Genomic DNA, 125,134 nt, shown 5'->3' on the forward strand with positions numbered 1-125,134 from the left:
CCCCGCGCTGCCACCAGATGGGGACACCAGCGTGGGGGCGGATGGAGGGAAGGGGAAGGGGCAGGAGGAGGCAGGAAAGAAGCAGGATGGATGCAGGGAGAAGAGACAGGAGGGAGGCAGGAGAAGGAACGGGATGGATGGAGGGAGAAGGGACAGGATGGATGGAGGGAGAAGGGATAGGATGGATGGAGGGAGAAGGGGTGGGATGGAGGCAGGAAAAGGAACAGGATGGATGGAGGGAGAAAGGACAGGATGGATGGAGGGAGAAAGGACAGGATGGATGGAGGGAGAAGGGACAGGATATACTGCAGGGAAGGGGAAGGATGGCGGAAAAGGGCAGGATGCAGAGAAAGGACATGGTAAGGGCAGGAGAAGGAGTAGGATGCAGCAAGGGAAGGGGCAGGATGGGCAGAAGGGCAGGAGGGAGAGAGGGAGAGGGGCAGGATGGAGGCAGGAGGAGGAGGATGAAGGGCAGGATGGAGGCAGGAGGAGGATGAAGAGCAGGATGGAGGCAGGAGGAGGATGAAGAGCAGGATGGAGGCAGGAGGAGGATGAAGGGCAGGATGGAGGCAGGAGGAGGATGAAGGGCAGGGCAAGGTGGGGCAAACCCGGGCCCGTTATCGGCTCCGGCCGAACCGGAGCTGGAGGGAGGGGGGGGAGGGGGCAGCCCCACCGCCCGGCCGTGCCCTCCCCGGTCGCGGCCCCCCCGCCCGCCCCGGCCGGTGCCGCCCCGCGGGTCGCATTGCGGAGCCGCCGCCGCCTCACCGTGTCCTGCCCGGGATCCGCCCTCGGTGCGGGCTGCGCGGCGGCGTCAGCGCATGGCCCGGCGCGGCGCGGAGCCTCCGCTGCGGCGGGGCCGGCCCGGGGCCGGCGGGCGATGCTGCGGGCCCGCCCGGGGCGGCGGGGGCGGCCCGGTTGGGCTCGGGCGGCGGAGAGCGACGCGGGGCGGTCCCGGTTCGGCTCGGCTCGGTTCGGGGCGGCGCGGCCGGTGCCGGTGGCGGGGCCGGTGCGGAGGCGCCCGGCGCGGTGCGGCCGCTGCAGAGCCGCCGATCCCGCCCCGGCGCCCGCCCCGCCCGCCGCGCCCGCCCCGCCCGGGGCCGGTGCGAACCCCCGGGCAGCCCCCGCCGCCACCGGGGCCGGAGCCGCCACCGGGGCCACGCGGACACACGGGCGGGGAGACACGGATGGGGCCAGGGACGCGGATGCAGAGGACACAGACACAGGGACACAGGGATGGGGACACATGGATAGGGATGGGGACATGGATAGGGATGGGGACATGGATAGGTCCCCATGCAGACTGGAGCACCCCGAGGGGACAAGGACACGCAGATGGGGACACACAGGTGGACACATGGACAGGGACGGACAGGCACCTACGGCTGTTGCTGTCACACGTCCCCCCTCACACACATGCACACGTGTGTGCACAAGCACAGACACACGGACACGAGTGACACGAGGGGCTGCAGAAGCCTCCAAGGCCCTGGGGGTCCAGGCCAGGCTTGGGGACACCCTGTCACCTGCGCTGCCAGCCGGTCACAGCAGCTGCGTGTCCATGAGTGTGCACAGACGTGCACGCGCATGCACAGATGTGCACACGCAAGCGCACACACGCACACATGTGCACACACAAGTACATGCGTGCACACACGTGCACAACTGTGCACACACATGCACATGCATGCACACACATGCACGCATCTGCACAGCTGTGCATGCATACACGTGCACACACATACACAGCTGTGCACATGCGTACACACTTGTGCACACACATGCACGCATATGCACACCTACACACACTTGCACACACGTGCACAGCTGTGCACACGCAGGCACACACATGCACATGTGTGCACATACGTGCACAACTGTGCACACCACATGCATGCACACACATACACAGCTGTGCACGTGTGTGCACACGCGTGCACGCATGTGCACATGCAGGCACACGCAGGCACACACATGCATGTGTGTATGCATGCACACACGTGCACACACATGCACGCATGTGCACAGCTGTGCACACATATGCACACACATGCACGTGTGTGCACACGCAGGCACACACATACACACATGTGCACAGCTGTGCACACATGCACACATGTGCACACACATATACAGCTGTGCACATGCGTGCACACACACGCGCACACACATGCACGCATGTGCACCCATACACACACTTGCACACACATGCACAGCTGTGCACACACGCACACACGTGCACACACATGCACACACGTGCACACACATATACAGCTGTGCACATGCGTGCACACACACGCACACACATGCACGCATGTGCACACATACACACACATGCACAGCTGTGCACACACGCACACACATGCACGCATGTGCACGCATACACACACTTGCACACACATGCACAGCTGTGCACACACGCACACACATGCACACACGTGCACACACATATACAGCTGTGCACATGCGTGCACACACACGCACACACATGCACGCATGTGCACGCATACACACACATGCACAGCTGTGCACACACGCACACACACGCACACACGTGCACACACATATACAGCTGTGCACATGCGTGCACACACACGCACACACATGCACACATGTGCACGCATACACACACATGCACAGCTGTGCACACACACACACACATGCACACACACGCACACACATGCACACATGTGCACATGCATGCACACACATGAACACACATGCCCAACCGGTCGCTGCCCTGAATAACCAGCCCCGGGGCGGCGGAGCAGGATTGCTCCTTAGCAGCTTACAGGGACAGGCTTAAGGCGACTGTCCCCAGCGCAGCCCTGTCCCCTCCCCTCCCCGGGGGCTCCTTTTCCAGGGAAACCCCCTTTCCCCAGGGCGGCAGCAGGAGCGGGGCGGGCGCAGGGGCCCCGTCACCCCCGGGAGGGCAGGGGACGGGGGACACGGGCGGCCGCGGCGCCGGTGCCCAACGTGGCTGCAATTAAAATCCGCAGCGATTATTAATAGCTGCGAGCGGAGGAGCGGGGCCCCACGGGGGACGGAGCCGCCGCGCACGGTGCCTGCGGCGGCACCGCGGGGGCCCTGGCGGCTCCCGGCCGACCCCAGTCCCGCTCATCCTGCGGCTCCGGTCCCAGGCGAGCGCGGAGCCGCTCCGGAGCAGCGGCTGGACGAGCAGGACGGATGGTTTCCCGTGCAGGGAGCTGGGAGGTTTCTCCAGACGAGGCCCTTCCCGGGGGTGCGCGGTGATGCCCCCGTCCCCTGTGGCTCCCCGGCCTTTCCCCACGTGTCCCCGCCTGTGACAAAGGCCACCCGGGGCAGCGGGCAGGGCCGGGATCCAGCGCCGGGATCCAGCGCCATCCTGCACGCGCCTGGCGCCCGTTGAGCGCGGCCGGTCTCAGCAGGGCTGGCCAATTTGTGTCATCTGTGCCCAAAATAACCCTCCCTCTCCCCTCCCCACGCCAGGTTTTTCCAAGCAAGAGGAATTGCCTCCCGTGTGCTGCAATAATTAAAGTACTGATCACCAGGAAGCTGCAGATGATCCAGCTGTGCCACCGCGGGCTCCCAGCTGTTGCCTCCTGCATCTCCCCCATATTCCCTGCCCCGGGTTCATCCCGACGGCGCCTGCAGGGCGGCTCAGGGTGTCCCGCAACCACCGTCATCCCAGGATGCTTCCAAGAGCTCGGATTTGCCTGGGGAAGCCCTGCAGGGCTGAAGGCCCAATTAAAATGCATGTGCGGCGGCCTGTGCGGAGCGGGGACGCACGGAGCCGCCGTTCCCAACGCTCCCGGCACGTTCCTGCTGCAGCCTTTGATGGGAGCGTCTCACCTGGGAGGACCTGGGATCTCAGCGGGGATCCGTCGCCGCCGGGGGCTCCCGGAGGGAGAGCAAGGAAGCCGGGAAGATTAAACAGCCTCTGATCAGCCCTTCCCCACTCCCTGCCCGCGAATCCGCAGGGAAGGGATCTCCCTCCTCCTTGGAAAACCCCAAAGGACAAAGCGTCCTGCGAGGCTCTAGCCCTGCTGGAGCTGTTTTGCTCAAAACTAAGCTAACGAAAGCAGCTTAGAGCAGCTGGGCGACTCATTACCCCACCTGCTTTCGACTTTATTTCTGTGTTACTGACCCTCACCTTCTCAGAACCTGAGGCTGAAGGAAGCAGACTCGCGACCAGGGTGTGCGGGGAGGAAGGGAAGGGCTGGATGTGCGCATCCATAGGGAATACAACCTTGACAGGCTCTCAGTGTTAGACCCAGACACTTAATGTTCGTGTCCAGCGCTCTCTGCACGAGCTGCTGACCCGGAGAAGCAGCGGGCAGGGACAGTACGTTGTGACATCTACACTGCGACCCTCCTCATCTTCATCTCCCTCCACGTCCGCAGCAAATGCTGCTCCTCCTTCAGGTGGATGCTGAGACGCTGCCCGCACTGCGACGGTTCACGGGGCTTCTGGCCTTGGGTGCCGCCCCTGGGCCGCAGAGCGGGCTCGTGGCTGGCGCCGTTCGCAAGGGGACGAGGAAAGGTTTCCTTTCCATCACTTCTGCGCTCACCATTTGAAGAAGACCAGCCCGGCCAGGGCCGTGTAGCCCAGCACCAGGAAAAGGACCTTCAGGAGTCGATCGTTCTTGTCTTCCAGCTCCTTCGCAAGGATCTCAAAGAAGGTGACGAACAGGAAGGTGCCCCCTGCGATGCCCTGCAGCAGCACTGAAGCGACGTTGCTGGCCACGTTCTGGGCGCTCTCGATGCCCATCCCGATGCTGATGCCCAGGGGAATCATGAGGCTCACGGTCACGGCGACCTTGGCAGCGTCCCTCATTGCCAACGAGCTCTTGGCCATGCTGATCCCCAGCGCCACGGCCACGAGCGTCTCGTGCACAGCGACGCCCAGGAACAAGCTCACGACTTTGCCCCCTTCCTCCTGCAAGCCCAGGGCCAGGCCCTCGAAGATGGAGTGCGCGGACAGGGCGAACACGAGGCTGAAGAGCCGCAGGGGACCGGCCCGCGACAGCTCCCGCACGCTCAGGCCGTGGCCGTGGGGCTGGTGGCCCTGCTCGCCGCACAGCGCGCGCCCGCGGGAGGACGCCAGGAAGGGGCTCTCGTACTCGGAGTCGCTCCCGACATCCGAGCCGGCGTTGAAGGTCTCCAGGTCGATGAAGGAGGGTTTTTCCTTCTGGAAGGTCAGGACGAGCTGCTCAATGAAGACCGTCATGAAGAAGCCAACCATCATGATGGTCTCGGCCACGGGGTAGTCCGTGGTCACATTGCCCTGACTGAGAACGTCACTGAGCTGGAATAAAGGAAACAGAAACAGTCGCCAGTGATGGAAATCACCTTTCATCTGCCAAAGGGACACGGGGAGCTGCCAGGACGCCCTGGTATTTTCCTACAAAATCCATTTCAGGAAAAAAGCCTCCAAAGGCTGGTACCTAGGAGGGCAAACCTGGGCTCTTGCATGATGGAAATGTGAACTATTGCTATGTTTCCAGCACTCTGAGGACACTGAAGGGATTCAGGATGCTCAATACCCCCACACACATGTCTGAGCACTAAAGACATGGAACCTACGTGCTGGTGACCTGCACTCCCGCTCCGGGAGGGCAGCGAGCGCAGGGTGGCTGCCCCGGTCCCCCGTTCGGGTCCGAGGCAGCCGTTACCTTGTCTCTCACAGCGGGCAGCAAGGCGTTGAAGCAGGTGGCCAGGAAAACCCCTCCTCCGAAGGAATTGCAGAGGGCAATGACCCTCCTGGAGCGATGAGCTTTCTCGTAATCCGCCTCGATGATCTTGACGGGCAGGAGGGACCCGAGCAGCATGAGCACGCAGACGCCCAGCAGACACAGCACTTTGGCTACCAGGATCTTCATGGCGCTTCCCGGGATCGTCGCCTGCCTGGGATCCGCCGGCTCCGCTCGGGAGCCCCTCGGGCTGGTCAAACCCTCAGAGCAGCAGCAGCGGCACCAACACGGAGGGAAATCTGCTCCTGCACCCAGGAGCTGTGGACAGGGGGGAAACAAAAGAGATTTTCCTATTTAAATGCATTCTGCATGGAACTGCATCTTCCATCCCAAACTGCCTACCAATCCCAACACAAAAATCATCTTAATTCCCCCAAAGTAATAGGTGGGGGGATCCCAGACAGACTTGCTGAGAAAGGGGCAGAGAGGACAGGCAGAGAAGGGAAAATTTCACAGCAGCAAACAATAAATAACTCAAAAATCTCATAGGAATTGTAACAGTCGTGCAAAACAGCCTCAATTTTTAGAGATTTTCTCTGAAACACCAACACAGCAACATGCACAAAACACGACCCTGCAATCAGATCCTCATGGCAGAGCTCAACCCACCTAGACCCAACGTAGGGACCAAGTCCTTGGTATCAACCACGAGAAAAGAATAAGTGCTTAAGCTAGTGGCTTTCTCTTACCAAGACACAAAAGACCTCCCTTCAGCATAGGCATGTTTTCCTTTTTATGTTGCCCTTGAAACCAGACTGATTTGATTAATTCCTGTTTGTTGGTTTCCTGAGCTACCACCGCTGCTTCCCTAGGGTGGGTACAGGCGGCGCAGTCGGTTGTTTGCTCCGCACTAGCGGCCAGTGCAAGTTCTGATTGCTCTGATTTCCCCACGGGAAAGCCCTACGGACACATTCGCTGCAAGATTCTCCCCTGCCCAGAGGGTGGAACAAAGTAAGAGGCAGGTGGTACTTTCATTCATGATAAAAACACCAGATTTGGGCAATCTGCGCCAGGATAATTACCTCAATCTGAAAGGTGAAGCGCTTCCCTCCAGGTTAAGTGCAGTGATAGCGCGACTTGTTTTCCTCGGGTCATTTTTTAAAAATAACAAAACTAAAACTGCTTATGAAAACACACAAACACGAGCGTGCCCCTCCGCTGCTGCAAGGATGAGCGTTGGCACAGGCGGCACGTGAGTGTTTCACTCGAGTTTGCACCAAACCGATTTATAAAGTTATTAACATTAGTTAATAAAGTTATTAACAATTAACACAGAATTAACACGTGTATCACAATTAACACAGAATGTTTTCAGCCAGGCTGACAGTCAAACCGGTGATGGACAAGGTAAATAATTGGATACCTGGTTACTGGACCAGCAAATTGATTTTAATACATCAGTCTTGAGGTCAAAGTCTCCCTTGACGGCTCACAGCATTAACCACTATCACCATTTCTGTGCAGCAGGGTGCATAATTTGTGCATTTTTTTTTAAAAAAAAGGAAAAAGGTCAGGGACTGAATGACTGTGCACTTGGTAGGAGAATTTAAAGCCTCTTTCCAGGTTTGCAGCTGAAGCCCAAGCTAGGCAGGGGCAAGGGAGAGGGGTCACTGCTGGCCGGCCACCTGGGGCTGGGTGGCTCTGCAGTCGGTGTCTCCAGGTAGAGTTTTTCAGTAGAAAAACACCCTGTTTGGTCAATACTGAGTGACTCATTCCCTGCAGAACCCCACAGACAAGCCAGGCCTGGACAGGTCCAGACATGGATTCACTGTGTGCGGTACCAGGGCTCCAACGGGCGCCGTGGGCCGCTGCCACCACCGTCACTGACACGAGGGGTGGCAACTCCCAGCACAGGGACTCGGAAACATCGGCCGGGGGAGGGAGAAAAGCCTCCTTTTTTCCTGAATTCACACCAGGCTGGTTTCCGCTGAGGAATTCTGGTCACCTCTAGTCTTTTCTTCCACCCAGCAGTGGCCCCTGACAAAGTGCAAATCCCGGTGCCTCCATGAGCAGCCGCTCTGCCCCGGCCCCAGCAGGGAAGCGGCTCAGGGAGAAGCACAGTGGGAAGGAAGGGAAATACCTGGTGTTTCTGGCAACCTGCTCCACGAACCCGGCGTCCAGCACCTCTGACACCGGCGTTATCTGGGCAGCCGAAGAACTTCTGTAATAAAGAAATAACTCTGGATGGGTATAGTTGGCTTTATTTGCCTGCTACATCAAAATGTTGACGCGAGGAACTTAGGAAACTAGGAATGTTATGGACATCCCTAGGCCTCTGTGAAGGAAAAAAAGGGATTTCCTTAGGCGTGATGCTTTTCTTCTCAGTTTGTCTATCAAAAAACACCTTTCCAGAAGGCCGGAGCACCCGAGCGCTGCAGGGACGGTGCTAGATGCAGATTAGCAGCCGCGGGGATTCCCGCAGCTTCTCCGAGCACCCCCCGAGGCCTCCGGAAAAGGGCCAGGGAAGGGGCTGGGTGACGGCGGGCGCGAGAGACCCGTGGGGAACCGGAGCCTCGCGGAGGGGAAACCGGGAGGCCCGAGAGCGGCGGGGGGGGCGGACAAGGCCACACGCTGCGGGGGTGGCGGCCAAGGAACAGCCCCCCCGGCCCAGGCATCAGCCCCGGTGCTACCGGGGCCCTGTCACCCCCCCAAGGGACCCCCCCCCCCCCTCCGGACATACGACCCCCAAATGCCCCAGGGCGCCGCAGTTACCCCAGCAACTGCCCCCCCCCCCCTCGGGCGGCACCGTCACCCCAGCAACAGCCCCAACGACAGCCCCGCCCCCCCCCGCGTCACCCCAGCAACAGCCCCTGCCCCCTCGAGACACCCCAACAACAGCCCCCGCCCCCCCCCCCCGGCGTCACCCCAATAACGGTCCCCCCCCCCTCCCCGCCCCCCACTCACTCGCCGGCTCCCGGTCGCGGCGCGGCCAGGCCGCCCCCGCGCAGCGCCCGCCCCCGCCCGCCTCACGGCGGGCTCTCATTGGCTGCGGGCGAGGCCGCGGCTGGAAAGCTCGACACTCATTGGACGCAGCGGCCGCCCATCAGCTCCGCCCCCGCCCATGGGGCGGGACAATAGGGTGCGCCTCGCCGCCTCCTCCCCCGTTCTGTCCGACGCGGAAAAGCGCCCGCCCCGCGCGCGCGCCCCGGAGGCGCGTTCCGGGGCAGGGGCGGCCCCGCTGCGCTGTCCGGTGTGGGCGGTGCTGACGGGACCCGGCCGGGCACCGGCACCGACGCCGTGAAGGGCAACGCACTCGGGGCGACGGAGGAGGGGGGACCCGGGGCGAGGGTAGCGGCGAGGCCAGGCCTGGGGGTCCCCCGTTCCGCCGTGACCCGAGCACCGGAGCAGCCCGAGCGGCCGCAGGGAGCCCCGGGGGTCAGGTCGAGCGGCCGCAGCTCAGCAGTTTTTCAGCTTTTCTTCGTTAAAAAGGCAAAATCATTCATTTTGAATACAGCACGGCAGGTACAGCGCAACTGGCTACGCTGCTGAAGGCCCCACGCAGTGGAAATGACTCTAGAAAACATCTTTTTCGCGGTCTAGAGAGTTAAAAATTAGAAATGAAATCTAAGAATCTAGAAGGTAACTGGCTGTGCTGCAAATAGACCATCCGCTCTGCTGTGAGTCCATCTTACCCCGAGCAGCACAGCGACCCGAAACCTGCGCCACGCTTGGCCGGATGATCCTCTCCGTGGAGCCCGGCCCTGCAGCGTTGGGAATTCCGGAACATTTCCCCACACGGGGCTGTGTGCGGAGCGCCCTCAGCACACCTGAGGAAAGAGAGCTAGGGATAGCAGGGAGCAAGGAAAGCAGAGGGCAAAGAGTCCTGAAAAAGCAGAAATCTCCTTCCGCAGTTTCCTTCTTTTGGGTAATTCTTGAACGTTTTTGCTCCCACGCTGTCTCACAGACCTTGGCCGCAAGACAGGCCACCTGAAGTGTCTCTTCTTGCTGGGTTACCAAAGCCAGATGGAGAGAACTTAAACACAAGGAGAACAGGGGAGGCAGATGTAGAAAGCAAAGGCATCTCATGAAAGAGAAGCATTTTGGCAGGGAAAACGGAAAACCAGAGGCAGTAATAGGGTCAATGATGTGGGTTGTGCCCAGCAGCTGCCGTCGCACCGGGAAGGCAGAGCAGGACGGGGCCCAGCCCTGGGTTTGTGGATCTTCAGTCAGCTGGGCAAAAGGGATAACAAACCAAGTGTCCAAATATTTTATTCTTCACAAGTTACATTAACCACAGAGTACTTTATGGAGCACTTACAAATCTTTTTTTTTTTCTTGATATTAATCTTCAAATATACCTGCTCACTCACACCACAGGGCTTCCCGAAAGGGCAGTTTCCATCTCGTGTCCATCTAACTCCAAACTAGATGTTTATCTGCCTGGCAATAAGATCTCAAACATGCCTTTCCCAACCCAATCTGAATGACTACTTTATAAAACTGACATGAATAAAAAGCTCTCTGGCTTCAACACTAGTGAATTCTAGGGGAACTCGCTAGAGCTTCCCAGTCACCCAGGGAACAACACGGGTAATTTCAGAGGGCCTGGAAGGCTGCAAGTAACTCGAGAGCTACAAGAGCTTCTTTCCTCATCCCACACTACACACTGAGGCCTAATCATTCCTTGTCAGTCCCCCACATTGAGCCAGCAGCCACTCAATACCTTATCCACCCCAAGCAGCGTTTTTGCTCCGTCTGCTCTCTCCAGCTGTCAGACCCTCTGTAAAACAGGGATCCTCCAACCCATCATTAGCACAGTCAGCCAGGTTGATTACTCACATGCATAAAAGACAAATTAAAAAGCAAAAGAAAACCTTTTTAAACATCAAAAACATCATATCTTTCTTACTGTCCACCTCTGACTAGTTCACAGATTGGATCATTCCAACAACATAGCCATGATTACTAAACACTAGACAAGTTTTGTCAGTCCTGGGGAAGAACCCCAAGAAGTGTATCTGCACGCACTCACTCTAAAGGAGCAGTCACAAATGAGCATGTTCTATCTGATCGGTCCCAGCTCCCTCCCCTAATACATTTACAAGAACCTCTGCGACGATCACCAAGCTCCTGGGGATTAACAGCATTGGCAACGTTGCTACAGATCCAAATGAGAAACGTGGTGGCTCTAACCAAGAGAAACCCTGTTCCAGGAGGCAGGAAGATCCAGGGATCCCTGGACGCTGCCCTCGCACAACTGTGGCAAGAAGATTGAAATGGGGTGGGATGGGGCAGGAACTTAACACTTCTTTGAAGTGGCACGTGGGCAGTAAAAGTGAAGACATCCCCGTAGTGAAGAGTACATTATTCCTGAAAAATGGGTAAAAAAATTCCCATGTAGCAAATAACATAGAAATGTAACAATACAGTTAATTTTCTGAGTTTCTTTAGAAAGACTGTTGATGCTGGTTCATGTTCAGCTTGCTGGATCTTCCCAGAAGAAAAAAAATGAATGGAAAGGCCGAGGGGGAGGAGCAGGGACGAAGACCAGGGAAAGAAAGCGTGAATTTCTTGTTGACATGCAGGTCATATAAAGTGTTTCGTTTATCCATTTTTTTCCCCTCTCTTGGACACTTCCAACTCAAGAAATGGCAACACGCACATGGCTTCCAGTTTTTAAAGCAAATAACAGTTTCCACGGACTGTGCTGCAGAGACAGGAAGACAAGACATTTGCAAATTCAGTATTTAGGAAAATGAAGTGTCCTCCCAACCTGTTTGAATGCCTGGTAAGGAAATCCATTCGCCAGGTACTCAGGGGGTGCATGGATGCGAGGGTGGTGGTTATTCATCTCTTTTTGGGGCTGAGCCATGTGTCTCTGAGGTACAGAACTAGCAGCACTGAGGCAGAGCACCCGAGGCAGGCAGGGGAAGGCAGGCACATGGAATTGCTAAATTAAGGCATGAGTCACATATTGCAGCTACACACAGAAAGCCGCTGGCCACAGCACAACGGTGCTCCTGCTAGGGCCTCACCTGGACTGCTCATTCCTGCTGATCTTCGTTACTGGCACTTGGAGTCCGACTCCTAATCTGACTTCGTAGCTGCTCTATTAATTCAGGGTTCTGCTGCTGCATCTGCTGAGCGAACTGTTGGCCCCTGCAGGAAAACAAGCAACAGTTGTGTTAATGTTCTCTCACACACAGACACACACGCTCTCTAACGTGGCCTGAATGCTACAGGATTCTTTAGGGCTGATGCTCAAAAAATTCTACTTTAACAAACAGTTCAGCCACATTATTGAAAATGGCAGGATTTTACTCAACCTTTAAGTCTTCCTCAGTTGTTACGTTAAGATTTGGTCAGAAAAACTGAAATCTCTTTACAGTTGAAGGCAACAAGAACTCTCTACTCACGCTTGTATGAGGCTGGCGAGATCGTTTGTGGAAGGGCTGGTGCCTGTTGCTCCCATGGGATTATGGCCACCAGAAATCATCCCAGACATGCTGTGGGAATAAGTGATTGCTCAGAGCAGGAAATACACAGAGATTCTTGTTTGTTTTATGTGGGGAGGGGAGCATTAGCATAATGGGAGCCCCTTCCCACACGGCCTGTGAAGTTATCTTAGTGAGGGATTCCTCTGCAACAACAGCTTCTTTTTCATGGATGTCAGCAGATTCTAATTGCATCATTAAACTGAACGGTATGTAGAAATATTTGTAACAGTGGCAGTTATTGCACTTCCAGAGATTCCCCCTTTTGTGCACGAGATCTACTGACAGGACAGTCTAAACACCGATTCACTCGTGATGAACAGCACAGCCCTGCAAAGCCCTTTCCTCCAAGTTCTCAGCTTGCAACTAAGGCAGAACCTCAAATGGTAACAGCAATGGAAGGAGCAGGCAGAAGCAAATGGAGATGATGGCAGACATTTAGCCCTTTAACCAAGTTGTCTCAAAATACAAACAAATCAAAGTATGAGCTCCAGGAAGCCTCCAATTCAATGTATTCTACCTGTGCTCTGATAGAACGGCCAGGAGAGGCACAAGGCCAAAAGGGTTTCACATCTCTGCCTTGTTTAGAACGGGGATACACCCAAATGCCCTACCTCCCTTCTGTAGGCAATTCCAAGACTATCCTTCAATGCAGACTGCAGTACACACGAGCTCGAAAGACTGGGTTGCTTTAAAGGCTGCCCTCTGCATTTCTGGGCCCGGCACCCTCCCCTCTCCCACCAACACAGAGATTCAGCCCTACCACAAAAGCCAAACACAGAGGAAATACGAGATGGGATCAAACTTACAGCTGTTGTACTTGTGGATTGTTCATTAGGTTAGATGCCTATTTAAAAAGGGAAAAAAATGACACCCTATTTAGTCAGAAATGCCTGGGTAGATATGCAGATGTTGTGCCATTCAACCACGAACAAAGTGAAGGCAGAAAGACTTGGAAGCAGATCAATAGGACAAAAATAGCTAAGAGAAGCACAGTACAACACACAAGACAAGGCTGGTAATGCAGAACAGGCCCCCTTTCATGTCCAGCATATTACTAGGAAAAGCCTGTGAATAATTCACTGACCCTTTGACTTTAATGAGATAGAAGCACAGTTTCCTCACAGCAACAGTGAAATCAAGAAATGAAATGAAAACAAAGCTGCTAGGAAAATAGAGGAATTTTCCAAGGCACATATCAATACACTTCATCCTCAACAGACAAATGCACAGACCAGATGCAGCCTGGCTGTGATCTGCATCCCAATTTACCATACTCATGAAGCCAGGGTTGTTCAGCAAACCAGCTAAATCGAATCCTCCTGGGCCTCCGGTCTGTAAGTATAAAGACACCACACGCAGCTGATGAAATGCTCTCACTTTCTGATGCAACAAATAGCATGTTACAGTTAACATTATTTTAATCCTTCACTTCGATTTCTATCAGGATCTGGTCTTTAAATCAAGACAAAGTTCAAGGTTCTGTTCATATCCATCCAGTATGGGCTCAGCCCCCATTTTCACAGGCAAAAAGGTTCCCTAAAAGAATCAAAGGTGCCACACCAGAGATGGCAGCGATTGTGCTGCACCATTTGCTGCACGTGCTGCACCAGCTGAGCCGTGTTAGCCGGGCACAACTCCAGCCCACCACAAATGCCAAATTAAACACATACTCTGGGCCACCTTTGTGGTTGGAAAGGTCTTTAAGAGGACTGAGTCACCTTCAAAACACTAACTTGGCATGTGCCTGAGTGCAGCATGTCAGCAGTGCACAGTCACTGGCTTTGTGGCTTAAAAACTCCGTATTCTTTGCTCAAAAGAAAGTGACTTTTTAAAATCTGTCAAATACCCTTTGGATATTGCTACCAGATCATGGTCACTAGTAAAAACAGCTGCATTTTAGGAGTGACTTTAGTTAGGATGGGTGCTTAAGGCAACAAAACACTTTCAAAACACTCCTCATCAGTCTCATTTTGCAGCTCTTTCAAGTGAGCCCAAGGTGACTGTGCCCAAGCAGTGCAGAGACGCTGCACGCTCAGGATTTATTGGGAGTGTTCATGACACCATTCCAATAAATCCAACTATCCCCCCTCTCTCGGCACGCTACATTGCTACTCTAAATACGACCCAAGTCAGCAAGCCTGTCAGAGCCTTTAACACAGCAGCATAGTGAGGAAATCTCCTTCTGCTCTTACCCACATAAAATAAACATTGGTTTCAGAACTTACTGGACTGGGGGTCTCTTTCATTTTCTGTTCAGCTATTTTGAGGTTTGACTTGTACGTTTCGTTGTCTGGATCCAGCTCCAGGGCTTTTTTATAGTAGACAACAGCTTCTGTGTGTTTATTTAAACTGGAGAGAGCTAAGCTATTAAAGTGGAAATAAAATAAGAAGTTAGATAAGCACTTGCAGTCTTCCTCCATCCCATCAGTTGAAATACTAGGTATTTTTGCATGGCATTCCAGGACAAAACACCATGTAGTATCACTACCACAAGGCATTTTGAGATCAAAATCCTGGCAAGAAAAAGCTGCTCTCTTACTTACCCCATTCTGCCATAGGCTTTGCTGTAGTTTGGATCAATGCCTATAGCTCTTTCACAGTCTCTGACTGCTCCAGCATAATTTCCTAATTTACTGTATGCAGCAGCTCTGGAGGGAATGGAGAAAGATGAGCATTAAAATCATTGCCATGAATATGCTATACAAGGTCACCTCTGTTTCCTCTCCTATTGTACAAGGCAAAGTCAAGTGTTAACTTGACATAAATCCAGTATTTAGGTGAGCAGGTTGCTATGCAAATATCCAGCTCTGCATTCTGCATCAAGGATATCATGTATCAAAGGATTTTACTTCTCCACGTCCCCCCTGGGCTCCAGGGAGGGCACACAAGTGTTACATCAGCTCTGCAATTCCCTTGGTTTCTTATTCATAATGACTGTTTTGGCCATTCCCCTACACACCCTACATAAGGGAGAAAACTGTGTGTTTGAGACCGTAACATGCTCATTCAATCCTCAGTTTTGCCTCTCTTACTGCACCATGACTCCTGCCCAGCTCCTCTGACTAGATTTCATGCAGCTCAAGTAAGGCTCAGCTACAGGGTCAGCTGGAAGCCTTCTTCACAATCCCTCACCCCAAGAAATAACTCACTATGTCACTAAAATGTGTGCAGACAAGTTATTCCCAAAGCCAGCTGTACATATGCACTCATGATAAGTAGATAATTAAAACAAAGCCTGATTCAAATTCTGTTTTAGTCAACAATCATCTTTCCACCAACTTTTACACTCTTTTGCTTAGAACGCCACAGAAAAATAGATAATTTACTTGCACTTTGCCTACACATCAACATACATAATTCTCAATAAAAAGCCTTCAGTCTGCCTCATTTTGCCCTGTTGTTTTTTGGTTTTGCCTCTTCAGATCTGGGCTCTTTATCTCACTTAGAGTTGTTCATAAGAAAGTAGGCAGCATTACTTGGCATCCTCACATCCCCTGAAATGCCTAAGAAATGTTTGTTCCCACACCCACGTCCTATCTGGGGAAGTCACGGCACAGAGCTGGCAGGACACACAGGAAAGTGTCACCGTGAGCTTGGCAAGGGACAGAGCAAGCAACAGAACAAGCACTCTGAGGAATTCTTAAAAAAAAAAAAGAAAAAAAAAGAAAGAAAAAAAATTAAAAAAGGTATTTCACCATGCAGGAGTCTTAAGATCCAAGAAGAAAGAAAAGAATGATGGAGAAAGACATACTAAGTACCTGTTGCAAAAATACACTGCATTGGATGGATTTAATTCAATTGCTTTTCCATAGAAAGATACAGCAGCTTCAAAGTTTTCTGCCTTCATTTGTTCATTTCCTAAGGAAACGGAACAAAGACTCAGTGACAAGTTATACTGGGGACAAAGAAAAGCAACGGGCCTGGATCTTTGCTGTACTTCAGAAAACAGAACAAAAGACAAACCAAAGGCTTCCACTTTTTGCTAGTCCATCAAGATGCTTACAGCTGTGAGGCTCATTCAAGAAGGATGGAGCGGTCTGTGTCTCAGCAGCTCCAGGTTACCTGCAGCCCTGTTAGAAGGGACCATGCAAGCTCTTCAGCACCCTCAGCTGCCCTCCCGTTGAGGCTGCACCTAAGATCTCCCCACAGCAACGTTTTGATCTGCAAGTCTGCTGTGTGTTGGCTCAAAAAAGCTCTCTCTGTTGTACGTCAATGTTAATCTCATTCTCTCGCCTGGCAGAGAAAAGCCAACGCACACAGGGGAGAGCTGAGCAGCAAACATGCTCTGTTCTATACAAGGTCCTTTTTTTAGGATGCCAAAGGAAACGCTGGCCCTGCTGTCTATCCAGGCTCTGTGGCAGTTACATTATGCCAACCTACACACCCTTCTTGAGCACAAGCAGAGAAACAAGCGGAAACGGAGGGGCTGATCCCCTTTGGTTTATTCTTGTTCCATGCATTCCCCAGGTGAATTAAGCTTTCCTCCCCATAATCATTTAAATCTCTTCTATACATCAGCTCTAGAGGAGGTTACCTTCAGTCTTGAGTCTTTCAGCTTCAGCTATGTCATCTTCTGAGGGGGTGACGGGCTCTGAATTTGCTCGGATGTGTTCAGGCTCCTTACAAGGAAAGGGAGAATGCTGTGCTCTGATAAGGGCTCCCACAGAGAACAGCGCACCGCTTCCCTTCCCAAGCACTGGCTTCTCAAGCCCCAAACAGTTCACCCCCTCCACGGGGGCAGCACCACCACGGAAACCAAGCCAAACTGATCCTTTTGGCTATTTGACCTGGAAGGCAACACCTTTTAAGGCACTCACTCACCTTTCCTGCAGCAGCTTCAAAGATTTCAGGAAGGGTCTGAGACACAGCTAGATCTCGGTCTTCCATGGAGACCCCAAAAGCTGTCTCCAGACACTGGATGGCAACTGAAACAAGAGTCAAGTAATTATCTTTCTAAATACATCTAAATACTTAGCCCTCTCCTCCTCCACAACACTCATACCAGCAAAATACCCAAATAACCAAGAACACATCCCCCTCGCACACTTGATATCTGTGGCATATTCTCAATTCTCTCTTCTGCATGTTTTGAGTGTGTGGGTCTGCAGGTTGTCACTAGCACAGCTAAACGAGGGTAAGAACTTATAAGGACCGCAGCTTGTTTTAGCTCTCTTGTTAAGATGCTCTCCCAGCATCTGCCTCAAGATCAGGGACAGAAGGTGCAGCAGGGCTGAAAACTGAGTGTGGGTCTCCTGCTCCTGAGCTGTAGCACCTCTTTACATCAAGTTGAACACCAGAAAGCAAGTGAAGTCTCCTGATTAGAGAGGCTCAGTGACTTCACAGCCCCTCTGGTTCCTGCTGTAGAGGAGTGCTGGTCAGCATCCAGCTGAAGCAGCACACTAAATCTGTTGCCAAAAATTCAGAGCTGTGCAAACACGGGCTCTGGAACAAGGCAGTCACGACTCCCACCCCCATGGATGATTGCAGGGCAGCTGTTGGGGGCTGGACGTTAATAGAACTGGCAGCAAGCAAGAACCGGGGCTTTGATAGCATCCCTGCAGCTGTGGATAGCACACAGTGATGAGATCTGCATTTTAAACAAGCAGAGTGGAAGCGAGTGACTTGGCAAGCCCACTTGCAAGGTGGCTGCTCTGTTAAGGGCCAGGACAAGGACAAGCCGAGCAGGGCTCTGGCCACAGCCACCCGCCACTGCCTGCGCTCCTTTCCGTCTGTGCTCCGTCCGTGCGACAAATGCACAGGTCAAAGACTAAGGTATAAGCTCCTTACGTAGATCTTTTAAGATCAGCGTGCTCTCATTTCTAGTAAAGCCCTCTGAAAAGGCCTAGATAAGCACCCCAGTGAGCGCTGTGGAAAAGTATTTTGATAGCAGAACAGAAAGGCACTCTGCAAGTATAAAACGCTTCCATGTACCTCTTAACGTCACCTCATTCAAGATAAAATCTGGTAAATCTCAGACACAGGATCAAGGTTTTGATCCTGGTTTTTGATCCCAAGGTAGATCCCTTCCTCAAGATAATCTACTCTTGAAACAGATAACAAGGAGCCAGATAAATAACAAGGCTCCCAACTGTCTGGATATCTTCCTATGGGACAAGATTTATTTCATTCTTGTGCAAGCTTTGATGCTAACCACAATCCAGCCACGAAGAGGCAGATGACAGTGGCTGAGTGTCTCCACTGCCACAAGTGTCAGGCTGACAGACCTAGAAGCACAGCAGGGACTGTATGTAACCACAACAGGGGCCTGTACGTAACCACTTACCTTCCAAGCTCTCCTGAGCATCTGGAGAAAGACCCCCATTTTGTAGCTGGTCGTGCAGAAACTGGATGATGGAGAAGGCAAGGCGCTTCTGGTCTGCCATGCCAGAAGCTGCGATCAGCCTATTCTGACTTCTCGTAATTAAAAATGTCTGCAGAGAAAGAAGTGACATGGTTGGAGGTACTCTTTAAGTACAAAAGGAAAGAATGAGTGAATGTTGTGGGACTGGCCCAAAGTCTTGGCTCCAGGAGAGACTCGTCCATGCAAAGTGTGCCCGGCCTCAGCTCACCCGCTTCCAAGGCGGCCACACGGCAGTGCCCTGCTGGGTGCCATGGGGACAAGGGGACAGAGCATCCTGAAGCAACCAGGACAGAACAAAACAGGCATGGAGGAGCTCAGCACTACCACAACCCCAGCCTTTCACTCCCAAAGCACCGTGTGGTTCCGAAACAGAGGCAACGGCAGAGGGAACCTGTGGCTGCGCGTGGAGCCGGGCTCGGGCCGTGCATCCCGCACAGCCCGGCCTGCTCGGGACACGCAGCTCCCGCGGAGCGGGGCGGAACACGAGGGCCCCGGAGCGCGGCCCGAAGCGGGGGACGCTGGAGAGGCCCGTGCGGGTCCCGCGAGGGGCAGGGGGGCGTTTCAGCTGCTGCCGAGCCCGGCACCCTCCCTCTCCGGGACCAGAGCGGCCACGAGCACCGTTTAACCGGGAATTCCGTCTCCGAAGCGCGGAAAACGAACCGAGGGAAACTACCCGCCTCCCAAGGCCCCAGTAGCTCCCTCGGGGCCAAGGCAGCACCGCCTCGAGCGAGGCCGGCGGAACCGCGACCCCGAACGGCACCGGCCTGCGGCGGGGAGGGATGGAGGCGCCCGGCCAACCCCGGGGCCGCAGCCCCCGCCGAGGGGCCGCGAGGACCCGCCGGAGCCCGGCGCTCCGCCCCGCGCCGCGGCCTCCCCGGGGCCCGCCCCGCGCCGCGGCCTCCCCGGGGCCCGCCCCGCTCACCGGCCGCCCCGACACTCGCCTCAGCCGGGGCGGACGCCGCACCGCGCCTGCGCGCCCCGCCCGCCGCGCATGCGCGCGCGCGCCCCCGGCCCCGGGGGGAGGCCGCGCGGCGCATGCGCGGCCCGCCCCGCGCCGCCGCCGGAGGGGGCGGAGGAGCCTCCGCCGCTCCTCACTGCCCGTTACCATAGAGAGGGAGGGGCGCGTTGCCGTGGAAACGCGGCGGGACGCCTCGCCGGCCGGGCCCCGCGCCCCTCGTCGCCGCCATCCGGTTCCCGGTCGCCTCGCTGAGACCCGGCCCGGCCCGCGGGGGCGGCTCGTCCCGCTCCCTCCCCTCCACCGGCGAGAACGGGCCGGGAGAGCGGCCGAGTCCTCCACTCTCCCAGAATGCCTCCTGGCGGCCGCTCTCTCCCGCGCGCTCTATGGTTGGGCACATGCTCCGTGCGCGGGGCCGGCGCGTTGCCCTCCCGCCTCGTCAGCAGCAGCGGCGCCTCCCGGCGGCCCCGCCATGGCTCCCCCCACGGGTACGGCCGGGCGGCCCGGCCGGGGGGCAGCGAGGAGGCGGCCGGGGGGGCGGGATGGCGGCTGGGGTGGCCGGGGGAGCGGGGAGAAGGGCTGGGAAACGGGGAGGGGGGGGAGAGGGAACCGGGATGAGGGGCTGGGATACGGGGAGGGGGGGAGAGGGAACCGGGATGAGGGGCTGGGATACGGGGGGGAGGGGGAGGGAACGGGGATGAGGGGCTGGGATACGGGGGAGGCGGAGAGGGAACCGGGATGAGGGGCTGGGATACGGGGGAGGCGGGGAGGGACCGGGATGAGGGGCTGGGATACGGGGAGGGGGGGAGAGGGAACCGGGATGAGGGGCTGGGATAGGGGGAAGTGAAGGGGAGGATAAGGAGAGGGGCTGGGATGGGAGTGAGGGGTGCAGAAAATGGGGAGAGGCGCCGGGATAGCGGGGACGGGTGAGGGGGACAGGGAGGGGGCCCAGGGGGAAGGGGAGGGGGTCGAGAATAGCAGCAAGGAGATGAGGGGATGGGGGGGATAGCAGGGGCTGCAGAGGATGAGGGGAATGGGGGCTGCGCGGGGGGCAGGAGGGGAGCAAGGGCAGCCCCACAAGGGCTTTGCAGCCGTCCCCCGCTGTCCCCTGCCCTGCGCGGCCTCTTGGCCAAGGCTCTCGCTGTGGCCCTGCCGGCCCCTCGCGGCCACGTGCACCTGCCATGGGCGCAACGGGTGAGGGAGCAGGGAGGGCGTCGGGTTTCTCATAACGCACAGGGTAAACACCGCCCCGAAAATAATCCGGCTGCTGTTTGGATCCCTTGGCTTCCTTAGAGTTCTCTTTGCACGTGGTTTGTTTGCTGGGCCTCTCCTTTAAGTGCTTTTCTTATCGAGGTTTAGATACACAGCTGGATTTTCCTTCCAGCTCGTGTAAGGTGAGAACATGTAATGCTCCATGCCTGAGTTTCCTTCCTACGCACGCAGGTAACGTTGTGGACAGCCAGTCCCCCAGGCTCTTGGCAAATCAGCTAAGATGGGACCTGACTGCCGAGCAGATAGAGACGATGGCTGCAGAGCTCACCGAAAGGACCAAGCTGGTTTATGACCGGGTGGGCTCCCAGGAGCAGGGAGAAGTGTCCTACGAAAACACCCTCAAGGCACTGGCTGATGTGGAGGTGGAATATACGGGTAGGTAGACAAAAACAGAGTACTTGCCTTCTGGAAGTGTGCACTTTGTGAAGAAATTTTTGTGTCTGTGCTCTGCACTGTCATCTTTCTTTCTTTGCTTGATTCCCTCAGCCTCAGTGCTGTGATGTTTTTCGAGTTAATGTTAATGCAGCTAGATATAACCTCAAAGAAAGGAGTAGATTTGAAACAGGACTGTAAGGATTGCATGACAGGGCTGTAGCAGTGGTACTGCTTTGGCAATGGGGTAGGGTCTGGAAAGAGTTATGAGATTTGAAGATTGTCTCACGTCTTTATATGTCAGCATGCATTTAGCACAAGTAAATTGTACATTGGCAGAAATAGTTTGGATGACCCAGAAATCTTCAGCTCTTTCTGTCCAGAGATACATTGACCCGTGTATCTTCTCTGTTTAAACAGAATACCAGTTTTAGAGATTATGTGTGAAGTAACACAGTGTGATGGCATTATGTTGGCAAATAAATACATCTCAGGTTAATTATTTACAGCACTAGAGTGCCAAAGTCTTACAACCTTCCTCCTGCCTCATGACATCTGTTGGCTCTTTTGACCATCTATGTTGCAAGGTGATTGCGTCTGTTTAGAGTAGAAGCAAGTTTGCAAGCCTCTTTTTTCCTTTATCTGCTTTATTTTTTCCTTAAAAAGGGCGGAGGGGAAGAAAAAAAGAAAAAGAAAATCCCTTGCTAAGCAGGGGTAGTGTTAACTTCAGCAGAATAGTCAGCACTTTCTGTGGGCAACAGAGAGCTGCTGTCTGCTCACCTTCTGCTGGGTGGAGAATCCTCTTGTCTGAAGAGCGGTGCTTTCCTGCTCGACTGTTGTTAGCGGTTTTGCAGAGACAGTGCAGGCTGTAGGTCAGGCTCTAGGGCTGTCAGACTGTCTCCCAGTTAATACAGAGTGTCCCTGCACACTCCTGTTCGTGAGCAGTGGGGGGACACGTGGCTGTCACCATCGGGGTAACCCGCTTTTCGCCTCTGCAGTGCGTCGGAACATGCTGGACTTCCCCCAGCACGTGTCTCCCTGCAAGGACATCCGTGCGGCGAGCACCGAGGCCGACAAGAAGCTCTCGGAGTTCGACGTGGAGATGAGCATGAGGCAGGACGTGTACCAGCGGATTGTCTGGCTGCAGGTGTGTGCTCGGGAACATGCTCAGTGACCGCCTGCGGGTCGAAAAGGTTCAGCATCTGAGCGGGGAGCTGAAGCCTCCAGGAATTGCAAAAAAAACCCCTCTTTTCTCTTGTCCCAGAACTTAGAACCGAATGGTATTAAATAAGGTCTGTAGTCAGGATGGTCCTGTTAGAGTGAGTACAGGGGAGTTGGGTTTTGGGGTTCTGGTTTGGGGCTTTGATAACTGCTGGTAAAATGGCATTAGTAACCCTGACGTGCCTCATTCAGGCTGGGGAATACCCTGGAAAGTGCTGTGATATCCCTGTGCTCACAGATTCTGTTTTACAGGAGAAATCAGAGAGTGCTTCTCTGAAGCCTGAAGCAAAGAGATATCTCGAGAGGCTGATCAAACTGGGTAAAAGAAACGGCCTTCATCTCCCAGAGGAGACGCAGGAGGTGAGGCCAAGAACCTTAAAATAAGCACCTGTAGAAGGGCCCTTGCAGGCTTAATGGGGCAGTGCAGTGGTTAGAGCAGACCCACAGGACTGGACAAGCTGGAGGCCACCTCTGTTCCCTCCTTTGTCCTTTCTGTTGGATGGGCTGAGCGGACTGGGCTGGCCTTGGCTGAGCTGCTCAGGGGCTCCCTCTTCTCATGAGCCACTGGCTCAGTGAAGGAGCTTGAAGCTGGGTTAAAAATAGAAGAGAAGGCGAAATGAAATAAGGGTAGAGGAGGCCGCTGCTTAAACACCTGCAGCTCCTGAGCTGGCAGGAGAGGCTGGGACCTTGCTGAGGTGGCTGCTTTCCTGTGAGGCATGATCAAAGGGAGCCTGTTCTAGGATAAGAGCGCAGTGCCTGTATGCAATTAATTCTGCAGTGCTGTGCTTGAATATAAGCCAACTGCAGAGTAGTGGGTAACTCAGCAGGCAAACTGCTGGCTAGGAGTGGTGAACGGCGCTGTTTGACTTCCCCCTTTGGACTGACTTTGCTCTGTTCATCTCTATTTTAAAGAAAATCAAAGCTATTAAGAAAAAGCTGAGCATCCTTTGCATAGACTTCAACAAGAACCTCAATGAAGATACCACCTACCTGCCCTTCTCAAAGGAAGAATTAGGTATGGAGTTTATATCTCTTGGGCCTAATTCTCTCTGAAGCTGGGCCCTGCCTGCCTCAGTCCTGGCAAGGCCATGCTGGGGCTCTTCTCTGCACCTGGATGCAAGTGAATGAGGGTGTTCAGTGGTCAATAGCCATGCACCAACTGAGCTCTTTTCTCAGGGGGGCTCCCTGAGGACTTCCTGAACTCCCTGGAGAAGACGGAGGATGGCAAGCTGAAAGTCACCTTGAAATACCCCCATTATTTCCCTCTGCTGAAGAAGTGCTACGTGCCTGAGACAAGGAGGAAGGTGGAGGAAATGTTCAATTCCAGGTGCAAAGAGGTAGGTGGCCCTGCTGCCTGCTAGCGAGGCTGCGTGGCGGGGCGAGTCAGGGCTCTTCCACGTGTGGATCCACTGGTGTTGAGGACAGCAGTGCTCAGTGGTGCAGGGAGAGCCCGTCCTACTCGGATCGCTGCAGGAGGGAGATGGCAGCGTGCAGAGACAACACGGTTGGTAGAACTAGGGAGGAAGACGGGGGTTAGAGCAAGCTGTGATGACAACTTCCCTCAGCCTGTGGTAAAGAGATTCCCTGGCTCTGGTCCAGTGAAGGATTCTGAAAGTTTACTAGGCGTTGGAGGGATCTAATGCAATATTTTGTTACTTTACCTATTGCAGCTTGTGATTCCTTTCTTGCCTATGTATCCTGCTGCGCTCTTCATCTGGCTCTGTGTTGCAGGAGAACTGCCTGATCCTCAAGGAGCTGGTGGACTTGCGGGCTCAGAAAGCTGGTCTCCTGGGCTTCAACACGCACGCCGACTTCGTGCTGGAGATGAACATGGCTAAAAGTAGCCAAATGGTGGCCACTTTCCTGGGTAGGGCACGAGGCTGTGGAAGGGCAGGATGGGGCATGTGCTGCGCTCACCACTGGGGATTAACTCTGTTTCCTTTGCTTCTCCCAGATGAACTGGCCCAGAAGCTGAAACCCCTTGGGGAGAAGGAACGGGCTGTGATCCTGGATCTGAAAAAGAAAGAGTGTGAGAAACGAGGCCTGGAGTTTGACAACCGCATCAATGCCTGGGACATGCGCTACTACATGAATCAGGTGGAGGAGACCAAGTACAGCGTGGATCAGAACCTGCTGAAGGAGTACTTCCCCATGCAGGTGGTCACCTCGGGCCTGCTGGCTATATACCAGGAGCTGCTGGGGCTCACCTTCCATCTGGAGGAGAAGGCTCAGGTCTGGCATGAGGACGTCCAGCTTTACACGGTGAAGGACACCTCCTCCGGGGAGACCATCGGCAAATTCTACCTGGACCTGTACCCACGGTGAGGCCTTGGGCGAGCCGAAGAGCGGGATGAGGGCAGGGGCAGCAGGAACAGAGCCTGCAAAGTGTCTGGGGAAGAGAAGGGGCTCTCCTCCTGCTCGCAGTTGGGTGGCTGTGCAGAGGGAGAGGTGAGAGGTGAGGGAGAGTCCCAGGAGCTCTAGGCCTGTGTGAATCATAGAATGCTCAAGGTTGGCAGGGACCTCTCGAGGTCATCTAGTCCAGCCCCCTGCATACACAGGGTCACCTAAAGCACGTGGCACAGGACTGTGTCCAAGCGGGTTTGAAGATCTCCAGAGAAGGAGACTCCACAACCTCTCTGGGCAGCCTGTTCCAGGGCTCTGGCACCCTCACTGTTAAGAAATTTTTCCTTAAGTTCCTATGGATTTTTTGGTGCTTCAGTTTCCGGCCATTTCCTCTAGTCCTATCAGTGGCCACCACTGAAAAGAGACCAGCACCGTCCTCTGCACTCCCTCCCTTGAGGTATTTATATACACTGATTAGATCCCCTCTCATCCTTCTCTTCTCCAGCTGAACAGGCCCAGCTCCCTCAGCCTCTCCTCACAGGGCAGATGTTCCAGGCCCCTGATCATCGCTGGGGTCCTCCGCTCTGAGCGGGACCTCACGGCCCTGAGTGGTGGCTCGCGACTGATTTGGTGGGAGCTCCTGTTGACGGTTTCCTTTTCCTTTCCTAGGGAAGGGAAGTACGGGCACGCAGCCTGCTTCGGCCTGCAGCCAGGCTGCCTGTTGCCGGACTCCAGCCGGCAGATCTCGGTGGCGGCCATGGTGGCCAACTTCACCAAGCCCACGCCGGATGCGCCTTCCCTGCTGCAGCACGACGAGGTGGAGACGTATTTCCATGAGTTTGGGCACGTCATGCACCAGCTGTGCTCGCAGGTAGGGCTTGGCTAGGCTGGCAGAGGTTTGGACCAGGGCTGGGAAGAGTGCTGTAGCTGTCAGTCAGGGCTGGCTTCCAAGGAAGACCAGTGTTGGCCACCAGCCTGGCTTTTGCTCGCTCTCCTCTTCCCCTCCAGTGCCAAAAGTGCAATATCCTGCTCCAAATCACCTTCCAAGGGCTGGAAGCATCTTGTTGTTTATGAACCAGGGAACTTTGCCATTCAGATCCCGACCACTTGTTTCTGGGCTAGTCCTGTCAGGCTGGGCAGGGGCTGGGTCTGCTCTCTTGGGGTTTGTCATCTTTTCCCTGTCCTCCTGCCCTCGGCTCTGAGCTGGGTGTGTGGACACTCTGGGCATGTCTCCTAGGCGGAGTTTGCCATGTTTAGCGGGACACACGTGGAGAGGGACTTTGTCGAGGCGCCATCCCAGATGCTGGAGAACTGGGTGTGGGAGAAGGAGCCGCTGCTGCGCATGTCCAAACACTACAAAACTGGAAACCCTATCCCTGACGAGCTGCTGGAGAAGCTAATTAAATCCAGGCAGGCAAACACAGGTGAGTCCCTGCAGAGGGAAGGAGGAGACGGGGAAGAAGGGCTGGAGGGAAGCAAGGGTTGTGTTCCCAGGGGTGCAGCACCTCGCTGTGGGTGCGAGTGGTCTGGGGAAGCGGAGCAGAGGTGGGGAGAACCGTCCAAAATCCCCTGCTGTGACCCGGCCTCGGGGATGCTTCTGCTCTCGAGCAGGATCTCAGTTTGCCTCCTGCTTCTGCAAACAGGGCTGTTCAACCTGCGTCAGATCGTCCTGGCCAAGGTGGACCAGGCGCTGCACACCCAGACCAAAGCTGACCCCGTGGAGGTGTTTGCCCGGCTCTGCGAAGAGGTGCTGGGCGTTCCGGCCACCCCAGGTACCCAGGGCCGTTCGGGATGGGGGTCCCAGCCCTGCTGCCTTTCGGGGCCAGCCTGGCCAACTCGGCTCAGCAGGTTCCTTTCAAGTCTGGGTTTGAGGCCCGCCTGGCTTACCAGGGTGAACAAAGCACAGTTTCTGTTTTTCACTGTTTCTGCTGACTCCAGGAAAAGCAGGATTGAATCTATACAAAAATGACTGAAAGGTTCTTTCTTGTTTCCCCTGTGATTGTGAACTAGCTGATCCAGAGCCTGCCCTGATAAAGTTAGGAGCATGCAGGTATTTTTCCCTGCTGTGAGCAGTGCCTGTTTGAACAGCCTTCCCAGTTAACCCTGCCCTTCCTTTGCTGCCAAGGTACGAACATGCCAGCCACGTTTGGCCACTTGGCCGGCGGCTATGATGCCCAGTACTACGGCTACCTCTGGAGCGAAGTGTATTCCATGGATATGTTCCACACACGCTTCAAGCAGGAGGGGATCATGAACTGCAAGGTAGGGAGGGATGTCCCGCGCGTGGTGGGAGCTGCCTGGCTGTGCTGCGAGGGGCAGGGAGGTGGCAGGAGGGACAGGGTGGCTGCACAGCGAGGTCGGTGGCAAGGTGTCCGTGCTCCACGTGTACCCATCTTGTCTCTCCCTGCAGGTGGGCATGGATTACAGGAACTGCATCCTGCATCCTGGCGGCTCCATGGATGCTTCCGACATGTTGAGGAAGTTCCTGGGTCGCGAGCCCAAGCAGGACGCCTTCCTGGCCAGCAAAGGACTGAAGGTAGAGAGCAACTCGCTGCCTTCGGCCTGCTGAGAAGCTGCTCCAGCCCGTTTGAGTCACGCCAGCTCCTTTGTCTACGCACCAGTCCTCCCAGGCCGAGCAAAACCTGGTACTTCTGTCACCAAATGCCTCCTGGGCCAACCCTGACGTGGGCGGTTGTTCCTCCAGGGTCCTCTGAGCTCACCGGGGGCTTCAGGAGCTGGGCTCAGCCCTGCTCCAGGGCTCTGCAGTGACAGCTCGGCAGAGGGAATCCAATTGCCTTTGCCAGCCACCCTAGCCAGGGGCTGAAGCTGTCACTAGCCCACACAAATTACCTGAACTTTGAGCCTCATTTCTGCAAAAGGGTGAGTTTTGGCCTCGTTGTTGGCTGGGGAGGAGGGTGAGAGGAGTTACCAAGCCTGAATCATCGTTTTAAAATCCCTCCTTTTAAGAAACGAGACTTCCCACAGGGCTCGGCTTGTTTTGTGCCCCAGGGTAGATTTACTGTTCTGGCCACAAAGCAAACGGCCTAAGAAGCTGTATTAGGAATCGTGTTCTCCCCGCCTTTGGCAGCTGACAGCTGTGGAATAAAGATGGGGAGATCCCAAAGTTTAAAAACAACCACGTTCACCTCTCCTGACCCCATGTCCTTCCTTGAGCCCTGTGACTGTTCCAGCCTGGGCAGGAACCGCGGCCGGGCTGGGGGGAGAGGCCTGGAGCCTTGAGCCCCCCTCCGGGTGCTCCCTGTTCCTTGGGGGCGTTCGGAGGCAGCCTGGGGGTTTCCTCGGACTCTGCCCGGGCCCCTCTTGGGGCAGCCGGTCCCTGCAGGGCCCAGGTCACCGCCGCAGCAGCTCCGGTGCGGTTGCTGTCCCCTCCAAGCCAGGGTGGGATTGTGCAGGGCTGCGGGGAAGGAAAAAAAAAAGCAGTGGCTTCAAACGACACGGATGCCTGGGATAAAAATCCCGAGGAGGCCCCGTGCCCGGGCGTGCGGCTCCAGCTCTGCCCGCGTCCGGCTGCGTGACCCGAGGAGGACGCGCTGTCCCGCCTGGCAAAGGGCTTTAATAATAGCAAGTGTTAGGGACAGGGGAAGGTGCAGGGGGGCTCCCTGCTGCCGGGGGAGCCCCGCGGCCCTCGTGGGCGCCGGGCCCTGCAGAGCCCCCGTGTCGAGGCCCTGCAGGTGACCCTGGCACGAGGGCCGTTCCCTTCCCACGTTCCTCCTGCATCCGCCTCGGGAAGCGCGGGGCGGGATCATCCTCCAGCCGGGCCGCGGGTCTCCCGCTCTTCCAGGTGCTCTCAGGGACTTTCCTCTCCGTTCCCGCCCGTCCGCCTGCCTCGGGGTCGCTCTGCGGTTCCTTCGGGCCGTGGGAGTCGCCCCTCGCCCCGGCCTGGGCTTGGCTCCCGCTGCGGACGAGCGCAGGGCTGTGGGCCCGGGGCTCTGCCGAGCGTCCCCTTGTCCCTCCCCATGGCCCCGGCCGGCGTTTCCTGTCCTTTCCCGTCCTCTCGTCCCTCGCTGTGTCCGGGGCGGCTCCGCATCCCCTCCCTGCCCGTCGCAGCTGCTTCCACGGAGCTGCAGCGGGGAGGAAGCTCATCCCGAGTGCGGACAGTCCCTGCGCTGCCCTTCCTCGTCCCCAAGCCCCCGGTGACATGGGAAAGCCAGCACCGTCCTTCCTCGCCCGTCCCCTCCTGTGCTGGCACGTGCAGCAAAGCAGCTCCTTGCTGCTCGGTGGGACAATTTTAAGCATTTTCTCCTTCTCCCCTCTGTTTTAGGCACAGGCGAGCGGGCGCTCCCGTGGCTGTTTGTGTCACGTCTCCCTGAGCTCCCAGGGTTATTTTTCAGACCTCTCCTCCAGGGAGGGAAGCGGCACTGAACGGGACACGGGTGCGTTTTCCTTCTGTCCTTTCCCAGGCCACAACTGACTCGGTCCCTCCACTAACTTGTGCTGCTGGTGCTGGCCCGGGGCTGCGTTGAGGGCAGCTCCCGCGGAGCCCGGCCGGGCCGGGAGCCCTCCGGCCCCTGCGCGATGTCCCCTTCTTGTTCCCTTCTGCCCTCCCCGTCCCCCCACTGGGTTTTAGACGGTTCCGAGCACTAATAAAGGTTTTCGTAAGCGGCTGCTCGCGAGACTCGGTGGCTACCTGGGGACGCCGGGGGGGTGACGGCCGCGTCCCCGCGGGGCGGCCGAGGCGCCGGTTCAGCGCGGCGAGCGCGGAGCGGAGCGGGCGGCAGCCGGGGCGAGCGGAGCCCTGCGGAGCGGGAGGCGCTGACCCCCCTGCACCTCGGGGCCGCGTGTCCCCCCCACCGTGTCCCCGCACCTGCGTGACGAAGTCGTGTCGCAGCAGCTGGCGCGGGCCGGGCCGCGCCGCGGGCTCGGGGGTGAGCAGGGCGCCCAGGAGGGCGCGGGCGGCGGGCGAGAGGCCGGGGGGCGGCGGGGGCCGCGCGGCCCGGACGCGCTCGAGCAGCTCCCGCCGCCCCGCGCCCTCGAACGGGGGGTGTCCGGCCAGCGCCGCGTACCTGCGTACGGCACCTCAGCGCGTGCCCGGCCCCGCGGCCGCCCCACGGCCGCCCCACGGCTTACGTGATGCAGCCCAGCGCCCACACGTCGGAGGCGGCCGAGTGGCCCTTCCCGTCCAGCACCTCCGGGGCCAGGTAGGCAGGTGTCCCGCAGCGCGCGCTGTGGCGGGCCGGGAGCGGGCGCCCGTGTCCCTAACGCGGCCACCGCGCTCGGCCCCAGCGCCGGCAGCTCGGCACCGGCCACTGCACCAGGTCCCCGTGTCCCCAATACGGCTACTGCTCTCATCCCCAGTGCCAGGCGCTTGGCACTGGTCACTGCACCAGCCCCAGGTCCCCATGTCCCCAACAAGGCCACTGTGCTCACCCCCAGCACCAGCTGCTCAACACCAGCCACTGCACTGGCCCCTGGTCCCCGTGTCCCCAATACAGCCACCGCGCTCACCCCCAGCACCAGCTGCTGAACACCAGCCACTGCACCGGCCCAAGGTCCCCATGTCCCCAAGGTGGCCATCACAATCATCCCCAGCACCAGCTGCTCAGCACTGGCCACTCCACCAGCCCCAGGTCCCCATGTCCCCAGTGTGGCCACCGCACTCACCCCCAGCACTGGCCACTGCACCAGCCCCAGGTCCCCATGTCCCCAATGTGGCCACCGCGCCCACCCCCAGCTCTAGCTGCTCAGTGCCGGCCACTTTGCCAACCCCATGTCCCCAGCTGGGTCCCAATCATGGCCGTTGGCCCCAGCACCAGCTGCTCTCCGCCAACCGCTGCACCAGCCCCATGTCCCCAGTTGTGTCCCCAATGCGGGGACCGCGCTTACCCCCAGCAGCGGCCGCTCTCCGCCAGCCGCCGCGCCAGCCCCAGGTCCCCGATCTTCAGGCGCAGGCGCTCGGTGAGGAGGAGGTTGCCTGCGGCGGGGGGACGTGAGCCGCGTGGCCGGGCTGGGGGCGCCTCGAGGGGCCCTCCCGCCGTCCCCACGCACTCGGCTTGAGGTCCCGGTGCACGATGCCCTGGCCGTGGAGGTAGCGCAGCCCCGCGAGGAGCTGCCGCAGGTAGAACCGAACCTCCGGCTCCGGCAGCCGCCCCCGGGCCCGCAGCACGTCAGCCAGGGACTGCGGACACGGAGCGGAGTCAGCACCGGGCCCGGCAGAGCCGGTGGGATGGGATGGGAAGGGATGGGATGGGACGGGATGGGATCGGATGGGACAGGATGGGATGGGATGGGATGGGATGGGATGGGATGGGATGGGACGGGACGGGAAGGGATGGGATGGGATGGGATGGGACGGGACGGGACGGGACGGGAAGGGATGGGACGGGAAGGGATGGGACGGGACGGGACGGGACGGGATGGGACGGGACGGGACGGGACGGGAAGGGATGGGATGGGATGGGACGGGACGGGACGGGAAGGGATGGGATGGGATGGAATGGGATGGGACGGGAAGGGATGGGATGGGACGGGACGGGACGGGACGGGATGGGATGGGATGGGATGGGATGAGATGGGACGGGACGAGATGGGATGTGATGGGACGGGGCCGCACTCACCCCGCGGCTGCAGAGCTCCAGCACCACGTAGACGTTGCGGGTGTCGATGAAGTGCCCGTGGAAGCCGACGACGTGCGGGTGGCGCAGGCGGCTGTGCAGCTCCAGCTCCCGCTGCACCTGCGAGAGCGGTGCCCGGCCCCCCGCACGGGGATGGGGACGGGGCGGCGGGGCCAGCCCGAAGCCTCCAGCTCCGCTCAGCGGCCCCATGGGATCAGCATCGGTGGGGAAGGGGCCTGGGAATGCTGCATGCGCTTCCCCGGGCTGGGGCAGGGCCTCAGCAGGGTCCCTGGGTCCATCGTTCCTCTCCCAGGTGTGTCCCCGTCTGTCCCCAGCGCAGACTCACCCGCTGCCGCATCCCCGGCTCGTCGAGCCGGGCCCGCGGGATGATCTTGGCGGCGTAGACCCTGCCGCTGCGCACGTCGGCGAGCTCGTGGCAGCGCCCGAACGCTCCCTGCGGGGCGGCCGGCGGGACTGAGCCCCACGCGGGTGCTCAGCCACCAACGTGGCCCTGGAGACACCCCAGGGCCAGCGACCAGCGAGAGGCAGATGAATGAGGAGGACCCAGGTGCTCGGGTCACGCGTCCTTCCCACAGGGCCACCAGGGAGCCCAGGGGACACGGGCAGGTGCAGAGGACACTGGCCCCGGACACCTGCACTGCTCCAGCTTGGTCACAGCGTCCCCAGGCCGCCCTCTGCCTCCCTTTCCGTGTTCCTCCTGCGGTCGGGGGTTGTGGGAGCCCTCAGGGTGGTGCTGCCAGGGGGATGGAGGCCCAAGAGGGGTCCCATGGGGCACGACCGGGGCAGTGGGGCACTCACCTCGCCCAAGAACCGCCCGCGCTTGTACACGGTCCCACCGGCCACATCCAGGACGTAGCCACCGGAGTCCTCAGGGCGCCTCCGTGCCATCGTCCCCAGCTCTGCAGGGGGACGGGGGCAGCCCGGGGGGGCTGGTCCTGTGGGTGCCAGGGCTGTAACCCCTTCAGCACCGGCCTCTTGCCAATCTCGGGTGCGGGCACCGGTGAGCAGGGAGCCCGTGGGCGCTAGGAGGGGGTGCCCACCCATCGGGGCTGGGGCTGGGTGCGGGACTGGCACCGGCAGCCTGTGCATGGGGGGTGCAGGGTTTAAGGGAGACCAGTCCGGCCCCCTCCATCTGCCCCCCGAAGCCCCCAGGCCTCCCCAGCAGGTCCTGCTGTTCCCCCCCGCACCGGGACGGAGCCTCCCCCAGCACCGGGGCGTCCCGGTTCCGCACGAGGCCGGGCAGGGGCTGCTCCGTCCCGACCAGCCGCGGGGCAGGGGGTGCCGGGGGACGCCCCCGTCCCGCCCGCCCCGGTCCGGGCGCCCGCAGCTGGGTCGGACCGCGGGGCTGGCGGGCGGCCACAACGGGGGCTCCGGCAGCTGCCGCCGCGGCCCCCCCGGGCCCCGCCGCCCCTTAACTCGGTGCTCGCCGCGGCGCTGGGTGCAGCGGGGGGCGCCGGGGCGGGCGGCACCGGTACCGGGGCGGTCCCGCTCGCGGCGGCGGCCGCGTTATGGGGGGGTCGGGCCCGTTCGCAGCGGGGGCTGCTCTGCCCCGGGGGAGGCCGCGGCGCGCGGGAGCGACGCGCGCAGGACGCCTGGGCCCCCCGTCCCCGGCGGGGGCGGACGCCACCCGGTCCCGCCGCGCTCACGGAGGGGGCGGAAGCGACGCGGGACGAGGGGGAGGCCGGTCTCGACCCAACCTCCCCACGGGGCCCGTCGCAGCGAAACCGCCCCCCGCCCTCCCGGGGCGGGTTCGGCAGCGCCGCGGGCCCCGAAGGGTTAACGGGAGCTCGGGAGGGCCGGGCGCACCTTTGGGGCTGGATATTAATATCGCGGCGGGGAGCGACGGGAGGCGAGTGCGGAGGGAGCCGCGAGGCGCCGCCGCTCCCCCGGGCCCCCCGGGCGCCTCGGAGCGCCCCGCACGCCGAGGGGCGGCATGGCCGGGCCCGCGGCACCCCCCCGGCCCGGGTAAGCACCCCCTGCACCCCCGTCCTTCCGCAGCCCTCCTCGCCCCGGGGAAACTGAGGCACGTCGAGGCCCGGGGCGGCGCCGCGGCCCAGCCGCTCCCGACCGCCCCCCGCGGAAGGGGCGATTCCTCCCCCACGAACCGGCACCCCGTGTCCCCCCCCCCCCCGAACCCGGGCCCCGCATGTCCCAGGCGACCGGCCCCGGCGTCCCCGCCCGCTGCGCCGCGCTCCGGGCCCCGCGGAGCCGCTCGGCGCCAGCAAACCGGCTCGGCCGGGGATTCCCGGGCACGCCCGACGCGGGGACCGGGGGATCGGCGGTGATCGGGACGGGGGGCTCGGGGCGGCGGCTGCAGCATCCCCGTCCCCCCCTCAACCTCGGTGCGGCGCCTGCTGCCGCTGGGGACCCGGGACGTGGGTGTCGCCGCGGCCCCCCCGGCCCCGCTCAGCGCCCTCCGCTCCGCAGGCGCCGGACGCCGTGGCCAGCGCTGCTGCTCGCCTGCCTGGGCCTGGGCCGCGCGCAGGTGAGCGCAGCGGGTGCGGGGGCCTGTGTCCCCCCCAGGGGCGCCCTGCCGTGACCGTCATCTTCGTCCGAGCAGGAGCTGACGCCGGGGAACGCGGCGCGGGAGCCTGAGCCCCCGGCCCGCGGCGCCTGGGGGTCCTGGGGGCCCTGGAGCGTCTGCTCCAGCAGCTGCGGGGACGGCGTCGCCCTGCGCACGCGGCGCTGCCTGCGGTGAGTGGGGCCCTGGCGGGCAGGACGCGGCTTCACCTGGCTCTGCATGTGGGGTCTGCTCTGTCACCATGAGTCCCCCTTCTCTGTGCATGCCCTCGCGGTGGCCCCAGGCCATTAGGAGCTGCTGCAGAGCCAGGCTGACAGTTTAGGCCTTTGCCAAGTATCACCCCTGGGACACAGGGTGGCATGGCACAACCCTATACTAGACACCAGAGAAGCCACACCAGTGCGGCCCTGCTCTGCTGCCCCCCTGCCAGGCCAGGCCGCTCTGCTGGGAAGGTGACGGGGGGCAGGCGCAGGGCCCAGCCGCGCTGACGCTGCCACCGCAGGGTCCCCGTGGAGGAGCCGTGCGAGGGGGAGCCGCGGCAGTACCGCGTGTGCCAGCTGGAGGTGAGAGCGGCGGGGCTGGCACGGCGGTGGCATCGCCCGGCTGCGTGACCGGCAGGGCCCCTTGTCCCCGCGGCCCCCGCCTGCAGCCCCGCTGTGCCGCAGGGCTGTCCCCGCGGCGCCGTGCCCTTCCGCGCCATGCAGTGCTCCCTGTACGACGCCAAGCCCGTGCTCGGCACCCCGGCCCGCTACCGTTGGGTGCCTTTCCACGGAGGTGAGTGCCAGGGCACCAGCATGGGGGGTTCTGTCCCGGGGGCCGCCCGCCACCGGCATCACCCCCGTTCCGCTCTTCCCACCGGCAGCGCCCAACGTGTGCGACCTGAACTGCCTGGCCGCGGGGCACAACTTCTACTACACGTTCGGGCGGGTGCTGGACGGCACCCGCTGCAGCCCCGGCTCCCCGGACCTCTGCGTCGGCGGGCGCTGCCTGGTGGGTGCGCAGCCCCCAGCCCCCTTGCCGGACCCTCCTCCCTGTCCTCACCCGGCCTCTCCGTCCCCTCCGTCCCGCAGAGCGCCGGCTGCGACGGGATCCTGGGCTCGGGCGCGCAGCCCGACGCGTGCGGGCAGTGCGGCGGCGGCCCCGGCGCCTGCGTCTTCGTGCACCGGCTCTTCCAGGGCGCACCCCCGTCCTCCGGTGAATGCTCCACTGCGCCGGCCCCTCCATGGGTGAATGCTTTGGCTCTTGGCTCCCCTCGCTCTGGGGTCCTGTCCCCTGCTGGGTCCCCAAGAGTCCCTGTCCCTACTGGGGGATCCCATCCCCAGCCCCAGCCCGCCTGTGGCATCATCCTTAGTTGCTTCCTGGCCCCAGCACATGGCACTGATGGACACCGAGGAGGCTCCGTTGCTGGCACAGTTTTGCCACCCGCTCCCTGCCTGCACAGGGGCAGCCCAGACCTAAAGTCCCCCATTCCCGGGATGCCCCCTCAGGGCAGTGTCCCATCCCCAGGACACATTGTCCCTGTGGAGCTGTGCCCCATTCCTGGGATGTCCCCTCAGGGCAGTGTCACCTCAGCTGTGCCCCAGCTGTGCCCTGACTCTGCCCCATCTGCCAGGTTATTTTGGGTACATGAACGTAACCAAGATCCCGGCTGGGGCCACCAACATCAAGGTGACAGACAAGAGCCGCAACTACCTAGGTAGGACGCGCGGGGCCCGGCGGCTGCCGGCTCAGAGGTGCTGCCGAAGCAACACGAGGCCACTGGACTCGGCAGCGCTTTGGGCACCTTTCTGGGGCAGGGACGTAGGGGACACAGGGACAGGGTCTGCCCATCAGCGCTTGGCTCCAGCTTGGGCACAGGCCAAGTCCTGCAAGGGAGTAGATCGGAGCGGCCGGTGCCACTGCCCCGGTCCCACTGCCTGGAGGCCTCCAGCAGGGCCCAGGCGTCCGGGCTAGTGCCTGCCACCCCCTTGTCCCCCGCCCGGCCACCAGCAGGGCCGTGCGGGGTCCCCAGCGCGTCGCTCCCCGCAGCCCTGATGAGCAGCGACCGGCGCTACGTGCTCAACGGGGACTGGGCCATCGCGTGGCCCGGTGCCTACGAGGCGGCCGGCACGCGGCTGCTGTACGCGCGCGCCGCCGACGGCACCGAGAGCCTGGAGGCGCCGGGGCCCACGGCCGAGGAGCTGCACGTGATGGTGCGTGGGGGCCGCGGGGGCCGCGGGGACCCCCGGCCGCCCCTGAGCGCTGCCCCCCGTCCAGGTGCTGCTGCAGGAGCCCAACCCCGGCATCGAGTACGAGTTCTGGGCGCCCCGGGCGCGTGGAGCCGGCGCCCTGCGCCAGCCGCAGCCCCGCGACGCCGGCAGCCCCCAGCCCAGCCCGGACCCCCCTCCGCCGCCGCCACCGCGGGGCTCCAGCACGGAGATGCCACCAAGAGACCCCCCTGGTCACAGTGGGACCCTCGCAGGTGCTGCAGCCCCACGGGGCGCCCGGGCAGGGGACAGAGCGGGACAGAGGGGCTGGGGCCGGTGGCTCCCCCCTACCCGGCGGCTTTGGCACCACAGGGCACTGCGGGAAGTGCCGCACGCCCAAGGGTCACTCCCAGCGCATCCATCACTTCTGCCAGAGCGACTTCGGTACGGGCTGCGTTTGGGACGGGCGTGCACGGATGGGACCCCCCTACCCGGCTCACCCCGTCTCGCCCCGCAGTTTTCCACGCCCGGATCGTGGAGACGCAGCTGGTGGGGCAGGAGACGCGGCACGAGGTGCGGGTGCTGGCGCGGTACCGGCGCCGCTTCCCGCTGCTGCCGCGCGAGTACGTGTGGGTGCCGAGCGCGTGCGGGTGCCCGCGGCTGCAGCGCGGCCGCCGCTACGTGCTCATGGCCCAGCGCCACGTGAACCGCGAGCGCACGCTCAACCGCATCGTGCTGCGCGCCGACGGCTACGCGCGGCCCTGGTCGGCGCGCGAGGAGCGCCGCGTGCGGGAGGCGGCGCGCCGCTGCGGGCCCCCGCCGCCCTAACTTATTGCTTTTGTGGAAAAATAAACCTCATAAAAATAAATTTCTCCCCAAGGTTCCTCGCCCCTCGTTGCTGCTGCCCCATGAGCCTGAGCTTGATGGGGGCTTTATTAGGGGGTTGGAGAGGAGTCCCCCCGAGGGAGGAGGGGAGTTGGGGTCCGGCCGGGCATCGCTGTCCCCACAGGTGTCCCCAAGGGTCTGGCTGCTCTGGGTGGCCCTGGTGGGGTGGCCCATGTGGCCCCAGCCTGGGGGCTCCCAGCTGGGGCAGGGGAGCTCCAGGTGCAGCCAAAGCGGGGGCGGAGGAGCCGGTGGGGCTGCTGCCCTATAAGAGCCCCCTGCCCCAGGCAGAGGCTTGTCCCCAGGTGGGGCTGGTTGTCCTGAGTGGGGGGTCTGTGGGTGGCAGCTGGGGGTGCCCCCACCATGGCCAGCCCAGGGCAGGTCACCCCGCGGGCCAAGCGGCGCCGGGGGGAGAACGGAGAGGACGTGGGGACCCTGGAGCTCTCAGCCACCAAAGCCGGAGCCCGCACGCGGGCCAGGAGCCGACAGAGATGGGGAGATGGTGGCCGAGGTGAGGAGGGTCCGGGGTGTCACCGCGGGGGGCATTGCCCCTTGCAGGGTGATGGACCCTGGGCGCCGCGTTGCCCTCCCCGCAGCCCCCGCCACCCCCGGGCAGGGCCACCCGTCCCCGCGGCGGCTCCATCCCGAGGGCCGCGATCCGGCCCCTGGGCACCACGGGGAGCGATGGGGCTGCGCGTCAGCCCCCACGGCGAGGACGAGGAGCCGCGGGGCCCGGGTCCCCCCGCCAGAGCCCCCCCACGGCGGCACCTACTTCTCAGGGGTCCCCGCGGATGAGCAGCAGGACCCTGATGTCCCCAGCCTGTGAGTACAAGGACCCGCCGGCCGTGCCCCCACCCCGGTGGCCCTGCTGCATCAGTGACCGTGTGCCACCCCCTGCCAGGCTGCCCCCCGCTGCCCCAGGCCCCCTGCACAGCCCCGAGCGCCCCGTGAAGACGCGCAGGACCCCGGAGCCCACCCTGGTGCTGGAGCTGGTGAGATGGGGGGAGCCGGGGAGCCCCGGGCGGGGGTCCCGGGGGGCCCTGGGGGGCTCATCCTGCTCCCCGCCCGCAGGACGGGACCCTGCTCTGCACGTCGGTGCTGGGCGGGCACCCGCGCGGCCCCGCGCGCACCTTCACCACGGCCTTCCAGGGAGAGGAGTACGAGGTGCGTGAGACGGCGGGTGCAGGGGGACGAGGGTCCCTGTGTCCCCCGGGGGCCGCGGGAGGACCCCCCTGCTCCTGCAGAGGCCCCGTCAGCGCCGGGGGGGCTGCCCGGGGCTCTCGCTCCCTTCCAGGTCCAGCTGCAGCTGCGGCCCCACGCGCAGCGGTTCCTGCAGAGCCTCTCCGGGAGCTATGAGGTACCCGAGTCCCCCAGCCCCCTGGCACGGGGGGCTCCGGGCAGTCCCATAAACCCCCAATCCCGGACGGAGCGGGGCCGGGTTCTGCTCTGCTCCCGCCCTGCTCTCCTCCCAGATCCTGGTGTTCACCACGGCCAAGCAGGACTTCGCCAAGAAGGTGCTGGAGGTGCTGGACCCCGGCAGGAGGCTGATCAGGTGAGGGCAGCGCAGCCTCCCCCATGCCCACCCATCCCGGGCTGCTCCCCATCGTCCCATGTCCCGTCCGTGTCCCCAGGCGCTGCCTCTCCCAACGGGACTGTCTCTGCGCCCACGGCTGCTACTGGAAGGACCTGGCCGTCCTGCGCAGGGACCTGGCCAGGACGGTGGCCCTGGACCACGCCGTGCAGGGCTTGTCCTCGCAGGTACCGGCCCCGCCGCATCCCGGGAGGCTGGAGCGGCCTGGCCGCTCGTGGCACCCGCAGCGGCTCCTCCTGCCTCCCCAGGCTGCCAACTGGATCCTGGTGCCGAGCTGGCAGGGAGACCCTGGGGACGAGGAGCTGCTGCGTCTCATCCCGCTGCTGGGCCAGCTCTGCCAGGCGGTGAGGAGCGTGGACGGGAGCTCCCGGCACCGAGGGGCTCCCGCCGCAGCCGTCGCCTCTCTCCGCAGGGCGACGTGCGGCCCGAGATCCGCCGGCGCTTCCCGCCCCGCACGCTGCCGCCCGAGGACTAGGGCAGCGCCCGGGAGAGCGGCGCCGCTTCCCGCAGAAACCCCTCCTGGAAGGGCCAGCTCCGAGGGGCCGGGGATGCTCTGGCACATCCAGCTTTTTCACTCTGGGCCCGGGACATTGGGACCGGCCTGAGCTGCTTTTTAATCTCTCTCCAGTTCCGGGTGGTGGTGGCACAGATCCCAGCGTGTCCCCTGGGGCGTGAGCAGGGCTGGGGTCCTCCCACGAGCAGCTTGTTGCTATCTGCATTCCCAAGGGAAATCCCAGGGGAAAAGGCTCCCCACGCTGCACCATTCCCAGCCTCTGTAGGGTCCTGCTGCAGGGCTGGGATGGGAATTACACGTTTGGACCGAGCTCCTGCTCCTTCCTCGGAGTTCCGCGTGTGCCCCAGCTCGCTGCACCCGGGGCTGGCACCGCTTGGCACGAGCCCTCCCGCCGAGGGCCCCAGCTGGCAGCGCTTCCCGGCTGTCCCAGCCCGGCCGGGAACGCGGGCCGGCACCGAGCACGTCCGCACGGGAACCCGGGGCCGCTCCGGAGCAGCCGCACGGAGCTCTGCTCCATGGAGCTCTGCTCCGTGCTCCCTGCCAGGAGCTCCCGCTGAGCTCATGCCGGAGGCGCGGGATGTGTTTACCCGGGCGCAGCTGTTTGGAGGGAGGTCACATCTCCTCCTCCTCCTCCCCGGTGCCTGGGAAAGGGCGCGCGGCTCCTGCCCTGTTCTGGGACGTGCAGCTGAGTCCTGCTGCAAATAGCTCCTCGCTCGCAGCAGCGCGTGGCCTCCGCCAGCGCTGGGCCCTCGTGGCACATTTAAGCAGCCCAAGGGACGCTGGCGACAGCGGGCAGGGAGGAAAGTCACCGTCACCAGCCCTGCGCCACAGGGGCCTGGCATGGGGTGGGCTCAGCAGGTGATGCCACCCTCATTCCAGCAGGAATGGCAACAAACAGTTTATTGGGAGCATCCCGCGCCCCCGGAGCTCACGTGTGCGTCGGCCGCGGCCGCCCTGTCCCCGTCGGCCGCGCGCGGTGCGTGACGTAGAGCACGGCGATGAGCGCGGAGCCCGCGCGGAGCAGGCTCAGCAGGCCGGGCCGCGGCCGCGCCGCGCGGCCCCGCGCCGGCGCGCAGGAGTGCGCGCGCTCGTCCAGCGCGCAGGCGGGCGCGCAGGCCGTGCAGTTGTTGGCCGAGGCGCCCCGGCACGTGTAGCAGGACGGGTGGCAGCGGGCGCAGACGGCGCCGGCGCGCGGGGATGCGGCTCGGCGCGCGCGGCCGTAGTAGCGCGGGGGGCAGTAGGAGAGGCACAAGTGCCGGTAGGCGAAGAAGGAGCCGCCGCACTCTGCGGGGAGGCCGCGGGGTGAGCGGGCGCCTTCCCTCTGTCCCAGCTGCTGGTGACAGCACGGTGGCCTCCTGCCCTTCCGTGTCCCATGGGGACACCCTTCGTGTCCCTGCGGGTGACACGGGGCAGCGCTCACCCTCGCACGCTCCCTGCGGGTCCCGCTTCAGGCACTTGCTCACGGCGGGGGCCGCGGCGCGCCGGCCCCGCATGTCCTCGTCCGTGCCGTGGAGGTGCAGGACGACGGTGCTGAGGACGCCTGCGGGGCGGGAGACGGGCCCACGCGGAGGAGAGCGCGGGGCCCCTCGAACCGCGAGGGAAGGGGCCCCTGCCCATCCCCAAACCCGTCGGAAAAGGGGGATGGAGCCAGCCCCGAGCCCAGCAGGAGAAGGGCAAGAAGTTGCTGATCAGGAGAGGAAGAGGAAGGAAGGACCGGGAGCCCCGGGAAGGGGTCGCTGCCCTGGGCGCTCACCTGCGTTATCGGCATCGCCCTTGTTCTCTAGCAGGAGCGTCCAGGTGCCCTGGGGGTCCTCGTCCCAGAAGTGGGTGGACATGAAGGTCCAGTCCTTGTAGCCCTCCTGGCTGGTGTCGTAGGGGCTGGAGGGGAAGAGCAATGAGTGCCAGGCTGGGGGGAGCCGCGCGACCAGCCGGAGCTCCCCATGCAACGGGACCATGCCAGGACGCAGCACGGATTGCTGTGACCCCTTTCCCCCATGGGGCCAGGAGTGGCCGTTCTACTGTGGGATCGGGTCCCCTGGCGCCGGGACAGGCTCAGAAGACCCTCCCTGTCCCAGGCTAAGTCCCTGCGCTGCAACGTTCCCGCTGCAACGTTCCCACTGCAACACACGTCCCCGTGGCCACCTGCGGGGCCCCCTCACCGCACGGCCACCAGGGTGGACGTGGTCCCCATGGGGCTGCTGAGAGCGATCGCCAGGTCCCCTCTTCTGCTGTAGCTCAGAGACAGCTGGACCTGGACGTGCTCCAGCGAGCGGATGCCCTTGGTCCTCCCGGAGCAGGAGGAGGCGTTCACGGAGATGGAGAGCTTGGAGCCTATGTCCCTACGGGGCGCAAGGCAGAGGTTGGAGCTCCTCTCCGTGGACATCCTGCCCTCCAAACCATAGGGACACCGGGAGGGGGGTTCTCCCCGTACCGGGGGGTGTGAAGGGCCTTGACCGAACACTTGCGCTGGGGCCGAGTTCCCGTCCACTTCTTGGCCAGCTCCACCAGCAGCCCCGCGTCCAGCAGCCCATAGCCATAGTGGTGGCTCACTGAAAGGCAGGTGCCACCCGAGAGAAGGAACGTGAGACCTGGGACACGAGAGGACCGGGGTCCCCTGTCCCCGGCAAACAGCTTAGGGAGCCCCGTGTCCTCCCACGAATGTCGGAGGGGAGGCTGGAGCGCGATGCGGTGGCCACGGCCGAGCATCCACTCACCCTTGCGTCCCACCCCGTTCACAGCCCAGTCTTCTGCCTGCAGATGGGCCGGTTTGGAGGCCCTGACCACGAGGTGCTGCATGTCCCGCCAGGTCAGCGCTGGGCTGCAGGCAAGGAGGGCTCTGGGGCAGCGCGCTCTATCTGGGACTGGCTTTGGAGGCTGGAATTTGGCTCTTCTGACTCTTGATATTGGATAATTATCTGGGCGGGGGCATTGGGGACTGGCTTGGACCAAAACAACTTCCCTGGCTGCCAAAACGGGAGGAACGGGCACTGCCAAAGGACAAATCTCGTCCTGTCCCCTCTCCCGGGGGAGAACGGGCAGCCCCGAGCACACAGGAGAGCTCCGCTCCGTGTCCCAGCCGTGCACTGGGCTGCGGGATGGGGCGGCCACCAGACGGGACCTACTTGGCCTCCAGAGCCAGGGCGATCATTCCGGCAGCCAAGGGGGCCGATGCGGAGGTGCCCGAGTGCCGGTCGGTGCAGCGGTGGTGCAGGTCTGTGGTCACCTGCGGAGGACAGGGGGGTTCTTAGCGCAGCCACGGGCTGACAGCAGGACAGGATCCCATCGCCAAACGCTCCCTGGGGTCCTGTTTTCCAGCTCTTTTCGTGCTTTCAACGCAGATAACTCCTTCCATGCAGATACTGTATTAAGGGGAGCCAGGGGGGACTCACGATCTGCTTCTCGCTCACGGTGCCGCTGCTGTAGGTGGTGGTGAGCGTGGAGGAGCAGGCCTCGCTGTACCAGGGCACGTGGCCGCTGGCGGAGGCGCTGCCCACCGACAGCGTGTAGATGCTGTTGGTGTAGCCGTCGCAGTTGCAGTCGTCGCGGTGCAAGCCGCCGTTGCCCGAGGCCCACACGAAGAGCGAGCCGAGGCCGCCCCGGCCCTGGAAAGAGGGATGGGGAGCTGGGAATCCTCCCGTGCGGAGCGTGGGACGCGGGGACGCCGCTCGCTTACGGTGGTGACCCCCTTGTAGAAGGCCTCCCTGGAGAGCACCCCCGGCCCGTCCACGGTCTTCCCGTCGTCCTCGGGGCCCCAGCTGGCGCTGTAGATGTGGATGTGCTGCGGCTGGAAGCTCAGGGACTGCGCCTCCACGATGTCCGTGATGAACCCGTCCAGCATCCGCACGCCTGCGGGGCACGGAGGACAGCGGGGCCGCCGGGCAGTGACGCCTGGGACAGCCCCAGCCGGATCCCATGGGAGCCCCAGGCCGGGCGGCACGGCCCCGGCTCCGCTCCCCGGCTGCCGTGTCCGTCTTTGGCCTCATCCTGCAGGACCGCGAGCTCCTTGCGAATCCCGCTGCAGCTCCGCGAGTTATCCCAGTTTTTGAGCCATTTCAATCCGTTTTTCAATCCACACGGGGGGGGGACCCAGCCTGCGGTGCCACCTGCCCCAACCTTCCCCTGCAGAAGGGGCAGTAACTCCGGCACCCGCAGCCCTGCAGCCGCTGCTCCCTCTGCTCTACCTGCTCAGTACCCTCTAGTGTCCTGCAAGCCCGGAGCCGCCTCCAGCACAGGGGAAGAAGCTCTTGGTGCTTTTACACACGCAAAGCAAGATCTGAGACGCATTTTCATCGTGCTGCTACGAAGTTCGGGTTCAAGGGCCTGTTTTTTCAGAGCTCTGACTCCCTCAGGTCCCCTCGGTGCCCACAGAGCAGGGACAAGCGTGGCAGAAACCCTTCCCAACAAGGATATCGCGGTGCCAACGCGGCCGCACTGCTCACACAGAAGCCAAGTTGCCTTTGCAGCCTTCAGACGGGGATAACGCGGTGCAGCCGGACAGGAACCCAAAGCCGCGCGGTGCTCCGGGCCTTGGAGCACATCCCTAACTCCCACCCCGGCAAAGAGGGGTAATTGCTCACCTCCAACTTTAGCGTTGTATGCAACGCCTGCTCCGCAGATCCGGTTGTTGGCTACAGCCGCCACTTCCCCAGCACAACGTGTGCCGTGCCTGGGGGGTAGCGTTAGATTGCGATCGAGCCGCAGCGAGGAGCGAAAGAGCCCGGAACAGCCTCAGCCCAGAGAGATAAGAAATACCCAGCCCCGGGCGCGGAGGTTGGTCTGCACATGGAGCCAACGAGCTCACCGGTTCTCGTTCCACGCGGTGTATCGGGGCTGGGGATCGGGGTCGTTGCTGTTGAAGTCGTAGCTTGCGAGCGGATCCTGTTGCAGAAAGCGGCACGAGCCTGAGGAGCCGCATTGGGGAGCAGCTCGGTGCAGCCTCCCTGGCGCTCGGCCCAGCCTCCGCGGCCCGTTGCCTCCCAGCGAGGCCGGCGGCTGCTCGGAAATGTTTTGAGGCGGATTTCATTGCATTGGTGCGACTGCACGTCATGGTGCTGGTTCGTAGCACCTGGGCTCACATTCAAGGAGAAAACACGGCCCGATATGCCAGGGGCTATGAGTGAGTTAACCCAGTTCCTGCAGCGGCGGTAGCAAAGGGGAATTAAAACACTAAAACCGTGTTATTATAAGCAACTGATTAAGACTCCCCAGTTCTCTTTGCTTTCTGAGCACGCGAGGGCTCACAAGGTTTAACTGCTTTGCTTGGTCTAATTACATCTATTTGGGGGGCTTGAGCGTTGCCTTTACAGACCACGTGGAGTTCTAACGCCTCCTCCTTGTCACAGTGAGGATCCCTTGTGACAAAACTAAGCCTTTTGTTCCAGCCGTGGAGAGGCCGAATGCCCAGGGCAAGGTGCCACCCAGGACAAGGTGCCACCTGCCACCTTGGTTACTGAGCCCCGAAGGCAGTAATTGGAGTTACGTAGTTAGCAGCCAGGTCTGGGTGGTCCTTCTCCAGGCCGTCGTCCAGGACGGAGAGCACGATCCCCGAGCCCGTGTAGCCCTTGCCCCAAGCGGCGAGGATGTTCAGGTCCGGCCTCACACCGTTGTTCTGGAAAAGAGATGAACAAAGAGCCTGTGCGGACGTCCCTGGCGTGTCCTTCCCGGTGTCACCGCCGCGTCAGCGCGGCCGGCATTAGCCCTGCTTACGGGCTGGGGGCCGATCCGCTTGGGGACAGCGGGATTAGGAGGGGAAGGCGAGGGCAGGAGCTCACCATGTACCACTGCTTGTGGAACCAGGGGTCCGTGGGCACCGCGGCCACGCTCCTCTTCACGCGCTTCTTCAGGGTCTGCTGCTCGAACCAGTGCACCTGGGCAGTGCGCGGGCGTCAGGGGGCTCCTCCGGCCCCTTGGCCGTGCCTGGATCACCCGGCACCTCCGGGTGCATCTTGCACCTTCCCACCCGGGGGTTTAACCTCAAAAGGAGCAGAAGGTGCCCGCACTGCCCCTCGTCGCCGCTGTGGGGCCCGAGCCGGGCTGCACTGATGCCCTTGCGGCCTCTCCACCCCACGACCCCGTCTGCAGCCCCGGCGCTCGCCCCCCGTTACCTGCGGCTCCTTCTTCAGGCGCATGTTCCAGCCGCCGTGCGTGCGCAGGGAGCGCTGCGCCGTGCCGCGGTGCCTGAAGTGGTAATAGGGCTCCCCCTCTATCACCTGCAGGCACAAGGGACCGCGCGGGGGGCCGCTTCGTAACCAGCAGCAGGAGCTGGGCCGCGCTGCCGGCCCGACGCGGCTTGTGGAGATCAAAAGGAGACATTTAATGGCTGAGGCGCTCTGGGATGAGCTCCCGGCACCCTATTGCTCCGGTTTCCTCCTCAATTTCCATTTGCATTCGCGCCTGCTTGCTAAGGCATCAGCTCTTGCACCCGCAGGGAGGGGTCTCTGCTTTAGTGTGGACCCTGCTAAAAGGCTCCTCTGCTTTAATATGGACCCTGCTAAAAGGCTCCCTGGCCCCACACGGAGCGGCAGGGCTGGATTTGGGGGGATTGGCCTGAAACGGCAGATGGGAACCAGAGGGGAGGCTAGGACCAGATGGGGGGGCTGGCCCCAAAGAGGGGACCCGTTCCCAGATTTGGGTCCCAGAGGGAGGACCAGGTCCCAGCGCAGGGGATGAATCCAATGAAGGGAGAGAGGGGATTGTCCAAGACACCCTGATGGGGTGATGAGCCCTGGGTAAGGGGGGGACAGGCCCCAGATGGGAGAGGGGAAACAGACACAGATTGGGGAGACAGACCCTGAAAGGGGGAGAGGGGACAGGTCCCAGATAGGGGTTTAGGACCCAGATCAGTGGACAGATCCCCAGTAAGGGCTCAGGTCCCAGATGGGGGGTTAGGTCTCAGAGCAGAGGACAGGTCCCAGATAGGGGACACATCCAGGGAAGGGTCAGGCCTCAAAGAGGGGCACACATCCCACATCAGGGGACAGCTCCCAGCTGCAGGACACGTCCCGAACGGGGGGGACAGGCCCCAGCTGCGAGACACGTCCCGGACACGGGCGCATCCCGGGGGTCCCTCTAGCGGCACCCCCGGCCGTGCCGGTCCCGCCGCCCTCACCGGGCCCAGACAGAGCAGCCCGCGGCGGCGGGCGAGGCGGGCGGCCCCGCGCGGCCCCGCGCGCACCGCCCAGCTGCTCAGGAAGACGCGGGGCGACGGCGACAGCGACGGCGACAGCGACAGCGACAGCGCGAGCGCCAGCAGCGCCGCCGCCGCCGCCATCCCCGCCGCGTTGCCGCGGTGACGGACGCGCCGAGGGGGCGGGGCCCGCGCTGGCCCCGCCCCGCATTGGCCCGGGGAGCGGCGGGGGACCGGGACCGGGACCGGGAGCGGAGCGGGTCGGAGCCGGCCGCGGCCATGGGCTCGTTGCCGCAGCGCCTGCAGCGCGTCCTGGAGCGGCCCGGGCCGCTCGCCGACCTGCTGGGCCGCCTCGAGGCGCGCACGGGCGTGCGGCGGCTCTACCTGGCCTCAGGTGCGCCCCCCTGCAGGGAGACCTGCCCCAGGGAGAGACCCTGCCCCACAGAGAGACCCTGCCCTAGAGAGAGACCCTGCCCCAGAGGGAGACCCTGCCCTAGAGAGACCCTGCCCTAGAGAGACCCTGCCCTAGGGAGACCCTGCCCCACAGAGACCCTGCCCTAGGGAGAGACCCTGCCCTAGAGAGAGACCCTGCCCCAGAGGGAGACCCTGCCCTAGGGAGACCCTGCCCCACAGAGAGACCCTGCCCCAGAGGGAGACCCTGCCCTAGGGAGACCCTGCCCCACAGAGAGACCCTGCCCTAGGGAGAGACCCTGCCCCACAGAGAGACCCTGCCCCAGAGAGACCCTGCCCCAGAGAGAGACCCTGCCCTAGAGAGAGACCCTGCCCCACAGAGAGACCCTGCCCCACAGAGACCCTGCCCTAGAGAGAGACCCTGCCCTAGAGAGACCCTGCCCTAGAGAGAGACCCTGCCCCACAGAGAGACCCTGCCCTAGAGAGAGACCCTGCCCCAGAGAGAGACCCTGCCCCAGAGAGACCCTGCCCTAGAGAGAGGGCTGCCCCCTGCGGAGACCCTGCCCTAGGGAGAGACCCTGCCCCAGAGAGATACCCTGCCCTATGGGGGCTCCTCGTCCCATAGAGGGACCCTGCCCTATAGAGAAACTCTCCCCTATATAGAGACCCTGCCCCATAGGGACTCCCTGCCCTATAGAAAGACCCTCCTCTATATAGAGACCCGGCCCCTGGGGACTCCCTGCCCTATAGAAAGACCCTGTCCTATAGAAAAACCCTGCCCCATAGGAGCTCCCTGCCCTATACATAGACCCTCCCCCATAGAAGCTCCCTGCCTCATAGAGAGCCTCCGCCCCACACGGACCCCTCTGCCCTACAGGGACACCCCTGCCCCATAGAGAGACCCTGCCCTATAGAGAATCGACTGCCCCATAAGGCCTCCCTGCCTCATAGAGAGCCCGTGCCCCATAGAGAGCCCCCACCCTATACTGACTCCCTGTCCCATAGAGAGGCCCTGCCCCATGGGGTCTCCCTGCCCTGGAGGGGTTCCCTCTGCCCCATAGCGACCCTACTGCCCCATGGGGTCTCCTCTGGGCTCTGCCCTGGAGCTGGGGGACCCCGGGGTGGGTGGTCGTGTTGGGGGGCTCCCGCCCACGGCCCTGGCGCTTCCCGGCCGCGCGGTGGCTTTCCCGGTGGGATTGCGTGGGAAACCTCGGCTCGAGGGGGCTGTGGTGACTGTGGCGGCTCCGAGGAGCGCGCCCGGGCAGAGGTCGTCTCGTCAGGCGGATCCTGTTTGCTCATTAACGAGAAACCTGCCCTTATCTCCCCGCGCGTCGCCTCCGGGCAGCCCGCGAACCCTCCGCGTGCACCTTCCCGGCTCTGCCCCCGCTCTCCGCCTGCCGCCCGGCTCATTTTTCCGCTCTGTTTGGATACACGTGTGTGAACGGGCACGTGCGGCCCAGCCGGTTGTGCTTGGGAGCGATGCCGGGCGCTCAGGTGTCTTCCCGGGAGCACATCCCGGCGCTCCGGTTGCGCTCGGATATATCTGCGGGTAGGGAAAGTGCGGGGGCTCCGTGGAGCTGGTGCCTGTGGTTGTGCCGGCCGGGAAGGACCCTCCGGCAGCCCCTAAATCCCATCCTCAGCATCCAGGACCTGTTGGAGCCGGCCCACTGGCCTCCTTCAAGGGAGGCCACCGCTCCGTGGGAACCATAGGGAAATGTTGTTGCTCCTGCTTTTCCCCTTGGAAAGACCCCGAGCCACCGCGGTGCCTGGTAGTGAGGACCAGGGAAAGGGAACGTTGCCGTGCACAGATCCGGGATAATCCGACCTTGCGGGCAGGCAAGGGCTTCCTCTAATGCCGGTCACAGGGGGGGCTAAGCCCCGGCTTTGCTGCGCCCTGCGGAATAAGAGGCTCTCGCGCACGGAGCGGTGTCGGGAACGGAGCGTGTGGGAGCTGGGATGCGATTGTGAACGTCCTTCCCGTGGCCGTGTCTGGGTCGGGTCTTGGCCGGTGCCTGCGCAGCCGGGATGCAGGGATGCAGGAGCCCCGGTGCTCAGAGCAGGGCCCGGTTTTCCCGTGAAGGCTCCTTCCCACGGGCAGTTTTGGCAGCTTGGGCCCTGCAAACTCCCTCCCACAGGCCGGAGACTCCGGGAGGCTCCCGAGAACCAAAGCCTCAGCTTCCATCTAACTTAATGACTTGTTTTACTCTGAGGAGAACGGGCTCGGATTGCCCTTCCCGGAGGGCTGCGGGAGGCAGGACCTGTCCCGGCCGGTCCCCCGGGCTGTCCCTTTCCCCCAGTGTGGTGGCTCCCTGGCTTGTCCCCATGCAGTGTCCGGGTTTGGAGGTGCCGGGCAGCTCGGAGCTTGGCGAAGCCGGGGCCGGAGCAGCGTCCGGAGCTGGAGCTGCCCCATGGAGCCCTTGGTCCCCGTGCCGCGGGCCGGAGCGTTCACATCCCCGCTCTCCGCGCGCCTCCAGGCCGGTCTGTGTCACAAGCTCGGAGTTTTCTACGGGAACATCCCTGCCGGCTCAAGGGGGGACAAACGGTGGCAGAACCAAGTGCTGGGGCGTCTCTGATGCCAACCGGGCTTGGCCGAGTCCGTGGATGCACACGGATATTCCCTCGGGAGCAGGGACCAGGCCAGGCTGCCCGGGGCATCCGTGCGGCCGCTCCGGGTGCACGTGGAGCCTGACGTGCGCAGGGACCGCGGGTGCCCGTGCCCAAATCCGCTCTCCCGTCTCCCCCGTCCAGGCTCCGTCGCCTTCCTGGGGCTGTACCTGGCGTTCGGCTACGGCGCCGCGCTGCTCTGCAACCTCATCGGCTTCGTGTACCCCGCGTACGTCTCGTAAGTGCCCGCGCCGCCCCCCGCGAAAGGCCGTGCCGGGACACCGGGACACCGGGACGCACGGAGCCGGAGCGGGGCCCTCGTGTCCCCGCAGCATCAAGGCCATCGAGAGCTCGAGCAAGGAGGACGACACCACGTGGCTCACGTACTGGGTGGTCTACGGCGTCTTCAGCGTCGCCGAGTTCTTCTCCGACACCTTCCTCTACTGGTTCCCCTTCTACTACGCGGGGAAGGTGACGCTGCGGCCGGGCCGGCGGGACGTGTCCCCACGGGCGGTGACACTGCGGGGGGGCCGTGGCTGTCCCTGGTCACACGGGAGGCAGTTGGTGGGATTGGGGGGGACATGTCCATCCCTGGTGACGCAGGGGGCTCTGTGCCTGTCCCCAGTGACACGGGGGCTCTGTCTGTGCCTGGTGACACGTGGGGGGCCATGCCCGTCCCTGGTGACATGGGGGGAGTTGGTGTGACACAGGGGGCCGTGCCTGTCCCCAGTGACATGGGGGATGGTTGGAGTGATGCAGGGGGGTCCATGTCCTTCCCTGGTGACATGGGGTGGCTGTGCTGGTCCCCCGTGACCCCCATGTGGGGTCCATGCCCATCCCCGGTGACGTGGGGTGGCCATGGTGACTTGGGGGGCAGTTGGGGTGAAATGAGGGCTGTGCTTGTCCCCAGTGACACAGGAGGGGGGGACCGTCCCCAGTGACACAGAGTGGCCGTGCCTGTCCCTGGTGCCACAGGGGGTGGTCAGTGACACACAGGGGTGGCCATGCTCATCCCTGGTGATGTGTGTGGGGGGTCCGTGCTCATCCCCATGACATGGGGTGGCTGTGCCCGTCCCTGGTGACACGTGGGACCCCATGTCCGTCCCCAGTGATGCAGGAAGGGTCTGCACCAGTCCCCGGTACCACAGGGGGTGGTTGGTGACACATGGGGGTGGTCGTGCCCATCCCCAGCGACACAGTGTGGGGACTGTGCCCGTCCCCAGTGACATACGGGAGGGAGCACGCCCGTGTCCCACGGGGCAGCCGTGCCCATCCCCAGGGACATATGGGGACACCCCTGGCGCAGCAGGTGCTGGCAGGTGTCCCATGGGGTGGCCGTGCCCGTCCCTAGGGACACCCGGGAGCACCCCCATGTCCCATGGGGTGGCCCTGCCTGTCCCCAGGGACATACAGGAGCACCCCCATGTCCCATGGGGTTGCCGTGCCCATCCCCAGGGACACCCGGGATCACCCCTGTCACAGCGGGCGCTGGCGGGTGTCCCATGGGGTGGCCGTGCCCGTCCCCAGGGACATTTGGGAGCACCCCTGTGCCCCATGGGGTGGCCCTGCCTGTCCCCAGGGACATACTGGAGCACCCCCGTCTCCCATGGGGTGGCCGTGCCTGTCCCCAGGGACATTTGGGAGCACCCCTGTGCCCCATGGGGTGGCCCTGCCTGTCCCCAGGGACATACTGGAGCACCCCCGTGTCCCATGGGGCGGCCGTGCCCGTCCCCAGGGACATTTGGGAGCACCCCCCGTGTCCCATGGGGCGGCCGTGCCCGTCCCCAGGGACATTTGGGAGCACCCCCCGTCTCCCATGGGGTGGCCATGCCCGTCCCCAGGGACATACTGGAGCACCCCTGTGTCCCATGGGGTGGCCCTGCCTGTCCCCAGGGACACCCGGGATCACCCCCGTCACAGCGGGGGCTGGCGGGTGTCCCATGGGGTGGCCGTGCCCGTCCCCAGGGACATTTGGGAGCACCCCTGTGTCCCATGGGGTGGCCCTGCCTGTCCCCAGGGACATACTGGAGCACCCCCGTGTCCCATGGGGCGGCCGTGCCCATCCCCAGGGACACCCGGGCGCACCCCCGTGTCCCGCGGGGTGGCCGCGCGGTGACGCGGCCGTGCCCGCAGTGCGTGTTCCTGCTGTGGTGCATGGCGCCCGGGCGCTGCAGCGGCGCCCAGCTGCTCTACCAGCGCCTCATCCGGCCCTGCTTCCTCAAGCACCACCGCGCGCTGGACGCCGCGCTCGGCGCCCTGGGCACCCGCGCGCTCGACGCCGCCACCATCGTCACCCGCGAAGGTAGCGCGGCCCCCGTGTGTGTCCCCATCACGGGGCCGTGTTCCTGCCCCGTGTTCCCATGTCACCATGTCCATGGCCCCCGTGTCTCCGTGTCCCCATCGCGTGTCTCCATCACGTCTCCGTCATGTGTCGCTCTGTGTCCCCGTGTCCATGTCCCCCACCCCATGTCTCTCTATCCTCACATCCCCATCCCGTGTCTCGTGTCCCTGTCACGTGTCACCATGTCGCTGAGCTCTTTCCCCATCACGTCTCCGTGTCCCTATCCCGTGTCACCATCACGTGTCCCGTGTCTCTTATGTCCCTCTGTGTCACCGTGTCCATGACCCTGTCCCATCTGGTGTCCCTGTCCTGCATCTCCACATCCCCGTGTCCCACATCCCTGTGCCTGTATCCCCATAGTGTGTCTGTGTCACCATTCCGTGTCCCAGTCCCATGTTCCCATATCTGTATCCCCATATCCATGTCCCTGTCCGAGTCCCATGTCCCCGTGCCTGTATCCTCATAGCGTGTCCATGTCCCCATCCCATGTCCCAGTCCTGCATTCCCGTGCCTGTATTGCCATAGCGTGTCCATGTCCTGTGTCCCTGTCCCGTGTCCCATGTCCCAGTCCTGTGTTCCCGTCCCGTGTCCCCATCCCATGTCCTCATATGTGTATCCCCATAGCGTGTCCATGTCCCTGTCCCAGTCCCATGTCCCCATCCCATGTCCCACATCCCTGTGCCTGTATCCCCATAGCGTGTCCATGTCCCCGTCCTGTGTCCCTGTCCCGTGTCCCATGTCTGGTGTCCCATGTCCCAGTCCTGTGTTCCTGTCCCGTGTCCCCGTCTCATGTCCTCATATCTGTATCCCCATAGCGTATCCATGTCCCTGTCCCAGTCCCGTGTCCCCATCCCGTGTCCCACATCCCTGTGCCTGTATCCCCATGGCGTGTCCATGTCCCAGTCCCGTGTCTTAGTTCCATGTCCCGTGTCCCTGTGCCTGTATCCCTATAGCGTGTCTATGTCCCAGTCCTGTGTCCCTGTCCCGTGTCCCCATCCCATGTCCCGTGTCCCATGTCCCCATCCCACGTCCTTGTGCCTGTATCCCCATGGTGTGTCCATGTCCTGCGTCCCAGTCCTGTGTCCCTGTCCCATGTCCCATGTCCCTGTGCCTGTATCCCCATAGCGAGTCCATGTCCCAGTCCCGTGTCCCGTGTCCCAGTCCCGTGTCCCGTGTCCCTGTATCCCAATGGCGAGTCCATGTCCCAGTCCCATGTCCCGTGTCCCCGTCCCATGTCCCTGTATCCCAATGGCAAGTCCTGTGTCCCAGTCCCGTGTCCCAGGTCCCTGTCCCGTGTCCCCATCCCATGTCCCGTGTCCCATGTCCCCATCCCACGTCCTTGTGCCTGTATCCCCATGGTGTGTCCATGTCCTGCGTCCCAGTCCCGTGTCCCCATCCCATGTCCCGTGTCCCTGTGCCTGTATCCCCATAGCGAGTCCATGTCCCAGTCCCGTGTCCCGTGTCCCCGTCCCGTGTCCCATGTCCCTGTATCCCAATGGCGAGTCCAGGTCCCAGTCCCGTGTCCCAGGTCCCAGTCCCGTGTCCCCGTCCCGTGTCCCCGCCCCGCGGCGCCCCGCCGTGCCCGTGACGGTCGCTGTCTCCCGCAGTGCTGCGCTCCCTGGCCCGCAGCCGCGCCCGCCTGGCGGCGCCGCCCGCACGTAAGAGCCGGGGGCCGCCCCGCCCGCCCCGCCCCGCCCGCAGCGCTAGAGCCCGAGCCGCGGCCGCGGCGCCGCCGGGGGGCGGGGCGAGTCGTGACTCCGCCCCCTTCTCCCCCCGCAGCCGCCGCCGAGCGGGACCCGGCACCGGAGCCGCCGCGGGACGAGTGAGGCGCTTCCGCTTCCGCCCCCGCCCCGCTTCCGGGCACGGGGGCGGGGGGCACGACGTAATAAACCCCCCCCGGAGCCGCCGCTGCCGTGTGATCCCTGCGGGGGGGGGGTCGTCATGGCAACGCGAGGAGGGGCGGGGCTTGTCATGGCAACACGAGGGGCGGGGCCTGTCATGGCAACGCGAGGAGGGGGCGGGGCCTGTCATGGAAACGCGAGGAAGGGGGCGGGGCCTGTCATGGAAACGCGATGAAGGGGGCGGGGCCTGTCGTGGTAACGCGAGGGGGCGGGGCCTATCACGGCAACGCGAGGAGGGGCGGGGCCTGGCGGGCGGTGACGTGACGTGGCCCCGTGAGGGCGCGAGGCGAGGCGGAAGTGGGCGTGGCCCTGGGCGCTACGGCGGCCGCGAGGGGAGCGGCGGCGGGTGAGGTGCGCGGCTGCCGGCGGCGGGGGGCGGTCATGGACGTCACGTGTCTGCGGGGCGGGGGAAGGCAATGGGTGGGGGTCGGTCTGGGTAGGCCGGACGGGGGGGTCCGTCCGTCCGTCTGAGGGGCAGAGGGGGGGTTGTCTGTCCTCGAGGGCCGGGAGGTCGGTCCGTCCGCCCGGGGGGGCCTCCCTGCGCCGAGGGTGGCAGGTCCGTCTGTACTTGGGGGGGTTGGTCGGTCTGTCCGTCTAGGGGGGCACGCGGGGGTCCCAAGGGCGCTCGGGGGGGTCCGTCCCTCTCTTTGGTGGGGGGCGGGTCCCCCGTGGCTCGGGGGGGTCCCCGGGGGCGGCAGGACGCTCCGTCCACCCGTCCGCGTGTCCGCGGGCGCCGCAGGGGGAGCCGGTCCCGCCATGAGCGCCAAGGCCAAGCGGGTGCTGCCCACGCGGCCGCGGCCGCCGGGCCCCGAGCAGCTGCTGGAGGACGTGAGCGGCGCCCGCGCCCGCGACCCCGTCCTGGCGCCGCCCGCGGAGCCGCCCGCAGGTGAGATGGCACCGGGGGGTCCCCATGGGGACACGCACGGGGCACCCCTGAGCCGCCGCCTCCCGCCGCAGGCGCCGCCGAGGGCGTCGAGAGCCTCTTCGGGCAGAGCCGCCGCTACGTGGAGCTCAACCAGCGGCTGCAGGAGAGCGGCGGGCGGCTGCGCGCGGGCTGCGAGGCGCTGCGGCGCGCGGGCCGTGACCTGGAGCGCAGCGTGGAGCGCATGCGGCAGAGCGCGCGCTGACGGCCCCGCCGGCATCGGCTCCGGCGCCCGCAGCCTCCCGGGGAGCCGCCGGAGCGGCGGCGCCATTGGTACTCCGTGCACCGGAGCCGTTGCCGCTGCCCTCGCCGTTGTCCCCCGCTCCGTGACGCGTGCGCGAGCCGGCGCCGCCGCTTCGCCTACGGCTTCTCCGTCTGGCGCTGCCCCCAGGACAGCGGCGTCGCCTCGGACATCGCGAAGCTCTTGGAGAAGGAGGGATTCCGGGGCTACGCGGAGCACCAGGACCGAGCGGCCGGGGCGCCCCTCGTGCTGACGGCCGCGCGGGTCATTCAGAGCAGCCGCGTGGCCGTCGTCGTCCTGTCCGGCTTGTCCCGTGGTGCCAGCGGGTCTCTGAGCGGACCCTGCACCGCAGCCTTCAGGAATCCGGCACCAAGGTCGTCCCGGTGCACATGGAGAAGGACAAAATGCCCCTGGTTCTGCAGCACCTCAGTGAGCTGGACTGTGGAAACGAGTTCTTCTGCAAGAAGCTCCTGGATACCCTGAGAAAACCCTAATTGGGGTGGGGGGTTGTCCTGGCCGTCCCCATAACGCGGGTGTGAGCGGGGCTGTGTCATCTGCTAATAAAAATGGTGGTGGAAAACACGTCGCTGCCGGTTGCTTTTGCCACGGGCACCACAAGGGCTGGGGCTGCGTCTCACGAACCCAACAGTGACGGAGTGACAGTGGAGCTGCTGGAGAGAGGCCAGCGCAGGGCTACGAGGATGATCAGGGGCCTGGAACATCTGCCCTATGAGGAGAGGCTGAGGGAGCTGGGCCTGTTCAGCTGGAGAAGAGAAGGCTGAGAGGGGACCTGAGCAGTGTCTAGAAGTACCTCAAGGGAGGCAGTGAGGAGGATGGTGCCGGCCTCTTTTCAGTGGTGGCCACGGACAGAACTAGAGGAAATGGCCACAAACTGAAACACCAAAAGTTCCACAGGAACTTAAGGAAAAATTTCTTCCCAGTGAGGGTGCCAGAGCACTGGAACAGGCTGCCCAGAGAGGTTGTGGAGTCTCCTTCTCTGGAGATCTTCAAACCCGCTTGGACGCAGCCCTGTGCCACGTGCTCTAGGTGACCCTGCGTGTGCAGGGGGTTGGACTAGGTGACCTCGAGAGGTCCCTTCCAACCCTCAGCATTCTGTGATGATTCTATGACGGGACGATGTGACCTGCATCCCCCTCCATGTGCCCTTGCTGTGGAGCTGGGCAGGGAGGATCCCAGGCCGCTCTCTGCCCCCAGCTCATGCACGGAGGTCACTTGGGGGGTTATTTTGCACAGCAAAACCCCGGGCACTGCCCTGTGTCATGATCCGGCTGTCCCCCAATGCGCGTCCTGCCGCCGCCAGAAGGGATCTGCATGGGGTGACCAGAGGGGACGGGGATGGGGCTGGCGGGCTGGGAACGATGTCCTGGCGGGCCCAGAAGCGGCGCTGGGAGCCGTTGTGCCCCACGGGGGGTTGTTTTCGCGGTGCCGCAGACGCTTCCTGCCGCGGCGCCTGCCCTCGGCTTTCACACGCGGTCGGGGCGCCGAGCACCGTGCGAGCTGCCTGCGAGCAGGAGCGGGGCCGCCATGGGGGCCGAGAGGAGCCTGGTGCTGCTGCTGGCGCTGCTGCTCCCCGCCGCGGGCCACGCGGGTGAGCGGGGCAGCCCCGGGGATCCTCGCGGGGCTCTGGCTGCTCCACGCGCAGCGGGGTCCCCCCGGCTCCCGTCCCCGTGCGGCGGCACCCCCGGACGCCGCGTTTCTCCCCGCAGCGCGGGGCTCTGTCATCGGCGGCGAGGAGGCCGAGCCGCACTCGCGGCCCTACCTGGTGTCCGTGCAGCGCCGGCGGCTCCACGCGTGCGGCGGCGCCCTCGTTCACCCGCGCTGGGTGCTCACGGCCGCGCACTGCGTCCCCGCGGGGTGAGCGCGGCCGGGCCACGCGGCGCGGGGCGCCCGGGGCCGCTCGGGCGCTCACGGCGGCTCCCGCAGCGGCCACGAGTGGAAGGTGGTCGTGGGGCTGCACAGCCTGGACGAGAAGCAGCCCCCGGCGCAGACGTTCGGCATCCGCGCGCTCTGCCCGCACCCCGGCTACCGCCGCGACACCCTGGAGAACGACCTGCTGCTGCTGCAGGTAGGGGTGGCGCGGGGAGGCCTCGCAAGGGCGCGAGGATGCGGCGCGGAGGAGGCGCCGGAGCCGCGGGCAGAGCAGCGAGCGAGCGAGCGCCGCGGCGGGCGGGCGGGCGCCGCTTCCTTTTCTCACCCGCTCGTCCTCGCCGCGACGCTCGCGGCGCCGCCGCCCGCAGCTCGAGCGGAAGGTGCCGCTGGGCCGGACGCGGCGGCTCGTGGGGCTGCGGCGGCGCGAGCCGGCGGCCGGCGACTCGTGCAGCGTGGCCGGCTGGGGCGCGGGCCGCGCCGGGCGCCTCTCGCGCCGGCTGCAGCAGCTGCAGGTCGACGTCGTGGACAGCCGCATGTGCAACAACAGCCGCTTCTGGAACGGCGGCATCGCCCCCACCATGATCTGCTTTGAGGGCTACCGAAAGGGCTCGGCGCCCACCAAGGTGAGGCCGATCCTGCGGGATCCCCCTGCCGGGGCGGGAATCCCGGCGGGATCCGAAGGCTCCTGTGCGCAGGGCGACTCCGGGGGCCCCTTGGTGTGCGGGAGGAAGGCGGCCGTGGCCGGTGTCATTTCCTTCACCGGCCCCAACGCCACGGACCCCTTCAAGCCGCCGGTGGCCACGTCGGTGGTGAAGAACCGCAAGTGGATCCAGAAGACCCTGCGCTCCGGCTGCCCCGGACGCACAGACCAGCCCGTCCTATTTACATAGGTTCGTCTTTAATTTTTAATACTGTCCAGAGTCCCGGTAAAATAACATCCTTAGTACATACATACAGCGCTGGGGACAGGGGGGCACCGGGAGCAGGGAAGGGGCCGCCAGCCCCAGCGCTGCTCCACGGAGGGGACCCGGAGCCGGTGCTGGGAACCGGGGGAGCCGGTTGGACACGGGGGCTGCAGCCGGGTACACGGAGGGGGCAGCGGCTCCCCGGGGTCCTTGGGGTCCCCGTCCCCCCGGGCTGCACGTCCCAACCTGGTCCCACTCACGGCCGGGGGTTTCGGTGGCCCCAGGTCATGCTGGGACCGGGAGGGGACCCGGCTGCCACCTCTGAGCCCCCGTGGGAGCAGGGGGTGCCCATGTCCCCCGGGACCTCCCGCCTGCGGCCACTGCCCCGGTGTCCCCTAGCGCCACCTCCCAGGACGTCCCTGTGCCCCTGGCAGCCCCCGTGGGTGTCCCCAGCTGCCCTATCCGAGGAAACGCTGGTGGCTGCAGGAGCTGGAGCCGGGATGGGGGGGACGAGGGAACACCGGGATCGGGGGAGGCCGTGGCACGGGATGGGGTGGGGGGTGCTGCTTCCCGAGCCCGGGGGGGCCGTGCGGGCGTAGTCCAGTCCTGGATGGACCCGTGTCCGTGGGGCGGCACCAGGGCGGTGCGGCCGGGGTGGGTGCCCAGACCCTTTCCCTGGAGCTGGGTGCCCTGGCCCGGAGCAGCACCCGGAGCAGCACCCGGATCAGCACCCGGATCCCTCCGCACCCTGCAGCTCCCCGGCCTGGCGGCTGCCCCCTCGCAGCGACGCGGGTGCCTCTGCGCTCGACAGCACCCGGACCCTCCCCAGGGCTCTTCCCGCTGCAATCCCGAGCTACGATCCCGAGCTACGATCCCGAGCCGGGGGATGGACCCCGCTCCTTTGCCTTTTGTTAATAAAGTAGCTGCTTAGTGCCGGAGCGGGTGGTGGTGCCGGTGCGTGAGCGGAAGCGCGTGCAGCGGCGCCGCGGTTTTCTGGGAGCCCTCCCCGGTGCCGGCGTTGCCGCATCCCGCAAAGGGCTGTGGAGCTCCCGGGAAAGCCTCCTGCTGCCTCCAGTGCCAGGGAAGTGTCTCCAAAGGCGGGATGGGGAGCGGGTCCTCCGGCCACCCAGCGTCCCCTTCCCCATCCAAACTGTCCCGGCGGGGTCCGCGGCGGAGGGGCGGCTGCTGCTGCTGCTCCGGGGTCTCTTCCCGCTCCGTCGCTCCCCGGGTGGCTCTAGGCCGGGATTTTCTCCACCGCCTTGTCGGCCGCGGCGGGCAGGGCCATGGGGCTGGGCACGTAGTTGAAGGGGGAGACGCGGGCGGCGCGGCTGGGGGAGCCGTGCCGGCTGCCCGGGAAGCTGCCGCCGCCCGCGGCCTCGTGCCCGAAGATGGGCAGGGTGCCCTTGGCGGGGCCGGCGCCGCGGCCGCGCTCGGGCCCCGCGCGGCTCTCCAGCGTCGGCGACGTGCTGGAGTTGGTCTTGGTGGTGGCGAAGTCCTCGGTCTGCACCACGGCGTCGCTCGTCTTCCGCAGGGCCCCGGCGCTCGGCGCTGCCTCTTCCTCCTCCTCCTCCTCCTCCTCCGCGGCGCTGGCCAGCGGCAGCGCCGAGGAGGGCAGGGTGCTCTTGAGGATGTGCGGGATGTCCTCGTCGCGGATCCGCCGCCACGTGCCCTTCATCGTCGGCGCCGGCGCCTTCGGTGCCACCGGGGGCTGCGGTGGCCGGCGCGGCGCGGTGGCCTCGGAGGCAGCTGAGCGCACGGACGAGGGGCTGCTGGCCCTGCGGGCCACGCTGATGTTGGGCGAGGACGAGTAGCGCTTGAAGGGCTCGGGGGCCCCGCTGCCGCCGCTCTTCACCGGCAGCCGCGACGGGCTCTCCGAGCTGGTTCTCCGCGGCGCTTTGGGCCCGTTTGGCACCCGGGGGGTGCCCGGTGCCGCCTTGGCCGCCTTGAGCTCGTCGCAGCGGGACGAGCAGAGGAAGACGGCGGGCAGGGCGGCGCGGCTGCGCGGTGGCGCGGCGCCCGGTGCCGGCGGCGGCTCCGCGCGGTGCCGCAGCAGCAGGCTGGACGACTCCTTGATGAAGGTGAGCTGGCGCAGGAAGCCGGAGCGCTCCGAGTCGCCGCCGGCGGCGCGCGCCGACGCCACCCGCACCAGCTCCAGCCGCCCGCCGGCCGGCCCCGCGCGCCCGCCCGTGCCAGCACCGCGCGCCTTGGCGCTGCCCGCGTGCTCCTCCAGCGCCGGCAGCGCGCCCCGGCCCGGCAGCGCCTTCTTGCTGGGCTTCTGCATGAAGGGGATGCGCACCGGCGACTTCTGCGTCTTGGGCTGCCTCGGCGCCGGCGACTTGGGGGCCGCCGCTCTGCCCGGCGGGGACGCGGCGCCGCCCGCCTTGTTGGCCGGGCCCGGCTTGGCCAGCTGCGAGGGCGACGGCAGCTTCTTGGGCGCAGGCTGCGACGGGGTGGAGGTGCGGGACGAGCCCGAGGACGGCGGCCCCTTGGCCATGCGCGCGGGCGGCGTGGTGCTGCGCTTGGGCAGCGCCAGCTCGCCCAGCTCCGACGCCTTGCCCAGCCGGTGGAGGCTCCGCGAGCGCTGCTGGCTCAGAGCCGGGTTCTTGGCCGGCGTCTCGGCCTTGGCCGCCGCTGCCGCCCTCTTCTTGGGGGTGGACTGTGGGCTGGCGGCATCCTTGGCCAGGCTGGGCATGTAGATGACGGTCCTGCCGCGGAAAACCACGGGCAGGTTGGGCACGGGCTTCTGCGGGGCCGGGCTCCGGGCCGTCCCGGCGCCGCGGCCGCCCGCGGCCCGGGGCTCCGGTGGCTTCTTGCCCGGCGGGACGCCCTTGGTGTGCTCCCTCTTGTCGGCCTCCGGGCCCCGGGGCCGTTTCTTCTCCTTCCTCTCCAGGGAGAGCTGCAAGGTGGAGCCAACCGAGAGCCCCGACATGAAGGAGAGGATGGAGTCGGACTCGGAGGACGGCTCCCGCGACAGGGACGCGGCAGCCTGGTGCAGCCAGGTGACGATGGAGTTGGCGCCCTCCTGGATGGCTTTCCACTCCACGCTGTCCAGGTCGGAGCCGCGGTCGGATCCGGCATCCTCGGCAGGATGGAGCCGGCCCTCGGCCTTCCTGCCGCCCACGCTCTTTGCGCCGGAGCCCTTGAGCTTGGTCTTGCGCTCGGCGGCGCGGCGCCGCACCGAGGGCCGCCGCCGCTTGGGCATGGCCGAGCCGATGCATTTCTGCAGCAGGTCGTCCTCGGAGCGGAGGCTGAGCGAGTCGGGGGAGCCGCCGCGCGCCGGCGCCGTCCCGGCCCGCGCCCGGGCCGCTTTGCCGTACGGCTGCGCCCGGCCCTCGCCCGCGGAGAGCTCGGCGTCGCTCAGGGAGCTCATGGAGGAGCTGAGCGAGTAGCACGGCGGCGTCTCGTCCGCAATGAGGTTGTGCTGTGGCTTGGCCGCCGCTTTGGCTTTGCCGGGTGCCGGCCGGGCGCCGCTATCGGGCTCCGGGCGGCAGACGGGGCCGCTGCGTCGCTCCGCGCGCGGGGTCCGGCCGGGCCGGGCGCTGCCGCCCGCGGCGTCGGGCGCCTCGTCCGAGTCGCGCTCATAGAAGCAGTAGACGGCCTCCTCCGTCGGCGTGGTGTGGCACAGCGACTGGAAGGCCACGTCGTCCTCGCGGGCGCCGTCCCGCCGCCCCGCGTCCCGCTCCAGGCTGCCGCCGCTCCGGGAGGCCGCCCGGCCCCGCTTGGCCTCGGCGCCGCGGCTCCGCGCGGAGCTGCCGGAGGACGATCTCCTCCCCGGCTCCCGCTGCCCCTCGGCCCGGCTGCGCTGCCCGGCCTCCCGCCTCTCCGTCCTCTTTGCGGGGCCCTGCTCGGGCTCCTCCTTGGCCGGGTAGCGGAGGGTCTCGTCGCTCAGCGAGGCGGCGCTGGAGAAGTTCACCGCGGTGCCGTCCGCCGAGTCGGTGCAGGAGTCGTCGTCCTTGAAGAGGTCGCGGGCGGCAGCTCGCAGGTGCCTGGGGACGCCCGCGTGGGACGGCGCCGGCACCAACATGTAGACGGGCACGTGCACGGCCTTCTTGGTGTGCGGGTGCAGCACCTGGCCCGAGAGCAGCGACGTCTTCACCTTGCGGAAGCGGGAGGGCATGGCCGAGTTGATGCACTCCTTGAGGATCTCGATGTCGTCGTCGGAGTTGGGCTCCGCGCGCTCCGCCCGCCGCCGGCCCTCCAGGAACCGCTCGTCCCGCCTCTCCTCCCGCTTCTCGTGGGCCACGAAGTTGAGGCTGTTCTTCTCCGGGAAGGTGGGCATCAGCTTGAGCTCCACGTCCTTCTGCACGTAGTGCTCGTGGAGGGGCAGGGCGCTGAGGCTGGACGCGCAGGAGAAGTTCTCGTTGGGTTTCTCCACCGTGAAGTAGACCATGGAGTCCAGGTCCTGCGGCAGCTGGAAGCGCTCCTTGAAGTCCGTGATCTCCATGAACTTCTTGACGTTGTTCTCCCACTGGATGTTGAACTGGCTGGTCTCCTTCTCCGGCTGGCAGCCCAGCTCGAAGAGCGGCGTCTTGCTGCGGCTGGGCGGCATGGTCTGCCCGGGGCTGTCGGGCAGCTCGCTGGGGCTGATGGTGCCGCTGATCATCTCGCTGCAAGGGTCGCTCTGGATGGAGCTGGCGATGGAGGGGCTCTCGAAGCTGCCCAGGGAGCTCACGGAGCTGCAGCGGCTCATCACCAGCGGCGTCTCCTGGATGTAGTTCTCCGAGGAGCTCGAGGGCGTGAGGTCCTCGTGGCGAGATGGGGACGTCTCCCGCAGGAAGACCTTGTCACGCTTCGGAAAGGGGATGCTGATGGGCTGCGAAATCCCCACTGGAGTGGTTGGGCCCGGATCCGCCGCCTTCTCCTTCTGCTGCCTCCCGTCCTCGGGCTCCCCGTCCTCCATCTCGATGATCTCCAGGGAGGAGTCGCTGTCGATGTCGTTCTCGCTGTGGCTCTGCCCGTCCAGCACGTTGTCGGCCGAGGAGAGCGACGAGAGCGAGCTGCACCGCGAGAAGCAGATCGGGGTGTCCTCCACCGAGTACTTCTGCACCGACTCCTGCTCCGCGGCGGCGGGCGCCGGCGCCGGCAGCTTCTCCGGGATCTTGCTGAGGCTCTCGGCCGTCTGCAGCAGCGCGGGGGGCAGCCAGGCCTGCTTCCTGCCCAGCAGCGAGGGGTGGTGGCCGGCCAGGCCCCCGGCACTGGTGGCCGAGCTGCTCTTGGCCAGGTTCTCCAGCAGCGGGATGTGCTGGTAGGACGGGGAGAGCTTGATCGTATGCACCTGCGCGTCGGAGGGGAGCTTGCCGCCCGCCTCCTTCTTCCATTCGGGCTCCTTGTCCAGCGCCTTGGCACTGGGGAAGGTCACCATCTTCTTGGCTCTCTCGGGCAGCTCCCTCTGCTCCGGCTTGTCCGGCTCCGCCGGCTCCTTGGCCTTGGGCGCGGGCGGCTCCACGCGCTCGGCTTTGCCGCCGAGGATGTTCTTGAGGTCGAGCCTGCTGGGCCGCTTCTGGTAGCGCTGCAGCTCCTCGCGGTAGTCGAGGAAGGGCGCGCGGGTGCAGGGCTTCATGTGCTCCTTGGTGCAGTAGCCGTCGCTGGTGCTGCCGCTGTTGAGGCTGTCGTTGGACAGGCTGGTGGAGGCCGCCTTGATGCGCAGCAGGGCCCGCGCGCGGCTCAGGCCCTCGCGCTTGGCGAAGCCGCCCGCGTCCGAGAGGCGGCAGGGCGAGCAGGACTGCGCGCGCGCCTCGCGCGCCTCCTCGGCCCCGTACTGCCAGTCCAGGCCGTGGTCCTCCGAGCTGAGGCTGAAGCTGTCGTCCGAGGACGTGTGCATGGTGGAGATGTCTTCCACCAGCTTGTCGATCTTGGCCACCGTGCTGGAGATCTTGTTGGCCAGCTTCTCGGCCGCCAGCGAGACGTCGTCCTCCGGCAACGGGGGCTTCCTGGGCTCGGCCGTCTTGCTGCCCGTGTCCTTCTCCGGCTCCGGGCATCTCCTCTGAGCAAGAGCCCGGGGCAGAGCCTGACCTTGGAGGAAGGAGGAGTTGAGGAACATGGAGAGGACGGAGGCGTTCGCCGTCTCCACGCCGCTGGACACGTTGGGCACCTCGTCGTCGTCAAAGCAGCCCGAGTCGGAGGCGTAGTCCTTCACCAGGCTCTCCATGTGCCGCAGCGGCTTCTTCGCGCTCTGGCTCTTCAGGCTCTGCTTCTCCATGGTGTCGAAGGTCTCGGCCAAGTGCTTGGCATCCAGCTCGGCCTCCAGAGCCTTCTGCTTGCGCATGTAGAGGGAGGGCATGCAGGAGCCCGGGGAGATAACGGCCGCGTCCTTGTACTTGGGGGGCCGGTTGGTGAGCAGGTTGCGGAGCGCGGCGGCGCTGCCCATGGCGATCATCTTGTGCTTGGAGTGGATGAGGTTGCGCAGCATGCTGACCGCCCCCAGGTCCCAGAGCAGCTCCTGGTCCTTGGGGCTGCGCGCCGAGAGGTTCCAGAGGGTGCCGCACGCGTTGCTCACGATGGTGAGGCTGTGCGAGCGCAGGTGCTGCAGCAGCGTCTGCAGGCAGTTGTGGTCCCGGAGCACCTGCCTGCGAGACACCCCGGCCGTGAGCCCCGCGGCGAGGGGGACCTGGGGGGCCACGCGGCAGCCTCCAGGACACCCACGTCCCCATGGGCAGGGGGGCGCATGGCACGTCCCCATGGGGACTGCATCCTCTCCCTGCTCCGCACCCCGGTGCTCCAAGCCCCTTGCAGCAGGAGGGAGCTCCCACGGGACGAGCCAGATGGGACCCCCCAGAGCACCCTTGGGTGGCCTCGCGGCCGCGGGAGCGCCTCGTCCCCCGCTCACCGGTAGTCCTCGCGCGTGGCGACGAGGCTGGAGACGTTGCGGAGGATGCCGCCGCCGCTCTCGATGATGGCCAGCGAGTTGCTCTGGCACTTGTAGGTGAGGGTGCTCACCAGGAAGCCCAGGGCGCCCTCCACCACGCAGATGGCCGCCTTGTTCTCCGTGCTGTGCGCCGAGAGGTTCCAGAGCGCGCTCAGCACGCTCTTGAGCGTCGACTCCTGCGCGGGGCACAGCGCCGCGTCAGCCCCGGCGCCGCGGCCGCGGGGCGCGCGGGGCGCGGGGCCCGGCCTCACCTTGGTGGCGTGCAGCGCGCACTGCGTGAGCCCGGCCACGCTGCCCACCTCCCGCAGCACCTTCTTGCTGTTGATGTCCGCGCGCCACGACAGGTTCCTCAGGATGCTGGAGACCACCTGGAAGGGCAGAGCGGCGCGTGGGCCCCTGCACGGTGTCCCCAGGGTGTCCCCCGGCCTGTCCCCGTCCCCATGTGCCAACCTGGTGCAGCTCCTCGCTGTCCGAGGCCAGCTGGGCCACGATGGCCTCCATGCAGCCGCGGCGGGAGCAGAGCGTGGCCTGCGGGGAGGAGAGCGCCGTGAGCGCGGGCCCCGCCGCGTCCCCGCCGCGTCCCCGCCGTCCCCTCCCCGCACCTTGTTGACCACGTCGCCGAAGGTGAGGTTGGTGAGGGCCATGCCCGCGTAGCGCCGCAGCGCCAGGTTCAGCGGGTCGCTCGTCATCCTGTGCATCTCGTAGTCCACCTGCAGCAGCTCGGCCACCGCCTGCAGGCCGCCTGCGGGGTGACACGGGGCGCGCGTGACGCGGGACCTCCCCGCTGCCACCCGCCCTGGGGAACGGGGGGGTGACACGGGGGACGCGTGGGGACGTGGGCTGCCCCGTAGCACCACGCGGGGCCGGAGCTCACCCAGCTCGTTCATGGCGCGCCGGTACTCCTCGTCGAAGGAGAGCTTCATGATGGCGCAGGTGGCCTGGCAGATCTGGGGCTCGATGGGCACCGGGGCTGCGGGAGGAGCGGGGAGGACGCTGAGCACCGGAGGGCCCCGGTGCCCCTGTGCCAGCCCTGCACCGCGCGGTGCCCGCGGTGCCCGTACCCGCGCCGCCCTCGGGGCCCTTGCCCCCCTCGCAGCTCTGCATCTGCAGCCAGTCCCAGCAGGTCTCGGAGTAGGAGCGGATCTGCTCGAGCACGTGCAGCACCCGCATCTCCTTCTTGGCCTGGCCCTCGTCGGGCTGCGAGAAGACGATGTTGTGCAGGGCGGCGTTGGCGCGCATGCGGGCGTCCTTGGCGCCCGCGGGGCTCTCGGGCGGCCCCGGCTCGCGGTCCGTGTCGTGCAGGATCTGGATGAGCAGGGGCAGGCAGCCCGACTTGCGCATGGCCACGCAGCTCTCCTGCGAGCTCGACATGGCCAGCAGCGTGCGCGACATGTCGTCCTTGTCCCGCGTCGCCAGCATGGACAGGAGCCAGAAGACAACCTCCACCTGCGGCGGGGAGCGCGTGTCAACCGGGACGAGGCCGCGGCGGGCGCGGGGACGGCGGGGACGGCTCCTACCTTGCTGCTGCCCAGGGTGCCGTCGTCGGGATGGGTGGGCAGCTCCAGGTCGCCGTCCTCCTCCAGGCCCGGCAGCTTCGCGCAGAGCTGCGGAGCAGGGGACGAGCGGGGCCACGTGGCAGCGCGATGGGGGACGTGCCCGGCCCCCCGCGCCGCAGCGGCTCCTTCCCCAGGTGCCACCGGGGGATTTTGGGGCTGAAAAGGGGCTGAGCGGGCAGGGTTGTTGTGGGGTTGTGCCAGGGAAGGGCAGAGCGGGGACACAGAGCAAGTGGGATGTGGGGACCGCATCAGAGCTCGTGTGGGAGGATGAGCAGAGGTGACAGCAGGGCCGGGCAGGGGTGATGAGGAGACCTGGGGGAGTGGAGGCATCTGGGGACAGGGGACACTGGAGGGGCTTTATAGGACATGGAGATGGAGGGATAATGTGTTGACGGGGTGATGGAGGGGCCGTGTAGGACTTGGGGGATGACGACGTGGATGTGCAGGCCCAGGGGGGCATGGAAAAGGACTGAGGGGCAATGGAGAGGCCGTGTGGGACACAGGGATGATGGAGAAGCTGTGCAGGACCTGTGGGTGCTGGAGGGGCCGTGCAGGACATCATAGGGGTGATGGAGGGACTGTGCAGGACATGGGGGTGATGGAGAGGCCGTGTGGGACACACGGATGATGGAGAAGCTGTGCAGGACCTGCAGGTGATGGAGGGGCTGTGCAGGACATGGGAGTGACGGAGGGGCCATGCAGGACATGGGGGTGACGGAGGGGCCGTGCAGGACATGGGGGTGATGGAGGGGCCGTGCAGGACATGGGGGTGATGAAGGGGCCGTGCAGGACAGAGTTGGGATGGAGGGACCTTGCAGGACAGGGATGTGATGGAGAGGGTGTGCAGGACATGGTGGTGATGGAGGGGCCATGCAGGACATGGTGGTGACGGAGGGGCTGTGCAGGACATAGGGGTGATGGAGGGGCCATGAAGGACATGAGGGTGCTGGAGGGGCCGTGCAGGACATGGGGGTGACGGAGGGGCTGTGCAGGACAGGGTTGCGATGGAGGGACCTTGCAGGACAGGGATGTGACGGAGAGGGTGTGCAGGACATGGGGGTGACGGAGGGGCCATGCAGGACATGGGGGTGATGAAGGGGCCATGCAGGACATGGTGGTGACGGAGGGGCCGTGCAGGACATGGCGGTGACGGAGGGGCTGTGCAGGATGAGGTGCTGCTGGGCCCATGGAGGGGCCGTCCCGGCGCGGGGGTGACACCGAGGCCGTGCCGGACGCGGGGGCTGCGCCGGGGCCGCCGGTGCCTCCCACTCGGGGCGCTGGCAGATGCCGCGCGGCGCCCGCCCGCCGCGCCGTGGCCTACTTCTGGTCTCCATGGCAACTGCCCATTTCACGGTGCCCGCGCCGCACAAAGCCCGGCCGAGGCGCCGCGGGGCCGCGAAGGGGCCGGCGGCCCCGGCAGCTCCGTGCTCAGCCCCGGTACCTGCGGCTCCGGCTGCTGCACCTTGTCCTGCGCCTCCATGAGCTCCTTGTCGATCTGCTCCAGCCGCGACGCCCGGATCTGTGTAAACGGAGCGGGCGTCAGTGCGCGCTGGGGACACGCAGCCCTGGGAGCTGGCGACGAGGGCATCCAGGGAGGGGGAAAGCTGGGGACAAGGCATAGGGACAGCAGGGCACCAGGGTGCAATGGCACAGGCTGCAAAGCGCTGGGAATGAGGAGGCTCCGGGCAGGGAACGCTGCGTGCAAGGGTGCACGGGACAGGGAGAGATGGGGACACGGGTGCACAGGGATGAGGATAACCCAGGACATGGGGGACAAGGGCAGGAGGAGGGCGCCGACCTGCGCCCGCTGCACCATCTCGTCGGCCGTGCCGAAGCGCTCCTCCATGAGCGCGCGGATGTGCTGCGCCTCGAACTCCAGCTGCTGCCGGATGAGATCCATCTGCATGGAGAACTGCGGGGCGAGGGCGGCTGTCACGGAGCGCCGGGCCGGGCCGGGCACCGCGGCCGGCCCCACTCACCGTCTCCACGTGCGGCAGCTCGTCCAGGCGCTTGGAGAGGCTCTGCAGCTGCGTGTAGTACCAGCCCTTCTCCTTCTCCTCCTTCTCCATCTCGCCCAGCAGGAAGCACCTGGACACGCGGGATGGTGCCTGTCAGCGGGGCGTCGTGGCGGGCACAGCCCCGGCACGAGCACCCCGTGCATGGGGACAAGCCGGGTCACCTCTCGCGGTCCAGCTCCTCGAGGATGCGCAGGGTGGCCCTGCTTGGGTCCCCGGCGCCGTCCTTGCCCCGCGGTGCGGGCAGCGGCATCTCCTCGGCCAGCTCCGGCACCAGCGCGGCCGCCGGGAACTTGAGGTTGTAGAGGCTGGAGATGTCCATCTGCAGGGCTGGGGACGGAGGCGGCGGTGACAGGGGGCAGAGGGAAGGGGCAATGGGCTCTGTGACCGGGGCCAAGGTGCTGCCACCCACCTCTGAGCTGCTCCAGGACCTCCGTCTGCCCCGAGGACACCATGACCCGGGCCTCCTGCTCCAACTTGCCCTGCAGGTGCTTCAGGACCTCCTGAAACCCACAGGAACCCGTCAGAGGGGGGCACCACGGGGGTGGAAGGGGCATCCCTGGCGGACCCCGGCTCCGGGCTCACCTTCATGTCCGAGGTCTCATTCTCGAGCTTGGAGAGGTGGTGCGAGTTGTCCTGCAGCTCGCGCCGCAGGTGGCTGTTCTCCTTCTTGAGCGCCTCCACCTGCCGCACGAGCTGCTCGTACGAGGCGATGGAGCCCGACATCTTCAGCTCCTCCGCGGCCTGCGAGGACGGACATGGGTGCCCGGACGCCTGGGCCCGCTGCAGCCCCCAGCCCGCAGTGCAGCCCCACGCCCTGGGTGCCCCTGGCACAGGGGGGTCTTGTGTTCCCTGGCCACGTCTCCCTCTCCGTCGGTGGCTCCCACCGTCCCTCCCTTCCCCTTTGTCTCCCTTTTGTCTTCTCATCCCTTCCCGATCCCCTCCTTCCCTTATCCCCCTTCACCCTGGGGCCTCCCTGGCTCTTCCCAGAGGATCCCCAGCCCTCATTGTGCCCCCATCCTCCAGCCCCGGCCCTCAGGTCCCGCTGGCAGCCCCCGGCCACAACCCCCCTCCCGGCCGCTCCGGCGCCGCAGCCGCCTCGTGCCCGCGGTGCTGCCACGCTCGGTACCGACACACGTGTGGGAGGGACGGGGACAGGGCCCCGAGCGCGCCAGGCGGGCGGCAGGGACCCCCCTCGCTGCGTCACGGGGCCGCGTGTGCTGTGCACACACGTGTGCGCAGGGCTGCGGCTGCAGGCAGCCCCGCGAGCACACGTGGCCGCACGCATGTGCACGCTCACGTATACACGCAATGCATACGTCTGCATGTGCGTGTCCTTGCACACGTCCGCATGCGTGTGCACGCTCATGCATGCGTGTGCGTGATGCATATGGCTGTGATGACGAAACGTCGCCTTTGTCTGTCCTCAGTCACAGTCGCCCGGGGGCTGCAGCAGCAGCTTTCAACAACCTCCCCAAAAAACCTCCCCCATCCCCATCACTTCCCCTCCCCAGCCGAGACGCAGGGAAAAGGGATGTGGGATGCACAGGGTGGGATGCAGGATACACAAGATGGGGTGCTGGATGCGGGAGGCACAGTATGGGATGCAGGCTGGAATGCAGGATGCACAATACAGGGTGCGGGATGCGATTACAGGTTGGGATGCGCAATACAGGATGCGGGATGTGGCTGCAGGGTGGGATGCAGGATGCGGCCTGTCTCCTTCCTGTTGCCATGGCGACAGGCGCAGAGCAGGGTGGCTCCGCGCGGCCCTGGACCGCCGGGCGCATCCCTGCGGCTGCGGCGCCTGCGCCGGCCCTTCCTGCCCGGCTCCTCCATCACCCCCTGCCTTGGGCCGGGGGCTAAATTGGGGGAAGGGGAGGGAGAAAAGAGGGGGAGGATCTGATCTCCCGGACTCCGGGGCCCCTTGCAGGGAGGACTGGGGCGGCGCTGGGCGCTGCAGCCCGCGGGGAGGGGCTGCCACGAAGGCACCTGCAGTTGCGAAGCGTCTAGACAGAGCCGGGGAAGGGGGAGCCGGGGCTGCGGCGCCGGTGACCGCGGTCCCCGCCCCGCTCCCGCCGCCCCCGCCGCCCCCAACCGGAGCCTCCGCGGCTGCGGTCCCACCTGGGGGGCTCCCGGGGACCTGGCTCTGGCCAGGAAGGTCCCAGGAAGGGGCAGATGCTGCAGGAGACGAGGGTGGAGAAGCAGCATCCGCACTGCCTGCTGCGCTGTCACCCTCTGCGCTGTCACCCTCTGCACTGCCACCCTCTGCACTGTCACCCTCTGCGCTGTCACCCTCTGCGCTGTCACCCTCTGCACTGTCACCCGCTGCACTGTCACCCGCTGCACGTTGCACGGCGCTGCCCACCGCGCTGCCCACCGCACTGCCCGGCCTGCGGGGCTCGACCTCCGCGCTGCCCTTTGCGGTGCCCTGCCCGCGTCCTGCCCACGGAGCCGGCGGGGCCTGCAGGTCTCGAGGGGGCTCCAGCAGCCCCTGCCCGCAGCCCCGGGCACCGCGGCCGCTCCCGTCCCCGCAGCGCCCGCCCGAGGCCGCGGCCCCCCCTGCGCAGCAGCCGCATCTGCGGCCCCCGCGCCCCCGGGGACGTTAAACAAACAGCGTGTTGTCACCCGCGCCGCTAATTGACACGGTGGCCCGGGGGAGCCCCGGGCAAGGCCAAGCTGCCCCCGGGGAGCGCCCGCCGGCCGCGCGCGCGGACGTGCACGAGCACCCGCTGAGTGTGCACGAGCACACGCGTGGGCACACGCATGAACACGACACCCCCCCGTGCAGCACATTCCCGCATCGCTGCCCCCCCACGCCCAGGCTCCTGCCCGCACGTCCCGGCGCCCGCAGACAAACCCGGGGCTGCGGCAGGGCCCGGGGGGGGGGGCGCGATCTTCGGGTGTCCTCTGTGTCCCCCCCCGCCCGCCTCGGCATCACCAGCCGTGCGGAGGCTCCGGGGCCCCGGCGCGGGGAAACGCTCCCACCCACGAGCTGGCCCTGGGGGCTCAGGGAGGGGCTCGGACCAAGGCAGCAGCCCCGAGGCCTCGGGGAGGGGCGACGGCCCCGGCGGGGGCTGCGGGAGGCAGCGGCGATGCGGGGGGGGGACAGGTTTTGGGGGGCAGTTCCCGGGGGGGTCTCAGTGTGACCCACAGGGATGGAGACGGGCCCGGTGCGGGCGGCAGGTGCCACGGTGAGGGTCTCACAACCCGCCCCCCCGCCCCTGCATTCAGCGCCGCAGCGCCGGGCCCAGCGCGGCCGCATCCTGCCCCCCCTCCCGCCGCAGCATCCGCGCATCCCGCCCAGCCCGGCGGCCCCCCCGCCCGCACCCCCCCACCCCGGGCAGGGCCCCGTCGCCCCCCGGTTCCACGGACCCCCCTCCCCGCGCCGCAGCCCCCGCCGCGCTCGCTGCAGCGACGGGAAGAAAGGAATAAAGGAGAGAGGCGGAGGGGGGCGGCGGAACAGGGAAAATACCCCCCACGGCCCCCGGTCGCCCCCGGCCCGGCAGGTGCCCCGGTAGCCGGTACCTCATCGCCGAAGAAGGCGGCGTGCAGGAAGGCGAGCAGCGCGGGCAGCCCCATCCGCGCCGCGGCCCCGCGCGCAGCCGCCGCCCCTCGGGGTGGTCCCAGCCCGGGCGGGGCCGTCGCCGCTCGGTGACAGCGGGCGGGACGCGGCGGCACCGCGGGGACCCCCCCTCCCGCCCCCGGGTTGTGCCCGGGGCTTTGCGGCCCCAAAGCGCCGCGCTCGGGGGGGCTGCGGGTCCCGTCGCGCCGCTCCGGTGCCCACGGGCGCTGTGGGGCCCGGCTCGCAGCCCGTCCCCGGGGCCGCAGCGCGAGGCACCGGGCCGGGGGGGCTCTGCGGAACCCCCTGCGATGCGAGGGGGTCGGGGGACGCCCCGCGCGGGGACAGGGACAGCGACAGGTCCGGGGACAGCGACAGGTCTGGGCGGCTGCGGCTCCGGCCGCGGCGCCCCGGGGTCCGGGGAGGGAGCGGGACGGACGAGGGGACCCGAGTGGCCGCAGCGTCCCCAGGAGCCCCCAGGACTCGCAGCCCAGACCCGGGGGCTGAGACGGGACTTCCCCAAGGGCGGCCCGGAGCCGGCGCCGAGGGCCGCGGCTCGGGGTGTCTGCGGGCTCCGGCAGAGCCCCCCGGCCACCCGCCCGCCCGGGGCAGCCCCCGGAGCTGCGCTGGGGGCCGCGGCCTCGGGGGGCGGGCGGAGGGGCCGGGGCGCGGGGACGAGACCCGCTCCGGGGACGCCCAGGAGCCGGGGCGGCCGCGGCGGGTCCTGCCGGGTCCCCCCGGGCGACGCCGCTGCGGACAGAGCCGGGGCGGCCGCGGGGGCGACGCGGCCCCGTCCCCCTCCGCCGTCTGGGGGAGCCGGGCGGCCCCGGCGCCCGGGGAGCGGCGGGGGGGACACGGGGAACCCCCTGCCAAGGGCCGCACTCGGGGCCCGCTGCTTCCCCCTGGGTTTTAAGCTCCCGTTTCCCATGGGAAGCGGCCGGGGGATCCCCGGGAGCCTCGCGGGTGGCAGCAGCTCCGGTGCAGGGGTCCCTGCTCTGCCAGAGCCCCCGTGAATCCCCCACATCCAGGGCAGAGAAGCAGATGTGTCACTGTCCCCATTCCCGGGAAGGGCCCAGAGCCAAGGAGCCCCGGGGAGAAGTGGGTTACCAGAAAGGCCCCCCAAAAGCTAACGCGCACATGGAAAAGCGTCCGGAGAGTCCGGGAGCGCCACGTTCCACCAACCCCAGCAGCTCCCCGCGAGCTCGCGCAGCACCGAGACAGAGCAGAGACGTTTGGCAAATTGTCTTTATTTACACCTAGAAAAGGCCTCCTCACTTGAGGGGGATGAAGCGGGAGGAGTGCGTGGCGCCGATGCCGGGGCGGCCGTGCTTCACCGGCTTGTACGTGATGGAGAACTCGCCCAGGTAGTGGCCGATCATCTCGGGCTGCAAGGGAAGGGGAGCGTGAGGAAGGGAAGGACGGTGGGACGCGGAGCCGCCTCCCTGCGGCCGCCGCCGCACACGGAGGCGTCCCCGGCTGCTGGCGGAACCCGCGGTGGCTTTTCTGGGTGCTCCGCAGCGCCCCTGGGAACGCTGTGCACAGAACCAGAGGCCACAGGGATGAGACACCTGCCCGGAGCTGGTGCTGCCCCATCCCGGCCGGCTCTGCACGCTCAGGCCGGAACAGATGCAGCCCCGGGGTCCCCCCAGCACCTTCCCGGGCCAGTTTAAGTATCAGTCGCCACCAGATCCCAAGGAGAAGGAGCCACCTGATCCCAGCAGCGGGATCAGGTAGCGCTGCGGGTTATTCCACACCCCGGAGATGGGAGCGCTCCCCTTCCTGCTGAAACGCGACTCTGGGGTTGCCCAGCAGGCTGGGGATGTGCAGGGCGAGCGCTGCCTCCCCCCGTGCCGCAGCAGCGGCCACGGGCTCCTGCGCGGTCACTTGGGAGGTGGCGCTGGGGCTTCTCCGGGCCCTCCAGCGCAGGTGCCACCTCGGGGAGCACCGCGTTGGGCTCCTGCGCGCCAGACACCAACACCCTTGGTGGCAGCGCGTGCACGGGCAGCGTCTCACCTTGATCTCCACCTGGTTGAAGGTCTTGCCGTTGTAGACGCCCACCATGCTGCCCACCATCTCGGGCAGGATGATCATGTCGCGCAGGTGGGTCTTCACCACCTCGGGCTTCTCCATGGGCGGCGCCTCCTTCTTGGCCTTGCGCAGCCGCTTGAGCAGCGAGTGCTGCTTGCGGCGCAGGCCGCGGTTGAGGCGCCGCCGCTGCCGCGCGCTGTAGAGCTGCATGAGCTGCTCGCTGCGGCGGGAGACAGGGCTCAGGCGCGGCCCGGGCCGCCCGTTCGCACCGAGCGGCGGCCAATCCCCTCCCCGGTCCCCCCGCGCGCGCCCCCGCTCTCACTAGGACATGTCGAGCAGCTGGTCCAGGTCCACGCCGCGGTACGTGAACTTGCGGAAGGTCCGTTTCTTCTTCTGCTCCACCTCCGCCTGCAGCGGGACGGAGCGGGGTCACGCCGGGGCCCGCCGCGCCCCGGCCCCTCGCCAGGCTCGGCCTACGGGAGGCCTAGCCCGCCCGCGGCCGCCGTGGCGGCCCATCGCGCCGCCCGCCCGCCGCCATGCGGCTCCCGCGGGGAAGGGGAGGCGCCGCCCGCGCCATCGGCAGCGGCGCGAGCCACGGAGGGGCCGCGGGCGCGGAGGATGGAGGCGGATGGGAGGCGGCAGTGCCACTTCCCGCACCCACCATCTTGGACGCGGCTCCTCGGAAAGGGAGGGGGATGCAGCGGAAGCGGCGGATCTCGCGAGAGCGGCGGGGAGGAGAAGGGCGGAAGCGGCGGCAACACCGGCCCCGCGCGGCCCTTCCGCCCTCACTGCTCCTTAAAGGCGCAGGAGCCTCCCCTTGACCCGATCCCGCCCAAGGCGGGACGGACACGGAACCGACCCAACTGTCCCCGTCGCCCCTGGCCCCCCAGCTGCTCCACGCACAAACCTCGTCCAGCCCTGGCAGCACCATCCTTCAGCCATCCACCACCCCCCACACAGCACGCTCATCCAGCAGGGAGACCCCAAGGTGCTCCAAGCAAGGACAGACCTGGCCCCATGTCCCCCCTGTCCGCGCAGCGGGGACAGGACAGCCCTGGCACCCACAGCAGCTCCTGCTGCCTCCAGCCCCTGCCCAGCACGAGGCCCAGGAGCAGCGGGCAAGCGCTGGCACATCCTCGGTGCAGTTCAAAGGGATCACCTGGAAAAGCTGGTTCTGCCCCCAGCCACCCTCGCTGCCCCAGACCTTGCAGAGACTCATTTCAAGGCAGGCAGGGCAGTGCCCGACTCCCTCTGCTTCCATTTTGCTTGTCTTTAAGCAAGGGCCCTTTTTAAAGTGCCCTGCTGGCTGCTTAAGCCGTGGCCCACAGTGTATTTTGCACAGCAATAACTTCCACACAAACCTCATCAGGAAAGTCAAAGCAAAGGCCCCACCCCGATGCAGAGCATGGAAAAAATAAAATGAATAAATAAATAAAAATTGCACCTCCACAGAGAAAGCATAAAATGCCCCTTTTTTGGCACGGGAGCACTGCATACTTCGTGCACATGTAGATCACTGAGCAAGAAGAATCCAAAGGATTCACAGCAAGTGGAACAGGAATGATCTTTTGCTGCAAAGAAAACCAAAGAAAACCATGTTCTTCCAAGAGCAACTTACTGCTTTCCATTGCCACAGTGGTAAATCCCAACAGATCCAGCATATCAAGTAGCACCGAGCAAGTCAATTTTAAGACTTATTTCTTTTCCCCCTCCAGGAGCTAGACTTGAAACAATTAATAGGTTACACATTCCTGGAGGGTTAAATAGATCATGGATTTGAGGTGGCCAGGGCACTGTCTTACTGCAGATGTTGAGGATGTGATTCTTGGGTAAACACTAACAGATCATTTCAACAGCAAAATTATTTCCATTTCCAAGGTGAGGAAAATTAAAAGACGTTCACCTGGAGGTGAACAACTTCTCCCCCTTAGTACCCTCACATGCCTCTTGTAGAATGTGATTTAAGGTACCTTGAAGATCCAAGGTCAGGTGAAGAACGGCCCTGAACCCAAGGCCAAACTCAGTGCAAATGACCCTGTCGCACAGACCCCCTGGAAGGGACCAGGGCATTCAGAAGACTCGGTGCAAGTCTCACCCCATCAAACCCACTCCAGGTTACAGCAATCAAAAGCTGTGGGTGCCCCTGAGGCTGAAGCAACTTTCACAAAGTCACTCCTGGCCTCTCATCAGCACAAGTTACTCCTCGACTTAACCCACGGCTAAGAGCTTAACAGTCCATGGAGGCAGGACATAAGCCTGTATACTGGTTACGAGGCACCATTTTCAGGGCTGCCAATTGATTTTTCATGAAAACTGAAATCCAAAAGGAACTTTTTTGTAAAAAGAAAAAATAAAATGGAGACAGGCTTGTGTTTCTAATCCAAATGTACTTCTCTTTATTCAAACCAGGGGTAATCACTGGTTAGTGCAAAATGCACCTAAACCTTTTGCCTGAGGGAAATCTACATCTTAACAAGGCCTCCGTTAACCCCTAAGGAAATCCACAGAGGATTTTAAAGAGTTTGAAGCACAGATCTAACGCTGCGCTTCGTAAGTGACTCTGTGCGTCAACAAGTCTGCACCTGCCTTGTTACCAGTTCTGTATCAGCAGGTTAACAAAAGCAAAATACACTCAGTAGATTTCTTTCAACTCCCAGAGTTTCTGAACCATCCACCCCACCACTAATGTCAGGAGCAAGGGGGTTGCAACTTACCCTCACTTCCAACAGTGCTAACGGAAACCCTGTTTTAAATTAAAAAATAAGCCAGCATACATAGTAGAAAATTTCTCTTAAAAATTTCACAATCTGTAAATGTATATATTTTTTTCTTTAAACATAAAAGTTTACAATATACGGTAAAACAAAGGCTCAGGAAAAATAATTTCAAAAAAAGAAACCTGAAGTTTTGAATTAAAGCTGAAGACATTTTTAAAACCCTGTAGTTTGAACCAGTGACATTTTCTTTATTTGTGCTGATGGGTTAGAGAAAGGAAAATACTTAAAAACTGCAGTCCAAACACCCACAGCTTTGCCTTCAGAAGCTATCTCCCCCCGCCCCCCCAAAAAAAAAATGTTGTTAGGTTTTTCTTCCATCAAGTATGTGATTGTCACAAGTTCAGAAGTCTGGGATTCCTGGGTTCAGCTGGTACCAGACATCCCTGTGTGGACAGAATTCCCTGATTGCCAGCACATGCTAGCGCCTGTAGGGGTGAAATCCTTGCACATTATGGTTCTGTCCTCGTCCAAAACCACTTCCTCCGGCAGGTGGGCCACTTGATGGTTGCACCGAGGGGCCTCCATAGGGAGGGGGTTGCTGGCTGGGATCAGAGAAACCTTGTCCAAAACCACTCAAGTCTTGTCCGTATCCTGGGGAGAAGGGGGAAAAGGCAGCAGCGTCAGCCGTCGTTATCATCCACACACACGCAACAGCAGAGGCACAAATTCAAAGCCCACTCCCTCCCCGCCATGCACAGCCTTAGGAAACACACGTAAAGATAAGCAGCAGCTTTCAGTTCTTGCAGTTATCTGCATTCACAAAGAAACAGGTAATAAGCAGAAGTACTGAACGGGTATCGGGAACGGTAGGTTTTGCTTTTGATAAAAATCTTACCCAGGCTGGTAGTTAAACTATCATATTCCTGCTGTTCAGATGCTTACATGGAGTGGTTGCTATCTGTCAACCCACTCCAAATAGCAGGCTTTTCTGCTAAAAAAACAGCACTGGCAAATTCAGCAAGGATGAAGATGTAACACAGATGTTTGCCTGCAAACCTCACAGCTACTAAAGCTGCAGCACCTCACACTAACTGAGCAGATTTACTAGACTGACTTTCTATTGCCATTTTCAGCATCTTCCCTGGAAAGCCAAAGATGTCCTTTACTGAAGGGACACACTGAGGAAGGCATTCTTAAGCTTCCTGAATATCTATTAACTAGCCCGCCTCTCCTTCTGGAAAGACTCAGTTCCCCAAATCTGAACTGAAATTAAACAGGGGCAAAAGAGCAGACTCCAGAAGGTTGCAAATACTGCACCCCCTGCCTCCTTTGTAAGGGAAGTTTTGATCCAGCGTTGGCAAAATCCTTCCCCTGCAACTCAACTCTAACCACCAGGCTCAAGTGCATTTGTAGCAAGTTCAAATAAACCTATGTCAAAGCCTCACCCCTCTATTGCTACTGCAGAAAGTGGCCACTACTTCTAACCTGGCAAAAAGTTAGCAGCAATAAAAAAGCAGCTGTGTTGCCTTTCTCCCAGGTGACCAGTATCGTGACAAACTGCATCAGGTTTCTGACAGTTTTAAATCTAAAAGGGAACTGTATCTCAATGTTTATGCTACTGCATGCTGTAAATCAACAACTCGCTCATCTTCCTTCCTCTACAGGAAACAGAAGACTTCCATTCCCTGTCCAACTGTCCTTAGCTGCCCTTCTGCCTGTTCAGCGAGGCTGTGACTCTCATTCTGCAACACAATCTGTAACAAAGACCAGATTTGGGACAGATTTGGGACAACTGGGGGATAGGGGGAAAAAAAAAAAAGGGAAGATGAAAGACTTGCTGCGATTCTTGCTGCCGATATGAAAGACAACTAGCTGGGCATTAGGAATACTGAGAAACTAAGAAATTTAATAAAACTACCTTTAATTAAATACAACTCTTAATCATAATAGTGGCATCAGTGCAGGCTGCTTCTATAAAAGATGGTATTAAGAAACCTAATTATTAAGTACATTTCTACAGCTCTGCGCCTCTCTGTGCAGGCTTAAGCAGGTTTAACTCTCTTAATCCAAAACAAAGTCTCTTAGCATGTCTTCAATATTTCAATTTCAAGCTCTGCCTGTCTCTCGGGAAATGCTACCACTAATGAGCCTTAAAGTACATCTATCACAGGCTTCTATTAGCTCAAAATGCTAATCCAGTCTTTTTTTTTTCATGCAAAGATAAGGAAGCAACCAAAAATACAATTTAATTGTATAGCAAGGGGTGGGGCTCGGAATGAAGAAAAAATCAAGTTATTGTACACTGCAGTGCTACGGCGTATAGTAAACCAGAGCTTTCAATTTGCTTAGCACAAAGGAAGCCTACAGCACAAATCTGTACAAGGCTGGATTTAATACGTATTCTCTTGCTGTTTTCATAGCTCCTCTTACAGCTCTTACATTGCACCAGCACTTCCCACAGGGAAGCAGCTCACCTGCTGTCACAGAGCGCTCTGCTTTCTAAACAAGCTGTGCCAACCATTACGGTTACAATTTATTGCTGATGGAAACCAAATGCAGTTTGATTACACAAGATAAAACCTTGCTAATGCAACAACTTGGAAAATAAACAGCAATGTCATTTATGTTTTAGTCAAAAGTTTTCACTTCAGCCAGCTAACGAGTATATAGAACCATATTGCCCTTACTGGTAAAAGTAAACATTTGAGTCACATTTCTTCCCCCCACCCTCTTAAAAGAAGAGACCCTGCAAGAAACACAAGTTAATTTCCCAAATGCAGATATATTAAGAGCATTGGTTGTAAATAGGCACCACCTACCTAGATCTCTCACTGCTCAGCCTGACCATAAGAGTGTAAACAAAGTATTGGCGCGTAGCCTGAAGGGTCTTGAGAATAGGTACCCAGCCCTAGTAAGAAATGAGGAGACCAGGGTGACGAACCCCAAGAGAGCCCTGTACAGAGATAATTTTTTGGGTGAGGGAGACACACCCATGTTAGTGTTTAATTTACTAGTGTTTACATTCATCCTAGCTGTAAACATAGCAGCATTTAAGATGCTGTCAAGCCAGGACAAATCTGAAAATGCCACAATGATTAGATAACTCAGTGCCTGTTTAAAGTCTAAGTTTTATGCATTTATGTAGATACATGCAGATAAGCTAGACTGCTGTTTGTACAGCAATGTTGCTAACTAATTTGCAAACACATGAAGTGCTGAAGCTTTTTTTTAAAAAAAAGTTTTAAAAAATTACATGTAGCTTTATAAACATGTTGACAATTCTGTTAAAATAGAGACTATATTAAATACCTCTATCCCGGTTAGCACTCTTGTTCATATTTTCAGGCTAGAAAAGCACTCCTGAAGTGAGAGACTGGCTCCACTTACAGCATTAACAACTAACCTTCTAACCCTCCTCCCTCAAAATGTCCTGCTATACTCCTCTTCCTCCCCCCACCTCCCTCCCCAATACTATGAGTGTAACTAAAAACACTTCAATTACTTCACTAGGAAATATGGCTTCTAAAATATGCAAAAGGCAAGTGGTACTACACAGGCCATTTACTGGAATCCAACTTTTTTTTTTTTTTTTTTTTTTTTAAAAAAAAAAACAATTCTGAAATCCAGGTCCATTTTAAACTTCAGTAACATCCAGAATCTTGGCTACCTGCTGAGTTTAAACAATTGTGTACTGGTTCGTATTTTATTTATACGGTCCACCCTTCTTTCAAAAAAAAAAATATCTGCAGAGACACATGTTCTGGCAAAACAAGAAAAACTTCCTCCTGAATCACAATGGCAAAACTTTCTATGACAGCAACCGTGTTTATAACATAACCAAATTTAAAACATTTCAAATCCATCAACATGAGAACATATACTTGTTTTACGAACACACCTGAAAGACTAATCTTGCTTTAAAAATCTTCTATTTTTGCTTTTTTTGAGCTATGAATAATATCTATTCAAATAACTTTATGAAGCGTTCATTTCATAACAGTTTTGGCAGGCACTTTAAAGGAAGCAATAAGGCATGCACTAACAGAACTGGAGAACTCATTCAGGTGCAGGAACAGCAGTCTTAAACCATGGGCCTGTTGCATCTGGCAGCTGACTTCATAAAAATGACCAATTACAAGGCTTTTGAAAGGGGAGTATGCCACAAACAGCTATTTGCAAAACGCTGCTTAAAGGAGGACTGGGTGGAAAAGCAAGATGACAACTCCCAATTTTTTACAGAGAGGAAGCAGAAATTTTACTCAGGAGCACCAACAGCTGTCTTGTAACTTTTATTTTTTCAGTACAGTTTGCTTAGCTTAACACATCTTTTATCAGCTACCTAAACATTATCTGTACAGCACAAATAAGTACTGCCAAAACATTAATTACCTCTGACAAAAGTACAACTTGAGGTAGACAGGTAAGCAACAAGAAAAAGCTGGCAGCTTGGGTTCTACGCAGCTTTTACAGCTACCCTGTACTGCTTTCCTCTCAGTCAGTTCTGTTCTACTATTCAAATTTTATTCGTCAATCTGTACAAACTCAGTTAAATGAAAAAGTTGACTACTAGTTCTGTGAAGCTACTACAGAAAATAGTTTTAAGTACAGATTCAGGGAGTGCGGATCAGTGACTTATCCTACCACTCCACAAATCCCTGAAGACCTTTTCACAGGAAACAAGCAGTGCCTCATAGTTAAGAAACAGCCTCCAGCCAGAATACTAGATGAATTTAAGCATTACTTGAGAGCTGGTGGCTGGCATTTTCATCCTTTATATATGTGCTTTCAGTATTAGTGAACTTTCCTAAATACTGACTTTCTACCCAAGTATTATGACAAAAGAAAAGCAGGAAGGGGAGAGGGGTCAAACTGAGTTTATTTTACATGCAGTTACTTACCAAACTGACTATAAGGGAATTCTGGCTGAGCAGTTGGGGGTTTGCTCATGTCCTGAGTTGCCTGAGATGGTGGTGGTGGTGGTGGAAAAGCTAGTGGTGCTGCCCCTGGAGTGGCAGGTGGTGGGGGTACTCCAGGCGGGGCAAACTGGTCAGGTGGAGGAGGTGGAGCACCGTAACCAAAAGCTGAAGCAGGAGAAAACAGCATGTGATGAAGTAGCACAGAAAGGTTGAGGTTGGAAGGCACCTCTAGAGATCATCTAGTCCAACCCTCCTGCTCAAGTAGGGACACCTAGGGAACAGGCATCAAATTTTGGGCATGTGAGAGACACCAACAGACACATCAAGGAGTCCACAGAGAGCCTAGGAAGCAAAGGGAGATATCCTAAAAAATGACTTCATTACAACAGAGCCAGCGACTCTTGGATATTTTGGTGATATGTTCTTTTTTAGACCAGGTTTGTGACTAGCCTTTTCATAAGGCTGCCCGAGGAGGCAGATGCTCAAATCCTATTTACATTTCCAATAGCAGTTGCGACCTTAATTCCTTAAGCTTCTCTGAAAATCCCAGCCTGTGTCTAGCCCAGGTCACTGTGCAATAATCTCAACTTCTCTCACAGATGTCATAATAGGAGTACACAATAAATCTAAATTCTCTTAGCAATGCAGATTTAAATGAGACAGCATAATAAATTATTATTGTACCAGAGAGAAAAGTAACCCAAGTAACTGACAAAAACAATTTGGTTATAGCTCAGAATACCCCATCTAGCCAAAGCATCTACAGGAATAAAAAAGAGGAAAAAGAGAGATGAGCAAAGGCTAAAAGGAGTTGAGTGATGGACTGTAGTCGAACTGACAGTCACTTACTAAACGGTGGAGGGGTGCCATAGCCCTGTGGAAATCCTTGTGGAGGGGGGAATCCTCCAGGAGGTGTAGAGACTATGTATGAGGTAAATGGTGGTGGTGGTGGTGGAGCTCCTCTTCCTGGAGGAGGTGGTCCGTATCCACCTGGAAAACGAGGAGAAGACAAGAACTAAAGCAGCTCAATCACAGGGAGTTGTTCAGTCTGCATCCCCAGGTCAGGCAAAGCTGTTAATGAATTTCAGACACAGTTTGGGTCTCCTACGAATTCTTACTTTGCGAAACGCTTAGTCTTCTCAGTATCCCTACTGTAATTTCAGTTTAGAATGTGATTCCTGGATACCAAATTAACACAGTTGGCAATACGGGATGTATTTCAGCTTTCTACCAATTTGTTAAGAAAAAAAAAACTGTGCTTTTTTCTTATTCTTTTGGGACAAATGATGAAAATGTACAAATCACTAAGAATTCTTAAAGGAACTGCACCCTCACTCAGTAGGATTATTTTGTCTATTAAAGCAATCCTGCATAGCCTACTTACCAATTGCCTGTCCAGCTGGCACCCACATCCCTAGAACAGAACAAAAAATGGATTTATGCTTGCACTGACACTGTATTATCAATCAGGAACAGTTTAGCAAAGATTGAGCTCGCTCTGCACAGACGCTCCCTGTGTTGCTTTTTAGATTTATTTCTTATGGTTCCAGGGATGGTGTGTGTGCTCTTCTGAAAAGACTCTTAATCATTCGACAAATAACGCATAAAACAAGCTGTAATTCCCAAACTCAAATCAGGTTCAGTGTTCAAGAACTGGAAACACACCACACGTAAAAAACTGTAATAACATACAAAATGCCCAAAGACTAAGAATTGCACGACACTATATATCCAAAGCATCTTTAATGCATTATCAGCTTTATCGGTCAGTTTTTGAACCACAAAAATCTCATTTTGTATTTGTTGCAGTATTAAGATAGAAATGCATTTAAGTTTTACACTAATCTTTCTCAGAGATTGAGTATCATTTTCTCTGCAAATAACCACACTGAAAAATCTAGTTTCTCAATTTGTGCAGTTGCAGATTAGCACATCTGTGCGGAATGTCAAAGCCTCAGCTGCAGCTTTCAAGTTAATAAGCACCATGGGGAAACAGGCAGTCCTCTGTTGGGGTATCAGCTATTGTAGCCACAGATGAAGTCGTGACACTCCCTTTCCCCCCATGGGTGAAAATTTCCTGTGTCTCAGCACAAGCAAGTTCTATTCTGCCAAATGTTAACCCCTACTTACCCTCTTATTTCTCCCCTCAATTAACAACCCAGTCCTTGGAAGAACTCAACATATTTATCCTGTCTTCAAGATCTTAGGTGATGGGGAGTGTTTATGGCAATCAGAACCAAACAATTGGCTGCTCTTTTCAGCCCTGAAGGGCTCACGCTCTCCTGCCCCACTGCTGGCCCCACAACTGCTTGTTATTTTTCCAGAATACATTAAGCAATAAAATTCAAAGACAAGACAACCATTTTCCTCATCCATTTCAAATTTTACTTGTAGCATCCTCTGAAATTCACTTCAAACCCCATCACTGAAACCCCGTGTTTCGTAAGAATTTCATTATGGTCCCAGGGGGTCACTTTCCCACAGCTGCAGTCACAGCTTTCTCAATACCACCTTCATATTACTGGAAAACATGCGGATTAGAGCTGGGGAAGGCAGAATCAAACAGAAGTGGTAAAGCACTTTCTGGGACACCTGCCAGAATGAGCCCAACCCACTGACTTCTGCCCTATGTAACAAGGTTTTTTTTTGGGGGGGGGAAGAAAAAAAAAGCCAAGGAACAGTGTCAGCAGACCTTGGAAAGACTGATGCACAGATTTTTAGTGCTGCTGTCAGTAACCCAGCACAGAGATAGCACTGATAGAATCAGATATACTGTGATTTGCAAGTAAAACCAAATTATTCGTAGGTTTGAAAGACACAAATCTCTCAGGACAGCAGGTCTGAGATGCCTGAAGAAAGTACCTTGAGGGCCATATCCTTGCTGCCAGGTAGGAGGGGGTTGACCTGCCCAGCCATTGGCAGCACTTGGCATTATCCTGCTTCCCCACTGACTGGCACCTGGTGGCCCTGGAGTTTGGCTTTTGCTATCACGAGGCTCTGCACGTTTCACCTCCACCTAAACAAACAGAGTTACCATTTAGGAGAAATGGTGTAGGTTAATATACCCCCCTTCCCTTCACACACACCCTTAATTATGCTTAAGTCTATACTTAGCATCTTATGTCTTATGTCTAAGTACTTAATTATTAAACTTAAGGCCAGTAATTTAAAATGTTTCTCAGGTACAATATATATGATGGTAAGACATTACATGTCTACTATTGAGGTATTTCAAACAAAACACATCCTACAAATCATTTATGTTCCATCATAGTACATTATTCATTTGCTTTAATCTTAAAACAGCAGTACCCTCTTACAACGGCTCTTCACTAAAAAAAAAGGCAAAATCTTTTAAATATTTGCAGGTTCTTTTAACATTTAAGGCAGGAATTGCAAAGATGACATTTTCCATAGAAAATCATCTGAGTAAAGAGTACGCTCTGAAAAAGGGTACTAATGCTTTAACCATTCAAAAGATGTTTGGGGTTCATTTTCAAAGTTACAGTTTAAACCCACCCCATCTAAACTACAATTTCAATTCTGCTCATACCTGAGAAACACACGTTTATTTCTTTTTTTTTTCTTTTTTTTTTCTTTTACTTAGATTTTATTTAAATGTCTAATGGAAGATAAAGACTTACCTTCCCCAGGCTAACGCTTAAAGAATCTCAATTAACTCAAACAATGTCAGAGGGAATGGATGTGATAAGAGAATCTTACATTACATCTAACAAAAAAGTAAACAAACATGCAAGTAATAAAAATGGACAGTTGAGTCAATAAGAAGCAAATCTTCATACTGTGTTAAGTCAGTGACAAAAGCCCTCCTGTTTTTAAAATTAGTAAGCCACAGTGCTTAACTTATTTTATTCAAAGATAAAATGTCCTAGTGTTCCAAGCCATCGAGTAAGTGCATTTGACCTACTTAAAATAAGCTGCACATTCAATATAAACCTCTCAAAAAAATCCAGTTTCTGATTTAATGAAACACTCTCAGCACTCATGCATGCTGAATTAAAGTCTTTTTTATTTTATGATTAATTTTAATGGGTGCCAGAGTACAAAGAAAATAAATCTCAGTCATCAATGGGGCCTGAGTAGTATGGAAAAAAAATAAAGTATTCAGAATTCTTCCTGCCATGTCTTAAAAAACCATTCATGTCAGAGAACAAACAGGAAATAGGCACAAGGCAAGGACAAAGCCCCCACCCCCACCCTCCTGCAGATGCCCCAAGGACATTATACATGACAGTAACCAAATCTCTGTCAGCTGAAGGCCCTTCTAGAGAGGAACCAAGGGAATTTTTCAAAGGACTCAAATTAATGAGTCTTAACACATTTGCCTTGAGGGAATTCAGATATTGCTTACAAAAGCAGAGTTCTCCTTGCAATTCTAATTTTTTCCCCCCTTTTAACAACATACGGATTCATTTCAGCAATACCTTTTTAATTACCGAAAAGAAAGAGATAGCATTTTAAAAGTAGGCAGTATTAGTCAATGAAGGGAGCGGAATATCAGAAGTTCATTAATCTACATGGAAGAATTCCATTAATTTTTCAGCGCACATTTGGAAGTGGGGAACTGCCAAACTGAACACTGGAAAATCACTGTGCAATATTCAGGGCACTGAGGCTAAATTCCTACACCTGCTTAAAAGTCAATTAACAAAAAGGAGATCTTGTCCATTACTCCTACCTGAGAAAACGCTGCATATTCCTGCCCTTTTTTTTTTTTTGGTCATTAAAAATAAGAATAAAAGCAACAAAAAAACAGTTTCACTTTGTAGTGAGACTGCTTGGGAAACACGGGAGACTCGGAAGCAGCCCTGCTGCATCCTGAGAACTGGCAGCTCAAGAGGTGGCACTTGGAAGGCTTACAAAGAGGTGTCCCTTCTGCCCCAGGACCATCGCAGCAGATGGGCTATCCCTTGTCCTGGGGTATTTCTGGCATGCTTGCTGGCACCTCCTCTCCTTTCCGTTGTTTCTTGCAAATTTAAAGGCATTTCAACATCTGGGGATGTACACAAGATGTGTTCATACACATACAAACCTCAATTTGCTCTTGTCAGTATATCTGCACACAAACGGGAGCGCTCAGCTGCTCCGAAGGAAAACACTAGTGATCAAGAACACACTGAGGTTCTTGATTACATAAGCACATGGTTTCCTTTGCTTTATTCCCATTTACTAAGAAATCAGCTCACCCCTCAACCCCGAAACTTGTTCACAGGAATAAAAAGCATTATGTTTTGAATAACTAACCATACAAATTGCATTGATATGCAAAAGAACATTTCATCTGCCAGCTAAGTAAATGCTTATAAAATACCAAAATATAAAGACTAGCAGAGAATGCAAAAAAAATTTACATTGCAAGAATTTAAGAAAACTAACAGTATTCTTGGGTTTCCTTGAAGTACCTTCACTTTAAGCTTAACAGTTTTATTGCTTATTTTAAAATTCTGGATAAGCCGTAAAGCTATATGGCCTTAAATTTTACCAGCATTTCCAGGGGTTAATTTTTCTTTCAGAAGTTACGATTTTCCCTATATAAAACTTACGTGTCCTCCAACAATTTACTCTTGCTTTTATTTTTTTTTTCCACAGGTATAAGCATGTTCCTTGCTGAGTAACATCAAAGCAAGCATAAATTCCTCCCTATCAAACATCCATTTGCTGACAACACAGTATGAAGATGAAACAACCAGAGGTCACTTAACTGCATTGTGGTTAAATACTATATAGAGTACGTGGGTTTGTATCAAAGTTTCACAGTAAGTGACCCATTTTTTTTTAAACCAATCCTTCATGATGTTTTTTTTTTTAATTTTTCTTTTTAAGTGTAAGATTATATAAGTAGATTGTCTCAAATAGCCTCAAAATTTGAATATCAAATACACATCTGAAGGAGTGGTATCTTAAACCAAGCCTTGAACAACTCAGATTTCACTGGGATTCTGAGTTTCAAACAGCTGGAGCAGTAACTAACTTTTCTCCTTGCACTTGAGCAGCACATGACAGTGCTCAACACATGAGTGACTTGTGCTCAACCAGAGCTACCCCCAGGTCTGTAGCACAAGGCCTCCCCAAGTCCTCAGGGGAAAAACAAAACAAAAACCACAAACCTACCAGCCCGAGGTCAGGCTCTCAAGATCTAGGTCCCTTCTAAGGGCTAAGGCACAAACTAACTGCTTCTCTCACCTGTTTTAAGCAAACTCAGAAGACTTTCCCCATCTTCACAGGCAAAGCTTTGAATTTGGATTTACACTCCCTCCCGCTTAACTAAGCTTTGGTCACCAGTGAAACTGTCAGTTGCCCAAGACTTGGTTCTTTCTTAAGGTAAAATAAAACTACAACTACACACTTTTTTGCCCATGATGTCGTGAAAATGCATGTTGACAGCCTGGTCCACTGATTGTTCGTCCTCGAAAGTAATAAATCCAAAACCTAGCCAACGACGAAGAGTGAATCAAGGTAGCAGGGTGTTGTGACACAAAACAGGATGATGAACAGTATTAGGGGCGGACCAAGGGTTCAAGCAGGGGTTTCAGATAACCAAGACTTGTGTTAAATTTTCAAAAAAAAAAAAAAAAAGTCAGTCTGAAAAAAAAAATTTAATGGATACCTTCTATAATTAGGCAAATAATGCCCCATCTTGGTTTCACACATGCAACCTACAAACTAAGCTGGTTAACTTTTTTTTTTTTTTTTGCTTGATTTTATTCCTAACCCACCTATCAGGAGATGGAAAAAAATGCCAGTACAGTCATAACTGTACCACATGAATAAAAACAAGGTATTTGTGGACAGCAGATTAAAGTCAAGCAATTTTGCTGCTCTGTCTTCAATTCAGAATTAGGATACCAAGAAAAACCTATTCTATCCCTGTTACCCAAAGCTGCAAAGCAACTTCCTCCCATCCCTCACCCCGCTCTTTCAATTAGGGAATATTGCCTTGGAAAATAAGAGTTATTTTTGAAATGGAGCTGTTAAAGCATGAAAAATTTTACCACTCCATGGATGAATGAGAAGCTTCAGAAACTAACAACCTAAATCAGGGGTTCTCAAGTCTTTCACATCTTGTTAGAGAAAGCACTTAAGGAAGGACATTACTCCTTCCAAACACGGCATCCTCTGGCAAATAAATGAGCGCTGCTTACACAGAATACAATCCTTACTGTTATGTCTCTCCATCTATTTTATTTCTCATCCCTCCTGCTGCTTTTCTCTCCGATACGTATGCATACTTTCCAGACCCCTTCCTTTTGCCCAAGACATTGTTATCAGTTGCTCCTGATCCCCAAGGGTGCTCCATTTCCTTGTCATTTATGAGTAGCCTCAGTGATGGCAACTCAGCAGTTCCTATCTCCAAGTGGCTTTTTACAGGACAGCGGGGAGCGGCTGCAGAGGATGCTGGAAATAAAACCAAGGCTCGTGACTAGCTCACGTTTTTGCGGGCACGCTTTGAGAACCACTGCAGTAGGTTGTAGCTGCTGATACTGCCGAGAGAGTGGCAAAATAGTGGTTAATTTCACAGAACACTGAGGCTGGTTCATGCCATCAACCACTCATCGCTGGTGGAATAACCAAATCCCAGGAAAGGTAGGAATCATGCAGTACATAAACTGTGCCATTCTTTAGATTAGCTAAGGGTAGAGCAATAAAATTAGAAAGAAAAAAAGAGGTGCGGCATCAAAAGCATATGGAACATGGATGCATTTCTGCTTTTCTGAAACCCAAGATTTCCCCCTTGGTTTGCATTTTGCTTTGCAGCTAGTGCTGACAGCAGCCATATATTGCTCTAAAGCGTTAAACAGAAATACAGTATCTATAACAGTTAGTGTCTCTCTAAGCTTATCCAACTGGGTTGGGTAAGCCCAAAGAGGCCTATTGTAGAGAAGGTTTATATATAAAAAATACACAAAGATACAGGCCAAAATAGATTCCAGCAGGTCAAATTCTGCTGTCAGCAACAAGAGCAAAAGACATCACTAAAATAAAATAAAAAGGAAAAAACTTAGCATTTCCCACACACAAGAGACTGGCAGTATAAACGAAGTTTTGTTGACCTGTGATGAAAGCAGCCTCGTAACTGAGGGCAGCATTTCATCACAATATATTTGTCTGAGGTTAACTATAATTCTAAATATTAGAGCAAAAAGAAAAGTATTATTATTAAAACACACATTTAGTATTACAGCATTCTGTCTAAAAAGGCATGGGAAAGAAAACTGATGCATATCAGTTTCATGACAGTTGCTCCTTTAGCTTTTTGCAGAGAAAGTTCAAGGAGGAGAGCAGACCGAGCGATTGGGTTGTGGTTTGGAAAGGGAGAAAGAAGAAGAGAACACTGAGGAAGTCAATAAAAAAAAATAAAAGCATAAAAAAGGGCGAGACACCGTAAGATAAGGAGCAGTGAAGAAATTGATACAATACACAGTAAAATTCCAGGGATGAGAAATTTTACAAATTTTAAATTCTGTAGGAGTGACAAAGTACATCATCCAATAGCTTTATCTTCTGAAGGATGGGACTTTTTTGAAGACTAGAGTAACAGATTGCATTTAGAAGTAGACCGGATAGATGAAACTGTATTGGAGATAACGGGTGGACCAGAATCCAGTAAGAACCTGTAAATTACTTCACTGTGGTTGGCTTAGCCAAGAACAGAAAACATGAAAAGCAAAGACTGCAACAAACAAAGCTGGTACTTCTTCTGAGGAGCAAGAAGTTCAGCTGCACTTTCGCTTGGACTCGGAAAATAATTTTGATCAAACACAGCTGGCAGGAGAGCTGATGTGAGAGTAAGTGAGGGATTGTGAGTGAGCAAAGACAAGGCTGGGCACTGAAGATACAAGATCACCTCGAGTATCAAGGCAGCTCAGACACTGGCTGAGGATCTGCTTCCCAGTGTGCTGGTAAGAAGTTGAACATAGAAGAACGCGACTAGGGATTAGTATCAGAGCTGGTTTTGCCCTTCTCTAATCAGCAAACTAGTAAAACAACATGCAGTTAATCTGTTCAAAATATAAGGATGGTGAAGTTTACAGAAGAAGGCAAAAAACAGAATGATGCGAGTGGAGAATGGCAATGAAGGACTTTTGCAATTTAATATATCATCACTGAAGGTATTACATTCAGAGGACAGGTATATAGACTGAACTGCATTCTGTATGCAACAGAACGCAGAGCAGGAAGAAGGCAGGATAAAATGTGCTCTGGGATCCACAAACCCGAGCACTGAGTATAAACTGGAAGTTCTTCCTAGCTTTCGCAGAGACTAGCAAAGCCAGGTTTGGAGCTGCTGGCTAATCACCACAGGATGAAAAGGAGTCTCAGAACAAAAACAAAAGAACAGGATTCAAGACCACTGTTTAAAAAGTCAGAGGAATAAAAGGAGAATCTTTTGCAGTACATTGCACACTTCAATGATTGTGGACAGACAGGTTTTCAAACCGGAACGCATCTGTCATTTCTGCTTGAAACTACAATTTTTGTGGAGCAGAGGCCTTCTAGCATATATATTTTAGAATAGCTTTAAGCAGAAGCCATTAATTCAGACCAGGCATGATATTTTAGTACCTTTTGCTCAGAGGTTGCAAGGCTGAGATGAGTATTACAAAGATACAGATGATGCAATAATTACTGAAATATTTCCAAAACCTCAGCCACAAATTATACTCAGATGCACTTATCCTGGTCTCCATTGCCTCCCCTATTTAAAATGAGATTCCCTAGAACATTTAAATGGATGAATTTATGTTCTGCTTAAACAGAAGATACCTGTTGAAAGATTATTAAGATAGCTAAGGCAAGGAAACAAACAAAAAAAAACAAATATATTGAAACTTCGTTTACACTCCAATAAAAGACAAAGCCCGTCCCTCCTCTGACTGTGGAACTGGCCTGTACCTCTGTGATAAATTATCACCTAGAGAGAAGAAATCTAAAGAGATATCGTTAATCACAGTCAAACAATTCACAGAGAGAAAAGAAAAAATAAATAAAAAAAAGAACTTACTTAACATTACCATACTTTACTATGAAACACTTAAATATGTCACTAAGAATGTATGTCTAAATTAAAAATAAAACTAAGACTTAACAGCTTAATAAATAGGAAGTGGAGAATATATTCTTAATAATGAGTCAGAGGAGAAATGAAAGTTCAGATGGCAAACTATTCGCTAGCATGTAGAACATGCTACAAGGTGGTCAGTGTAACTAAGCTTCATGTGCTTTTAGAAATATTGCCTCTTAATTGTCAAACAGATGACTGATGCAATGAAAGGTGGAGGACATGAAACCTGCTTCATATTTTGACCAAAGGTTGCAGACTCGACTAAATAGCCTAGTGAAACTTCCAGCTGATGGTTTTTCCCCTTCACAAAAAAAAAAAAAAAAAAAGCAGTCTACCATACAGGCACTACAGGTCCCATTCAAAACATACATTTCAAAAGCAATTTTATATAATGTTAAGTGTCTTTCTTGAACTTCAAGTGAAGCCATTTAACTAAAACAAAAAGCAGTATGGATGGATTCTGTTCTAACCTTGTGTTCAGAAGTACTCTGAACTGGGCCCACCCCCCCATGCAACATCAACATACCTTTCATATGGAACAGGAGGAAAGCCAGTTTGCTGATTTCCCCCCACAACAGCATCTTAAAACCACAAGAGTGGCTCAAGTATCAAATTTCATTCAGGTAAGAACCAGCAAACAAACAAAAATGAACATGAAACATCTGACTTTAAATGCACAGATACCAACTGAGGCTGTAGATGAAGAGTCTATACTTGAAGTGGTATTTGCCCAGTGAAATATTCCTTTTCCTGAGGCAACACAGAAAAAAAAAAATCTACCTTTTCTGATGGTGTGAAATAGTTTGCCATCTGACTATAGGAGAGTATGAAGAAATTTCAAGGACAAACTAGATCAGCCTTTACCTCGGGGCCTCTGTTTCTCTGCGTCATAGATCATTACAACTTCAGTGACCTGGAAGAGAGAAGAGAAATTCTACTAACTATGCTACCAGGGGAGTGTTACAAGCAGTTACTACAGGCTGCTTTCCCACACTATCCACAAAGGGCAATTAAACGCTCGATGTAGCCATCAATACCAGTCTGCCATAGCACAGTGGAAATAAATTGGAAATGCTGCTCTCGGAGTTCATCTATTTTAGAAAGCCCCAAACATTGCTGCATGTTTGCTTTTTTAAGGTCTCATCACACTTCAGATTTTAATCTAGCATTAAGGATGTTAAACTGTTTATACTCGCACTATAGCCCATAGAAAACCCCAAGGGTACGTTATTCAACATCAGCAGAACTTCTTAAAAATATTGTCTTGGGTCTCATATTTAACAAAAATGCTTCTTTCTTAAAAGTCTTTTCAAAATGTACGACTATGAGCTATAATGTAAACAGAGAGATGCCATGTTTATTTCAAAGCAACCTTAAAACAGCTCAACAGCCTTTCAAGTTTAGAGGTAGAAAAGCCACTCTGAGGCCACAGAACATCTAAGATCTGCTTCTTCAGAGAGAACTGAATGAACACAGCTCATTAAGAACACTACACTGCCCTCCCAATTTCTATACTATTCTTTAAATTCTAATACTTACTTTTAAAGGCACTTACACTTAATGGCTGTTGCCTTCTATAATTGGTGGAACTTAACCCTGTATCTCCCAAGCCATCCAGGGGTCAGAATTGGAAAGCCATAAGTCTGTGAGGAAGAGCCTTCAGAAATTATGCTCCACAACTGTGGAACATGCTCCCCATTTTTATTTATAGCACTCAGTCTGTTGCAGGTTTTCAGACTAAAAAAAATCGTTAGCCATTGCTTTTCATATCATTTTTTTTAAGATCATCTTAATCTAATTGTAAGCACAGTACTGTTGGTAAACTTATCCACTAAAAAGAATCAACAAAACGTTTGATGCTGCTAAGAAGAGATGATAATGAAAGGTTTTTTTTATTATTATTATTATTGTTAAACTCTAAAGAAACACTAAAGGCTGCTCAAAAGATGGCAAGCTCTCCATTGCATAGCAAGACTGGCAGTCTTCAATTTGACTCAATTGAAGTACTTGAAATTTTCCTTTTTTAAATTCATGGCCAACTTCAGCCATTTCCTTTAGCTATTTACCTTAAAGGGAAAAATCCCCCAAGGCTAAATCAGCTAACTTCAGATGATGTTTTAAAAGCAGCCAGTGCTACTAAAACAATGGCAGGAGACTGCAAATTTTAGCTTATCTACACACTTAAAGAAAAAGACCTTAGACATATGTGCATTCAGTATTTACTGTTCCAAAGATTCAGCAGAAAGCTTTCATAACTGCAGAGCTGTAAGTTAGGTAACAATTCAGAAGAGTAATAACTATTCTCAAAGTCAAATGAACCAAAGAGGGTTCACTCTCCCTTCACAAAATAAGAGCAGAATAACATAGAATCAGGTAGACTTAAAACCAGGAGACAGAAGATGGGAAGTAACTTACAGGCATCAGAGCAACAGATTTTGACAAACAGCAAGAGACGCTTCAAGATGATGAATGGTTACTACCTTTTATCACAAAACACTTCAATATGTCATTATAGTAGTTTGTATAAATTAAACCAAAAATTGACAGTTGGACAAAGTCTGAGAAGAGGCAGCAGGGAGGGAAAACCTCTTGATAACTGCCATTGCTTCTGAATGACTCACCACTCCGAATTTCTTGAAGTATTCCCTGAGCTCCGTCTCGCCACAGTTATGAGGAATCCCACCAACAAAAATTTTATTTGATTTATTGTTATCGCTTCTGGATCCTTTCTGCTAAATTAAAGAAGGGAAAAATAATAGCAATCAGAAAGACAACAAAGTTGGCTCCTTGATTCATTTTACACCTAAATGGACTGAGGTGAAGGGGAGGGTAATCTCCAGACCTGAATCATACTATTGTTAAAGTGAAGAAACTGCACGTTCTAAATTTACAAATTCAGTGTTTTTGGCTATAACATACACACTTCCCTTGGGAAGGCTGCAGAACTAGGAACAATATTTGGATGAACTCATAATTAGGCTCAATACAACAGAAGTATTTTTCCTTACCCATCCTTCCTTCGGCCGTGTCCTTTCTGGTTGCATCCCCCTAGGTGTACATGGCTTTGGATCAATCTGGAAGAAGTTTGCAGCTTGGTCAGTTCTGAGCACACACAGTATTTTGTTCTGTAAAGTTATTTTTAAGACATCCAAACAAAGTCTTGCTAAAACTGAACTCCTCTCATAAAAGCCATCCCTATATGTTGCTTCTACAATGTAAAACAATCACAGCTAAAGCTGTCTTATAATAAATAATTAAAAGCAACAGCCAGACAGCACCACCACACAAACAGACAAAAAACACACAACGAAACTTACATTTCGGCCATCTAATGTATGAGGTCTGCTGGCCAGTACTGTTCCAACACAGTTAGGGTCTTTAAACTTGACAAATCCAAATCCTCGAGACTGGTTTGTCGTTTTGTCTTTCATTATTACACAGTCTACAACTTCTCCATACTGGGAGAAGTAGCTACGAAGAGTTTCTGTTAAAAAATAAAGATGTATTAAACAGATATCAACTTTACCAGGCTATGCTCCTAATTATGAAGTAAAATATAAGCAAATAATTATAAAATCCAAAATTATCTTTCAAAATCTATTCAATTTTACTTCCTCTAAACAAAGGCAGGTGCCCCTTTAATTCCATTCAGACAAGAGCAAATTTAACATCCTAGTAAATCAATGCCCTAACATTAGTCATTTCCTAGTGAGTTGACAAAAACTTCAATACCAAACACTAGCTGAAAATATCTATAAAAAATAAATAACACGATGTTCTGTGCTAATTCATAACAATTTATTTTAAAAGAGTGGAAAAAGTTATAGTCTTATCCAGATTTTCCTTTATCCAACATCAGTATTAGCTGATAAAAAGGTAAGTATACATACAGTATTTTGTTCTTCATAAAGGATTGGCTAAATGACTGTAGAATACATAGCTTACCTTGCGTTGTACTCCAGTCCAAGCCACCCACAAACAGTTTTCTGCAAGTGAAGGTTGAATAGGGTGAATAGGGTGCTATGGAGAAGATGCATCATTTTATGTAACAAAGAAATCAGCTATTCTGGATAGCCCTGACAGTCCTGAAGCCTCCAAATTATTCTGTAAGGCCTATTCTTCACTAGAAAGACGCTATTCTTTGCAACAACTACCTTCTGTTTCACTAAGATTCACATAAAACTCGGGCATTCATTTTATGCATCACAAGCATGAACGGAAGATTGTAAGCTTATTACAAGAAAACGTTTTATTATTTTATGAGAAAACATCAGAAAGGCAGAAGTTCCTCAAAGTTCTTATTTCTAGGTACCTGAGGAAGCAGGGTTACTTTAAGAAATATTTTTAACAAAGCAAACAAACAAAAAGCATCAGTGTTCTGATAAAGCCAAGTCCTCAAACTGTTAACTGAAACAAGAATAAAAACTTCATGCTTTCCTTTTGTGTGTTATTTTTTCAGTCATCTAAAAGAACAAGTCAGATTTACTTTGCCATCATCTTCTAGTTAAATGAAAGTGAAACTACCAAGCCTAAGATGGCAGGAAAACTTCTGAGGCCCGAAAGAAGTAACAGAACAGCATGAATTCAGCAACTATTTGTGAAACTAATCTTAATAAAGAGACATCTCTGAACTAGGGACTAAATACACCAGCAAGTCATGGAGAAGCCTGAAACACGCCGCACACTTAGGACAAATCTGAGTCAATGCAACCTTCCAGAAGCACAAATGTGAGTCCTGGATCGTGTTAGGACATGCCACGGGACTCGGATAAGCACACGGAAGATGAGCAGTAAGATGCTAGACTGGCTGCTTTGCAATTCTTTATCAACTTTATTATGCATGGAAGTTTTGTCACACCCTAATTTGCTCTATAATTAAAAGTTAGTTCAAAGGCACTTCAACATTTGGCCCTTTTTAGTAAGGAGTACCAACTTAAAAGCTCTTACTAGCTTTAGAGGTCTAAGTAGGAACTTAAAAGCTCTTAAGAGTTACAGGGATCTGTATATACAAATACAGAGAGTTTATCTTCGAGGGATTCAGTCTATTGTTTTTCTTCTGCTTTTGTCTTCTGCTCTCCTTCAGACAGAGCAGAACTGCAACTGAGCTGAGTGAGAAAACATGTGCCTTAAAAATGAGCAATTAAGGTGCTCCTTTTCTCATTCACAGCTACAAAAAGTACAATCCCAATGAAAAATAAACTTAACTTTTGAGAAAAATGGGGTGAGAAGCAGCAGCTAACAGCAGTAACGGCCACTCCCCTAACAGCAGCTGCCCAGAGAGAGCAGTCACCTTAACTAGGGCCAATTCACTGAGATTTGGTCAAGCAAAAGCCTTGCCTTGTAGGGCAGCTTGAAGAGGAAACCAGCAGCCTATTTTCAATCATTTTTTTTTTCTGGTATTTGGTCATATAATGACTGCAATGCAACAATCAACAACGAATAAAACCATGCCTTGAAGAGTGTAGACTTACTATATAAGAAGATAATGGGTGACTAGATGTAATATTACATGATACAGAAGAGTGTTGCTCTACCTAAGTGTATTTTATTTCTAAATCACTTCTTGATAGCTGGTGTAAGCCTCGTTCCAAAAAAGGACCACCTGTTAAGCACAGATCCTCACAAGGCCCTTTTCAGCAGTGCAGAGAGTAATTTAAATGATAACATGCAATGGGCAGTATAATTTTTGTATTGTTGTGGAAGACATTGGCTGCATCTACTCTTACATTAACATAATGCATCCGATAATAGCACCAGCAGAGCACGTAAGCCATTATCACCCACCTCTTTCCAAAAGCAGCCCTACTTAATGCAGATTAAAATGCCCAGGCCCCACATGACCGTTTCCATTCCCAAACTGCAACAGAAACTGCGCCAAGTTGCATCAAGGTCTTTTCTACTTGAATGTTTTCCGATGAGAAGTTTTTCCTAAGGTAGGAAAATCCTTCCTCACCTCCTGCCTGCTAGGAAGGACCCCATTTGGGACACGAGCCAATTCAGTGCCAATATATTTTCAGCCTCAGGTCATTTTCTAGCAACAACAAAACAGAAGAGCGCTCTGCATCCAGCACAGACATCTCCACGCTTCCTGGGAGCCTCCAAACTGCCCCTGTCTCATCTTCCATTCCTGCACGCAGGACACGTACAAAAGTCTGTTCTCTCTTGTGCTATCAGTTTGAGGGAACAGTAAGTTCTGCAAAATATAGCTTTGTTTCTTTATAATCTTATACTCAGTATAGCATTAAATTAGCTATTTTTATGCAGTTCATGGGTTAGAGGTTTTCTTGATAATCTACAGGTTGGTTTTGTTTTTTGAACAAAATTTGTCAGTGTGGTACATCAGATCAATTTAAAATACCAGCTGCTGTTCTGACAGAGTCTCAAGCAAGGAAGGATTCCCTGCAGTTAATGGTCATCGAAACCTCCCAATTCCATTATTAATTATTTTTAGCCCCATTACCGACATTTCAGCAAGCAAAAATGCAGGCTTTCCTAAGGTCAACTATTGCAGCTGTATGTAAATACATTGCTTCTATTTATATGCATATACCATGCCCTATATGACAATATTGAAAGCAGCATTTACTTTACTTCACAATAGGTCAGTACTAATTACAATGAACAATGTTTGTTAGCCCCTAAAAAAATCATCTTAACACAGAAAGGCTTATTGCCCAAGTATTTTTTTTTTAGAAAAAAAATATAGCTTATAATTTATGCATAGAAATTTTAAAAAAATGAATTAAATTCATAACTGCTTATCAAATTTAGGAGTTATATATTGCAGCAACTTTTAAAACAGAGCTTTCCTCACAGGTACTGGCAGCTGCCTATAATAAAACTGCAATTCATCCTCCACTTTCCCCTTCTGAGAATTTCTGAAGGAGGAGAAGAAAAAAATAACATCATGGCTTAAAATCTAGCCCCTTTGACCCTGATAATAACTCAAACCTGGGCAGTTTGCAACCCAAAGCAAGTCCTGTGGCCCAGCTTGGAGGAGAGTTCACAGGACCCTGCACTCACCTTCAAGCCCAGAGCACAAGCACAGACTGTGCCCATGGCGCATCGCCGAAGACACAAGCAAGTCATTGAGGCCCAGGATGAGAAATAACGATGCTTTCAGAGCAAAACCTACTTTATTTAGCGTGCCCCACGCTCTATTCATTGGTCCTACTAACGGGTTATTTTCCAACCAGTTTTCTCACCTCTTGCACTTTCAAGATCGCAGAGAAGCAGCACAGTGCGCAGCACATGCCACCAGTCAGGACAAAAACGGGCCTAGCACGCTCAAAAAAGGTGACCGGATGCGATAGCGAGACTTATTCCTTATATTAGATAATGAATGTATATACAACAGGCAGGCACGTGGCTAGTGCTCATCCCTAAGGGGTTCCCCTTGCTCTTTTGAGATCTATAGAGCCAAGTTTATGCTTTTACAGTTTAAACATCACCGTCGTTTTGGAAGTCGTCACTGAGGCACAGCGATACCCAGCACCACAAGAAGAGGTTTTTAAGCGGATACCGGGTGTTTCTGCTCAAATAACCCCCAAACTCGGGGAGGGTAAAGATGGAAAGGGGGGGGGGGGGGGTCGATTCTTTGTCCCGCCGCGACCCCCGCGCTGACCGAGGCCCCTCCCGCCGCCGTCGGGGCCCCCGCGAGGGTCCCCCCGCCGCCGCCTCGGGGATGGCGCGGAGGCCCCGGGGGGGGCGGCGGGGCCCGCGGGTGACCTTGGGGCCGCCGCACCTGCCGCCGCCGCCGCCGGTCACGTGGCCGCGCTCCCGGTGCGCAGGGACGCAGCATGGCGGCCGCGCCGGGGGGGGGGGGGGGAAGCTCCGCCCCCCCCCCCGGGCCCGCCGCGCGCTTCACCTCGCGCTGAGGTGAGAACCGGGAGTGGGGGGGGGGGGGGCCGGGACCCTCCCGCCTCACGCGCCCTCCACCCCCCCGCTCCTCACCCGATCTCGTCGGCGCCTCCCACGCTGTTCATGGCGGCGGCGCCTCAGCGGGCCGCGCCCGGCTCTTCCTCCTCCTCCTCCTCCGGCGGAAGGTCGCGGGCGCTGCTCGCCGTCCAGCCGCCGCCGCCGCCGCTCCCCCCCACCCCCCCCCCCCGCGGTGCTCCCCGAGATGCGCAACGGCCGCGCCGGCCGCGCCGCGCCCCCCCCCCCCGCGCGCCGCCGCCGCCTCCCGCCCGCGCTGCCGCCGGCGCCGCCGCCAACCGCCGCTGCGCGCGCACCTGCCCCGCTACGGGGTCTCCGCGCCCGCGGGGGCGGGGCGCGCGCGGGGCATCTCGGGAAAGGCAGTTCGGGAGCGCGCGGGGCAGTGCCCGCCCCCGGGAACGGAGCGGCCGCACCGGGGACAGAACCGGGCACAGCAACGGGGAGGCTCTCGCAGCCGTGCACGCTGTGTGGGGCATGCACAGCCCTGCGCGGTTGTCCCAGCTGCGCGTGCACGGCCCGCGCGCACGCTCTGCAGGCCACGCGCGGCTCCGCACGGAGCCGCGCGTGGCCTGCAGAGCGTGCGCGCGGGCCGTGCACGTGGCCATGGATGCACCCCGGGACATGCTCTTCCAGCCGTGGGCAGCCCCGTGCATGCGCTCCTAAGCGTGCCCGGTGCCGTGCACGCAGTCCTAGCCACATGCAGCACCATGCACGGTACCGGGCGTGCTGTCCTGCTCATGCACAGCACCACATGCAGCTCCGTGCACACTCGGTCATGCACCGCTCCATAGCGTGCACGGTGCCATGCACACCGTCCTGGCCGTGCACAATCCCGTGCGTGTGTCCTGGCCTTGCCCAGCACCATGCACGTCTCCCCCCACGCTCTCCTAGCCGTGCACGGCCCTGTGTGCAGACCCACGCATGCTCTCCCAGAGGTGCACAGCCGCATGCATGTGCTGCTCAGCATGCACATGGCCACGCGCACTGTCCTGGCCGTGCACAGAGCTGCGCACGCTCGCCCTGGCCATGCACAGCACTGCATGCACCGCTGCTTGCCGCTGCAAGTCAAGACCCCTTCCTTGCAGCCCCATGCACCGCTCGCTGCAGGCTGCACGCTCAGCCCAGACCCCAGGGCGGTGGCCAGACATGCAGCTCCGCAGGGAATGTCCTGTGCGGAAAATCTCGCTGTCAAGAACTGAATGTCCAAAAGGAGACAGAGGAGTCCTAAAACTTTATTCGAATAAAGGGAGAGTCCACCGGGCATATCCCTGTGGGGCCTCTCAAAATGCTGGGGGACGCAGCCCCCCTTTTATCCTAATTTCCCGACCGAGGGACGCCCTCTCCTTTTCCCCATTGGCCAAGGTACTCAGAAGTTACAGCCTTCCCGGCCCGCCTACACCGAACTCCGGCCTCCCGCCATCTGTTCTCACCTGAGCTCACCAACTCCTTTGTCCCCCTTGCTGAAGAATGTGGGGGAATTGCCCCATTTCCCTCCTTTATAAAGGCCCCCATCTCCTTGCAGATGGCTCTTTTTGTCCTTCTCGGCTCATGGCTCCACTCAGTCTCCCCTCCCTTTATCCTGCTCTTCAGCCAAACTGTGGAGAAACCCTTATTGATGAATACAGAAACTTGAGCATTCCGCTCAGTCCCCATCCCCATGCATGACTGCAGGGAATGTCCCCCGCCTCCCTCTGGCACTGCCGAAACGGGATCCCGTCCCCTCCGCGGGCCCCACGCGGCTGCTCACTCAGCGCTTTCGTGCCGGGCTATATAAAGGCCCGGGGCGGAGGGCAGCGCTGCGGACTTTCCCCCCACAGCAGCGCGCGGCCATGAGCTCCCCGGCCGCTGCTCCGATCTTCGCCGAGGGCGAGGACTGCTCGGCGGCCTGGACGGCGGCGGCGGCCGCCTACGATGGCCCGGACACGTGCCTGGAGATCCTGGGCAAGCCGGTGATGGAGCGCTGGGAGACGCCCTACATGCACGCGCTGGCGACCGCCGCCGCTGCCAAAGGTGCCGCGCGGACGGGAATCCCACGGGAATGGGGGTTTGGGGGTGGCGCCGAGCACTCGTAGCACCGGTGTCGCCGCGGAGGCGCGGTGCTGACGGGCCGGCCCGCGTGCCCTGCGCAGGCGGCCGCGTGCTCGAGGTGGGGTTCGGCATGGCCATCGCCGCCTCCAAGCTGCAGCAGCTGCCCATCGCCGAGCACTGGATCATCGAGTGCAACGAGGGCGTCTTCCGGCGCCTGCAGGACTGGGCCCCCGCGCAGCCTCACAAGGTAGGGGGTGTCACCGCGGCCACGCGCCTTGTTGTGTCCCCTCGCTGTGTCCCCTCGCCTCGCTGCGTCCCTTTGCCGTGTGCCTGCATCACCCGACCCCTTGTCGCGGCCCCTCGCCGTGTCCCCACACATCGCCGTGTCCCCTCGCCCATCCTCTTGCCCCGCCACATCCCATTGCCTCACCAGTCCCCTCATTGCGTCCCCTCACCTCACCCTGTCCCCTCACCATGTCCCATCACTGCATCCCCTCCTGCCGCAGGTTGTGCCGCTGAAGGGGATGTGGGAGGAGGTGGCACCGACGCTGCCGGATGGACATTTCAACGGTGAGTGAGGGGACAGGGGGACCCGTGTGGCACCTCTGGCCTCAGCTCCGCCGCCACAGCCCGGGCGCCATCACAAGCTTAAACAGCAACAAAAACCCATTCTGGCATCCCTGCCCTCCCGCAGGGATCCTCTACGACACCTACCCGCTCTCGGCCGACACGTGGCACACGCACCAGTTCTCCTTCATCAAGGTAAAGCTGCCGCGCGGCATCCAGGGGCGGCGTGGGGAGGGGGAACAAAACCAAACGAAAACGAGAGGGAAAAGACGGAGACTTTGGCCGGGCGCCGTGTTGCAACGGGGGCATCGCCCGCGCGGGCTCCCCGGCAGGACCATGCCTTCCGCCTGCTGCGGCCCGGCGGCGTCCTCACCTACTGCAACCTCACGTCGTGGGGCGAGCTGCTGAAGACGCGGTACAGCGACATCGAGACCATGTTCGAGGTGAGGACGCGGCGGCGGCGGCCGGGGGGTCCCGTGGCCACCGAGCGCTCCCCGGCCGCCTCCTCTCCCTGCAGGAGACGCAGGTGCCGCGGCTGCTCGAGGCCGGCTTCAGGAGGGAGAACATCAGCACGGCCGTGATGGAGCTGGTGCCGCCGCGGGACTGCAGGTACTACTCCTTCCACAAGATGATCACGCCCTCCATCGTGAAGCACTGAGCCTGGCCGAGGCTGCGGGGAGACGCCGGCGCGGGCAGCAAATCCTTTACACGGCCCCGGGGAGAAAACGCTCCCGCTTCCCTCGTGGTGCCGAGAGAAGATTCGAAGCGGTTTATCCAGCGCCAGGGAGAGGGGCTGAGGGGCCCTTCCGAGCTCGAGGAGTCCCCCAAACGGGGCAGTGCTGCAGCCCCGGGGCTCCCTGCTCCTCTACCGGAGCCCCCCGGCCGCTGCACGTCCCCCTCGGGCACAGGCGCTGTCTGGAAACGATGGCACCGTTTTGGGAAAGGCCTGTCCTGAAGGAGAGGCCCCGAAGCCCCCCTGGCTGACCCAGCAGAGCCCTCACACCTCGTGCTCGTCTCCCTCTGCATCAGTTAAACAATTTAATTTTAATTGCCCAATTTAACATTTTCTAATTTTGATGACCTTCTTGCAGTCTAATAGTGTATGGATGATGTTTCCCTTCTGTGCCCAGGAGAGAGAAAATGTCATTAAAATGCAATGAAATACACAGCTGCTATTTCTGTGCTGTTCCTTTCTGCCTTCCAAAGCGCACGTGGTTCTGCAGCAGCTGTTCCTTGTCCGGGGCAGTGCAGAGCACCAAACACCAGCCTGTGACGCAGCCTGTGCCAAGCTGGTTTGTTCCTACCATACTGTGGATTCTACACAATAACTATTAGTGTTATTCTTGTTTTTAATCATTGAATCTTTACAGAAGAAGTTAAAACACTTCTTTAGTTACCTTACCTAATATATTAAAAACAGAAGAGCATCTTAAACAGATAGAGTTTTATTGGAAGGCTTGTGAAGAATACAGATTTATTGTGCGTAAGACGACAAGCAGGTGCCCCACGTGGACAGCCCGTGAGCAGGTCATAAATAAGTCGCTATTTTCTGTACCACATCTGAATCTTCTTCTCTCGCTTAATCTTCTTTTGAAGCTGCAGGATGCCGTATAACAAAGCTTCAGCAGTAGGTGGGCAACCTAAGAGGAAACAAGAGAAAAAGGGAGCCTGTAAGGCTGCCAGCTGTACTGAATCGTGGTCACCAGGAGCAGAACTGATAAATAATGGATTTTAACCCAAAGCAGGCTGTGAGAGTTCATAAGAGGGCTATGGTTTTAAAGATGTTGTAGTGACAGTTTTGTTTTTTGAAAAGGTTTTTATAAACCATAGAAATACTTTGTTTTTCAGCAGGATGATATCCCGCTGGAGACAGGAAAAGTGTCTCTGGTGACTAAACTATAGCCCTACACTAAATACAACAGCTACCAATATCACTAAAAGAACTTGCTTACCAGAAACCTCAGGCAGAACTTACTGAAACATCTGCAATTTAAGCAACACTGAAGCAACAAGGATCTCTAAAAACTATGCCAAGCAGGACCAAATCTGTCTGCTAATTCACTCAACCAGGAGGTTCTGCTTTGCAGCTCCTGCACCCTAACCCCATGTTTGGGGTGGGGAGGGCAGGACATGGACAAGCAGCTCATGTTGTCCCTCTGCTTCTCAGAGCTACCGTCCAAACGCACGAAGCGACTTTGCTCCCGCTCTGCCCCAGTTAGTGTCGTGGCACCAGGAGTCCTCTGTGATACCTGGCACGTAGATGTCCACGGGTACAATGCGGTCGCATCCCCGCACCACGGAGTACGAGTAGTGGTAGTAACCCCCGCCGTTGGCGCAGCTGCAAGACACAGACAGTTTCTTGCAGACAGACAGACAGACATTGCAGTACAGCTGCATTTAAATGCAGCTCAGCGGCCTGGGGTGAAAGATTAGCAGGACCCAAAGGAAACATTAACCCAACATCCAAGATATGATGAGAAAAGAAGCCACATGGTAGTTAAAGATTTTACAGTAACAAATGAACTGAAGGCCAAAATGCAAATCCTGAGATTCTGGGAATATTTGCTTGTCTATACTCTGGCAGCTGCAAAAAAAACAGCATCTTTTATTGGGAAGGATTTAGTCTGAAGAGCACTAACATGGCAGACATTCTTGTATCCATCTCAGTCTAATCAGAGGAGAATCTCTATCTTAATTAGAAGAAGGCCCCTTCATACAATTTAAGGAGTTGGAAACACAAATGGGAAATGGGGTCCCCGCCCTCCATCTCCATCCTCGAGCAGCGACACCAGTTTTCTCCCGTGGAGAGGGAGGTCCTGGCACTTACCTTCCCATGGAGATCACATAGCGGGGTTCAGGCATCTGGTCGAAGACCTGCAGAGCAGACATTTCAACTCGGCGCCGCTCCGCGCGGCCGCGCTCGAGCCCCCCGCCCAGCCCCTACCTTCCGAAGGGCCGGGGCCATTTTGTTTGTCAGCGTGCCGGCCACGATCATGACATCGGCCTGCCGGGGGCTGGCGCGGAACAGCACGCCGAACCGGTCCATGTCGTAGCGAGGAGCTGCCACGTGCATCATTTCCACGGCGCAGCACGCCAGGCCGAACGTCATGGGCCACAGGGAGCTCTGCAGCGGGAAAGACCTGCGTTAGAATCGTAGAATCACGGAATCGTTAAGGTCGGAAGGGACCTCTAGGGATCGTCTAGTCCAGCCCCCTGCACACGCAGGGTCACCTAGAGCACGTGGCACAGGGCTGCGTCCAAGCGCATTTGAAGATCTCCAGAGAAGGAGACTCCACAACCTCTCTGGGCAGCCTGTGCTCTGGCACCCTCACTGTGAAGAAATTTTTCCTTAAGTTCCTGTGGAGCTTTTGGTGTTTCAGTTTGTGGCCGTTTCCTCTAGTTCTGTCGGTGGCCACCACTGAAAAGAGGCCGCCCCATCCTCCTCACTGCCTCCCTTGAGGTACTTCTAGACACTGCTCAGGTCCCCTCTCAGCCTTCTCTTCTCCAGCTGAACAGGCCCAGCTCCCTCAGCCTTTCCTCATAGGGCAGATGAACTGAGCATTTCTCTCTCACGTCAACCTCTGGCCAAGACACTTTTTTGCTGCAAAACGCGAAGAGGGTTGAACCTATTTTTATCCTTGGGAGAAGGAGGTCCGTATCCATCCCCCAGGAGCACCTCAGCACCGGATACCGTTTCCTCTCCGTGCCCAGGCCGGTTTCAGGGACTTACTCTTCGTGCCCAGTTGATGAGGTCATCGAGTTTGGCGACAATATACTCGCCCTTGCTAGCAGGGATGTAGGGTTTTTTCTGGACAATAGCTGAGCTTTTCTGTGGCAGAGGGGCAGGGCTGGAAACAAACACACAACATCCACAGCGTTACCGCTCTGCAGTTATAAAGTGCTCTGCAGTTATTAAGTACAACACAGTACAACACAGCGCAGGAGCTGCGGGGAGCTGCGATCCCATAGCAAATCCATGGAGCCCCGCTCGGGAATCCCCATGTGCTCTACTGCACTGTTTGAGATCAGTTTGGGGACATCTCTGTAATTTGCTGCCATGCAAGGGCCTGTTTCCCTGTTCCCACATTAAGAAGGAGCCGGTGGGTTCAGCCCCAGGGCCACGCGCTGACAGGAGCCGCTCGCCCCGATGACGGGCAACACCGGGAGAAGTTTCTCTTGCATTTCCTTGTGGAATGGGCTGCAGCCAGGGGATCGCTCGGCCCCCGTCCCGCCAGGGATTTCACGCTGGTCTCCTGCGCTGCTCTTACCTGTCGGCACCGTCGGCCGCCGGCGTCTGGTGGAGCAGCCGGGCGTGAAGAGCCGCCACGGCACCAGGCCTGGGGGACGAGACGGATGCGCTGGGTGTCACAAAGGTGACAAAAGAGGAGAGGAAAAAGGGAAAGAAAAGGGTGCAACCCCCCCACCTCACCTGGTCTGGCCAAAAGGACGCGAAAAGGGGGAATGGGATCCCTGAAGGGAGGAGAAGGCGCCGCCGCACCCCCCCCGGCCCGCCCGGTACCGGTCCCGCCGCCCCAGCAGCCTCCCGGCCCGCCCCGGTCCCGGTCCCGCCAGCCTCACCGCACGGCCCGCGTCCCGCGCCGGCCCAGGCGAAGACCTGCAAGAGAGCGCAGGGCAGCTGAGCGGCGCGGGCCCCACTCGTGTCCGCGCGGTCCCGGTTCCGGTCCCGGTTCCGGTCCCACTCACCGGCGAGCGCCGCCATGTTTGTCGCCCACAGCCCTTCAGGCAACCTCTGCGCGCCGGTCCGGCCGCCTCAGCGCTCCGGGCGCGCCCGTGCGGCGGCGCCGGGCGGCAACGCGGGCGCCGACACGAAGGTTCCGGCGCCTCCCGTTATCGCCGCCAAAACGGGTGGGGGTCTCGTGCGGCGGGAAAAAGGGGGAAGCGGCCCCGTCCCTGGGTGGGCTCGAACCACCAACCTTTCGGTTAACAGCCGAACGCGCTAACCGATTGCGCCACAGAGACCGCGCTGCCCGCACCGCCCGCCCCGCGCTCCGCTCCCCGCCGGGCCGCGCGGGCGCCGGCACCGGAACCGGCACCGGGCCGGAGCGGGGCCGGCCCAAGCCGCAGCCGAGCGAGGCCAAGGCCTCCCCCAGCGGCCGAAATAGCTCAGTTGGGAGAGCGTTAGACTGAAGATCTAAAGGTCCCTGGTTCGATCCCGGGTTTCGGCAAGTGCGGAGCTTCCCTTTTTCACTGCAAAAATAAATAAAACCCGCAGGAGTGAGTAAAAGCCGAGGTGCTTGAGAACGCTGTATCGGTCATTTATTCCCTCTTCAACCCTCTCCCTAACCCCACCCCAGCCCTGGAAAAGAGCAGCACACCAGGAACCGCTGCTCTTAAGAGCAGGGGGGAGCAGTTTCTGACACCCCCAGCAGCCAAAAGGGCTTTTAAACATTTTACATCTTTAAGTGTCTCCCCACCCTGTCAAGTCGTAGCCTTGGCCAAAGGGCACGAGCCAAGGCTCAGGTTTTGTCTTAGCAAATCACACAAATGTGGCTGTTCTGTGGCTAAGGATTCCAAGGGGATATTGAGACTCAATACTGCAGTGTAACTGCAATTAAATGATATCCAATTAGCATATCAGAGTCAATATACCATTTTATACTTTTCTCATCTAATTCTCATTAAAATTTTAATTTTACTACTTGTAAATCAAATCGCATTCCTGCCGGACAAGTCAACAGATCAGCATTTGACTGTAGTATATGCAAATACCGTCACTGTCACTTTTCCATTAAATAGTTATAAATTGCACTGCAGGTTTGCTAGAAGTAATTATCTGCAATGTACCACTAGCAAAAGCCCAGGAGGGAACAATGCTGGAATAAATTGGACAATATAGAATGGAGAGCTACAGTATCAATAAATTCAATATTTTAAAAAATAGCATTCAAGATGGTTTAACCTTTAAGTGTAAATATGAAGCTTTTTGTTTTAAGCATGAATTGGATTCCTCCACTGAATTTCAGTTGTCCCATCAAAACCAAAAACCACAAAATCCTTTGTGACTTGGGTTTCATCACTAGGTACCAGTTTTATTTCCCATTTTTAAGTACAGGTAGAATAAGAACAATCCACCCTTTGAAAAGATCTCCAGACAGCATATCCAGTAGCAGTAAAGTTACCAAGGAATACGTGGCTACATAAATTACCAACACGTGTTTGATGACTGCTGACCTTCGTCTGTCAGAGCTATTTGGCCACAAATAAAAATAAAATAAAAAAATAAAAACCACAAAATAAAACTTAATACAAGAGTTACATCACGTAGTTTTGCAAAATCTTTGCTGTTTTCCTCTTGTTTCAAGCACAGCAAGGGGGTGACCATAACTGGCTGGCAGTTACAGTGTCATAGTGTTACTACAGATTTATAGACTGTCTTTTACATTGGCTTTTACATAAAGTTCAGCATGGCAAGACTGAGGAAAGTAAAATGCAGCCCCACTAGGCAAAGTTTAGAGCAAGGACTGAACATACAATTGTATTTGCTCTTAAAGTAATGCAGCCTTATAATGGATTTGTTACATCTTTTGAAGGTTATTTACATACTGATGTAAAAAAAGTAAAAATTACACATTTTATACAGGTAACCACTTCTCCATTATATACATCCAGTGCCACTATAGACTTGGGAAGTGCCTACCACTACTTATTTGCTCTCTTCAGATGCTAGTTCAGTCTCCCGCTTCCTTCTTTCTAAAATTTCTTCATCAAATATTTCTCTCTCTCTGAAAAGAAAAATATATAAGTTTTACACAGTGAAAATAACCCAATGATGTTAAGAAGGGTGTAGTGTGTTAATATAACTCAGCAAGAATCTTCCCATGTTTAATTACTTCACAAAGGGAATGTTCATCTTGCAGAGAAAGGGAGGATACTGACCTCAAAGGGCACCTCTTTCTCATACTTTTATGAACAGCAAATGAAAATACCAAAAATAAAAGATACCTTTTGCTCACAGACGGCCCTTTTATGTATTTCTCTTCTGCCTTCTTGTAGTCTATGTCATCCACAGCAGAAATCGCATAAATGATGGCCTATAAGAGGACTTTTAGTTTATTGATACAGTGAAACAAAGACTAAATTACAACTACAATTGTTTGAAATGGTTTCAGCAGGTAAGGAAATTTTTGGAGCAAGATTCTTCAACCAGGTTAGAAAATCTGCATGAAACTTCTCCCTGTGTACTTACAGCTCTCCAACGCAAACAAGTAGAAACTTTTCACATATTCAGGAGAACATTTTTACAGTCAGATTGTGTTCTTAATAATCTTATTTCTACAAAAAAAACTCACCTAGGTCTTACCAAAGGCAGTAAGTCTGCAAAAGTATAATTAAAAAGACAAACAAGGACCCACAAACCCCCACAGAAATAACTTGCTAAAAATAACCCTACCAAAAGTTTCAGAACTCACAATCAAAGCATATGAGAAAGCAGTCAGTTCCTCTTTAAAACAACATACTGCCTAAAGCTTGACAGACACTTGACTTTAAGAGTCTATGCCTCAAATTGGCGGGTAGGCCTCAATACACACCTGTCCTGCACACACATCACTCAATTCCTGAAGACAGGGACTCAGCAAAGGTTATTTACTAATAATTTACTACTGTTATTTACTTACTTCAGGCAAAAGGACATCTGAAATAAACTTTATTCCATCTCCGTTTATTTGATGCAGATTTCTGGTGTCTATTTCATGATACACTTGCTTCAAGTAGTTTACTACAAGATCTAATTGCTCTTCATCCTCTAAATAAGTTTCAACGCAGGTCACGTACTGACCGGAATTCAGGAATTCTTTCAGCCACCGGGACTGTTTTCTGCTTTTCAAAATAGCCAGGAGATGCTCTTCTGCTCCCTTGCTTTTCACTATAAACTCCACTATCTTTTCATTAGCCTTATCTCTGGCAGCCCTTGTTCTGTCAGGAAGCAGTTTCTTGGAGGGTTTGCTAGGTGAAGTTTCTGGTGAAGATTCTTCAAGCTCTTCTGCCTCATTTGTGAAGGGCATTTGGACTAAACCTTGAATACCTTCCTTTCTAACTGGATAACCTGAAAGAAAAGCCACAATCGTACGCATTTACATACATGTAAAATACGGAACTTTCTTGAGAGGGAGAGTTTTTTTCCTCCCTCCACTATAGAGAAAGAAATATATAGACCTGGCCTTAAAAAGCACTAGGGAATGAAAATTGTGAAAGAAGCTCTGAAATGAGCTCACTGCAAACTGAAACAACCAATTATTTGATTCAATTCAAACCTCATTTAACAATCAATGTTTACCTAACTTTTAGGGTTTTTTTTTGTTGTTGCTGTGGAATGAAAATCCTATAATATAATAATGACATGTAGTAATTTGAACAGTATCTGCTCACTGTGTCTAATGTGTATCAGCACACATTCGTCAGCTTATTTACTAAAAGGAGAATACAAAAGATAACCTCCCCATAAATTGATCACTTACTGATATCATCAGCAAAATATTCCAGGAAGGATCCCGTAAAAGAATGACAACCTAAAAAGCCCAAAACAGGTTTATCAGCTTAGCTAAGTCCTTGCAACAAAATTGACAGGCTTAATGTTACCATCTTTTTTTCTCCTCATCTATATCAGACAGGATGATGTTGTCTAACTCATGTGCTTACCTACTCTAATCCGATAGTCAGAAATCAATCGAATGCACCACTCGATTTCTCGGCAGTAAGCTTCTTTGGCTCGATCCTAAAATACAAGTTATTTGCATCAAAAAGAATAACACACGGAGGTTTTAGGTCTATGACACTAAGAGGAAACAGCAGTTAGCTACACCACGCTCCTCTGGTAGTGAGAGTTGTGTATTCTATAAACACTTCCCTCTCTCTGCCCCAAGGTTTGTACACACTCGTATGTGTATCGCACTGGCAGTACTTACTATTAAGTCCTGCTTTTCTTCACAGTCAAAGTGTTTGAGATTCCTAAGAGGCACTGAAAAGCTTAATGGAACGAGGAAATTCAGTTAGTGAATAAACACAGACATACAAGTCAACTCCTTTATTTCCTGCAATTCTACATCTCCCTGAAAATTAGGTTTCACAAGCAAGGCAACAATGGAGTTGCCAGTAGTGTTAGTACTGGCGACAAGCTAAGACTCAGGATTTTTTTAAAGAATGATAAGTAGCTGTTTAAAAAAAAAAAAAATCCACCACACACACAGAGGCAGGTGCACATTTTCTGTTTACTGTGTTCTCAGAAAGTTTGGCCACCACACAAATGAAGTATGCAGATCCCAGGCCTTTTGCTACTGCTCATATAAAGGACATAATTTTGCCCAAATGCCAGCTTATCCCAACTAGCAGCATGGTGAAGCAAGCAGCCCACACGTGCAAATCCCAGCTTTTAAGACAACTCATTTGGTACCAAGAAGAAAGTACAGAAGACTGCCCAATAGAAACCCAAGATTCAGAATCTAAGCAAAACCCACATTTACCCTTTTGTCTTGTCATTTGTATTCCCTTCTATCAACAGCACGTTTGCCTTTCTGTGTTTCCGCTTCACTGTTTTTACCTGTTGAAGGGATAAAGTCTCTTTAGTAAATTGTTCCTTATCAGACCTCTTGCAGCTTCTGAGAAGGCAGAGAGCTGCTCTTACCACTGCTGGCCAGTATGGATATCTTCGTAATTTGCACCAGACCAAAATCCCTTCTTCAATTGACTGTGGCTCTATGACAAAAAGCAACAGAAATGTGGAAATTGTTTGTCTTCAAATGAGACACAAGACAATTAACTGACCCTGACTTTTCAACCCTCCTCCACACAAGAACTATTCCATGTAAGTCTGAAACAAGTACACTCATGGCTTACCTTGATGAGATAGAATACTAGGAAGTTCTTCATCCTCCTCCTCTTCCTCATCTACCAGAGTTGAGAGAAGACAGAGATTCTCTGGGGAACCTACCTTTGAAGACATATCAGAAGACTCCAACCCTGCCAAAAGCAGCAAACAGCAGTCATAAGCAAAGGTATAAACGATCAAGAGAGTCAGCTTTGAACCACATAAGATACATAAATATTAAAGTTGCCCATAAAAACGTGCATTACTGTAACATGAGGCTGTTACATGATACAGGCCCTCAAGATTCTTTGCCTAGGTAAAGGCTAATAATATGAATTTGGTTGTGCTACTACAGTTTTGCTTTCCTAAAAGATCAGAAAGTAGGCAGGCCCCAAGATTATGATCGGAAGCAGCAAATCCACGGAGACAGCTAGAAAGGAAACAGGACGACTACAAATGAATTCATCACATAAAGCCAAAGCAGGAGAAACTCCCCAGCTTGAGTCATGAATGAGATCATACTTGTGTATCAATAGAAAAGGAAAGGAACAAGAACGGGCTTGCTTTTGGGCTCTGTACCAGCCTATTCTTTTATACAGCATCAATTTATCTCAATACTGACCAGCACATTAACTAGACAGGACTAAAGACAAAATTCCAAGTGAAATCAAGCCATCCAGTGACAGGCATAAAGCACTGATGAGTATGATTTTTCAGTACAAGACACTAAACACATACAGTCAACCTAAATATGGCTTTAGCCACTATTAGAGCAATGATTTTTTCCCCCCCTCAAAATAATAAAATATTTTAGCATAAGGCTACCATCTCAAGAACCTCATCAACAACCACTACCCTGCAACATTTCAGTAAGATAAGAAAAACACTGTTTGGGAATCAAGAGGCATGGGGCTTTCCCTTCCAAGAGGTATGCTCACCTTCATCTTCCTCAAAGTCAGGCAGCTGAAAGTCCTTTACTTTATTCTTAAGTATGTGTGAAGTATTCTTGTTTTCCTCCTCTGTAAGCTTAGGCAGGAGACTATCAGAAAGATTTCCATGGTTTGAAGGCCCAGGTGAAGACTCGGGGACATTTCTGCTTTTGCTTTTCCTGCACGAAGACGGACTCACATTGATCTCCTGTTTTTTGCGTTTTAAATTCACTGGCTTTTTTCTTCCATCCAGTTTCTTTGCTAGATTTTCACTCTCGTTACTGATGCGGCTCTCCAAGTCATCCTGGGCACATTCACAGGAACCCAGTGCTGTCCTTCTAGGCTGACTTTTGGTGTTTGCCCTTCGTCTGACAGATACTGTCGTGCTGGACTCGCAGGACACAGGCACAGGATTACGTTTTTCAGTAGGAGAATGCACTTGATCTTTCAGCAAGTCATTAACATGTGATATGGACGACCCTGCACCTTTCGGCCTTTTACTTTCTTGCTTGTTTTTCTCCTCCTTTGGCTTAAGTGAGGATTTACTTTTTGTCTGGGACTTTGGCAGCTGTCTGGGCTTGACGGTTTTCTGCTTTCTTTGTGGCTTTGACTCAGTCCTTTTGCAATTCACACTTTCCAAGTCTGACATATTACCCAAGTCACTAGTCCTGTATTCCAAAGGTTTTGTTTTATCTTCATGTGCCTTAGCACCATCTTCCAAAATAAAAGAATGCATCAACTTTTGTTTTTTTATATCAGTTTTCAGGTTGGGGCTGTTTTTTTGTTCTGTTCTCTTCTTGGGAGTCTCAAACTCAAATGCTTTAGTTCGGAGCGACTGACGAGTAGTTAAGGGGGTACATGAGAGAGATCTTGTACTGTTCTTCTGGGATAATTGTGTACTTGGTGATTCTTCTGAGGGTGGTACTTGCCTGGATGAGTCATTTTGGTTCAGAATATCTAGGGCAATTTTAAGAGAACGGCGATATTTCAGTTCTTCTACAGTCTCACTAAAACTCTTCCCCTGATCATCTGGAAAAGAGCAAGCAATAACATTTCTTTGGGTACAAGACAAAACAAGTCATAATTATAATACTTCTTTTAGCCTAAGACAGAACTTAGAATTTAATGCAGCAACGATTTTTAAAGGCACAGTACACAGAAAGACAAAAACTGAAAGCTTCAATGAATTTCTCTTGTTTTCATGCAAGTACTCAAAACTTTCTTCAACCTTTTTCCCAATGCACAAAGAAAGAGTACACATAACTTTGATAATGTTTACTCTCTTTCCAAACTCAATGGATAGAATGAAAAAGCAAAACGTGAAGAATTACACAAGACAAGTACAAAACATTTTCCTGTTTTGCACAAAAAAAAAATCATTTTGATTCATTCTCACCTAATTTAGAGGCAATGTTTTCTATATGTTCTTCCCTCAGTGGTTCAGCATCTGCACAGCTGACACTGATCCTGAGAAAGCAACAATGCTGATTAAAGAAACTGTCATGGCATTAAAATGTTAAAATACAGGATTGCTTTCTTCTGGCAATAAAACTTATACTATTTCTTCTCCAAAATCCCCCCTTTTTTCAAACAGCCCGAGTAATGCCCCACTAGACAGGTATGCTCAGCTCTAGAAAGGCACTGGGTTTTGAGTTGGCCATCCACTCATTTTGCAAGTCAGCAATCTCATCTCACATATATATTCAGATGCAAGGATTAGAGTATTTTTAAAATAACTGACAAAATAAGCATGAAGACAATGACAAAGACACTTAACTGTTCTTCCAAGCCAATTATTTCAACTTTAAAAGTTGTTTCCTTTTCATTAGTTACAGATGGTTTTCCAGGAACTACACTCTTGGACAAAATCTACATTAAAAAAGAAAAACATGCGGTTAAAATCCTTGGTCAAGTCAGCCAGACTAAAGGATATGACATTACTTAAGGTTTTTAATATGAATTGTATATAATGCATCAACACTCTTCGACATCTGGTTTCATTATTAGCAACTCTACCGGTTAATCTCTGTTTAGAAATGCATAAATATTTACTTAGAGCAGTTGGTTTCAAAAGCTCAATGCCTATAATTGAGTAACTCGTTTAAGTTGTTAACAACTGCATAGCTTTAAATCGGGCAGCATCAGGTGTATCTGTTCACACACATAATAACCAATGGATTAACCTCTTCTCACAAACATAACTTTGCCATTCTCACTCTGCTTCATCCTTTTCTAAGTTACCTCCACAAAATCTTCCTGCATTTGTCCATCTATTACCTTTGCTGGCCACAAGCGGCTCTTCCACTTGCAAAGAACGTACTCCTGATCTGTCATGGCTGTGTTTCATGTAGGAAACACGCTCGGAAGCGTGTCGCTCTTCAGCACACTCTGAAGAGAAAGACAAAAAAGGACTGAAAAGTCACCCCAAACTTGCCCAAAGTCCTGCTTTTAGACTCCTTCTGGCAGAGGGGGGATGCAGACGGTTACAGGGGTTGCGCAGGGCAGTGGCCTTCACCAGCACCCCGGGCATTCGTCCCTGCACACCCCTTCCCACGAGCGAGGCCTCACGGAGCGGCCTCCGGTGCCAGCCCAGGGAGGCCTCGTGGAGCGGGTCCGGCTGCAACGGGACCAACACGGCTGAGCCCCAGGGGCACTGGGCTAACGGGGAAGCGGCCAACACTCACACGGGCTCTTTTAACCCGCAGTTCACACCGGTTTTGCAACCGCACAGCGAGCGCGGCCCTCGCGCCATTTTCACAAGTTTCTCGATACGAAATTCGTTTATTTTCGGGTCATTCCAGGCAAACCCCTCGCGTACTCACAAGGGCGAAGGCGCGGGCTCCGCCGGCACCCCACGCGTTGCACCTGTGGGCAAGAGACGGCGAGAAAGGACCGTTACCGGGGCCGGGACACGAGCCCGCCCGGTGCTCGCGACGACCCCTTCACTTCCCCTCCCGTCCCGTCCGGGCCTCGTATCTCCCCGGCACAAGGGCGCAGAGGGTGTCGCCGCGCCCGCTCCCCGCCGCTGGCCGGGCCCGCCCCCTCCCCGTCACCTCACGGCCAGGGGGGCGGAGGGGGCGGCCCCGGCCCCTGTTTACCGAGCGCGAAGCGGGCGCGGCCGCCCCGCCGCCTCCCTCCATAGCCCGCCCGCCGCGCTGCGCATGCGCCAACCGCCCCCCGGCCGCGGTGCGGCCAATCAGCGGCCGCTCCCCCCTCCCCGCCCGCCGCCGGGGCAGCCAATCGGAGTGCTCCGCCCCGCCCTCTCCCTCCTCCCCGCGCGCGAGGGTCTCCCTCCTCATCGCGTTGCCTCGGGGGCGGGGTTAGTGTGGCGTCACTTCCTGAGGCGGTGACGTCATGGTGCGGCGTGACGCAAGAGGTTTCTGAGGCAACGGGGTCTGACTGCGTAACGGCTCCGCGGAGCCGCTTTTCCCGCCAAAACGGGGATGTTTTGGCTTTTGATTCCCTTTATTTTTAGGCACAGTCTCACTACAAGTGGGGAAAATCCCCTTCCGCAGCCGCCATGTCCAGCGGGACCGAGGGCCTGGCCCTCTGTGAGCTGTAGGCCCTGCAGGGAGATGGGAAAAATGGGAAAAAAAGGAGGAAAAATGGGGGAAATGGGCCCCAGCCCTTGGCCCTGTGTAGCGCCTGCGCTGCAGGAAGGTCAGCACCAGGCCCAAAAGAGGCAGTAAAACACCCAGATGTTCAGAGCAAACCTGCCCATTCCACCCCCACGACTGCGTTGTTCCTGCCCCAAAAAAACAACTTTTTTGGACAAAACACGGGACAGCCGCTGTCCCTCGCTCACTGTCCCCTCGGCCTCTCCGTTTGCAGCAGGAGGGAGGAGCGGCTGGGGGGGGGATTCTCCCTTTCCAAACAGTTTCTCGTTAACCCCCCTGGTGCCATGGGAATGTTCCCAGCCCCGGCCCTTGCAGACAGCCAGGGAGCTCCCAGGCCACGCAGGTGCGTTGGGGAACATCCCTTGGACACTGTTCCGTGGCTCGGGAAGTGGGAAAGAAACAGCATTGCTTATGTTTGCTTTTTTAAAATTTTATATATGTATATACACATATATATAAAGAGTGAGCTGGTCCACGCGAGCCCTTTGTGCCAATGCAGCAAATCCAGCATTAACAGGTCTCTCTTAAAAATACGTCAAAATGCATTTTTTTAATGGAAAACAGAGAATTTCATGGTTCTTAAGACTTTTGTGACACTGTGAATTTCATGGGGCTTTAATCATTACCTTCCTAGGCTGGGTGACAAGCCGTGATACCCTGCAGGGTGAGAGACACTATGTGGCAGCTTATTGCATTATAATAATACACAGAAGCACTATAATTTTCCTATTAACTTCAAAAGTTTACAATCCTATTATCATCTGCTGTTGAGGTTGGTGCTGAATGATAGCGAATGTATAGAAGGCGCCGATGTAAATGATGAGATGGAGTATGGGATTTTTTTCCCCTTTTTTCTCCCTTGAAAGCACTTGAACTTGGGAGTGAGCAGAACCCTACAAAAAATGAAAAGAAAAAGAAAAAAAATGGGGGAAAAAAAGAACAAAACAACAAAAAATCCCACAGTGATTTAAATGATAAAACTGCCCAGGCTGCCTATATATCCCTATATATATCCCTGGGTCTCTCCCGCAGCGCTGCCTCTGCCGGAAGAATCAGGCACGGAGGAGGGCAGGAATTCCGTTTCCTATCGCGTTCCTGGTGCCGCAGCGGGAAGGTCTCTCCTTGCTCCGGGTTTGCAGTTCTCGTCCCCGCCGCGGCTGCTGCGGCTGTGCAAAAAGCTGCAGCAACCGGCCCGGCCTGGGAGGGTCTTTTTCACCCCAAAGTCCTGACCTTGGGGTCTTGGGGGCCTCAGGACAGGGATTGCCCCAAATTGTCCCACTTCCAGAGTCCTTCCCCACGGCCAGGATCAGGAGGAGCTGAGAATTCAGAGCCTTCCTCTTTTTTCATGCTGAAAAATAATAATAATAATAAAAACTGAGCAGCTGCAGCTCCAGGCCCAGGCCAGGTGTGCGGTGCTCCCAGTTCCAGCTCCGGCTCCAGCTCCGGCTCTGGCTCCGCTGGGAAGGATCCTCCCCAGCAGCTGCTTCCCTGCTCAATCCTGCATGACTTTGGGGTGGATCTCTGCAGTTTTGTCCCGGTTTCCATCCCGTGCTTCATCAACACCGCCCGGCTCTGCTCGTTTGCCCGAAACGATGCAGGATCAGGGCTGCAGGAAACAGAGATGCGGGATAGAGATGTAGGATGGGGATGTGGGATATGGATGCAGGACCAGGGATGGGGATGGAGAGGCAGGGCCAGGGATGCAGGAGCCAGGGACACAGGAACGGGGGATACAGGATAGGGATGCGGGAAAGGGATTCAGGACCAGGGATGGGGATGGGGAAGCAGGAACCGGGCACGAGGGACCGCGGAGCCTCCCAGGCAGCACCACCGTCCGCCGCCGCTTTCCCGCCTGGCTCGGCCGTGCCACCACACGGATGTCGCCGTCACTGCAGGCACCGGCACCGGGCCGGGAGCCGGGCCGGGAGCCGGCAGCGCCCCCGCTCTGGCCCGGACCCAGCCGGGCCCCACGCTGTCCCCGCGGGCCAGACTGGAGCGGAACCGGCTGGAGCAGAACCGGGCGGAGCGGACCCGGGCGGAACCGGGCGAAGCGGAACGGGCGGAGTGGGCCCGGGCGAAGCGGGGCGGAGCGGACCCGGGCGGAGTGGGCCCGGGCGGAGCGGAACCGGAGCGGACCCGGGCGGAGCGGGTCCGGGCGGAGCGGGTCCGGGCGGAACGGGCGCCCCGCGGCTGCCGCCCCCGCCCCCGGGCGCCCGGGGCTGGCGCGGCGGCTCCCGGCGCGGCCGCGCGGTGGCGCCGTCGCCCGCCGGATGCGCCGCGCCCGAGCGGGGCGGGATTGGATGGGATTGGGGTGGGATTGGGCGGGATTAAAGTGGGATTGGGTAGGACTAGGTGGGATTGGGGTGAGAATGGGCGTGCGGTGGGATATGGAATAGGATTTGGGCGGGATTGGGTGGCCGTGGGGTAGGATTGGAGTAGGATTCGGGTGGGAATGGGGTAGGATTCGGTGGGAGCCACGGGCTGGGGCAGGATCTTTCCACCACCCCCAGCCACCCCGGCTTCCCCGCAAGCCAGGGCAGAGCATCAGGTCCTCCTTTTCCCATCCCGCATCCTCCTAGGGCCACTGGCATCAGCCTCCCCGTGCAGAGGAAGCGCCTGCCTCCTCCTCCTCCTCCTTCTTCCCTCTCTCTCCCTCTTTTATTTTTTTTTTAAACCATGAAATGAGTTGACTTTCCACAGATGTGACTAAAAGCACTCTGGAAATGTCAGTGCTGGAGAGGGAGCCAGATAACATTTAGCTTTATGTAGGAGAGCAGAGTTCCTCGGCGCTAATTCATATGTATAAACTCCAGGCCCTGGGAGCGCGGCGCTTGCTCGCGGCAGCGGGGACTTGTTCACGGAGCGGAGATTAAGGAGTGCGTCCCGTTCATCCGCGCTGGTCATTCCCAGTCGGAATAAAATGGTCATTCCCTTAAGATCAGGACTGGAAATGGGAAGTGGTGGTTGGATAGTGCCACCCGGGCCACGTTGTAGGGACACATCCGTCACGGAGGCCATCCCAGGATGCCTGGGCCCCTGCCAGCCCCCTCCCTCCCCCCAGCCCACAGAGCAAAAGGTCCAAAAGACCCAAATTGCCACAAAAAGCAGCCCGGGGCCTTCGCCTGCTTCGCTGCTCTGCGGGAATGAGCTGCAGGCGTGGAAATCCCTGCCCTGAATCCTGTGGGATAATCCCGGAGGGCCCCACTGCAGAGCAGCCCAGTAGGGACGGACGCGGAGCAATGATGCATTCGGCAGAAGGTGTTTTCCTGCCCGCGCTTCCCGGGCCGGCGCCCACTGATTAAAAGCAAATAAACTGAGCTCTTCCCACCGCGGCAGCTTGCGGATTTGGGAACTTTTAGGGCTTTAGTTGCTTTTCTTTTTTGCAATCATGTTTGCAAACCGGCTGAGCAGCTCCAGAGAGAGTCGGCGTGTAAACACGTGCAACAAAAATATATATAGCTGTTTACAGTGCTATGGGTTTTAGGGGCAGGATTTAGGAGGAGGAAGGAGGAAAAAGCCCAAGGGGGGATGGAGGGGGGTGGAAAGGGAAAAGGCGAAGGGAGGCACGAGACAATGGCCGACGGCGCCCGGGGACTTCCTGAGGGGTTTTAGAAATTCAAAACGCGCCGTGGAGCCTCAAAGCGGTGTCAGTCACGGCCCGGGCGCGGGGATCGCGGGGGCCGCGGGCAGACAATACGAGATTGTGTGGGGAAGGTGGGAAAATCGGGGGTCTCAGCGGCTCCCGCGCGCCGCGGCGGTTCCGCTAGTCAAGCACGCGTTCCACATGAATCGATTCTGGACAGAGCCGCGCCGTAATCCCCTCCCGCCTCGCTATGACAACTTGAAGGAGAATTCGGCGGCTGAGTGACAGCAGACAGAGAACTGACAAGGCCAAAGACCACAGGACTTTCCTTTTCTCGCCTTTTTTTCTTTTTTTCCCCTTTTTCCCTTCCCTCCCCCCAGCTCCGGTAACTTTTTGGGCATGGGCTCACAGTGCGCACAGTTCTGCACGTGCTTCCCAGGCCCCCAAATTGCTATCGCTTTCCTCCCTTTTGGCATCCTTAAAGTAGCCTTAGGAAGAGGCTGGGCCAGGGCAGAGAGCCCCCAAAACCCCAGTGGGAATTCCTGTTGGGAAAGGATGAGCTGGCACCGTGCTGCATCCAGCGCCTGCTTGGGATCATTGGGAAGTTCTTTGCCTTGCAGCGCCCCTGAGCAGCAACGGAAAGCGGAGCAAAGCACCGAGCAGTGCAGCACAGCCCTGCACGGCACAGCAAGTCATTGCATGGTGCAGCACAGCCCTGCATGCTGCAGAACGGCCCTGCAACGCTGCACCTTGCAAGCCAGCGCTGCTGCTGCACTTATGAGGACACTGCAAGGTGCCCTCGTTGCTCTTCTGCAGCTGACCCTGTCCATGGCTCCTTTCCAGGGGCTTCGGCCTCTTCCCCTGCCCGCCTGGAAGTGCCGCAGGAACCAGGGTGGATCCCACAGTGCAGCCCATCCTGCAGGGCAGGAGCAGGGATAGCTGGGGGTTCAAGTGCAACCCTGTATCCATGGGATGGGAAGGAAGTCAGGAGAGAGCGGGATCCTCTCTAACGGTCATGGTGGTGGCTCTGGACCCTTCTCCAGCCCTGGAGCCAGCGATCCCATCCTGGGGCCATCCCGCACCCCGAGCCGTGTTTGGTGTCCAGCTCCTGGTTAACAGTCACCCCGAGGACACGTGGCACCGTCGGCGGCCCCGGGAGGTGCGGGGCACAAAGGGAGCTCTGGGAAGTGCCCGTGTCTCCCGTCGGGGCGTTCAGGCGCATTCTGTGCTCAGAGACGAGCGGCTTGTTGCAGGAAAATCAATTTTACAGTTACAGGAGCAGAATAAATAGAGGTGGTTGCATTAACACCACAGGAAGGGCTGGCCCCGCACCACAATCCGGCTTCCAAGGCGAATGCGGCCACTCCAAGTGCTGTTTTCCTTAGGGATCCAGGGAAAACAACCAAGGCCAGTCCCTTGCTTCCATCCCTGCAAACTTTGCGGATTTGTGGCCATCCTGACAGAGCCAGTGCAAGGTGGGAGCATGGCCAGCCCTGACAGTTTGTGCTGCAGCTTTACAGGGACCAGGGGGGCCACATCTCCACCACCCTGCAGGATTTTCCTTCCCTTCACTTGTCACAGGAGGACAGTTCCCAGCCCAAATCCTCAAATTGTCACTAGCCGCTTTGGCACAGAGCCCTAAGCTCCTCATAAGAGATGGGAAAAAAAAAGGAAGGAAATAAAACCCCTCTGGGGGTTATTATAGGATATTTTTTAATTGAAAACAATTCGTGATACCACAGGCCGACTCCTCACTGGCACAACCGGCATCACATGGGGCCGGGCCCAGCTTGCTCCTCCTATCCCACTCCTCCTTGCCGGGTTCCCACCTGGCACCATGGAGCAACCTGAGGTGGGAAATCATGGTCCACAGTGGGATCAGCTTCTCCAGAGACGCTCAGCATCTTCTCTACCCACCGGATGGGTCCCCATCACCTTGTTTCCCTGCACCAGATTGAAAATCGATATAGGAGAAAATTGAAAAACAGCTTTGGGGAGTGGGGAGCAGCGAGTGCCAGCCCTGCCGCTCAGAGCAGAGGGAGCCTGGGGTGAGCAGCCGCTTGCGCCACTCGGGAGCCCCACGGAGCCAACCAGGTCCTGGGGCCACCAGGAGAGCTGGTTTGGCCAGCAGAGCCATTGACCGCTTCCCCTTCCAGGCACAGGATGCACCTGGATGCCCCAGCTGAGCTCCACATGCCCGAGTGCAAGGGGAAACGGCCCCTCCTCAAAGCCGGTTAATTAAGGGGTCACGTTGGTTTCCTGGAGTTTGCTCTTCTGTTTTTCTTTTCCTTTTTTTTAAAAAAAGAGGGAAGTTGCCTCGAAACCTCCGTTCTCTGCGGTCTGGGGAGAGAGGAAGGTCTCTGGGTGAATTAGCATTTATATAGCTGTGCCTTGCATTTCAAACCCCCTTTATCTCTATTAGCACCTAATAAAGACAGAGCTTTGCTCTAATTCATAATTATAGCACTGAATGGAAATATTTGTGTTTCTATTCCCTGGGAGCTTGCCTGGGAGCCCCTCAGCCATGCGCACGACGTCCCCCGCTCCTGCCTGCCCCGTGCCGGGCGGACAGGATGGGGACACGGGCTCTGCACACCTGGCAGTGCCCTGCAGCGCGGCCAGCACTGCCTGCAAGGGGGACGCTCGCAAAGGGGTGCAAGGAATTGCTTGCACGAGGGGCTCCCTTGCTCACATTCTCGTGGCCGGGGGAAACGCTGCGGGTGCAAGATGGTCCAAGCCCATCTCTTGCAGCATCCCCACGTCCATGCATCGTTTTCCTGGCTGCATCCTGGCGCCCGGCTCCGTCGGGGCCTCGACGCTCCGGGCCGCGGCCCTCGTTGCGCATTCAGCGCGTTCCGCGCACAAATGGGCTTAAACTGCCTTAAGTGTTTCAGCGGGAAGCCGGCGCTGGCGGCGCAGCGCGGCATTACCGCGGCTTTAGGAACGCCGTATCGATCCTAATCCCTGCTTCAAAAATAGGATTATGGGATGGGGGGGGTGGGAGGGGGCGGCCAGGGCCCCACAGCACCAGTGTGAATGGACAAAACCCCCCAAGGGCTCAGGGTTCCCCCCCACCATGGCCCCTCACTCGCCAGTCCCGGTGGTTTGGTCCATTTTTGCTATTATTCCTATTTTTCCCCAAACCCCCTCGGACTCTTGTGCTGCCCCAGGAACCGTAGAGCTGCATCCAACTGCACATCCCCATGGGGAATGCGGCCAAGGGACTCCTTTGTGTCAGCAAAAATGGGGCTGGAGGGTCCAAACGCTGCTCCATGCCCAGGCCCACGCCTCGCTTCTCCTCCCACCCCGCTGCTTTGAGGGGACCCGGACGCCGGGGCCCCACGGGCACCCCCTCCACCACCACCTCCCCTTCCCATCTTGCTCCCAACCACCTCCTCTGCGGCTCTAATCCTGCTGCTCCCGGCTGGGTTTTCCTCTCCTCCGCTCGCTCCCTTCCTCCTTCCCTCCCTTCTCCCCCCGCAAGACAAATTACCCTTAATGATATGCTGAAGGCCATGACACCCGTGTTGTCTCTTTGTCATCCTTCGCGGTGCAGTGTGAGAAGATAATACCAAGCGCGGCACTTATCTGCAATTGCGAGCCAAGACAACGCGCTAATCCCTTAATACCGGCGCGGCGCGGGGCTCCCGCGGCTGCCGCCGGCTCCGCGGCCCGAGCCCGGCGCCCGCGCCCGCCGCCGCAGCGGGAGAAAGGAATAAGCCAGAAAAGGGGGGCGGAGGGGGGGGGGAATAACACCTTAAACCGAGGCTGGAGGTGCAAAAACGCGGGGCGAAGCGCTGCGCAAACGGCCCGGCCGGCGCTGCCCGTTCCCGGTGCCCCCGCCCCGTCCCGGCTCCGCTGCTCCCGGTGCCCTCCCCGTCCTGGCGCCGTTTTCCCGTCCCGCGGAGCCGCCCTTGCCCCGGGGCGGCCGAAGGGGCGAGCCCCGATCCCGGCCCTCTTTGCTCGGCGATGTCAGGATTAGGAGCCCTACATATTTTATGGGAACCTCTCCATGATCTCCCCTTATCAATCATTTAAGCAGGAGGCTCTTTTCTTGGTGTGCGATATAAAATATTTAGCAGCGTGGATGAAGCTGCTCAGCCGCACTCCCCCCCACCAACACCAGCAGGAATGAGGGGAGACTCCCCGAATCCTGGGGATCAGGGTGGGAGGGAAGAGGGGGTTCCCCTTGCCCCAAAGCCTGGATCCCAAGTCCCCTGTGCTGGAGCAGAGGGAGCTGGAGCTGCTGCAGTCCTTCCCACCGGCTCTGTGGCACAGCAGGGATCACAGCAAGAGACCTCGGCTGTGTCCAGCAGCCCAAAAATGCTCCTTGCAAATCCTGTGGCTGGTACCAGATCCGCACCCCGGCTGCCTGGTTCTATGGGAGCAACGGCCGGGAAGGGCCAGTGAGCTGGGAGGGAATGGGCTGGAACTTGCCTGGATCAAAATTCCCCCAGCTGATCCACCAGGATCAGGATCACTTGTCCTGTGGAGTGAGCAGCAACTCAGGCTCCATCCACAGCCGGATCAGGCTCCGCCGCTCGGATCAGGCCTCGCTTCCAGGATGGGTGGAGGTCCTGAGGTCAGAGCAGGATTTGTTCCCATGAGCCACCAAGATTCCAGTCCCGGATATCTGGAATGAAAGCCAGTGATTGAGAGGGACTTCAGCCCCCCACATGGAGATGCTGGAGCACAGGGGGAGGCAGCTGTGGGATGCAACACCATCCCTGCCCCAATTCCAAGAGCAGCAGCGATGTCAAATTGGTGCTGGAGGAGGCTGGGGCCCATAAAAACCCATTTCAGACACCAGCAGCCATCCGTGGCGCGCTCCGACCCTCGCGGGCGCCCAGCTGCTCCGGACAATCTCGCGCCCGGCTGAGTTGAGCTACTGGTGCAACTCACTGCGTCCCAGGACCACAGCACCTGCAGGAGCCAAACAAGCCCTTTTGGGCCTTAAATCCCCCAGCCTCTATTAACTAATTACTAATGAGGATCTGTCTCAGCTGTGCGACTGCGAGTTTGCTAATTTTTATCTCTGTATTTCCAACCCCAAATGTTGAAAGAACCATGAGTCAGGCTGCCAAAAGGATCAGGATAAACCTGGAAAGGTTTTTTTTCCTGCCCGTGAGGCTGTGCTGGGCTCAGTACCGGTGCCCAGCTCCTGCTCTGAACCTTCCCACCACGGCAGGATGCTCCCGCTTGGTCAATCCTGGCAAAACTCACCAGAACTAAACACACATACACAAAAAAATAGCACTTAAAAGGGAAGGGTGGGCGGGCAAGGGAAAACGGAGGCCAGGCACAGTCCTATGGCAGTGATGCCGGGGATGCCGGACCCTGTGTCCGGCCCCGAGCGCTGCTTCCCTTAACAAAGTGCCATCAACAATTGCATATTAATTACCTCGATAGCCACTGTTGTGCACGAGGACGATAATTAAGCGCTTCCCACCACGAGCACATGCCTGGCAGAGCCGCCCGGCAGCGAAGAGGCAGGTCTCCCAAGCAAGGCACTCGCACGACATTTACTTTTATTTTATTATAAAAAAATACAGACTCCAGACCGGGGGGGATGCGGTTGGCATCAGCACGAC

At 57.7% G+C, this 125,134-nt stretch overlaps 16 protein-coding genes, 1 long non-coding RNA gene and 2 other non-coding genes across 24 annotated transcripts in view; 8 read left to right on the forward strand and 11 right to left on the reverse strand.

Annotated features, from left to right (window-relative positions):
• Window positions 1-861, reverse strand: part of DIRAS1 (DIRAS family GTPase 1) — a 2,524-nt gene extending 1,663 nt beyond the window's left edge. The window contains exon 1 of the mRNA XM_088526827.1: window positions 766-861. The gene's annotated coding sequence lies outside the window, so the exon portion shown is untranslated. The remainder of the gene's footprint in view (window positions 1-765) is intronic.
• A 3,651-nt stretch (window positions 862-4,512) lies between these two features.
• Window positions 4,513-5,878, reverse strand: SLC39A3 (solute carrier family 39 member 3). The gene is made up of 2 exons (XM_010215242.2): window positions 5,652-5,878; window positions 4,513-5,284 (listed from the first exon to the last, which is right to left on the reverse strand). The coding sequence occupies exons 1-2, from the start codon at window positions 5,856-5,858 to the stop codon at window positions 4,544-4,546; spliced, it is 948 nt and encodes a 315-aa protein (XP_010213544.2). The 5' UTR covers window positions 5,859-5,878; the 3' UTR covers window positions 4,513-4,543.
• A 4,035-nt stretch (window positions 5,879-9,913) lies between these two features.
• Window positions 9,914-19,475, reverse strand: SGTA (small glutamine rich tetratricopeptide repeat co-chaperone alpha). Its single transcript, XM_088526715.1, has 12 exons — window positions 19,450-19,475; window positions 18,450-18,597; window positions 16,988-17,091; window positions 16,701-16,785; window positions 15,925-16,024; window positions 14,710-14,814; window positions 14,392-14,530; window positions 13,436-13,498; window positions 12,973-13,010; window positions 12,086-12,175; window positions 11,705-11,828; window positions 9,914-11,376 (listed from the first exon to the last, which is right to left on the reverse strand). The coding sequence occupies exons 2-11, from the start codon at window positions 18,547-18,549 to the stop codon at window positions 11,714-11,716; spliced, it is 939 nt and encodes a 312-aa protein (XP_088382841.1). The 5' UTR covers window positions 18,550-18,597; window positions 19,450-19,475; the 3' UTR covers window positions 9,914-11,376; window positions 11,705-11,713.
• Window positions 19,476-19,862: 387 nt separating this feature from the next.
• Window positions 19,863-27,826, forward strand: THOP1 (thimet oligopeptidase 1). Its single transcript, XM_088526717.1, has 13 exons — window positions 19,863-19,970; window positions 20,926-21,129; window positions 22,125-22,273; window positions 22,600-22,707; window positions 23,260-23,362; window positions 23,524-23,684; window positions 24,079-24,214; window positions 24,302-24,668; window positions 25,360-25,561; window positions 25,928-26,114; window positions 26,334-26,462; window positions 26,816-26,952; window positions 27,101-27,826. The coding sequence occupies exons 1-13, from the start codon at window positions 19,955-19,957 to the stop codon at window positions 27,257-27,259; spliced, it is 2,058 nt and encodes a 685-aa protein (XP_088382843.1). The 5' UTR covers window positions 19,863-19,954; the 3' UTR covers window positions 27,260-27,826.
• LOC148594326 (inactive serine/threonine-protein kinase PLK5-like) lies at window positions 27,735-32,171 on the reverse strand. Its single transcript, XM_088526804.1, has 8 exons — window positions 32,082-32,171; window positions 31,609-31,716; window positions 31,266-31,526; window positions 30,697-30,826; window positions 30,535-30,622; window positions 29,779-29,874; window positions 29,516-29,714; window positions 27,735-27,785 (listed from the first exon to the last, which is right to left on the reverse strand). The coding sequence occupies exons 1-8, from the start codon at window positions 32,169-32,171 to the stop codon at window positions 27,735-27,737; spliced, it is 1,023 nt and encodes a 340-aa protein (XP_088382930.1).
• Window positions 32,172-33,216: 1,045 nt separating this feature from the next.
• On the forward strand, window positions 33,217-36,818 carry ADAMTSL5 (ADAMTS like 5). Its single transcript, XM_088526805.1, has 12 exons — window positions 33,217-33,248; window positions 33,711-33,768; window positions 33,844-33,977; window positions 34,307-34,367; window positions 34,470-34,578; window positions 34,667-34,794; window positions 34,875-34,998; window positions 35,417-35,500; window positions 35,833-35,996; window positions 36,061-36,265; window positions 36,363-36,434; window positions 36,508-36,818. Exons 1-12 carry the CDS (start codon window positions 33,217-33,219, stop codon window positions 36,816-36,818), a joined length of 1,482 nt encoding a protein of 493 aa, XP_088382931.1.
• A 417-nt stretch (window positions 36,819-37,235) lies between these two features.
• On the forward strand, window positions 37,236-38,938 carry LOC148594327 (CTD small phosphatase-like protein 2). The gene is made up of 8 exons (XM_088526807.1): window positions 37,236-37,383; window positions 37,794-37,864; window positions 37,944-38,036; window positions 38,167-38,229; window positions 38,345-38,424; window positions 38,504-38,630; window positions 38,712-38,807; window positions 38,876-38,938. The coding sequence occupies exons 1-8, from the start codon at window positions 37,236-37,238 to the stop codon at window positions 38,936-38,938; spliced, it is 741 nt and encodes a 246-aa protein (XP_088382933.1).
• Window positions 38,939-39,905: 967 nt separating this feature from the next.
• Window positions 39,906-46,247, reverse strand: PCSK4 (proprotein convertase subtilisin/kexin type 4). Its single transcript, XM_088526808.1, has 15 exons — window positions 46,086-46,247; window positions 45,082-45,186; window positions 44,749-44,844; window positions 44,457-44,585; window positions 43,779-43,855; window positions 43,555-43,643; window positions 42,651-42,823; window positions 42,367-42,579; window positions 42,100-42,200; window positions 41,692-41,795; window positions 41,409-41,526; window positions 41,137-41,316; window positions 40,731-40,855; window positions 40,398-40,517; window positions 39,906-40,261 (listed from the first exon to the last, which is right to left on the reverse strand). Exons 1-15 carry the CDS (start codon window positions 46,245-46,247, stop codon window positions 39,906-39,908), a joined length of 2,148 nt encoding a protein of 715 aa, XP_088382934.1.
• Window positions 46,248-46,372: 125 nt separating this feature from the next.
• REEP6 (receptor accessory protein 6) lies at window positions 46,373-53,285 on the forward strand. The gene is made up of 6 exons (XM_088526809.1): window positions 46,373-46,497; window positions 49,263-49,356; window positions 49,451-49,589; window positions 51,252-51,420; window positions 53,067-53,117; window positions 53,239-53,285. Exons 1-6 carry the CDS (start codon window positions 46,383-46,385, stop codon window positions 53,283-53,285), a joined length of 615 nt encoding a protein of 204 aa, XP_088382935.1. The 5' UTR covers window positions 46,373-46,382.
• A 2,783-nt stretch (window positions 53,286-56,068) lies between these two features.
• On the forward strand, window positions 56,069-57,353 carry GZMM (granzyme M). The gene is made up of 5 exons (XM_088526810.1): window positions 56,069-56,132; window positions 56,251-56,398; window positions 56,468-56,609; window positions 56,782-57,036; window positions 57,109-57,353. Exons 1-5 carry the CDS (start codon window positions 56,069-56,071, stop codon window positions 57,301-57,303), a joined length of 804 nt encoding a protein of 267 aa, XP_088382936.1. The 3' UTR covers window positions 57,304-57,353.
• Window positions 57,354-58,552: 1,199 nt separating this feature from the next.
• On the reverse strand, window positions 58,553-71,357 carry APC2 (APC regulator of Wnt signaling pathway 2). Its single transcript, XM_088526718.1, has 15 exons — window positions 71,283-71,357; window positions 68,340-68,498; window positions 68,167-68,257; window positions 67,919-68,084; window positions 67,719-67,827; window positions 67,538-67,651; window positions 67,181-67,258; window positions 65,701-65,787; window positions 65,245-65,629; window positions 65,058-65,153; window positions 64,786-64,925; window positions 64,634-64,711; window positions 64,435-64,551; window positions 64,145-64,359; window positions 58,553-63,884 (listed from the first exon to the last, which is right to left on the reverse strand). The coding sequence occupies exons 1-15, from the start codon at window positions 71,334-71,336 to the stop codon at window positions 58,553-58,555; spliced, it is 7,221 nt and encodes a 2,406-aa protein (XP_088382844.1). The 5' UTR covers window positions 71,337-71,357.
• A 1,190-nt stretch (window positions 71,358-72,547) lies between these two features.
• On the reverse strand, window positions 72,548-74,852 carry RPS15 (ribosomal protein S15). Its single transcript, XM_088526811.1, has 5 exons — window positions 74,842-74,852; window positions 74,006-74,138; window positions 73,667-73,752; window positions 73,330-73,564; window positions 72,548-72,701 (listed from the first exon to the last, which is right to left on the reverse strand). The coding sequence occupies exons 1-5, from the start codon at window positions 74,850-74,852 to the stop codon at window positions 72,588-72,590; spliced, it is 579 nt and encodes a 192-aa protein (XP_088382937.1). The 3' UTR covers window positions 72,548-72,587.
• Window positions 74,853-75,711: 859 nt separating this feature from the next.
• On the reverse strand, window positions 75,712-99,126 carry DAZAP1 (DAZ associated protein 1). Of its 5 annotated transcripts, XM_088526723.1 has the most exons (13): window positions 99,015-99,126; window positions 95,007-95,047; window positions 94,379-94,545; window positions 94,070-94,135; window positions 93,683-93,793; window positions 91,926-91,974; window positions 87,345-87,427; window positions 83,840-83,993; window positions 82,362-82,391; window positions 81,827-81,967; window positions 80,960-81,142; window positions 78,881-78,969; window positions 76,515-76,712 (listed from the first exon to the last, which is right to left on the reverse strand). In XM_088526723.1, exons 1-12 carry the CDS (start codon window positions 99,044-99,046, stop codon window positions 78,890-78,892), a joined length of 1,137 nt encoding a protein of 378 aa, XP_088382849.1. In that variant the 5' UTR covers window positions 99,047-99,126; the 3' UTR covers window positions 76,515-76,712; window positions 78,881-78,889. The 5 variants fall into 5 exon arrangements, with proteins under 5 accessions (XP_088382848.1, XP_088382847.1, XP_088382850.1 ...); XM_088526722.1 differs by lacking the exon at window positions 78,881-78,969 and having other exon boundaries at window positions 75,712-76,712; window positions 93,683-93,790; XM_088526721.1 differs by lacking the exon at window positions 78,881-78,969 and having other exon boundaries at window positions 75,712-76,712.
• On the forward strand, window positions 86,575-116,491 carry LOC148594330 (uncharacterized). Its single transcript, XR_015913510.1, has 2 exons — window positions 86,575-86,822; window positions 116,422-116,491. It is a non-coding gene; the product is annotated as an uncharacterized LOC148594330 (long non-coding RNA).
• Window positions 100,702-102,251, forward strand: GAMT (guanidinoacetate N-methyltransferase). The gene is made up of 6 exons (XM_088526726.1): window positions 100,702-101,006; window positions 101,126-101,271; window positions 101,531-101,594; window positions 101,719-101,786; window positions 101,924-102,034; window positions 102,109-102,251. The coding sequence occupies exons 1-6, from the start codon at window positions 100,826-100,828 to the stop codon at window positions 102,247-102,249; spliced, it is 711 nt and encodes a 236-aa protein (XP_088382852.1). The 5' UTR covers window positions 100,702-100,825; the 3' UTR covers window positions 102,250-102,251.
• NDUFS7 (NADH:ubiquinone oxidoreductase core subunit S7) lies at window positions 103,023-106,386 on the reverse strand. Its single transcript, XM_088526719.1, has 8 exons — window positions 106,296-106,386; window positions 106,170-106,206; window positions 105,860-105,928; window positions 105,322-105,439; window positions 104,536-104,715; window positions 104,419-104,465; window positions 103,841-103,929; window positions 103,023-103,231 (listed from the first exon to the last, which is right to left on the reverse strand). The coding sequence occupies exons 1-8, from the start codon at window positions 106,309-106,311 to the stop codon at window positions 103,134-103,136; spliced, it is 654 nt and encodes a 217-aa protein (XP_088382845.1). The 5' UTR covers window positions 106,312-106,386; the 3' UTR covers window positions 103,023-103,133.
• TRNAN-GUU (transfer RNA asparagine (anticodon GUU)) lies at window positions 106,498-106,571 on the reverse strand. The gene has a single exon. It is a non-coding gene; the product is annotated as a tRNA-Asn (tRNA).
• Window positions 106,705-106,777, forward strand: TRNAF-GAA (transfer RNA phenylalanine (anticodon GAA)). The gene has a single exon. It is a non-coding gene; the product is annotated as a tRNA-Phe (tRNA).
• On the reverse strand, window positions 107,903-114,692 carry PWWP3A (PWWP domain containing 3A, DNA repair factor). Of its 2 annotated transcripts, none has more exons than XR_015913509.1 (13): window positions 114,621-114,685; window positions 114,121-114,212; window positions 113,740-113,810; window positions 112,353-113,372; window positions 111,444-111,566; window positions 111,232-111,302; window positions 111,071-111,147; window positions 110,516-110,576; window positions 110,250-110,325; window positions 110,069-110,119; window positions 109,229-109,656; window positions 108,555-108,654; window positions 107,903-108,334 (listed from the first exon to the last, which is right to left on the reverse strand). XR_015913509.1 is itself a non-coding variant. In XM_088526720.1 (13 exons), the coding sequence occupies exons 1-13, from the start codon at window positions 114,675-114,677 to the stop codon at window positions 108,256-108,258; spliced, it is 2,295 nt and encodes a 764-aa protein (XP_088382846.1). In that variant the 5' UTR covers window positions 114,678-114,692; the 3' UTR covers window positions 107,903-108,255. The 2 variants fall into 2 exon arrangements, 1 of the variants encoding a protein (XP_088382846.1); XM_088526720.1 differs by having other exon boundaries at window positions 108,555-108,643; window positions 114,621-114,692.
• Window positions 116,492-125,134: the final 8,643 nt, after the last annotated feature.

Source organism: Tinamus guttatus, unplaced genomic scaffold (assembly GCF_059628265.1).
Source record: "Tinamus guttatus ecotype Peru unplaced genomic scaffold, ASM5962826v1 Tinamus_guttatus_pri_ptg000254l, whole genome shotgun sequence".
NCBI lineage: Eukaryota > Metazoa > Chordata > Aves > Tinamiformes > Tinamidae > Tinamus > Tinamus guttatus.

Excerpts from the sequence above, each read along its gene's own strand:
- LOC148594327 (XM_088526807.1), top strand. The coding sequence starts at position 37,236 with ATGGCCAGCCCAGGGCAGGTCACCCCGCGGGCCAAGCGGCGCCGGGGG. Across the intron at positions 37,384-37,793 it reads ATGGGGAGATGGTGGCCGAG|GCCCCCTGCACAGCCCCGAG; the intron begins GTGAGGAGGGTC and ends CCGCTGCCCCAG. Across the intron at positions 38,631-38,711 it reads TGCAGGGCTTGTCCTCGCAG|GCTGCCAACTGGATCCTGGT; the intron begins GTACCGGCCCCG and ends CTGCCTCCCCAG.
- REEP6 (XM_088526809.1), top strand. The coding sequence starts at position 46,383 with ATGGGCTCGTTGCCGCAGCGCCTGCAGCGCGTCCTGGAGCGGCCCGGG. Across the intron at positions 46,498-49,262 it reads GCGGCTCTACCTGGCCTCAG|GCTCCGTCGCCTTCCTGGGG; the intron begins GTGCGCCCCCCT and ends TCCCCCGTCCAG. Across the intron at positions 53,118-53,238 it reads CCTGGCGGCGCCGCCCGCAC|CCGCCGCCGAGCGGGACCCG; the intron begins GTAAGAGCCGGG and ends CTCCCCCCGCAG.
- ADAMTSL5 (XM_088526805.1), top strand. The coding sequence starts at position 33,217 with ATGGCCGGGCCCGCGGCACCCCCCCGGCCCGG. Across the intron at positions 34,999-35,416 it reads GGGCGCACCCCCGTCCTCCG|GTTATTTTGGGTACATGAAC; the intron begins GTGAATGCTCCA and ends CCCATCTGCCAG. Across the intron at positions 35,997-36,060 it reads CCGAGGAGCTGCACGTGATG|GTGCTGCTGCAGGAGCCCAA; the intron begins GTGCGTGGGGGC and ends CCCCCCGTCCAG.
- LOC148594326 (XM_088526804.1), bottom strand. The coding sequence starts at position 32,171 with ATGGCACGGAGGCGCCCTGAGGACTCCGGTGGCTACGTCCTGGATGTG. Across the intron at positions 30,827-31,265 it reads TGGAGCTCTGCAGCCGCGGG|TCCCTGGCTGACGTGCTGCG; the intron begins GTGAGTGCGGCC and ends CCGTGTCCGCAG. Across the intron at positions 29,715-29,778 it reads TGGGCGCTGGGCTGCATCAC|GTACGCGGCGCTGGCCGGAC; the intron begins GTAAGCCGTGGG and ends TGCCGTACGCAG.
- GZMM (XM_088526810.1), top strand. The coding sequence starts at position 56,069 with ATGGGGGCCGAGAGGAGCCTGGTGCTGCTGCTGGCGCTGCTGCTCCCC. Across the intron at positions 56,610-56,781 it reads ACGACCTGCTGCTGCTGCAG|CTCGAGCGGAAGGTGCCGCT; the intron begins GTAGGGGTGGCG and ends CGCCGCCCGCAG. Across the intron at positions 57,037-57,108 it reads AGGGCTCGGCGCCCACCAAG|GGCGACTCCGGGGGCCCCTT; the intron begins GTGAGGCCGATC and ends TCCTGTGCGCAG.
- RPS15 (XM_088526811.1), bottom strand. Across the intron at positions 73,565-73,666 it reads CAGCTGCTCGACATGTCCTA|CGAGCAGCTCATGCAGCTCT; the intron begins GTGAGAGCGGGG and ends CTCCCGCCGCAG. Across the intron at positions 72,702-73,329 it reads TCAACCAGGTGGAGATCAAG|CCCGAGATGATCGGCCACTA; the intron begins GTGAGACGCTGC and ends CTTCCCTTGCAG.
- APC2 (XM_088526718.1), bottom strand. The coding sequence starts at position 71,336 with ATGGGGCTGCCCGCGCTGCTCGCCTTCCTGCACGCCGCCTTCTTCGGC. Across the intron at positions 68,085-68,166 it reads GGTCCTGGAGCAGCTCAGAG|CCCTGCAGATGGACATCTCC; the intron begins GTGGGTGGCAGC and ends CTCCGTCCCCAG. Across the intron at positions 64,712-64,785 it reads TCGGCGACGTGGTCAACAAG|GCCACGCTCTGCTCCCGCCG; the intron begins GTGCGGGGAGGG and ends TCCTCCCCGCAG.
- SLC39A3 (XM_010215242.2), bottom strand. The coding sequence starts at position 5,858 with ATGAAGATCCTGGTAGCCAAAGTGCTGTGTCTGCTGGGCGTCTGCGTG. Across the intron at positions 5,285-5,651 it reads TGCCCGCTGTGAGAGACAAG|CTCAGTGACGTTCTCAGTCA; the intron begins GTAACGGCTGCC and ends CCTTTATTCCAG.
- NDUFS7 (XM_088526719.1), bottom strand. Across the intron at positions 105,929-106,169 it reads CGCGGGACGCGGGCCGTGCG|GCCTGGTGCCGTGGCGGCTC; the intron begins GTGAGGCTGGCG and ends CTCGTCCCCCAG. Across the intron at positions 103,930-104,418 it reads TATGTGATCTCCATGGGAAG|CTGCGCCAACGGCGGGGGTT; the intron begins GTAAGTGCCAGG and ends TGTGTCTTGCAG.
- PWWP3A (XM_088526720.1), bottom strand. The coding sequence starts at position 114,677 with ATGACAGATCAGGAGTACGTTCTTTGCAAGTGGAAGAGCCGCTTGTGG. Across the intron at positions 110,577-111,070 it reads ACAAATGACAAGACAAAAGG|CTTTTCAGTGCCTCTTAGGA; the intron begins GTAAATGTGGGT and ends CGTTCCATTAAG. Across the intron at positions 110,120-110,249 it reads TGACTATCGGATTAGAGTAG|GTTGTCATTCTTTTACGGGA; the intron begins GTAAGCACATGA and ends TGGGCTTTTTAG.
- DAZAP1 (XM_088526721.1), bottom strand. The coding sequence starts at position 99,046 with ATGAACAGCGTGGGAGGCGCCGACGAGATCGG. Across the intron at positions 95,048-99,014 it reads GGAGGCGCCGACGAGATCGG|AAAACTGTTTGTGGGTGGCT; the intron begins GTGAGGAGCGGG and ends CTTCACTTGCAG. Across the intron at positions 82,392-83,839 it reads GCAAGGATATGGCCCTCAAG|GGATGTGGGTGCCAGCTGGA; the intron begins GTACTTTCTTCA and ends GTTCTGTTCTAG.
- PCSK4 (XM_088526808.1), bottom strand. The coding sequence starts at position 46,247 with ATGGCGGCGGCGGCGGCGCTGCTGGCGCTCGCGCTGTCGCTGTCGCTG. Across the intron at positions 45,187-46,085 it reads GGCTGCTCTGTCTGGGCCCG|GTGATAGAGGGGGAGCCCTA; the intron begins GTGAGGGCGGCG and ends TTGTGCCTGCAG. Across the intron at positions 42,824-43,554 it reads ATACAACGCTAAAGTTGGAG|GCGTGCGGATGCTGGACGGG; the intron begins GTGAGCAATTAC and ends CGTGCCCCGCAG.
- GAMT (XM_088526726.1), top strand. The coding sequence starts at position 100,826 with ATGAGCTCCCCGGCCGCTGCTCCGATCTTCGCCGAGGGCGAGGACTGC. Across the intron at positions 101,007-101,125 it reads GACCGCCGCCGCTGCCAAAG|GCGGCCGCGTGCTCGAGGTG; the intron begins GTGCCGCGCGGA and ends TGCCCTGCGCAG. Across the intron at positions 101,595-101,718 it reads GCCGGATGGACATTTCAACG|GGATCCTCTACGACACCTAC; the intron begins GTGAGTGAGGGG and ends GCCCTCCCGCAG.
- THOP1 (XM_088526717.1), top strand. Across the intron at positions 26,115-26,333 it reads ATCCAGGCAGGCAAACACAG|GGCTGTTCAACCTGCGTCAG; the intron begins GTGAGTCCCTGC and ends TTCTGCAAACAG. Across the intron at positions 26,463-26,815 it reads GGGCGTTCCGGCCACCCCAG|GTACGAACATGCCAGCCACG; the intron begins GTACCCAGGGCC and ends TTTGCTGCCAAG.
- SGTA (XM_088526715.1), bottom strand. The coding sequence starts at position 18,549 with ATGGCAGACCAGAAGCGCCTTGCCTTCTCCATCATCCAGTTTCTGCAC. Across the intron at positions 13,011-13,435 it reads ACCCTGGCTTCATGAGTATG|GCATCTAACCTAATGAACAA; the intron begins GTAAATTGGGAT and ends CTTTTTAAATAG. Across the intron at positions 12,176-12,972 it reads AATCCACAAGTACAACAGCT|CATGTCTGGGATGATTTCTG; the intron begins GTAAGTTTGATC and ends TTATTCCCACAG.